The sequence below is a fragment of the Anguilla rostrata genome, chromosome 5, assembly GCF_018555375.3.
Source record: "Anguilla rostrata isolate EN2019 chromosome 5, ASM1855537v3, whole genome shotgun sequence".
NCBI lineage: Eukaryota > Metazoa > Chordata > Actinopteri > Anguilliformes > Anguillidae > Anguilla > Anguilla rostrata.
The window spans coordinates 53,088,163-53,231,138 of NC_057937.1; the positions used below are offsets into that span (position 1 = coordinate 53,088,163).

Here is a 142,976-nt window from a genome sequence, read left to right on the forward strand (position 1 = left end):
ACTCTTGCCGTATGCATTTGATCCCTCTTTGACTCTTTGAGTGGTAAAATAGCACTGAATAATTGAATGAGTAGTTCACACCCCCCTCCCCCCCCCACCTCCCCTCCAGTGGAATGATTGTGTTTCTACAATAAATGGAATTGGTGGAGAGGGGGGGTCTATAAATTATATATATCAAGGTGTGATATAATCCATTATTACAGCATTATTATTTTGGAAAAGCTGAAATTTGCCATTGACAAAAAATAAACAAACAATACGCATGTGCAACTCATATTCTTTTTATACTGGAGGCATCCAGAGGCGCCTAAATGGAACATTTTTCCTCATTCCTAATCCTTTCCCACATGAGGGAAAGCATGTGTTTGGATGTACCAAGCATTTTTACATCAGCCAAAGCACACCTGACAATTATAACCATGACCTTTTCCTGGATCTCTACATCTGGCTTATTAAATTTTCATTCAGCTTTTCAAAACATTTCTGACATGTGTTCCATCATTTAAACTTTCACATTTAACAGAGGTAAGATCAGATTGCTGTATATTATACAAGAAAACCTCATGAAATTCATGTGATCCCAGCATAACCCGTGCTATATTTCAATACTACAGTTGCACGTTTTGATACTATACCGTAGTCTTAGTGAAGTTTCCTGTGAAAGATGACCATACAGCAGTCAGAAACATATGAACAGGCATGATGATAAAGAAGTCTTCTCACTGCACATCTTCCCTGCTGGGTCATTTAGCAGAAACAATTCCCATCTAAATTACAAATGGAGCCATCGTGAAATTTAGACTGAAGAGGAGTCTACTTGGCCTTGGCCGTGGATGCGTAATGAGGGCAATATATCCATTTCTGGATTTTTATACCTTTATTTTATTTAGTCCAATCTTTAGTACGATCCAATAAATAAATAAATAAATAAATAACAGCCATAACCTGTTATTGCATCCCTATATTAAAAGTTTTAATGTAGTCTAAAATGTCAGTGAACCGATATTGGTGTGCAAAACAACAAGCGCGAATCCGCAATAGCTGCGACCGCACACGCGCATACATCCACGCACACACCCTCACACAAACACGTGACCTCTTCTTTGGCTCATGACCAACCTTTCCACAAAATCTTGTGCAAACCTGTGAATCCATTCGGGAGTTATGTGCCTTTTTGCGATAGGCCACGCCCATCGCCACACCCCCTCTTGGTCAATCGGCCTGAAAGTTACTCAGCTCTACCTTCGGTCATGACCAACGTCCATGCCAAATTTCAGCCTCCTGGTGCAAAAACTGTGGCCGCTACGGGGTGGGACACTTTTGTGAACCGACCGACCAACCAACCGACCGACTGACAGACAGAGCTATAGAGCTGCGGTCGCAGCTAAAAAACCTGCATATACTGACCATCCAGGAATATAGTTGCCTTACACTCTGTGAGCCTGCTCCACAGCTATCACAATCTCAATGCCAGCACTCATTCTGCCCTCCCTTATTGCCCGGGAGGGTTATTTCCCTCAAGGTGTGATACATTATTAATTAAAGGATGATATGTGATATATTCAGATATTCTCTGTATCTGTCCTGCACATGCCTTCTTCCAGGGGTCCGCTCTTCACTCCCTCTATCACTCCAGGGCCTGAGCCGCAGTCATTTATGTAACATCCTGCAGGACGCATGGCCTTCTCTGCCCTAAATAATACCCGTTTCTTGAACTTTTGCTTCCCGGTCTTGTAGGATGACTCATATTATTTCATGGAAATGAGTGGAAAACAAAAACAAAAGCCAGCGCATCTGCATCTTTAGTAGATTCTTCAGTTACACAAAATTAGAATTAACAATAAGCCTTAGATGAGGGAGAAGAGGAGAAAGAAAAAACATGTCTTTGATATTTGATATGATTAACAATGTTTATTTAAAAAAAACAGATGGGTAATTCAATTCAGACTGTGGAAGACAGGAAACAAGCAGGACTTAGTTAGTTCCTCTCCGCCCACTGCTTGACGGCACAGGGGAAATAATGTCACTTTTTAATCAGTTCTGACTCTTTTTTCTGAGCAGTAGAGCTTTAAAACCAATGCTGCCAGCTTGGAAAAATCAAACGAAAAGAAAGTTTCTTGTGAAACGAATCCGTATTATTACATTGCATCCTATTACAATCCCTTTCCAGATGCTTTTATTCAGAGTGACGTGAAGTGGAAAACATAATTGCAAGCATGTGTGTCGTGATATTTTTAGTGCAATTATAAGCAGAGGTGTCATCTGTATTTACAGAGGGTGCCCTTCCACTATCAAGAGAATGTTAGCCTAACACTGGATCCATCCCCAAGGCCAGGGGACTATCCCTGCAAAGCGATCACTAATCCCTCTGAATGTTAAGCAGAAATGCGCAGTTCCTCAGCCAGACCCACATATAAAAAATTTCATTAAAAAAAAAAAAAAAAACTGTCAGAAATTATTGCACTGCTAACAATACCATGAATGCCTTAAATAAAAAGTCAATAACTCCAATTGCAGTTTTTTTTAAAAGCCAAGCTTATGCAACTTCAACACCACTCTTGGAGCTGCCTATTTTAATGTTTGGGAATGCAAAGCATAGCCTGCCACCGGTAGCTCGCGGGTAAGTCGGTGTTAGGCACTTCCGCTTATTTCAGTATCTATCGAGCTTGGTGAAAGCCTCATCATTAGAACTCAAATGATAAATTGGCAGCGTGATACCTTATTTGACTGGAACAGAAAATGGAACAGAAAAACACCTGCGGGAACAACAATAAGGAAAATAAATAAATAAATAACTATTTCGAAAAATCTATGCGTTTTTCTGAATGGATGGAATGGTCATCAGCAGACCATTTGCAGGACTCCAGCTATGATGGTCATCAGCGGAATGTTTGCTGGCCTCCAGCTATGATGGTCATCAGCAGGTCATTTGCTGGCCTCCAGCTATGATGGTCATCAGCAGGTCATTTGCTGGCCTCCAGCTATGATGGTCATCAGCAGGTCATTTGCTGGACTCCAGCTATGATGGTCATCAGCAGAATGTTTGCTGGACCAGCTAGGATAACCAGGGACAATCTCCTGGTTGGGAGATAAGCTCCTCTCTGCCTGAGAGAGGGATGCTGGTATATAGAATAATGAAACACACGGCTGTAAGCACTTGATTTGGAAAGCCGCAGCACTCTCTCCTTCTGTCCTTCTTTGCCCTTGACTGAAATCAACGCGTGTCATTTTGACAGTGAGTCACAATCAAATTCAAGTGTTCTGTGTTTTGCCTTTACAAGGACACCTTGGAATTGCTTGGTTAATTCAGTGATCACCAAAATGAACTCATCAAATTGCATTTGTGGATAAAATACTGCACTTAATTTGTCATTAAAAGTTAAGAGAAATTAAATTGAGGGTGACAGAATTGAAGCCCCACATCTATGTGCCTTTGTGGATGAGGAGACACAAGGGAATGAGTTATATGTGCCACAGTTGTGTATAGAAGGTGGCTGTGCAATGATGTTTGCTCTGAGTCCGCACCTGTCCCACCCAGCATAGCCTATATGCATTACACACCTTATGAAGTGTGAAGACTTTAGCCAGATGGAAACTTTTAACTAAAACTTTCCTTGAGATAAAAAAGAAGCAAATAATTGGCCCAGATTGTTTCTAGCCAGTGTGGTAAGTGTTGTTTTTCTTCATTACATGCACAAGTTTTGATTTAGACAGTGAGAGAAATTTGTGATTTTGTTATTTTAATTTTTTAAATTTTTTTAAGCAACAGTAGAAGTAGCTCTTGGTTAATTTTGGGGCAGAGTACATTGTTATTAGATTGTATCAGGACCTTGAACTGCAAAGCAGAACATATTTATTGCTTGTGTAATTATACAGATGGAATGTGGAATTAATTGTAATGCAGAATTGCTTTAAAAAATTAATTAAAATAACAAGTTGTGGTGTGGCAGTTTGGGACAGTTGCCCTGATTGGATTCTTTAAAAATCTAAACATGTCCCAATAAAGAAGATTACTATCCCTCCAAATGGAATTTTGATTTGATTTCGGAAAATGATTTAAACTTTAGGATCACTTTTGGATTAAAAAACACATAAAGATACGCTTGAATGAATTAAAAATATTTATTTTTCAAACACAGAATATATTATTCATAATAATGTAAAAATCCATATTTAACCAAAAAAATATGTTGAGCTCTGCTTCAGACCTGGAAAAAGGGAAAGAAAAAAAATGTTACGTCCTACTGTTCCGTAAAAATAGTTCATATGGATTTTAAGCACCAGGCAGTTTTTCTGAAGTTTTCTTATTTTGGTTTTCATATTTGGCTCCTCCTACTTCTGAATAATCCCTCCCTCTGCCATCACAACATCCTGTCAGTCAATAATGTTAGTGATACTAATTTAAGAATGGAGTTGTAATATTGATGGTACATTGTTGACGATGCTGCTTCTTTTCACACCACAGGTGACTTCATGTGTGGCTCAACAGGCAAACCGCAAGCATCTGACTGACCAGCAGGGGTCACTGGTGGTGATGAAACCCTCCTTCCCTGGCTAATGCTAGCATCAATTTCATGTCATCCTGGCTGCAGTTGGCACTGGCCCCACAGCTTACATTTTTAACTGAAAGGTAATGAACAAGTATTGGGAATCGGCTCTAATTCATTTACACCCAGACCTAGGATGACAAACATCAATAGCACTTGCCTGACATAGCCATTCAGACGACCTTACGCAGTCAGTAAACTGTCAACATCATATTAGTGCAGGCAGGGAGATGTATATCACTGAAAAGGCATTTAATTTGTTGCTTACACATAATGCAGTTGACATGTGAGCACGCACATAATGTTCCTGTTTCGGAGATTCATAATGTAGCCTCCAGAGCACAAGCCAATTAAGATCTCTTTGCACTGTCAGATTGCTGTGGGGATACATTACTCCATGCTCTATGCAAGAATGAATTATTCATAGCAAAAAAAATAAATCTCTCGAATGGATTCATAGGGCAAAAGGCCATCAATAACACCGCTCAACCCAGCTGCAATGAAATATAACACCCAAATCCCCACCCCCAGCCACCCCTACAAGCAAAATAAGGTACTGTGGAACTAAGAAACTCCCAATTTATGGCACCAGAAAAGCAAAGCCTGGTCCCCTGGCTCAGTATATGACATCCTTTAGGCCACAATTCACATCTGACAAATAAGTCAATTCAATTGACTCAGTGAGTAATCCCAATGATTTGCAATTTTCTCATCTGGTAGTTTCCTAAAATGGATTTTCTATAACGTAACAAAAAGTTAGCATTTTCCCTTGAGAAAATCTGTCAAAAGAACATATTGTTACTCCGAGTCCTTCAATTTTGTTTCCATTTGTAAAGCCATAATCATAAAGTGTTTCCACAATTATTCATGCTGATACCAGTGGGGAGACTTTCCAAACTAGGTCAGAGTTTCATAGCGACACACAGAAAAAAAGAAAAAAAAATGGTTATTGATGTATTCATGCCCAATAAATACGATTTTTTTTCATTTTAACATCCCCTTAAATTGTATCCCACAAATAAAGCAGAGCATTTGGAAAGCAAGTTGAATAATTGGCATCGTAGTAGAGTTGAAAAATATGTGATATGAACTATAAGACGACATCACTCCATGAAAACTTTTGTTTCCTTGGCTGGTACATTGTTTTTTTTTAGCACAGCTGGGATATAAAACCCACTTTTTTCATTTGTAAGGCATTGAAAATTGTGCCTTTTGCCAGGGAAACTGCAGCTGAAGCAGGAGGTGCTCTCCTGCAGCGTGTTCAACAGGAGCCACTGGCATCTCTTTGTCCTGCTTGCCGTGCACACTATGCAAGAGAACCAACACTGACTGGAGAACAAGCCTGTTTCTCACCGGCAACAAATATTTTGAAAGGAAATAATGTAGAAATAAGGGCTAATGTAGAGGGACCATGACGAAAATAAATCCACAATATCTACATTACATTACAGGCATTTCGCCTACGCTCTTATCCAGTGCGACTTACATAATTTTTACATAGCATCCATTTATACAGCTGGATATATACCCAAGCAATGCAGGTTAAGTACTTTGCTCAAGGGTACAATGGCAGGGTCCTACCTGGGGCCTTCTTGATATATTAGACGGTCAGCCGACAGCCATTACCTGTGTGATTCATGCAGACTGCTGTTTGACTCTCACTTTTTACAACACGATTGATTGTCGCTTGCTTTCATTCTGAAATTTCACCCTGATAACACCTTACACGATTTCAAATTTCAAGAACGTGTCATTTATATATCATTTGAATCATCCTGTCATTACTTCCTGTTCTCTCTCCCTCCATTTTATATACAAAATAAAGCCTGTTATTCTGGTGGTCTTTTTTAAAACTAGAATTTCCCTTGAAATGTTAATTTCATGCAGGTCATTTGTAAAACACAACACAATCATGTTATATTCATAAGAGGTGCTAGACTGTGTAGGGATTCTATATTTATGTTTTTTTTCCCCAAATGATATGACTTCAATTACATTACACTACACAGCCACTCTTTTTATAAATTCAGTACAGCACCCTTTTATGTCTATTTTCTATTTTCCAGCACAATGGAGGATATTCAGGGGTAATCACAGGTCTGCGTAATCCCACAATGCCCAGTGCAAAAATGGACAAGCACTCATTTGTGCACATTTCGTCAGAGACGTGTGGATGCAGGTGCCATTTCCTTTCACTCTGTGATCCACGGACTTCATTTCTTTAATGTTTGAACACCAGCGAATATCTCAGAAAATGAAAGGCAGTGGAAACGTACAAAACCCTGACGAGAAAGCACGGCTGCCGAGCCGTTCATTGTGCCTTTGTGTGGGATAACATGGTGGGAGTGTTTACATCACTTCAGTGTAGACAAAACAAAGCACCAGTTAAGAATGACTGCTGCTGCTGCTACTGCATGCTAATAATGAGTGGCTTTCATTGCCGGCCTCCGTTATAATTCACTACAATGGAACCTGTTCAGTGTAATTTTTGACTTTCACCTAGCGTGACGGGGCACGACAGACTTCACGGAGGGCACGTGCTGACAATCAGGCACAGGGTGATTGGGGTGTAGATTGTAATGGCAGTCCAGGTGGGGCTGGGGAAGTTGCAATCAGAAAGAGCACTTGTCCATTTAATTAAAAAAAAAATCCTGCAGTCAAAAGGGCACTTTTGCTGTCTCACGGCAGAAGGCATATGCTTCAACATATGCTGATGCCTATTTGCGCACACGCCCGCTGCAGAAGTACTGTGAAGTGTTTTAATAGACCGGGCGCTCGTGCCCACACAGGCCCACTAGCGGTGCCGTAACCACATGACCCCAGTAAACAAACGGAGAAAACAGGTCAGCGTAATGTATGCGCTGAAGCGATCTCTCGCCATCTCTCCTACAAGGAGAGTACTTATCCGTAAACACACAGACCAGGCGCTATGGGAACACCTAGCAATGCGGTTGTGGTGCACTCCAACAAAGCCGTGTTATGAGATGTGGAGTGCCTTTCAAACTGAAAGTGCAGAGCAGCTCGTTCTCTAGTCTCTTGCACGATGAGACTTTGTATTAGTCACACGCCCTCCCCCTCTCTCTTCCGTTGCCTAAAGGGCCATCACTCTTCGATATCTGCTAAGAGTCACTGTCCACTTTTGCGCAGCACAAAGAGGGAGGAGACTAATGCGCTGCGATCAATGTTGAGGTTTTCTACACCGCCGGAAATGTGCATGCATATGCCACCCACGTGCAGATACATGCACCGCCCACAAACACACAGCGCTTGAATCTACAGGCTTTATACACTTTCTATCATTCTTTCTCTCTGACACACACTTTTACGCCACACTCATACATGCATGAACACAACACACGCGCACACAAACACAAACACAATACATACACTATCTCTCCCTCTGACACAAGTACCTTCCCACTCTTTGACTCATGTACTCATGTTCATACACACAAATATGCTCTCTCTCTCTCACACACACACACACACTCTCCCTCTCTCTCACAAATACAGACACACGCATGCACAGGTTCAAACAGAAGATAAATTGTTGGAAACCTATAAAAGAAAGTAGCAATTTAGGATGCTTGCAAGTGTTGTGTTTTCCCAATAAGTACAATAAAAACATTAGCCCTTTGACATATATTTGTTCCATATTAATGAAATCATGAGTGGCACACAGACACAGGGAAAGGTTCTACTTAAAAAAGAAAGGTGTTTGTGATCTACAACTTCTAGAACATTCAAGTACCTGCAGAATAGAATTGAAAGAATAACACAATGTGTTTTTAAAAAGCAGTCTTTGCTTCCACTTCCTCTCAGGGACGATGATTTGGAAGATGATTCAAGACATTTTATGTAAAGTTAACTTTAATTCAAACAGCAGTATAATCATTTTAGTTCTGGAGGTTTTAGAAGGATGCATGGAGCAACATAACAATTTGATTCCACAGCCTGCAGAGGCTGCTGTATGACAGATTGCACTGGCCAGAATTTACACCGTTTATAGTTAGGACATGAATTTCAGTTCACAATTTAACATACAATGCACAAAGACAGCTTGCCTGTAACTGAATGGTTACTTCTTACAAACTCCATACAGACAGCATGGATCCTATGTGTTGGAGGGATAATATTGATTGCAGCAAATGTACTGTATGGCATTGCAATAAATGGTGTGTGAGAAAATCAAATAGAGCAAGCATGTACTGAATGAGTCTGCTTTTATAATGGGCTGCTGGCTGGCTTGCCCTGTTGAGGCAGTTCCAGTGTGTGGACTGGCCCATCATCTGCTATCAGCCTTGGACTGCGCCAATGTAGACTGCGGCTAGCAGCCCACCGGTAATTGCATAATTGGCTCTAATGTTGCCCAGGGAGGAAGGGCTTTAGTCAAACAGGATGATTGTGACTTATGGCTCGTCAGCAACCCCTGCTGGTTAATGCAGTACCCACAATCTGCTTGCCCAAGCTGTGTTTTCATTTGAGTAATGTCTATGCGAGCTCAAATTGAGGACTGTGGTGTGACAAGAAGAAACTGCTTGAAACTATGAATTTGATAGGAGACTACATGCCTATCTGCAATCTCTCATCCAAAAAAGAGTGGGGGGGGGGGGGGGTTCAAGGTGCCAAACAGCTGTTCCTTGCATTTTTACATAGCGCTTTTTTCACATAGCGCTGGTGACTCAAAGCATTTTACAGTGATGAAGGGGAAACTTACCTCAACCACCACCTATGCGTAGCATCCACCTGGGTGATTCACGGCAGCCATTTTGCAGCAGGAACGCTCATCACACATCAGCTGTGGTGGAGAGGGAGAAAACAATTTTTAGCCAATAAAATGGTTTTTGCTGAATAGTCTATTGTCAGAAATAATACAGGAAGAAATTCCTTACAGCTTTTCTTGACCAATATGTCAGACGGAGATAGGAGATGAGCTTTTTATTTTTAACCGTGGCTTTTAATAGAAAATGGATGTGCATGGCGTGATAACAGCTCACCATTTATTCTGCTACTCCTCATTTATTTCAATGATGTATACCATTTTAACAGCAAGAATTTACATCACGACAGAGGAGGCATTTCTTTTTTTGCCTTCAGTGTATTTGTAATACTGTGTCTGCATATGCAAAATCAAACACTGATGCCGAGTAACAGCTGATGAAGGGTGCAAGTGGGTCGGGGGGGATGGCTTTACAGCTATTGACAACTATCTTTATATTATATACTAACAAAATATGTATTTATCGGTCACTTACAGTGCAGCTCAAATTACAAATTGGAAGATAAATATTACAGACAGTTGTCTGTAGGCCTAGGCTATTATTTTTTGCTTTACCGTTTTGAAATTTGGGACAGGACAATTAGCCTACATTTGAATAGAGCGAGGAAAGAAACACTCGGTTTTGTTCACAAAATTTGTGTTTTTAGTAAAGTATTGGTCACAGTTCTCTTCATATACCCTGACCTAACTCCCCACAAAAGCAATTTAACTGAAAATAGGCTATAGCCAGTTCCATCCGAAACGTGTCAGAGAGACTTAATAGGACAATAATTGCATTTGGCATTATATAATGTCGTGTATGTCGCCATTAACGAAAAACAGTTCAGTTAGGCTTCAGGACCAACTGCAAGATTTGCATGGTCTTAAATATCGAAAACACACTAAATTAGACCTGGAACAAAGAATGCACTTGGTTCCTAAAGGATTAGGCTACTTCAACCAAACATCGACATAAAATTAAGGAATTGTGGGATCGTGATTTAAAGGCCATTTTATGGACAGTGTTATAGGCTAATGTCGGACAGGATAATCTTTAATGTTCCCCGGAAAGATAATCACAGATTCAACAATAATTTGACAAAGTAAATAAGTAAGCAAATAAATAAATGAATAGGTTAGTACTGAATGGCAAAACAACCAGTAACACTCCTCAGAACACTTCTCTGCCCAAAGGCCTGTTGTGTTTATGGTTTGGTTCTGCCTTCTGTTTCACACAGAACTGGACGTTGATTGGCCCATAATGAGCATGTGGCATGGCTGCTAATTTACAACAGGTGAGCTATTTAATGCATCATATTGCATCCGTGGAAGGTTTGGCTGTCATGCTAATTTATCTCTGAAAGGTACTTATTTGTATGTCCCTGGGTCTTTGATTTTCTGGTATTTTTCCTTTTGCTTTTTTCGGATTTATAGCGCGGTTCTTTAAAATAGTGGCCCTTCTTGGTCGACAAATGCTGACCTTTTTAAAAGGCAACTATGCTAAACGCCACGGTGTCAGGGCAGGTTGCTACCGATGGGAATTTGAATTTAACAATTTTGGACAGTCAGAGGCTTTTGGAGATGTCTCACCGACCCATAAAAATAGGTATAATATCAGTATTGGGGATTATGATCACACTAGGAAACATGGCTGTCATCTCGGTAATAGCTTCCTCGGTTGCCGGCTGGTCAAAAAACTCACGGTACTTCCTGCTATCCCTCACCGGAGCCGACGCAGCATTCGGACTGGTTGTCATGCCTCTGAATCTCTGTGTGAGTCTCGTGAAGGACTACAGCGATGGGCCTGATCCATTCTGTCACGTCGTAGCATTTTTCAACTCCACGATTTATGCAACTTGCATGTACACTCTTGCCACCATAAGCCTGGAAAGATACGTGGCGGTGTTTAACCCACTGAAGTACTCAGCCATGATGACAAGAAGAAGGACGCTGCTCTTGATAGCGTTCGCCTGGGTGTTCCCACCTGTTCTGCTTTTACCAATCTCTTTACCCGATGGGATTATCAAAGTGCACTTCTCCACGGCCTCTTTGGTCTGCAATCCCTCTTATTCCAGTAACGTCATATATTCGTTGACTTTAACTGCCTTCATATTTTTCCCTTGTTCGACCGTCATGACCTACGCAAATCTTCGGTTGTGGTTTGCAGCGAAGAAACAGAGGTTAAAACTTCAAAAGCATAACATGGGTGGCCGCAACAGACCTGACGTTGCCTCTCGTGTTCTCATTCCCGTTATGACCGTATACTACACATGCTGGACGCCTTGCATGGTGACCATCTTGTACAATGGTGAGTAGCTTTTTGACTGGATATCTTAACATTTGCAAACTTAAGCTGTCAGTCACTTCAAGGCACTCTATTGAGTACAAACCACTACAAAAGTATACAGAAATACGTTTAAAGGTGCAAACGACTAATGTCAGCAGTGCCTTTTAAGTGGTTGCCAGTGGAAGTTTACAAATTGATCTTGAGCGACTTGAATACAGGTAAATGTAAATTAAGATTATGTAGTTTTCTGTGCTTATTGATCCAAAAGTTTTTTTTTGTCTGAATTTCAATATGATAGGGGAAAAACCTAAAATCATGTTTTCATTACTGCAGTATTTTGTTCCTGTCACATAATTAGTTTATGTACCTGAGGGACTATGCTTGCCATAAATAGCTAAGAGAGTTGCCTGTGATATTGGCATGTGTGCTTAAAATAGAAAATAGGACCACAATAGGCTTTGTTTGTTGCAAAACACACTGGCCCTTATGCCCCCCAGGGACAAGCCCTATCTTCTCCGGTTTCTCTAACTGCAATTGTCATTTTTGGGATTTTCCCCCCCACCCAGCCATCTCAGGTAACAGAGTGCCAGAGTGGATGGAGTTTGTGGCTGTGTGGCTGCCCACAGCCAACGGCTTCCTGAACTGCATCTTCTACTTCTGGATCAACCGAAGCTTCCGCCGGAAGTTCCGCCTTGTGGTCCAGAGGCTCTGCCTGGCGCTGTGCCCGGCGATCAGCCGGAGGCTGGGGTGCTCGGCGCCCATAACGGTGCACGTGGTGGCCGGGGTCTGGGACAACAATAACTCCATCCAGGAGCGAACCTCCAGCGTGTCGTCCACGTGTACCTTGCTAACCCTCGTAGCTGAAACTCACATGTGAGCACCTGCTGTAGGACTAGATCAGGGGTGGCCCACCCAGGTTGTAGAGAGCCCCAGGGTCTGCTGGCTTTTGTTTTTTACTCGGCACTTAATTGACCAATTAAAGCAGGTGGTTACACAGTTAACTCACCTAACCTGGTTTCTTTGGTCTGTGTGATTGTTGTATTTAAGGTGAAAACAAAGAACCAGCACACCCTGCAGCTCCCCAGGACCTGGGTTGGCCACCCCTGGACTAGACTGTGGCCCCTTCCCCACCAGCTCTCTTCTTAACAGTCTTGACACTGGGCGACGGATCCTTGGAGTGGTCGTGGAAGGGGGCGGACAACAGAGCTGTGGTGAGGTCACTGTCCTGTCCGCTGGCTGGATGGAAGCGATCTTCACAGGACGCCGCAGTGATCTGTGCATGGCTCGTGTTCCACCTTCAGACATTTTGTAGTAATCAGGAAAAATGGACTGTGTGTGCGTGTGTGCGTGTGTGCGTGTGTGCGTGTGTGCGTGCGTGTGTGCGTGCGTGCGTGTGTGCGTGTGTGCGTGTGTGTGCGTGTGTGTGTGTGTGCGTGCGTGCGTGCGTGCGTGCGTGTGTGTGTGTGCGGGGGAAGGGGGTGTGTGGGTGTAATTCATGAAGTGAGGCTGTGGTGTCTTAAAGGCTCCTCCCGCCCACCCCCCACCAAAAGGTCAACATGCAATATCATGGCTGCTTTTTCATCATCTTGTGCAATTTTTATTTTATTTTTTTTTTCTTATCTTTTTTTTTTAAGGGAATTGATCCTGTGTCCTGTTATCTCAGGGTAGGCCACATCCAGTTCTAACTTGTGATCAAATTACAGCATATGTGCAGTGCAGGTATGATTATTTTATCCAATTTCAACCTCTGATATAAATGGCCTTCATGCGCCAGCTGAGAGGGCCTATTTATGTTACTTTTTAGTTGTTTTTTAGTTATTACAATCCAATCTGTTCTGCCTCTTAAAGTCCACACCTCACTTGCCATCTTGTGTAGTATATTATGGAAGAGGTACTGTGTCAAAATATATTTTTAAGTTAAATTAGCTCTGGATTTATTTGCAGCTTGTCTTTAAAGTAATTGTAAGTGTATCTATGAAATTCATATAGAATGACCATGTATTTATATCACGGTCCACTGTTAATTAGCCAACATTAAATGTACTTGCACTTTAAGGGATGTGAGAAGGAGTCAGCTCTTAATGCAGTTATAAGGGGGCTTGAGCCTTATGGATTATCCCTATCCTAAGGCATTCTACCCCCAGGTCTAAACATCAAACCTGCTTTGCAAAATGTTTAGTCTGTGAGCCTGTATTTATACCAGTTATCATGTAGACCCTTCACAAGTGTTTGCTGTTCATTGTGTACCATCTCTGGTTTTTTCCTTTGTCAGCCAAAGAGAGCAGAGTGCATGATTGGCAGGGTGGGTGCTGAGTGGTGGTGCTTGGGAGAAGGCCTCAGGAATTGGGAGTGCAGTTGGGCTGCTGCAGAATGGCAACAGTGAAACAGGCTGAGCCCGCTGGGCGCTAGGTCTACCTTCATGTGCCGCCTGTAGCTGCTGCACTGTAGCGCATGCAGAGAGGAAAGGGTAACTGAGGCATGGTATCGCGTGAAGGTCAGTGCGCCCCTTGTTTTGACAAGTGCATCATTTTAAAATTTACTGGTCTGCCAAACAAGCGGGGCCAATAAAAACAAAACTGGGAACTGACGCCTCTCCTCCTTGTTGCTTACTGTTGTGGGGCTGGGGAGGCCTTTAATGTGTGCACCCCTGCAGCATATTGCTGGTGAAAACAAGTACTTTCGTTGTTGTGCAGACTGTTTGACTGCCTATTGTAAAGAAAAGGTTGAGTATACGATACAAATGCCAAAGTGGGTTAATGGAACTGAGAAATGTTTGTGCTTTAAATGGAAACAAAATTAACAATAATGTTTTTGAGCACACCTATAGAATATAGGAGTCATTTGTCTGTTGAGATCAATGCTATACGTGCTTGTCAGAATTTTAAAGCTTTTTAACCTTACAGTAGTCTGTTGCAGTTTATCAGCTATTATGGGATATAGGCGAATGAAGACTAGCATGATTCGAGCACCATCAGTACCTTGAAAATAAACTGTCAGTATTAAAATGTGCCTCTTTTAACCAATTAATGAAGATGTGCATTTAATAAGTGCAGTTTCAGAGATTATGAAATATACATTGTATATATTTGAACTTTTATATTGTTTATAAAAAAGTGAAAACTGAAAAAAAAAATGCCCAAAGTGCTTGTTATGTTTTGATAAGTTTAATATGGGAAAATAAAGCTTAATGCCATAGTTTATCATTTTATTGTCTTCCTTGGTATAACTTTTGTTGTTTTAACATTAAGATTCTTATTCCAAATTCTTCAACACAATTTTTGTGTGCGTGTGTGTGAGTGTGTGAGTGTGTGAGTGTGTGAGTGTGAGTGTGTGCGCGTGTGTGTGTGTGTGCGCGTGTGTGTGTGCGTGTGTGCGCGTGTGTGCGTGTGTGCGTTTGTGTGTGTATATATAAACAAGCTGCTCCCAGGGTATGGCTGGGAACGTTTGATTTTAGCTTTTTTGCAAAAGGGGTTGCTGCAAAAAGAAAATTCTGTGCATTTTTTGGAAATGTGGGTTTTGGCATGAACAAAAGTCTCTGATGCATAGGTGATGAAATTAATATTATAATTATAATATTATATATAATTTCATCATATACTGAATATGATGAAATACTATATGTCATCGGCTGTTAAAATTGCATTTTTCCATGTTCACTTTTGGAAAGCACTGTAATGCTAAATAATGGATTGACATATTTGCTTTTCTGTTGACTCCTGATAATTGTGTATTACCAGATCAGTTGTGGCAGTGTGCATTTAGCAAGCAGATGCGCATAGTGAAAAGTGGAATAAGCCAAGTCTGCCAGGTAAAAATGGGACCAGCTGCACACCGCACACCAAATCAGTCTGTGTAGCTGCCAGGTTTTTTTTTGACGTTTTCTCGATAAACCTGGTTTCGTTGAGTCTTCCAGTTTTCAGCCTCCGAATGTCAGCAGGTGTTTTAATTAATCGGCTTAAGGGAGGAACAGGTCCTCATAATCCACTGCTTTTCATCTCGAAAACTCCACAAGGTAATTTGGCTTGGCAAAGTTTATTAAAATTTATTTAATTGACTTATCTTGTGAAAATGCACGTGCGTGCTTCTCTGCGCATGCGGACTTCTGTTGAGGGGCACTGGGGATTAAACTTTCAGGGATAATGATTTAAGTGTTGATGAAATGAAATGTTGAGGTGCATGCGTTATGCATTTGGATGTGTACGCATGTCTGCCCATAGTGTTAAATTGTATGGCGTGTATATCAGTTCTGCTTGCTGCTAGCTGAACTAATTGCATTCGTTTCCTTTTATGTCATGAAGGGGCAGAGAGAGGAAGGACTTCATTTGTAGGTATTCTGTCCACAGTAGTGTATGATCCAGCTCCTCTGGTCAGAGGGTCATATAATGAAGGCTTGTAATGTCTCCTCCCCTGACCTAATTGAGTCCAGGCTTAGAAAAGGCATTCGGTGTAAGCCCCACACAAGGCACTGCATCATTAAAAAGACACCAAGCAAACTTTCTCCCCAGCGTTTCACCTTTTACCCTTTTCTCCCTCAAACGCTCTGTAACCCTGGGCTAAGCTCCCTCCATCTAGAGCAAGTGGTGAAGTTTTCAGAGCTATAAAACAGAAGTGTGTTTTTATTTTGGTTTTCTTTTGAATTCTTAGTAAGAATGTCTTGGAGGGCAAGTCAGATGAAACCTTGTTGTGTCACACCAAGGAAGAATTTGGTTTATATGAAAGATTGAGGTATTTTGTGGTGTATTGGCTACATGCCACATATTCCTTCCAATTAGCTGCCATGTTATGGCACTCCCAGGATTATGATCTGTTTCGCTGGTTTATGGCTTTGTGTCCTATGTTTATGGGCTCCTGTTCACCCATATTTAATGTATTCATAAACAGGCTCCTGTATGAGGGAGAAGACATTCCTCTCTGTTTTTGGTCTTGGCGGGTTTTGGCAGGGTGCTCTTTTAAAGGGGTTTGTAAAATGAAATTCAGGTATTCAGTGGTTCATAGTTCAGAGCAATGGGTTGTCATGTCTTGGATGGGCACAATTCAGAGACATGGTAATACTAAGCGGTGAAACCCCAAAGCTTCAGAAATTTCATGATGACATTCATTTTTGACTGTGCAGGCTAAGATCTGGACAGGGGAAAAAAGTATTAGTATTGCTGTCAAGTTCTTACTTTTCTGACCTATTATAAAATCCTGACAAGTTGTGAAGTGACATAAATAGCTTCAGCATGTGAATTGAAGAGATCTTTAAATGGATTTTTAAATACCCCTTGCACTTCATGGAAAAGATCCACTGTTGAAAAATGTAAATTGGCTGTATTCTACTTACAAATTCCACCATAAGCATTATGGAGCCCATGAATTTCAGCAAGGGGTTTGTGACCATTTACCCTGGGGCATGCCATTTGTTTGCTGTTCTCCTTTTGAATACTTGACTCAACTTCCTGGGTTTTTATGGAGACCATGCGTGGGTAACTGAGGCACATATAATGAAATATAGATAAAGTTAATGTGTTTTGCGCCCCATTCTTACCCATCTTGCAAGCTAGTCATTTCACCCGCTTTTTCTGAATGTTTACCTGAACAAATTCTGGGTTGATATGATCAAGTGGAGTGTTCTGAGATTTGAATCTATAACCAGACCAGTTCTGTCACTACTTTATGGCGTAGGCGCCCATTCAAGCACTTTTTTTTTTTTGTTTTTTTTTTGGTGAAGTCGAGGCTCCCGTAGGAACTGTGGATGCATAGCTCTTGAGATAAGGGCGATGGGTTACGGCAGAAAAGGAAGAGTGCACTTTAGATTTCCGTGCAGTCTGAGAACGTTAAGGAATCTGTTCAGAAGTGAATGGGACAACTGGCTTGTCAGGCAGTGTGGTGATTAATTGCAGTCGGTATCTCGATGGCAGGTTCCCCCCTGCCTATGAGAGGAAGTTGGTTTAGTGACTCCCGACATGCACAATTTCTGCAGCGTACAGTAGCAGCCCTGACCTCCCTCTCTTCTCAATTCCCCATTCCTTTTTGTTTCTTATTTTAGAATACCCTGCAGTCGAGAGAGTTGATATACATTAGTTTCCTTGGTTTTTTATTTTTTATTTTTAGTGTTTCTGAGCTGGAAGATTCCTTCTCTTTTCCATCTCTCTAAAGGAACTCTGAAGTGAAGACAAAATGACACCTTGCTATGGTTGGAGGCAGAATGGCACCACACCTGAACAACCATTCACAGTAGTAGAACTTTAGGTCTGTGCAATCTCATCATTGACACCTCCAAATTCTAAATGGCAAGTAAAGGATAGCCAGTACTGCTGTATTGATTTGTTAGAACAAGTCATGTCATCCAATCAAAGTGATATCCCTTTCTGTCTACACAAATTAATTTCCCCGACACAAGCCTGGAGTTGCTTCCACCATTAGCAGTGCTGGGATAGCCCATATCTGGTTGCAAACATCACTACTGCACTAGACCCAGCCTCAGTGTCTGGGTTTTGGGATGGGACGCTTCTGGTGTAGGCCAGACAGTCACGTTCACTTCCTCTTCCAAAGCCTGAGCTCCAGGGGATTATCCCCATATCTGTGGAACACAACCTCCCGAAGCCATTTTGTCACTAGGTCGCTATTACAAATTCTCTCCATTTCGAGGGCTGGGCTGGAAGGCAGCACAGAACATATCATTTGCAATGCCTTCGAAAGTAAATTGATTGGGGGACACCCCCCTGTGCCAGAACCCTGAGGGATAGGCAGTTGCTAAAAACCACTGCCTAAGACCTAAAGGAGCGTCAAATAATTTTCTGTGTGTCCCGAACCTGGGATGTAGAGTCAGGCTGACCACAGCTGACCTTCATTACTGGTGCTGCCTCGTCTCTGTCAGCTATTGACTGGAGGAAGAATAATGCAAAGCTAAACAATCAGACGCTGATGCAGGAACATCAACGTGAGCTAATTGCTCTGCTATTGCTTGTTGCCGAAAATAAAATGGGGCTTATTACGGATTTTTGGGTTGGGAGAGAATGTGTTTTGGATGTCTAATTTAAATTTCCCAATGAAATCCATACCTGATTGTTTTTTCCATAATGAATGTTTTTTTGTGTGTGTTTTTTTCTAATCTTCTCTTTTCTGAGGCCCTGAGTTTTAATCTGTTTACCTTGATGCAGAACACATTTAATTGCGAATGCTCATATCAAATCCGATTCTCTGCAGCTGGGGGCGCAAGGTAGATCATTTTGATTTATGAATTAAATGCGATCAGAGTTGTGAGATTTATTTTAGATAATGTCTCAAATAATGCTCCAAGTCTTCAATTTATGGTAATGTCTGAGACTTCCAAAAGGAAAATTTCCAATTTCAACAGCATAATGAAAGTGTTTCATGTCAGTCTAGAGGTCGAGATTGATTGTTCACATGTGTAGTGGCCTATAATTTGTCAGCATAGATTAATGTCATTCATGATTTAGGTAGTGCGTTTTGTGTTTTTCTTTTAAATATATATTTTTTAAGTGCAGGAAAACAAACCTGCTGCCTTATTTCTTTCTGTGAAGTGGCCTCATTTCAGTTTTGCATGGCCATCGTTCTAAAAAGCTCCTATTTTGATGGAGAGGAATGCTTAAAAAGAACATGCTGTTCCCAAACCTTATTATAATTACAATTTCAGCAAGACACAGAGTATCCTTTTTAAACAGATAAATGACTAATAATGCTCTTCCTCATATACAATTTTCTGAATTCATCTCACCGTTTGAACCAATTCCACCTTGTTCTTTCAGTTCTAAAACAAAGAAAAATATGAGTGGCTCTGTTTATAAGGGTTTTCCCCATGAGCCTGACAAGGCTAAGCCCTGTAAAGAGTAGAGCAAGTGTCTGATGCGAGTTCATATATTTCTACTTTTGCTGTACTACCACGCAATGTTCCCAGGTCTCAACTTATGCTTGAGGGAGATCAGTGTAGCTGATGAGCTCCACATGCAGAGCCAGCCTCACATTATGAGAGTGCTGTGTTTTCAATAGTGTGTGACTGGCCAGCACTCCTTAGTATTTCTTCTTCTTTCTGGGTCCACTGTACAACGAATGCCCCGCTTTCTGTTCTGCCTCCTCCTAGATGTTCCAAAATTGATAACACGCATATGTCCCCCCCCACGCGCACACACACTTGTTTTTCACAGTGTTATCAGAGATTACTGTATCCGCAGTGTGTGTGTGTCACAGTGAAACCCCCCACCCCACCCCAGACGCAGTCCCATCACCAAAGAGACCATACCCGAGAGCACCCCCCACCCCAAATGCTTTTTGGAAGAACCATTGGGAACAAACTGAACCCGAGGTACGCTAGCAGACCCGAGAAAACCTGCAGAAAGTTCTGCAGTAAAGACCACACTGGACACAGAACCACAGGCTACCCCTCATTGCCTGAAGGCAGGGGAAAGGCTAGTGAGGCTGTCATTAAGTTAAGGGGGAACTTAATGAACTGAATTCTGCTGTAATGTGTGGGGTTATGTATAGTATTGTAATCAGGCTTTGAAAGATCCAGCTGGTTGCTGGAATGTGACCTCTCTCACTCCTCTTTGTTGCCATCTCGTAGCTTAATTCAAAAGTACAAACCCTACCTGTTTTAAGGTAATGTATATAGCATGTGCACTAAGATTTCACCTGCCTCTCAGTTTCTATTGGTTTAGAAGAGTCAGGGTCATCTGTTTAACTGGTTGTCTTGGTATATTGTTGAGAATTTGTCTATTGTTTCAGCAATATTCTAGTTAGGCAGGAATGTGTTGTGTGTACTTGTTGCTTGTTAATGCTTTAGACCAGTAGATCAGTTAGATTAAAATATTTTCCCTTTTAAATTTTTACTTGTTTATATAAAATGAAGTCTTTTTTTAGTCTCCCAGATAAAACCTCTCTGATGTCATCTTCCATGGAAATATTATTTTCATTATAATTATTAAATATAGTTCACTAATGAAATAGCCACATCTTAAAGATCCATAACATGATGGCATAAGGACTTAGACAAGCTTCCCAGTGCTAGTGTATTAAAATAGCCACGGCATTCTCCCTTGTGTATGCAATGTTTCCAATTTCCTGTGGAACCCACCTGGATTTTGGTCCTTGATAACCTAATCTTCTTCATATGCTATATCACTTGCATCAATGGCAAGGTCTCTTTTCATAAAGAGAGGCTTCTGAGCCCAATGAATATGGAACATATTTATACATACCACTGGGTGTATATACTGTTTCTCTTTCATTGATGTTGAGGCTGATTGGCAGCATGAAAGTCCTATTCATTTAATTTATTGTTTCTTTTTTTTTTTTTTGTTTAGTCCTTGGCTACCTTTCATCACAAGGTTTACAATGATCAAGTACCAGCCTGGAGACGTACGATGATTATACTAAAATAGTCATTGTGAATCAGGGTAAATGATCCTCAAATCTGACTTAATGTAATGGAATTTTCTCTTAAACTTTTTATTTGTTTCTTTTTTGTTTTGTTTAGTTTTTTTTTCTAGGTCCACGAATAGCCACAATTTATTCATTTGCATGTTATATTTAGCTGAACTCGGGGTTATGCACACAACCACATCTTTACGTTAGTGCCATCTAGTGTTGAAAAGTATTACTGGAAAAAGAACAAAGTAAGCAATCTGTGTGAGTGATTTTAGGGGAGGATGCTTAATTCAACTTCACAATAAGTTATTGGAGAATCTATGACTCACTGATTTCAACCAATAATTGTGTTATTCTGTGGAGAAAAGCCTTTTGATTGGTTTCTACATGTTTGGACTGGGATGGGATTTTGCACTTTTCCTATGAAGGTTTATAGCTTTCTCTATCACTATGATAAAGAGCAAAATCAGTCGAAACTCTGGCCCAGATTCAGTCAATCTGCAGAGCCTTTCTCCCTACCATTAACTAGGCCGCAGATTTTAACCAAGTCTGCCTTATTTACTAATCTTTGGTGCTATTAAACGTAATTATATATATTGCACAATCAAATAAGACTGGTTAAATGGGAAATACTTTAGGATACAATTGAACACACACACACACACACTCATACACAAAGGACAGTAGATGATAATGAATGGGGCATTGGGGCATATAAGATGGGTGTTGTTTTTGATTAATCATGAGTAGCTATTTCACAATAAAACACGTAATAGCATGAAAAGGCAAAATTGCCCAGCAAGGACTGCCTGCCCTTGTTGAATAGGAAGGAGCTCCACGGCGTATAGAAAATAAATATAGAACTGAAAATATTGTTGCTGAATAACATCTTTGATCTTTTACACTGGCATCAGATCCTGTTTGAGACACTATTATGGAGGTTTTAGTGCCCCTTCATGCAGATAAATATTTCATTGTCTCAGAAAGAGGGATGTGAGGGCAGTCACATTGCTTCTTAAAATGGAGTTGTGAGAAACCACATAACAACCTGATCAAAGTGAAAGAAGTTGAAAAAAATGCAATGAAAAGAATGGGCCGTGCAACCAATCAAGGCTTGTCATTAGTAAAGTACACCTAGTTAAATAATGGCTTTAGCATACGTTTGGCAAAAAAAAAGGTCTGGTATTTGCATCAGGACTAAAAAGGTGTTTGATAACAGATAATTGAGATGAGCATTACCCAACAGTTCTGGTATTTCAAGGATTACGTTCAAAGGCTAAGCAAACATGTGATCCATGAGGATGATTGTATTGTAAAAGTTGTGATCAGAAACCACTGGCCTCTCACAACATGGCAGACTAACAAACATCCAGACAGACAGACAGGCATTCACATATACTTCACAGGCATATCCGGCGAGATCGTTTTTCTCATTTGCTTTTATTTCACAGCTATCCTTTTGAAAAGCATGAAGAAAAACCTCTACTGGGCCAACTCAGTGCTGAACAAAAGTAAAAGAGTCAAGCTGAGCACATTTGTGTTGAGCTTCATTTAACACTATGTGTGGTCTAGGTGTAGCTGTTGGCATCGCAACCATATTTATGGCTGAATTCTATATCACACAGAGCTGTATGTATAACTTAATCAGATGGCTACAATTCAAATAAGCAAAAGCCAAATGCTTCAACCGTATATCAGACGTAACCTGTTAAGAATTACTGTAGAAACAACAAAAACATACCAGCTTCCCCCTAACATTCCTGTGGTCAGCTTTTAGGAAATGGCATAATCGGCATGTGAACTCTCACCACTTGCTCGCTACTTAATCACTATGGGCCAGATTGGAAGCCTAACTGGACAGGTGATGTTACAGGTAGCATGGCCTTTGGTTGCACAGTGATGTCTGGCTTCCCCGATGGGAGCAATTAGCAGGAGACAAAAGGGCTATGAGGCATTTTAATGAATGCCTCTGTGCTCTGCCCAATGTCCCACACGCCATCTGTTGTGCACATGTGTCTGTGTGAGTAACTGTGGTTGTGGATGGTTGCAGGTTCAAATCCCCAATGGGATGCTGGCTTTGTACCTGTTGAATAAGGCACTTAGCTAGGATTGCTTCAGGGAAATATCCAGCTGCAAACATACGCTGTGAAAGTGGTCCAGGATAAGTGGGGGTCAGCTGAACAAGTTAATGTTAATGGTGACAATATACGGCCAAGTACAGCATGTGAATCAGTTCAATCCCTAAATGCATTAGTAGGTTTGAATTAATCAGAGGCACTTTTCTTAATCTGGGAGAAGCAGTAAAAGAAATCCTCAGAACTCTGAAATGCATTCGAAGCATGTGCAAGCCTCACCAGAGAAATATCCTGCAATGCTGTCAATGCTGTCACCACCAGACCTGAGCCTACAATTAGGCTTTAAGCCAGGGTGAGTTCAGTGAAAATACTGCAGAGAATCTCTTACTGAAGGTGGGTGGAGTTCATTGTTTTTTTTTTTTGTTTTTTTGAAGTAGCTTCCAGCTAGCGAGATATCATTTGCTTTCTGATCACCTCTCAGGTCTTTAAAATATTATTTTTGACTCTAAACCATCCCGTTCTATAGGCTGTGATGATATCTCCATATGTGCCTATTACATTTTTGTAAATTTAGTGGTGGATATTTTTGTGGTCTGCAATAAATGTTCTGTTCAGTTATTTTGAACATTGCATATGTTTTCTGGGATGTGGTATGGACAGAATGCAGTCCTGACCACTACTTGTCTGGCCAGTAGGAAGTATCTACAAAGAACAAGAGCAAACACACAAAGTAAAAACCATGCATCTGTGCAGTTTGTTATTATGTCCACCATTATGATTAAGTTAATCAAGTTAGCTTACAAGGTTAAATGCCAACACCACTGTGACACTTTGTTCATTTTGTCCCTCAGAGCACACTCAAACTACATTTGTTTCCATGACACTAGGCAAAAAAAAAAGCTGAATGAAGATAGATGCCCACATAGTTATCTAACTCCCAAAAGCTTTTTTTTTTTTTTTAAACTTTTTTTATAAAAATGCAATGTGAAGAAAACACTTCTGCTCTACAGAATTATGCCAAACTGTACCTACCTGGGTGAATGCTTCTTATTAAAGACCCACTGGAGCCTTGACACTCACACATGGCTTTACTTAGGGTTTCTTGTATGTGCTCATTTCTCAGGACCTCTGCCTGTTCAAATGGTATGGTGTTTGTTAAATGTGAAATTCCAGATACTGTACTAATCTTACTCATAATATAAAAAGAACATATGAAGAAGGTTAATTTTGAGAAAAAGGGATTTCAATGATGAGGGTGCAGAGCAAAATGCTGTCACTCTAATAACAGAGGTTTACAAATGAGAACATCTTAAAGTTGAAATTACACATGCGCGCATACACACTCATACAAACACACACATACACGCACACGCACACACACACTTGATAATTTGCATGCAGACATAACATACAATCATTGATTGGGCAGAGAAACTGTTTCAGAGCATAATAAACTAACAATAAGGGTCCTGCTAATACTTACATAAGAAATATTGCTAAAACTAAAGCTCAGAACACACATGATCACTGCACAATCCTCTTACTGCTTTAACAAGTTTATGCAATAAAAGGCCCACCATTGTCCTGGGTCACAGCTTCTGAAACAAAATGTAATTAAGAAACAATTTCTGTGCTTTGATTGGCTTTTACTATTTATTGCTGTGCGAGAGAATGTTTGGCTATTTATGTTGTCTATAAAATATTGTTATAATTATTGTTTATGCTGCCCTCTTGGCCAGGTCTCTCTTGAAAAAGAGATTTTAATATCAATGAAACTGGCCAGGTCTCTCTTGAAGAAAATATTGTAATCTCAATTATATTTACTTGGTTAAATTTATTTGGGTAATAAATAAATAAATAAATGCAATCACAAACACATCATTTTGTAAATAAAGCATGACTGTAACTCCATACATAATGCTGCCTCTGAAAAGTACTTTCAAACCTCATTGCAAAGTTCAGATTTTTTAAGTGCTTGAAATCTTCAGAACTATGTGCGCTTACTACCACCTAGTGCTTAGATATTAGCCTACAGTCTACCATGGAAATGCACCCTCACAGTATAGAAATGAATTCAAAACAACATTAAAAGTCAATGCTTATATACGGATATATTCTTTAGTTTTAAATTTTATTATAAATAATTTCAGCCTAATATTTTACTTTGCCTTAAATAACTAATGTAGGGGCATAAATGTGTCAGAACCATAAATTTACTTTGGTAATCAAATTGGTCATCAATCAGTCAAAAATATACTTGAGATTATTGACCTTGAAGTACCAAGGAAACACATCTATACAGATAAAAATGTATTAAACATCTCAATAGGCAAACACATCCTTGGAATGCACATTACGGTATTAGCCGTCGACTTTCATCAGAGCCAGAAAATAAATTGATTAAAACGGTCAAGCAAGCATTTCAACAGGCTAAGCATGCCTGATGTATGCAAAACATCAGATTTGACTTGACTTTTCACTTAATTCACAATGTGGTTTGACATATATGTGGCAGGCTACTCCTCCTTTTAAAGATTCAATTTCCAGGCACAACAAAACGAACAAACTAATTAATTGCACCGTCTTTACTAAATCTCACAAGAGCCACACCGCAAACTAAAATTACTGGAACAAATTGCCACACGACTGATAATTCACTATATTAAACAACAGTTGCTGAATGGAATTTAAGTGTTGAAAAAAGATGAATGAGCATTTTTTAGAAGTAAAAGGTGAGGTAGCGAACATTTAGCAGAACTCTGGCATGTGTTTAACTTAGTCACAGTTTAGCAAAAACCAATACAACTGCTTAATTTGAAAAAAGTGCCCCAATACAACTGTCTAATTAAAAAAAATACTCCATAAGTAACCCATTAAACAGAGTTCAGAGCAAATCCCTCCTGAACTTTCGACATATACGTGTTGAACTCTGGTGATCATCAGTGAACGCTTACGATTGGTTAAATCTTGGAACATTTGTTGCTTACTGGATTATATCAAACGCCCCTAGACGTTTATTGGTTGATCATACTACTCTATATTCATTGAGTTTTTTTTACACAGGTCAGCTGATGAAATGACATGGCATCGGGCCGGGTGGGAAAAGGTGTACAGCTGAAACTCTGAAAATCTTTTATTTCCACGAGACTGAGGCCTGGTGTGTAGTTAGCTAAGCCAGTCGTTTTAACGAATACCCAGCTCTAAAGCTTGTCGGTCAGTTATTTAAGGCACACATTGGTGAAGCCCAACTAAGACGTATATACGTGGAATATCGAAATGGGAGAGGAAAACCACATAGAGAAAGCAGAGGAAAACCACACAGGGAATGCTAACGGGGAGATTGTTTCGGAAAGCGGTGAGAAGTACTACTCACTTGAAGAAATAAAATTGCACAACACGAGTAAGGACGCGTGGCTTATAATCCACGATAAAGTTTACGACATCACAAGTTTCATGGAGGAGGTAAGCAGACTATAAATGCCTATCGTGTCTTGTTCGAATTAGTGTTACTAGTTAGCTTGTTATTTCACCACTGTAAGTGTAACCATAGTTACATGGCCAGTTAGCTAGCTAGCTACAATCAAGGGCAGTCTTGGCAGGAGGCGTTTAGCTACGTGCCTAATGCTAACTAGTGTCGACGAGTCGATGGTTTTGAATATAGGTAGTGCTTAACTAGCATGCTTGCACCCAATTCGGATAGACGAATTCTTATATATCGATAAGTGACTTGATAAAATATAAGGTGGTACGTGCTGGCAGTCAAGCTAACTTTAGTAGACTATCCGTATATAGCATCGCCCATGCCTCTCGTCTCTTAGCGAGGAAGTGGCTCGTTGGCTATCGTCATTGATACAGTATGTCATACAAGCCCATTAATTTACCTAGGTAACGTTATTAGTTAATTTAAACTAAATTAGGTGATCGGTAGAAAGACTGATGAATGCATTTACGTAAATTGCTCATAAAATATTCTAGAGGAAGTTTTATTCAAACTCATGGTAGCTTCTAGTCTAAAGGTTGTTTGCTAATGTGTACCTCTAGGTCTAAAACAAACATAATCGCATGACGCTCTTTGTCTTAAAAACTGAGTATAATGTCCGAATTTATAGATGTCCAGTTCGCTAGATGTCCAGTTACTTTTTTACGTTGATGTAATAACAATATTAGTTATCGATACTGTTACATACTGACAGGCCCCTTTTCACTTAGCACGATGCTGACTAATTTTTGACTGAATTGACTACAGCTAAATAAAGATTTGATCGAGTTCGAATGATGCTGTCTTATTATACTTTTTTTATTAAAGAGTATTTGAAATTGTGTTAGATTTAAAAGTAAACATTTTGTTTGTCAAGAAAGTCTACTTGGTTGATTCAATGAGATAGAACACCTTGTACGGGCAATATGGCGTCGTATAATTCTAGTTAATCTGCTTTATGTAGTTATTCATTAATTGAAATACTTTGTGTTGTGTATGGTTTTAAAAGACATTGCCGATCACTATGACTGAGCAACACCTAGCCTTTAATCATTTGAATAAAGAAGATTATGCAACTTTAGCTACATTTCCATACATTTTATTCCATTCATACAGGCCAGGGGTACGAGAAAGCAGCAACTTTACATGCTCAACGATGCAAAGTAACAAGCTCCATACTTCCAGTTCCAGTTGTCCAATTGCAGTTCACTGTCTTTCTGTAATGATATTGACATGTGCTGACTATATCCGAGATAACGCTGTATCTAAATGGAGTCATTCTTGATCTTGTGATAGGCTTGATCTTCAACTTGCAGGCCTATGTGAAGCCTTACTGGTGTCTTTTGGGCATCCCTGGATTTTGTTCATATCAGTGTTGATGTAGGCTGTATAGGGAGAAAGCTTTTGGCTGCGGTGGTCGGTGACATCACTCTCTGTAGGCCTGCAGTGTGGCAAGCAATGTTCATGTGACATGAATCTGCCACTATGGTGAGCGTTGGTGAGCCCAACGTCCAGAGACATGTTGTGAAGAACATTACAAGTACAGTGAGAGCCGTCCCTAGATTTTTTTTTTGGCCCAAGGTGTAAAACATTATTTGTGGGCCCCTCCAAAACCTTGGCACAAATGTCTAATCCACAGTTTGTATTTTGGCAGTTTTACTATAGGGTGCGAAGCTTAGCAGTGCAATTTGTGAATCATAGAATCGGTTGTTCTGAGTCAGTGTGTAATTGTTAGCTGGAAAACATTAAGCAGTCCTGTGTACACACAGTCAACACAAAATTGTGCAAATGCAATTTTGATGCATTTTAATGCAAATCAGTCATCTACTGTATCTCATGGGATCAAGCTTAATTTTAAAGTAATTCTGAATTTTTCTTTTGCATTTGCAAAGAGAGTGTTTGGCTGGCCAAACCAGAAGCTTTCCCTTGGTTTAATCCCATTGAGGTCAGCTTTTGGTTCTGTTTGTGCTGGGATGCTCATTTCTGGTGTCTTCAGCACCCAGGTGGAGAAGAAGTGTTGCTGGAGCAAGCGGGTGCGGACGCCACAGAGAGCTTTGAAGACGTCGGCCATTCCACAGATGCCCGGGAGATGCTTGAGCAGTACCTGATTGGCGAGCTGCACATGGTACCCGCCCATTTCTCTTGGCTGTCGGTTACTTTGTGATTTTTACCAATAATGGTGTTCTTCTGCAGAGCACAAAGTCTTTTGACTGGTCATTCAAAAGATTGCAAACCAAACTTTCTTGTCTGATTTATGAATACTGTCATATAAATGGTCTTCAAAGATCAATTTGTTGCTAGTAATGTTGCTAGTTGCTTTAGACAAGATCTGGGCTCTGGAAAAAGTTCAAAGAAGAGCAACCAAATTAATTCCTGGTATGAAAGATAAAAGCTATGAGGAAAGACTAAAGATTCTTAAACTTGTCAGGCTTAATAAAAGGAGACTTGGGTGATTTGATATTGAGGCTTTAAATTCATAAAGGGGATCAACAAAGTGAACTACATATGATTCTTCAGGTTGAGTTCTGTTAGTAGAAGGAGGGGACATTAGCAAAAGGTAAATTCCAATACAGACATTAGGAAGAATTTTTTAATGCAGAGAGTAGCCAATGTGTGGAATAACCTGCCAGGTCATGTAGTAGAGGCAGAAACTCTGGGGATTTTCAAGACTAGGCTTGATACAGTGTTCGATACTATCTAGTGGCAAAAATGGCCAGCATTGTTGGGATGAATAGCCTGTTCCTGTCATTATGTTATCTGATGCACATAAGATTGTAATCTAAGTATATTTATTTCTATCTGTTCTCTTGATCATGAGGAAGTTGACGGCCATTTATTATTCTCCTATATACACTTAACCTTTTAATACTTTTTTTTAGGATGACCGCAGAAAGGAAAGTAAAAAGGTAAGACCTAATACTATTTGTGTTTTTTTGCTGTGATGTAGTCAGCCTGATTATGTAAATTACAATGTTTTTTTTTTGTTTGTTTTTTTTCTTTCTCCATAAGGACGTATTCATTACAACTTCAGGAGGAGAGGGCAAGTAAGTTTAAAAAAAAAAAAAAAATTGGTATTCGAAAACAATGACATTGGCATGCCACCATATTACACAGACGAATGGAATTTTAAAATAACCCTAATCCCCATTTACAAACCTGCCTCTTTAACAGAGATAGAGCGAGAGAGATGCCTTCCATTCATGTCATAAATAAGGCATGCAGCACTGACTGACTTTGTAGTAACTTGCTGCATACAGCAATGTCTGCCTTGGCTTAAGTTGGTTCACTGACTGACAGTTTTTCTAATGTTAAAATTTGCTTCAAGCTCCAGCTAAGGATCAGTAGTCTTTTAACCAATGTAGGGTGCCTGCTTTTTGTTTTCCGTGGAATGTGTCCTTAATTTTTTATTGGCTTTAGAATTTATTTGCTTGTTTCACAACCTGTGCATTATTTGCTAGGGTTTTTATGTATATGCTGCTTTTCTATGGCTAATCGAATGTTCATCGCCTTCCCTCCCTCTCTGCTTGTAGTGCGTGGACCACGTGGTTGATACCCACCCTGGCTGCTGCCGTGGTCGGCCTGATGTACCGCTACTACACCCTGTAGCACCAGTCCTCCTGAACGTACCACACCCGTCGTGACGGGCCTTAAAATCTGACCGTAAACTCTTATGTCCGGACCCACAATGCAATGCTGATCTTCTGATCCCTCGCCCCGCTGGTGAGGGGCGGGGACAAGGACGACATCCTCTCGCATCCGCTCCAACCCCCCCCCCCACATCCGCTGTAACCCAACCCCCGCCCTCGACAGAACAGGTAGTGCTGGAAACCAGCTGCTCTGCCGCACGACCTGTGCTCTCTCCTGCCACGCTTTCTGCCCCGCGGCGACCCGTCTTACTGAGTCACATGGGAGCAGTCAGTCCAGCGGCTTAGTGTGCGTGTCCTGTTCCTAGCAACTGGTTCCTCAACTTTGGGGAAGAGTTGACAGGCTTGTTGGCTTTCATTGCTGGAAAGTCAGGAGGGATAATTAAAATGGACTAAAATCAGGAATCACAGGTTGTATGCATAAAGGAAAATACATTTTTGTCATTGCAGTCATCTTTTTATTGTGGGGTGCACAATATGTTTTTGCCACATCCTCTTAATATATCTAAATGTCTGTTGAGTGTACAGTTCAGTGCTGGGCCCTTCATAGTGAGTTTTCAGTCTGTTTTTAAGCCTTTTTTCATGTTAATTTTATGACCTTGTTCTGCAACTGGAAATAAGGTATGCAAAAAAGAAGGTCAGACTCGAGGTAAAAAGATTAATTTGAGGTCTGCCATTCAGTTATAATCATGCTCCTCCGTGGGAATTGCAGCCAGCCATGTTTAAATCTTGCTTCACATTCCACAGACATGTAAGATATCTTGCACACATGTTGGAGGAGTGTCCTTTAAGTTTACAAAAAAGATATTCACCTGCGTCTTGTATTGTTCCGGGTGTCATTTAAATGTTTAATTATGACAGTTTCCCACTTTAATTTAACGAGCCTTGTCGAAAACTTTTTAGATTTGTACAGAGTACCTGAAAGAACATACTATTGCCATTGAGTTTGTAAAATTGAGTGAGTATGAGGTTAAAAGTAAATTAAAAGTAATTCTTAGTGTGAAGTTCTGAAACGATGATATCTGGTAATGCAGGCCTAGACGTTGGCTGTTGGGGAGTACTAGTTTTTAGCAAAAACCACAATTTGAGGTTCAGCAGCTTTCTGAGGTACCGCCTTTATGGTGAAAAAGGATGCACTGTTTGTTTTTCCCTTCTGTTAAAATGAAATAAATGTTGTGCTGTAGCTGATTATCTTTTGCATTTTAGACTTTTAGATTAATGTAATTGATTTATAACTTCTTGTCAGTCTTTGGGGAACAGGAACCATATGCCCAAAAGTTGAAGCAGCACCAAACCACAGAAGTGACATGAAGTGGTTTTTACTCACACTAAATAAGTAATTGTATTAGTTACATTTTCATCAAATATCTTGGAAAATAATATTTTAAAAAAAATAAAACACCCAAGTGTATAGCTGTAATAAGCTACAGTTAATAGTTCGCCCAGAATGAGGCCATACCAAGATAAATATTGGGCCTGTACAGGAAGGAAGAAGTTATTTTGAACTATGCTTGGAGCAGCTGTAAGGATGATGGGTACTGTGCTTTGAATGAATTGCATGGTTGAATTAATGATCAGCTGCATCTTTATACATGCTTAATTGAGTAATTTATGCAAACCCTGTTTATAATATGAATACATGCATATTGCACAGTATGTTGAATTGTCTCTGCAACAAAGAGAAATGTCTTTCTTACACACTTTTTCAGTATACATTGAATTGTTTATGGGGGGCACCAGGTTGCTTTAATCAGGTTGGTTTCAGTTTTGTTGTCCACATGAATTCATACTTCCATTATTGGTTGTAAAAGAGCAAATAGCTTGCTATCCATTTAAACAAGGCCTCAAACTCAAACTTCATCTCTGTTTCAGATCACAGCGCATACAGAACGTACTGTATTGTCTGTGTGTGGTGTGTGGCAGATTTTAAACCAGGACAATGAGCTGATGTTTTTTAAAGATACAATTCTGTTTACGATTTGTTACAGCTGTTTGCTTATCACCAGGTAAAAATGGTCCGTGATGTATTCACGATAGAGAAGGTGCACTGTACGGTCTGGTTGGAATACATTTCCCTGCATTTGTCACTTATGTTCATTTTATAAAATGTTTGAGGTGACTGATGTTTTGTATCTTGGCCATTTCCCTGTTTGACATTGAATAAAACTGCTGTAACCAAGTAAATTATATGAAAATGGAACTCAGGTTGCTTTGATGTTTATTTTTTAAACTGAAGTTTGTCAAAAAAAAAAGTTTTCCATCCATTACTTTCACCAAAAATGTTTGAGGTCTGTTGTGTTGCTTTCACCATAAAGCTCATTAACATTTTTACATTTATTACTATACAAAGTAATTTTATAATGGGTTATGCAGCTTATCTATACACATTTTATTTACCGCACACACAAAGATTTGCTTGGAATAAAGTCAGTATACAACCTGAATGGCCAGTATCACTACAAGACCCAGAACAATCAACATACTCAAAATGCATGGATGTAATGAGTGCATTAATTCAATAAAAACAACTTGTCTAAGCAAAACACATTTATTCTTTTTTTTTTTTTTTTTGGTTGAGTATTAAACAAATGCATACTCCAATACAAAAATCTGAATCATTTAGTAATATGTACAAACAGTTTTTCTCTTGGCAAGGTACATATACATGTGTACCAGTGGCATGTACATAAAAAGCGAACAAATTCTGCTGTCATTACAGTAAAAACAAAGGTAGTACACTTGCTCATTGAAGGTACCTGTCATCAGTACTCCTTACGCACCATTTGTTTGTTTTTTTCCCTAAAGACAAAACAACCCTTACATATAAAGATAAAATCACAACATATTAAAGGCAGTAGTGTAATTGTACAGTGAAATGTATTAAAGAACAATAATTTGAATATTAGTCTGCATAGGTAAGATCAAATGTTTCTTAAGCATTATTATGGAACAGTACATACTTTCATATGATGATAATGTTTGTAAACACAAAACAGAAAAAAATATTTCTGCCATAAAAGGTACATTCCACTCACACAACTATATATTAAGTACAAGCTGTACCTTACATATGTCACTTCTAAAAAAAAAAAAAAGAAAAAAAAAGCATTACAACTAAATTAGCTGAAAATTATTTTGTTCTAAAGTTATACCTAGTAGCTTTTTGCAAATGCTGAAACATTAGATGCATTTTACAAACATGCTGTATGAATTTCATCGTAACAAAATAGTGGTTGACAATACTGAGTACGACATACCATTTTTATGTGTGTGTACTCAAAGTTTGAGACATACACATTTAATTTTGCCCTGTTCTGTTTCCTTGAAGTATGAATGGTGGCCCTGTGCCATCATTAGCGCACTGAGGCTAAAAAAAAGCGTGGTAAATCACAGGTTGACTATCAATATCCATATCCATATCCAGAGGCACTCAGAAGGCTAGCTCAAGTGGTTGGGAGGACAGAAGGGAATCAGTAGTTATAAAAACGCTGGCAGGGCTGCTTGTAGAAGCCGTATCGTTTCACGGAGGGGCAGAAGCGTGTCTTGGCGAGGTTCTGCCTGCAGAGGGCAGTGTGGGTCAGCGACCTGCGCTCCACATGCACCCTGGCTCTCTGGACTGCGCGGAAGTGGTCGGCGTGCTGTAGAATGCTGCCCCTGCAGGGGATGGAACGCCCAACCGGCACAGGCCTGCACAGGGTGAAAGAACGCCGTCAGGCTCCTCCCACACGTCCCCTCATGAACCCCCCGAGTTTGGCCATATGATGCAATCCCGGCACACTAAGAAGCTCGAGCCTCTGGCCGTTTTTACGCAAAGGCTGCGGTGGTTGTGTCACTGACATTATTGAATATTTTGGATTTGAGAGCCACATTACTTGCTCACCTGGCAGAATCCTCGTCTTCCTCTCTCTCTTCATCAGACCCAAGGTCATCATCCTCGCTTCTCTGGCTGCTCAGTTGGTACACGGACATACTGGGATGTTCGATGAGCAGATTTTCCAGGGGGTCCACCTCGGGCGGGGCCAAGGCATTCCCCTCTGTGTACACAACGCATCCTCAGCACAAAAGTGACTACCTTATCTTCGATAAACTCAAGTGTTTATTTCAGACACTGTTGATCATATATTTTCCAAAGCACAGACCAATACCTCCTCTTCCAAATTCACTGACCAATGAAGATAAATTTACAGTCTCGGCTTTGACCTTGAACCCACTACCCAGGCCCTTATTTCAAGACTAAATAAACCTAAGCAATTTTTCCAACATAGTTTGGGGATCCCCCCCCTCCCAGCAAAATTAGAATTTTGTGTTCTCACCATGAACGTTGATTATGACCCAGTCTCCCTCTTCAAATTCGATCAGGTCTTCACAGCTTTCGTTGTCCTCAATATCATTGACATTTACAGCATCCTCGTTGCCGGCTCCAAGCAGGGCAAGGACTTTTCTGATCATTGTCACAACGGCTTTTCTCCCAGACTACGGGTCACAGTAAAGCTCTGCAGAGCAGACAACAAAGGAAACAGGTCGCCCTCTTGTGGTACATTTTGAAAAGGTACATCACACAGCATTCATATAGGGAACATCAGGTACACCATTTATACCCCTTACATGTCTTTAATTAGACAAATGATATGTAAAATATAGCATGTTGTGTGTAATTAATACACATTAAAATGTTGGAAAGCGAAGACGGATCTTAAAAGGCTTCGTCTCCACCACTGAAACTAGATCCAGCAGCAGCTTGTATAATACCCCTTCCAGCAGAACGTAACATGCTGTACTTTATTTTTGACCTGCTAGCCAGCACTGGTCAAGAATAACATGGCTTTGGCAGCCCTCAATACTTGGTCTCATTTTTCTCCCTGGAGTTATTTTTAAACATAAGCAATTCCTATCCTAATTTAGTTTGTTAAAATGAATGAATGAATGAGTAAATAAGTGAGATCAAACTACATATCTCTCTCTCTCGCTCTCTCTCTCTCTCTCTCTCTCTCTCTCAACATCAAGCAATAAAAAATATGTTTCTTTCATTGTATTTCTTAGCTGTGTCTATATTTGGACATGGCTTATTTTGCTCCCCTTTTCAAATAAATATAAAATAAGATTAACTGAGCAGTTGTCATTATAGGACATCAGATCATTAGGGACTTTCCGAATTTGTAGATCGAGCTTTGCAATTCCGATTTTAATTGACCGTGATGGAATTAAAAAGGGGTTGAAGTCAAATAAATAAGTAAATCAATTAATCAATAAATTATTAAATAAGTCCCATCAGAGCATTGACGTTTCCGCAAAGGCAAACGCCACTGCTGTTACTTCTGTTACGTCTGTTTACCCAGACACTCCGGATGTCTTCGCGCACTTGAGACTGTCTGCATGTTTGGTCAACAGCTGATAACCAGCAGATGCAGCATAACAGCGAGCCAATTACAGGGTGCTAAATATTTCAAACAACTAAAAAAAAATTCGATATTCATATATAAGAAAAATACTGCTCTACAACAGCAATAACCTTTGGGATCTCATAATCGACAAACATAAATTAACCTACTGTTTTTAATGGGATTTTAACTCGCTCACGTTTAAATCCTAATTTAACAGTTGGTAAAAAGGTAATAACCCGTACTGAATGCAGTTTACTCAAATAAATGCATCTTACGTTGAATTGTATTAAATTACACAGACGTGTTTTTGTTTTCAAGATTATATAGCCAATAATGGGATGCGTTAGTGCTGGCCCGGGCATGCACAGGGCACTTGGCACCTGTCCCATAATGGAAATAAACAGAGTAGACCTAGGCTGTCACAGGCTCCGAACTTGGACAGGAAAGCGCGATCAGCTGTTGCACTGGTGACCTTTCATAAAGTAATCAGTGGGCGTCCTTATGAAAACTTGAAAGAAAGAAAGTAAAAATCGGCAATAAGTAGGCTATGTAAGGATTGGATTAAATGCATTGTGTCTACTATCATTTACAGCACCACTCGATGCGTAGAATCAAGATGCAATATCAACAAAAAAATAAATGATTGTCATAAACAACTGACATGTCGACATTCAAGAGCAAACTGAACTATTAAAGACCCGGAGTGTTTCCCCCCCCCCCGAGTCGTTTATACTAAGCTGAACTAGACAAAGAAAACAAGCACCAATACAGTTAACCGTGTAGCCTACATAAGGATGCAGACAATAATGTGCACACTTCTAAACGTAGGAAACGTAACGAATCAACTACCTGAAAAGATGAGAGTGGGTATTTTGTTGAAAAGTTGTATCCGAACACTTACATTTCAGTGTTCTGTTCCCATGCACAGTATTGAGCTTCAGGACTTGTTTGTGAACAGTGTTTTGTGTCGGTGCTGTCGTCACTGGGTTTTAAACATCGTCACTTAATCCCTCCTCTTAAGGCGGAGCATGCACAGGAATGAAATTATGGGGATGTCCTGTACTCTTGCGAGCTCAGCTGATCTAGAAATGGGACGTTAAATGGCCAAGCAAGATTTGTCGTGTGTAAACTAGAGAGCGTAAGATAATCTTAGATCCATTGTTAAATGCTTAAAATTGTCATATCCGCGCCAATTTTATTGCGCATGCCCTGCCCATTCGTTGCATATTATTTTTTTGAATTTTCGAACCGGCAGTGATCGTTATACCTTGAGGACTTTTGCCGTTGTTTACATTAACTCTTCTTATTTTTCTCACGGTTAATTAAGTTCTCTTGTCGCCAAAACGATAAATCAGATATTAGCCACACATGAAAATGTAATTTAAAAGCACATCACTCTGTTGGATTGATTGGGATTCTTGGAGCAGGTTATGGAACAGGCTCCAACGACGATTTAAGAATACATTTTCTATTCTTTTTTTTTTGTCTTTTGAAAGAATCAGATGTTAAACAATAAAAACTGTAGATCAATTTTCGACAGTTTTTGTCCAAAATGACTCATTGTCTGAATGTACACTAAACACTGGGAATAGTTGCAATTCGATCATATCAATATACCACACACTTTGGCAGAAGTAATAAAAACACTTTGTACTGTTACCAAGGAGAATATTTATATCCAACTTTTTTAATTTAAATTAAAAATTCTCATTTATACAAGTTTAGTTTTGCCAAAATACATATAATGCTTTGCTTTCAGGCCAAAGTGCTCAACGTTTGTCTCATCAGACCCCCACATCACCTTCTTCCAGAAGGTCTTAGGATCTGTCACATGGCTCCTGGCAAACTCCAGTCATGAATAAATGTTGACCTTTCTCAGAAGTGGGTTCCATCTGGCCACTCTCGGAAGATACCATATCTGTGATGTGCTGAAGAAATCGCTCTCTGGATAGTTTCATCAATATCAGCCAACAACCTCTGCATGTGAAAGACCATAGTTTCAATACAGGATGAATTCTGGCACTGTTGAAACTGAGTGAGATTACAGACACTACAGGGATCTTTCACACCATTGACACTATTAGGGTTTTTAAAAAAATGTGTTCTGCAAATATATTTTTAATCATTATGATTTTAAAATATCATTATAATAATTTGATATTTCAGTTATTTTTATTTCCAGTCATGTTTATATTCAGTAATGATTTTGCATGTTATATTTTCTTTTTTACTGACGTACTTTTCCTTATGATTCATAAATCGCATATCTTGAAAAGCAGGTGGAGGAAAATTGGTGAGGACATGATCATAACTCTCAGTAAGATGTTTTGTGAACTGATGTTTGGACAGAGTGATTTATCAGCTCTTTCTGTGGCCTCCAGATAAGCGCGTGCATTGCTGAGCACGCTATGGCAGCTGAGGGCAAACAGACTGCAAGCTTCAGGCAGAAGTGAGTTCATTTGCCAGTGTAGGCTGCAGTGGTTACTGATGAGTATTGACTCAATGAGACTATTTTGTCTCATTAAAGCCTTTGTTACCCTTGGTTGAGGTCGTAAAGGTGCATCCAGCAGGCTTGGGGTTTACACCATTCTACCAAATGCACAATATTTTCTTGCAGGGTAAAACTGGCTTTTGCCTGAGTGGTGTTCTTTTGTCTGTTCATGGGTTGATTGAGGTCAGCACACAACTGGGATGAATAAAGAATCCTGTTTGTGCCGCCTCTTGAATATGGTGAGCCCCAACCCATTGATGCTTTTACACCCTCTTATGAAAGTCCCAGGCCAAAAACACACAAGAATACACTGTGTTCCTGGATCACAGTCCGTCTGGTTGGTGGGATTTGTCAGTCTTTCACTGAATGTTTGGTTAAACAATTTAATCTGAAGACAAACATGGCTGCTCCCACAAGCAGAGATCCTCAGTGATCAATGGTCAATGGAACTTAAATGAGACAAATTAAATCAGTGTCCTGTGGTTTAGACAGTATTTTAAAAATAAACTGACCTTGCTCTTCCCAGCAAGGTATAAATAACTAGGAAAATGACTATAAGGTGCTGTTCTCCACTGTTGAGTTTGCACCACAAGCAGCTATACTATGAACTTTGTCCAAATGTCTGGGGAAATAGTTAAAGAAGGTAGAAAAAAGAATAATGAAAGTGATCATTCTAACTTCAGAAAACAGCATGGTGGAAACTGGGATTTAGAAAAGTTCTTTAACTGCCAGATATGACAGAACACGTGGTTAGTGTTGATTATAGACTGTTGTAATTCAAGTTGTCTTCTGATCCTTTGTGCGGTCTTTTCCTGATTGTACTTTCAAAAAGTTGCTAACACGTTGCAATATTGAAACTACAACGGTTGTCGCGTGCAGGCGGGCCACTTGAAGCGGGGAAACTTGAGTGGTGGTTGCCAGAATACAACCGTTGTTGCAGTTTCAATGTAGCCACTTGTTAGCAACTTACTTCTTTAAAAGCACATAAAGCTTCGAAATTCGCTGTTGAGATATTAATGGGTGTAATTTATCTCGTAGAACAAAAAGTGAAATTCTCTTAGACTTACGTTACCACAGACCTTATTTTATGCAGAAAACAAAATCCATATGGAAGGGGAAGAAAGCATTCGAAAACTGCCGAGGGAAAACCATGGCTCAAAAATGCGATCTCACTTCCATGTTAGGACTACAAACTGTAACACCCCGGAAGTATTGTTCCCGAAACTTCCGCTTCACTTCCCTATGGTTGAAGAAAATCAGATGGTGGTTTAATGTGTCGATGGTAGCACAGATACGGTTCTGTGGTTGGTAGACTAGACCATAGCTAGTGTGAACGGTACGCGTGGATTTCACAGAAGTTGTGCGCTGCTAAGGTAGACTACGTCGTGTAATTTAAAAAGTCACACTTTATCCTTTCATTTATTGAAGTACGTTTCACTGAGTTTCTTTATGTTACAAATAGGAACGACTGGCTTGCTATTTAGCGTTAGAGTCAGTTAATGTCAAAGATCAAATGCTGCTGTCTTGGCAGCCGAAAACGAAAAGTACAGCCGCTGGATAAACCTAGAAAGTATTACTTCTGCATAAAGCTAGAAAGACAGCTAACGCCAGTTACCAGTAGAAGTAGAAGATTGTGTTCTACACTGGAAATAACTGAGTGAAAAAACGAAGGCTGAGAATACTGCCTTCTGTTCTGACAGGTTTAAAGAGAAGAAGGTTGGCTGTTCAGATAACTGAAGGCCTTGCCCATGGTTTTGATTTTAAATATAGCGTTAGCCACACGTTTGGTAGGGATATTATAGAAATGCCAACTTACTGTCATATTTACTAACAAGGTGATACCTTATTAGCTAAACGTTATAATGACTTTTACACTTGTTGTTAAACAGGTTCATGTAAGCTTTAAGTTGGGTATCATTGTACTCCTTTCGGTTTTGATTTTGCATAGCATAGTGGTATCGTTAACTTTAGGTAGTATTACATTTAAGAGAGTATATTTTGATATTTTACACCTTTAAAGCCTTGGTTTGGGGAATTTTTTGTCCGCTGTATCAACACAAATCATCAGCCGGCCAATGAAATGCTAGTGTGATAGTGTAGCCTCCTCATCGGCCATTAATGATTAATATTCGTATTATTATAATGATTATTATTGTGTATTATTAATGTTTGTGTTTTTTATTATTAGTACACATTTTAAATCCTTAATAATATAATCATTATTTTTGTGCCGTGCTACTTAATGAGAAGTTAACGTGTTTTATCACTAGCCTTGTCTTATGTAACTAGCAGAGAAGTTACTGGGAACGTGTTTGAATTATCGCCCGAAGAAGTTAAAACTGCAAGGATGCCTGCTAGAATGGATGACGTCATGCGACTATGTTGCGAGCTGTCTGCTAACCAGCAAATGAAGGCAGCTGTGAAGAATTCTGGGAAGGGTGCAATGCTGGCTGGGGCAGTAGCATTCGCGGGGGGGCTGATGGGAGGTCCTCCAGGAATTGCAGTAGGTAAGTTGAAGGGCTCTAGGTATAGTTCTGTTTTAGTGTACATTTTCCATTTGTGCTTTACATACCCCCAGACCCCTATACCAGCCACTGAAAAGCCAGCTGATTGTCAGAAACTTCTGTAAGTGTCTATACAATCTATGATCTAAAATAAGTATCTAAACTATTTAATTGCACACTAACTAGCTGAGTTGATAAACATGCACTTATGCAGAAGTAACATATAAAAAAGCCAGCAAACTGTTCCTTTAAAATTTGTAATAATATAATAAATACCTTTCTTTGTAACCTGTATTGACAACAAGAAGGAACCATTTGCAAATTAAGCAGTAATACAAATAAGGGTTGTTAAGACTTCTTAACATTTTTTAGCACGAGAGTGTGTTCAGCTGTGACTCAGGTAACTGGCCTTCAGCTATTTTTGTGCTCCTGTTGAACACAAGTAATGCTTCTTAAAGGAACCGTTCACCCTAAAAAGGAGTGAATTCAGTCATTTTCTTGCCTCAAGTATTGTCTTTGTGAACAATGATAGCTTTCCGCGATGTCTTTTTGCAGATTTGATAAGTCCATATCTGTAAACGTTTTAAGAAGGCTGCCAAGTAATCAGTTACTGTATGTAGTACCTTTGGAAGTGCATTAACTAACATGGAAGCAAACAATCCACAGTTGTACTTTTGTTCTCATTGTCAACTTCTAATGATGTAGCACGTGTGTGACTGCATACCCACTTTAGCTGGTTAGAAAGGTTACTTTAAGAGGTTATGTACATATGTATGTGGTTGTAACTGCACCTACAGCCTTTTTTGTAATTTCTTTTTGAAGAGATTTTAAAGCAGAAACTTAATTGGATCTTCCCATCAGTAGGTTTCCATATATATAAAAAAAAATGGGCCCTGTGGAACTCTTCTGAAAATCAAATAACATCTATCATAGTTATGAAGTTAGCGAATATTGACAGATGTCATATACACAGAAGTGTGTGTATATAGCAGCTCCTTACTGTCCTCTCCAGTACTGTGACCAGAGACTGTTGAAAGCCGAGTGTCAGGTCTGGTATCCTTTGTTTAGGAGCCATTCATTGGTAATGGCAGGTTCTGGCTCTGTCTAGTTGGCTAGCTATGGAAAGGGAAATTTTGTTTTTGGGAATGACCCCTTCAGTGAACATGTTTCTCTTCAACATCACCAACATCTAGCTACTAAGTTCAATATCTGTGACTCGACTCGGCACTTTCTTCTCGTTTCTGTGGTGCAGGCGGTGCGGTTGGGGGGCTGCTGGGATGCTGGATGACCAGTGGGCAGTTCCGACCCGTCCCTGAGATCCTCATGGAGCTGCCGCCCCAGCAGAAGCAGAAGCTGTACAACGACGTCTCGGCGGCGCTGGGCTCGCTCGACTGGACCGACTGGGCCCAGCTGATTGCCCTGGTGATGGGGAATGCCACCCTCCAGCAGCAAGTGACTGCGGCTCTCCTCAGCTACGTCACCCGGGAGCTGAGAGCAGAGGTGCAGTACGGAGACTGATACCACTCCCTCCAACCTCAACTCCATAGTTTTACAAACATTTCTGAAAGAGAGAACACATCCACGTGCAACACAGGCAAGCACGGCTTTTCCTCTGATTGGAAGAGCACTCCTCCCAGTATGAAGAAGAGCAGAAAAAACAATCCAAACCCAAATACATATCGGACTGAGGAAAGCCTTATTCGTTTTCATTGAGCCTTGATTTTAAGAGGATGCATTATGTTTGGCCTCTAGTCAAAGTGCCTCTGGTTTACTGTGGTAAAATGTTTGCTTGTCACAAGCGAGTTGCAAGTACATTGGAAGCATTACTTTTATTAATGTGTTTTAGTACTGTGAAATTGGAGAGGGGTTAAATCAACAAATTAGCAGATAGGTTTATGTGGATTCATAACAGAAATATTTATTTTATGTGATTCAAATGAAGATCTCTTGAGTGAGTGTTCTCCACAAGAAAAATATATTTGTAGAATTGTTTTATTTTTGAATTGGAAAAGGTGACTGGTGACGGGTAATGTTAATATTACAACTAGACATATGCACCATAAATGCCTACTTTTGTACGTTAACCATACAATGGTTGAATAAATGTACACAGAGTATAATCATCCGTGCATTGATCAATAATTAGAGACCTATGGGCACAGTGGAAGCACCACTTGGACACCTAGATATTGATAAGTCAATGCTTGGCTTGAAAGTTTTAGATTTGCCCAACAATTCCAATGGATCATTGAATGGATTGAACATTCAGTGCATTAGTTTTCCTATTCACAACCTAGCCAAATATTGTCAAGACACTAGCCTTTTACATTCACTTTAATCTGTTGTTGGCCTTCAGTCTACATTTTATTATTGTTATTATTATTATTATTATTATGTAACATAATAATATCAACAATAAGCAAATTAATTAATGGCTGCCAGATGATTCTCAGTTTGTTTATTTGGTTTCTGCATCAATATATCTAATTATGGACTTGAGCGGAACCAAAATAGAGCCATGATGTTCTATCCTGGTCCTGGAAATTGTCCATCCTGCACTTTGTTGTCTGTCCTTCACGTAAGGCACATCAGCATTTTATGCATACCTAGTTACAGAACACATTCAAGGTAATATTCTGTAAGTGTGTGATTGCAGTGCGTTTCCATTAGTAAAATAATTAATTTCTATTGTTACTTTAGGGTTGCATGATATAGTGATTCTGGGGCCAACATTAATTCATTTAATATTTGATTTTTTGATATTGATTGATGTTTGCTGATGGTAATACTCTGTTTTACATTGTAGCACATAGGCAAACAGAAGCCAAGTTTCCGTGTTCTTGGGAGAAGTAGATGAGCTCAGGTGTCAATTTTTGAAGACAACATAATGCATTGTAGTTGTATAGCAAATAATTTCAACTTGTTTACTTTGAGAGGCGAGAGCATAGGTCTAAACAGCCACTGAGTTTGTATGTGACTTTCTGAGTTCGGCTTGTCAATGGCTATTTTCTGGGCATGATATTTTCACTCAGTTTGGCACATCGAGTGTGTCACCTTTGGTGCATGTATATTATATCATGGGTGTAATTTCAGCTTCTCAGTATCAACAGGTAGAAGGTTAAACTTACTGGGGTCGGCCAATACCAGTATGCCCCAGATATAATTGTATGACCCTGAATGATGCATTACTTTTAGTTTTTGATCATTTTTGCGAATCAATGCACTTGATGAAGAATAATCTGAGGCACTGCCTCAGTTACACTTTAGTAGACCACTGAATCTTGCTTATGTACGAAATTCTGAGACAAAAAAATGAGGAAAATAAATCTTTAAAAAATCTTGAACAGGCACTCTTTGTCAGATCCAATTGCAATTAATAGCTCAGTCTGATAGTCAATTGAGGTTTATTTAGCTGGATTGCCTTAAGGGAAGTGTTTCTTGGGGGAACCAGAAGCCAAGTAAGTGGAAAATGAAGCAGTCATTATAAATCAGAAAAAAACCCCAGAGTACTTGGAACTCCTGCAGACATTGAAACTTTCTTACATTTGCTTTGGAATTATCTTCCCATATTTCTTCCATGAGTTAACCTTCAACATATTGAGGAAATGCACAAGCACATATCTTTAATTGGGAAACGCTGCTTGTGTGATGTGATTATTTATACTCACTATGAATGACAACAAAACATAATATAATCTATGGTTTGGGGATGAATTGTGTTTTTTAAGTACCTTTTCACTTCCACTTGATGTCATGCAAAGTGAATTCTTTAAAACCAGGCTACTTAAAATATGTACATTGTAAAACACCTTGAATAAAAGAAGACAACAACTTGAATCGGATGATTAAACAAAATAAAATTTGGTTAACTTATTGCTGGTCAGTTAGCCACTCATCTAGCCAGTCCCTTAGGAAGTGGCATTCTCCATCGTTTGAAATGGACTCCATTGACTGGCGACACATAATCAGCCATTGAACTCTCACCCTAAGGGGTAACATTTTGCTGATAGCAAAGCGTTGCTTTTCAGTGGCTGAATAGTTCACCTTTCTGGATTGCTCCTTCCTGCTGATGTATGCCACAGACTATCATGCCTCTTTGTCATCGTGCAACAAAGCTTCCCCTCACCCCATATTTGTGGTGGCTGTTCATAGGATATAGTGGTTTCTGAAATGTTTTCAAGAGCTTAAGCCCCCGTTGTCCAGTAAAACTTTTGTCTTTGCACATAGGTGTTGGTTAGGCTATAGCATGCACCACCCCACTGAAACCCTGTTGCATACTGATGGATGACAATGGAAAAGCCAACATTAAATGTCTTGGGAAGGTTTTGGGCCATCATGAGCCACCACAATATCTTCAATGTGCCTTGGCATATATTCTACAAGTCACTGGAAATCTACTGGAGGGATGGAACACCATTCTTCCAAAAGCTATTCCCTCATTTAGTGTTTTGATGATGGTGGTGGAGAGCGCTAACACATCGATCCAAAATCTCCCTTAGGTGTTCATTTGGGTTGAGATCTGGTGACTGTGAAGGCCATAGCATATAATTTGCATAATTTTCATACTCATCAAACCATGCAGTGACCCCTCATGCCTGGTAGATGGGGGCATTGTTATATACACAGTAATATAAACGTGATGGAAAAATTCTCTAAAAATAAATCTTCCTTCTTGGTACCATTAGGGGGCAGCATCAGGCAATACAATGTTCATTATGCCTAAATGCCTCAATAGGCTGTTCTTATTGGTACATTTTATTTTCTGAATGTATTCCTGTATTTGTAAATGTGAAAATGAAGTGTGGGGAAAATAGACATTTTCTTGGCTTTTCATAAGTGAAACTATTTTTATAATGGTAATAATATCAGTTGTTTCATTTCGTACTGGGTTGGGAATATGAGGCTTTCCACCAACCAGAGAAAGATGGATTGGAAACCCTGGAAGCTAGAATGTGTTGGTGGTGTTTGATGTTTGGTGAAGGACAGTAGGAGTTTAATTCTGCTGTCACAAGGTGTGATAAGATTGACATGTGGATGCCATAGGTCCTGTTGCTAAAAACATGTGTCTTTGACATCAAAATTCCTGTGTGAAAATTGCAAAAAAAAAAAAAAAAAAATTGCAAAATGTCTATTTTTTCCATATTTTTTTTTTTTTTTTTACAATAGGAACCATACAAGTAAATGAGAATATGATAAGAATATAAGTAATGTCACTTCCCTCAACCAGGCGAATTTAGGAAATTTGACAATCGAGAGTTAACTACAAACTTATATGAACCATGCTTTAAACCGATTTTTTTCACAGTACTGCTATTCTGAATGCCCAACTGTGTCTGTAAATTTGGGATAGCTCAAACAACTCGTGGTAACAGATTGTGTTTTTGGAAAATGCCAGCTCCCTTGTCAGTACGCGAGCGTGATTCTGCTGGTGTCTGTGCCCCAAGAGGCCAGACTGTGTGCTTCCATGTGGCTCTGTCAGAGATGTTTTTGTACTCACCAGAGACAGAGCAAAGGATGCCAAACCCCCCATCTGTTTTTCCCACCCAGAGATAAAAGCCCTTTTCTCTGCGGCATCTGCCTTGGCACCAAGCAGACTAACCCCTGAAAAGTTTTAAGGATCTTTTTTTTTTCAAACTCCCACTTAATTGGCAAAGTATGTATACATCGATTGGAGTGCCATTTGTGAATTTATTGAAAATTAGGGTGGTATAAAAATTATCCTTGGCTATGTAGTCAGCCCCTGTTATTCAGGACACTTGCTAGCCTGTTGGCATCTCCCAGTCTGTCATATAGATGGGAAGAGCTAATGCATTATATTATTATCCTGAGGAATCCTGACTAACTTAATCAGTGGCTACTGATGTAAACAATAAATTCAAGCTGTATCTTGACATCATTCCAAGATTTTCTTGGCCAAATGCAAATATTTGTTTAATCAGTGAACCTGACTCTCCTTGAAGGATGGCACTCAATGATAAATCTGCTAGTTGAAAAAGGGGAGGGAGGGAGCGGGGCAGGGTGAGGGAGAAAGAAAGTTTGTGTCCTCTTGTGTGCAGAAAGCAAAGGGGAGGGGGTGTTTGTTCCATATTCAGTTATTCAGTGATGCACTTATAGTGAAGTAGCTGTGAAATTATGGTAGGACACCAACTGGTAGGACACCAACTGTTTCTAATCCCTTTTCTGCACAGTTTCAGTTCGTCTTGTCACGTTGTGAAAGGACGACAGGGGAGCTGAGGCTGAATGCTTTCATAACAGATTCTTGATTAAAGAAAAGCTCAAATAGGTAGTTGCTGGTCACACTCTGATGGCAACCTCTGTATCCACATCCCAATCAAGACTGAGTCACTGCCATAATGTAGCCTTTTTCCAAAGTAGGCTGAATGTTTTTGTCTTTTTACCACATGAGACATTTCTTTGATGCTGAAATTATGGAAAACATCCTTCAGTTTTAATGGGTAGTCTAACTTCCCAGTAAATATGCTGAAAACGCATTTAAAAATGGAATTGAAAGTATGAAAGTATTTCTCATTATTATTCACTGATTAGTTTAGAAGTTCTTCTTTTTCACTTCAAGGATTATTGTGCTTAATAGTGCAGAAATCCATTTTCTTGACAATGTCATGTTCTATCACCAACATACGGCACTTCCTTTATCTAATACACAAATGAGTAATGAATTCATAAATCCCTGCGACAACTGTCAACTTTCTTCATATGGATGTATAATTTTAGTCTCTATATGAGCCTTGTAATAGAAAGTACTATGCAAGTACTTGTACTGAAACTTCAAACAGCATTCATGGTACAGATAGAAAATAACTTAGTACAAACAATGTAATCCTCATCATTATCACCACCAATATAGCTATTGTCATAATCATCATCACCATCATCAGAAACATCTGACATTCAGTGTGTCACCACTGCATACAAGGCTCATTCATAATATAAAAGGTCCCAAGGGAGCTTGTGTGAACTCATAGGCATGCTCCCTCTTGTACATCTTCCCAATCACCAGACCCTGTTGACAGTGCACCAAAAATACCCTGCAGCTCAACAATGTGTCCTGACAGGGCTAAAAAAAAAAGAAAAGAAAAACGGACAGAGATTCCTGACGGGGAACTTGCCCTTTGTGCTCCCTGTTTAAACTGGGACACAATCCTGGAAGCTGCTAACATCTGTGAACTCCCTGAGTTGAGCTCTGGACTTTCTGTCTTGTAGGACAGATCTGGGTTTGGCCAGAACATAGATGTATCCCCAAGGTCTAATGTAATGATTCTGATTGAGGATCAGTTGCGGAAGTATCTGCTAAACAGACATCCACCTTCATTCCCCTTCAAAGATCACATTTGACAGCATGACCTGATGTCATCGCTAATTAATTGTCATGATTGACCATCATACATTTAAGTTGTTTGCTTGTTGAGCTTATTGCAGCCCTAGTTTCTCCATGTTGATTACAAAGGTTACAAAGGTTACAGCAGGGGAGTACATCTCTGGTCCTGAAAGGCCGGTCTGCATGCTACTTTTTGTTCAGACCAACTGCCAAGTTAGTTTACTTAAGCACAGTAAAACCTTTATGTTAACCTTGCAATCTGCGATTGTCACAGGTGCATATACAAATGTCAGATCAAGATATGATTGAGCTAATGAAACAATTTAAGAGCAGATGTTGCCACAAATTCCTGAAGTGGATTGGTCCTTGTTGTATACCCCTGGGTGACAGGCTCAATCCCTACTTTGATAATACTTGTGAAACCAGTGCAGGGTAAAAATGGCACTGGGTAGGCCCCTGGAATCCCCACCACAACCCATAACAGAACCATGGTAACGGCTGCTGTTCCCTTCAAGACTGTCAGCTGCACTGGGGGACACAACAGAAACAAGTGATGCGTCAGCAGTGGCAAGAGTCAAAGTTGTGGCCATTCACAAACCCCCCCCAGACTCAACCAAGCCATGACCCTTATCACCCTCAATCAGCTCAACGAGTCTTCCTTGTAGAGGCCATCCTGGGGGTTGGGGGGGGGCACATGCTTCACTCAAATGACTATTGGGCACCTGCCTGTCTGGGGGGGTGTGTGTCTTGTGCACGGACTTAAAACAACATCAAATCTCTGTCCTATTAATAATCACGACTCATATTTCCTGGCATACTTGGTCTAATCTGAAACAGCTGTTATCGCTCCACAGGAAGTGGCCTGGCCACCCAGCTGGGTGGGCAGGCCGGTGTGGCGGCGGTGATATTGTGACGAGGATGGCGCAAACATCCAGTTGAGAGGCCGATAAGCAAGCCCCCCCGTGCACGTCAGAGGTCCTGAAGTCCCTTCCGGAATGTTTCCGCTCTCCCAAGGCCTAGCGGCTCCTCCCACTCCACCCGTACCCACGCGCATTCCAGGATGAAGGGCCTGAAGGTCCTGGCACTGTGGGATAAGTGATGGGGACGTCTCTCTACAGATCCCTTCTACTCAGCACCGGGGGCTTCACCGTGTCTGACTACGTCCAGAAGTTTACGGTAAGAAAACCCTGCCACTTCTGCCAGCGCTGTTGAACCAGGAGCAGTGTGTGTTCATTTTCATATGCAACTTATAAATGAGATATACTGAAAATATTGAACAGTTACATAAAATGTATTATAAATCTCTAGCGGCACTTCACAGCATGAGGGCAAATATGAATTACAGAGTCAAATCTTCATAGTTGGACTAAAAGCATACTCTCCTGAAATTTAAGCAGTGCCTTATTGTTGACCAGTTCCATCAAAAGCTGTGCACAAACATAGGCTAGCTGAGCCTCTGTCCCTTAATCCAATCATACTATATAAATTTTGCCAGACAAGTTAAGTTTTCTTTTTTCTAGAATTCTATCAGGCACATATGTTTTTCGTTTTAAAGAGCACACCATCAACAACAGATTAATCTCCAGAAATAGAAAGACAAAAAATCCAAAGCGTTGAGCTTGTGTGTGCACAGGGACTGCAGATGGAAATGTGCTGTTAGCTAAATCTGGTACAAAGCATCTCTTCCCTCTGTGATTAATGTATTTGTACATGGTCTCTGACAAAATAGATAAATAAGTAATGCCAAGGCTCAGGAGGTCTTGGTTTTCATATTCAATAAACCCTTTCCATGTATAGATCTCTCCTCTCGAAGCCGGTAAGAGTTCAAATGCATTCTCTCTTGTAGATTTTAGCTGTATGCTTTTTAAAAGACCAATTGTTTAAATATGCCTTTGCAACATTTTTACTTTTAGCGTTCACTGCTCTTATCACTAATATTTGAAGTGTACTGGCTGGTCTGGTGCCTGAACTGCAAAATGGCACTGTTCAGCTGAAGTTGAAAAGGCATTATTTGAAATTGTGCAACTGAAATCATCTGGAGCTGTAGAAAAGAGCTGTCTATCTGTAACACAAACCATTTTCAGTTTCATAAGACTGCCCTATTTTCTCGCTCCTCCCCCTCTCCCTTTTCAGAATGTCAGGTATGCATTCATTGTCAAATTTGTCAACCATAGGTTTCAAGTTAAAACATTCATTCTTGCAGTAATATGAAGTACCATATAATATTATAATGTGTCCATTCTTGTGGGGACAGGAATTATGTTGAGGAGAGAAAAATGAAAACCTGTTGTTCCTGGCTCATTGTCAGGGTGAAAAAAGAAAAACTTCTTAGTTTTTTTAGAGTTTTATAATTATTTATAATGCCAGATGGATGTGGTGGTCTCAGCGACCTCTATAGAAGCAATAGGGTTTACTTAAACAAAAGAAATAAACCCAAGCAAAACAAACAAGTAAACATACTCTGGCACATCTCAGCGACAAGGATGAGAGTCCACTGGGCCTGTAGAACGTCACTGGCAGGCGGAAGGAATTTTTAAAAGTTGCATTACTGGCATGCCTTCCAGTCAACAGCATCTTCTGAGCTGTGTTTAAATGACGTCAAAGGATCACTGCACCACCGGATCTGAGGGCAGATAACATGTTCAAGCCGAGCCGTTCATTTATGTGGTGTGTCCTCTGGCACATACAGACCACAGGGGAGAACACTGTCTCCCCTGGGGCCTGTCTGAGAGGAGAGTTTTGGAAATACAGAAATGGGAAAGGAATTTATGGGGTGTGGGGTATGTGGGGGGTTGGGGGGGTTGGGGGGGGGTGGGGGGTTGGTAGAGGCCTACTTTGCATCCTGTGCAGACTTCGGTTGTCCTCTGTCTGCCCTGAAATTACCTGGAGACCATGAGCAAGCAAGCCTCTACTCTGGCCACCCGCATTGCCAAGATGTAATGAGGCGGTCAAGCTGGACAGTGCAGGGCCATCTGCGATGGGCTCTTTGGCAAGGAAGCCCAGCAACACTGTACTCAATAGCCTGAGCACCGAGGCCAGACTAAACCTGCTGGACACCAAAGGCGGAGAAGATCTCCAGCAGCCGGGCGGTGATGCCGAAAAGGCTGGACGTCCTGCGTCAGGGCCCGGGTGCTTTGGAGAGGGATGTGGCCAATCCGAGGCAGGTGTGAAACCCACCGGGAGGGGAAGGGGTGGATCCGGGACACTCTCAGAGGTGCGTGCTCTCTGCGTGCAGCAAGTTTCTGGAGCTGCTGGGGAGCCTGACGCTGGAGAGGGTGTTCCAGCAGGAGCAGGTGGATGGCATCAGGTGGTTAGTCTCTGCCATGGATTCTGTCCTTCGTTACCTGGGTAACATCTTCCAAAACTCCTGGTGGTGAAGTTTATTCTGAGGGGTGTGGTCTCCTGGAGAAGCCAGAGACTTCTGGAGGGAGGAGAGGAGTGGAGGTCAGTGTTTGCAACACACCTTAATTTTAAGTTCCTGGATCTGGATCAATTTCACATTTCTGGCTGATTCATATGCCTTTTTCTTAATAATCTGCTGATACTTCTGTTATTATAAAATTGATTTATGAATGATTTTACTGGCCCAAGAAAGCAAAATGTGACACCCTGTGACATTTAATACCATCAAGTATCATGGTAGATGAAGTTCTGAGACTAAATCATGAGCTCTGGAATCCACTCCCAAAAGCAAGCACTCCTAAGCACATTTGGAACTTTGGCTATTAAATGTTACTCTGATGTTAGCTGCTCTGATTTTGTAGTGTAGTGCATATTTTCAGCCGGTATGCCACAAGCCTCATGGAGCAAATGTAAATATGTATATGTAAATTAAGCATGTGTAGGCTTGGTTGGTACTTCAATGTGAGACTTGGGAAGTGGTGTGGCCCAGAACAGAGCACTATTCCCACTGAACCAAATAGTCAATAGTCAAAAGAGTGATGGGGACGTAGTGTTGTAGAACTTGCTGTCCTTCAGATGTGACATTATACTGAGGTCCTGACTCACTGTGGACATTATCCATTCAACTTTTCAAAAGGTCTGTTCTCTTTCACTATTCGGTTGTTCTGGATGAGTGCATTTGCTAAATTAACTTTATGTGTTGTACACCACACACAACATGACCAATATTGGAATCCCTGCTGTGTCTTCTTCGGCACTGATGAACAACACTTGGGCAGAAAATATTGGCCATGTTGTGATCTTAACTTGTCCACCATGATATCATGATACTAATCCAGATTGTTATGCAAATGTTTACAGAACTGCCTCTATGTTTTCTGTAGGAACGTGCATTCAAACAAATATTTCAGTGTGATGCATCAAAACCATCTCAATGTGTTCCAAGGAAATGACTTGAAATTTGAATGCATCCAGCTGCCTATGCATAATATGTCAGTCCAGCTGTATAACATTCTGTGTTTTCACATTTATTTGTGTATAATAGTGGTACAATTCTGCCTGCTTTGGACCGTAGAGGGGCAGGTGGCTATTTTAGTTTTGCACTTCAATTTTATGAACAGTGCTCATGAAAGAATACATTAAACACAAAAAAAGCAAAAGAAAAAGACCTTCGCTGTGACTTTTATGAATCAGTCAATTGCTGTTTTGATAGCAGTGACAGAACCGAGAATGTAAGTGCGATGTTTGAGTGGGATGCCAAATCATAGGTCAGCCATTTGCTGCAGCCAGTCCACCACAGAGGCACTTGTGCATTTTGTTTGGGGAACTTTACAGGCGAACGCTTCCATCTCAGGGTGACACGAAGGCCAATGTGTTGCTCTCTGTGGGACTCCTGGCCTCAGAAGATGCTGGCCTGATCTGGATTAGATTCTGGGCCACAGAACACAACGCTGTACTTAGCTGAAAGAGGCAGCCGCGTACCCCAGGCAGAGCTAACTTTCAGAGTGAGAGAGCTGTGGCAGTGGATCCAAAGTGCAAAGACTGCTTTTTAATTTTATAGGTAGAGCTGAGATTGATGTACCAAACTGCGGGTTTCCTAAAATAGGCGTGCGCATGCAGGGGAGTCAATAGGGAGGGCTGAATTATGTGAGAACAATGTCAGTCATCAGATTGTGACCTTAATTATGTTATTTGACATGTGGTAGTAATTATGATTCTATTTCAGTACATTTCAAGCAACATAAAATATAAATTATGATTTTTTAAAAACCAACACAAAGAAGAAAAAAAACAAATAAAGGGGCTGAGGCTATTTTTGAAAAAAAAAGTATAGTTCCTAATTTATGAATATAATAAATAAAAGACCAAAGAAAATAAATAATTTGATATAATTTATTTTCGATTGATTTGGTTTGATGGCTGAGATTCAAACCTAGCCCTTCTTGCTGTGCGACAACATGGCTGCCCACTGCACCACCACCCAGCCCGACTTTGTTATCAGATTAAATTGAATTAGCTAGCAAGCTATCTAACTTGGATAAATAGTGAGCTATCCAGACATGCTGCTTCACCTAACTGACAGTTTCAGAACCTGCTCCAAAGGCACTGACGGTGCTGTTCTTCTGACTGGGAATGACCAAAGTTAAGCTTATGCATGTACCGCTGAATTCGTCCATTCCTACTGCTGTTTTGGTCCTGTTTCGGCAGATAAATGACAGCTCAGAGGATAAAACTGTGAAGCCTAAATTGACCGTCCGGCATCGAGGCAACCAAGTCCAAGCTGAAGGCAGTCAGTCAGGAGCTGCTAAAGGTAAGCTCTGGGAGTTATTTGGGCGGCGGGGGGGGGGGTAAAGTATAAAGTATTTTGGATGTGGGTTGACAGCAGACTGAAATCCACATTTCCCTGTCTGCATCCTCCTAGATATCGGCCAATAGTTTCTATAGTTGCCATATACATTTTCTGTTCCTCTACCAGTGTGACTCAATTAGCCCAGCGCTGTGCCAGAGTTAGCCTAGTCTGATAGTGGCCATCGCCCCCCACCCATTCACATGGGTGTATGTCACTAAATAAATTTAATAATGATATTTTTAAAACATGTTTTCTGTTTACTCATGGTCCCTTTGTCTAAGATATAAAATCATTCAGTGAGACAAATATGCATTAATAGAGGAAATCAGGAAGAGGAAAAAATACTTTTTTTCACAGTACTGTATGCATAAAATATGTCATAAAGCACAAAGGATGAAACTGATCATATACACGTGATAACACGTGTATCTGTACATATGCATGCTTGATAAGTCAGGCTGCATGTTTGTTCAGAGTGCTCTTTGCAGAAGGAACTGACATAAGCAGTAATGGAAAAGGGTACAGAATACATGCCCACGTGTGTTTTCCCTGTGGTATTACATAAGATTATTCACTAAACCCTGCTACCCATCCGCAGATGGAAGTGGCGCTGTGGCTGTCTCCAGGGAGACAGTGAAGAGTGCGGTATGTGGCAAAAAATCCTCATGTCCCAGTAGGCCCGGTGCTGGCCCGCCGCCCCCTACGCCGGGCCCCGGCTCCACTCAGGTGGGCCGGAAGCTCCCCTGCCATGGAGACCGGGGAAATAGCGCCCCCCGGAGGCCCAGAGGGGTCACTCTCTGGAGCAGGGAGTCCACTCGAACCCAAACTTTCGAGAGAGACGGCGGGCTGGGTGCCGTGGCTCCAGGTGAGGTGTCATCGGTGCCATTTCAGGAGGGAGGCGATGACAGGGGCTTGGCAGCCGCGAGGGCGGAGGGCACTGACCTGGTGATGACTGATGTGCAGCCACAGGAAGCTGTGGCTGGGGCAGAAAGGTACGGACATGGCTGTGATGGTGGAGGGCAAATTGCACAGGTTTGACATGGTACTGCATTATGTTTTTTTGCACAAGCAATATATCATCTCTAACAATTTTAAAAGCTAACATCAACATGACATGACTTGTCTTGAGCAATTTTACAAATCTGTAATGGTGTAGTTTTGAATCACCAGCCATGATTATCTTTTAGCAATGCAGATTTACATATTATAATTGCATATACATTACATAACAATTACAAATCCAGCCACTGATAAGTGTTTCATTATTAGTATTAGGAAAAAGGAGTAGAAGCAACAAAGGCAATTTTCCATCATATGTGATCAAATCCAGCTATAGGTAGCCATCTTGGTAGCCAGATCTTTATGACCTCAGCTACAGTGTAATATTTTAAATAAATGAGGTGCCTTGATAGGATGGGCCACCCAGCAGTGCCCTACATAGGGCATTTCATTTCTGTTTACTGGAAATGAAACTGAAATGAAAATGGTTGATTGGTTCTCATAAACAATACTGGAGGCTAATGAATTCCATTATCAATTTGGAGTTCTCTGGAACACGCATAAGTGCCTCACATTCTTTAGTTGTGGCTGTGCTTTGTGGTTCATGCAGTTTGTGTTGAATTACAGTACATGCCTGACTTGAATACATTTTATTACCGCATAATCTGAATACATTTTATTACCGCATAATACAATTATTTGATAGTAATCCATATTGTAATAAGAATTCCACCTCTTTAGTGTTTCTGACAGGATTAAGATTGCACCATTCGTCCAAAAGTCTGTCACCAAGGAAACTCAGCCAGGCACATGTACAGAGTGGCAGAAGGAGGGAGAACAACAAACATCCCCTGCAAAGGCTTCACTCTGCTCCAAGAATGAAGTGACCTCCTCTAATGAGGATGTTGTCACAGCAACAGAGCAGAATGAGAACAGGGCCGTGAAACCTGACTCAAAACACAAGGCCCAACATGTTTGGGGTCTCTCTCCGAGCAAGCCGGTTCTGTCCAGGCCCCCGGAGATGATCCACTCCAAATTGGGAAGGCTTGGGGGAACCTGTGAGGCAAACAGAGGTTTTGAGAGACAAACAGACACTGCAAGGGGCACCTCAGCCAGCGGAAATGCTTCAGCCCCTGGGGTCCTGGGGACAAATTCAGAGGGAATGCTACAGGTCATTGGTAAGTTTTTAGTACACTCCATGATTCTCTTGCTGTTTGCAGTGATTAATAATGAATTAGTTAATTTAAAAAAGAAACAGCCATGAAAATCCATCCAAGATTATTGTTGTTTTTATCAGCTAGGGTAGTTACCGTGGCAATCAAACCATTCAAGACTATGCTCACACTGGGGGGTGCTCTGGTAAAAGCTGATGGGTTCTAGGGACCTACAGCACTGCCCTTTCTTATTCTTTCAGTCAGGAGTTGACAAGCTACAAATCCAATTTTAGTTTTCTTGGTTATCTTCTTTCCCCAGACGACTGTCCCCCTTTGCCTGCTCCCTTTGAGCACCGAATCGTTAGCGCGAAGCAGGTACCCATGAGCACTTATTACACCATCAAGCCCCACGAAGTGCTGGGAGGGTGAGTAAGGCCAAGCGCTCTAATGACATCCGCAACAGAAACACTTAGTGCCGCCAGCTACGTTAACCGCCAGTAAGGTGAACACCATTAATGCAGAGAGCGCTTGAGTGGGTCAAGCGTTCCATGTTTATGGAGGCTATTTTGACTTCTCACGCTGGTGGAATGGAGACGAGGTCAGAGTGTGCGATACTCGATGAGATTTTGCATGCATAATATCAGCCACTATTTGAATATGGTGGGTTGAGAACACGGCCTTCCAAACCAAATGCAATAGACTAAAAAAGAAAAACAAAAAACATAATCAACCAGAGATAATACATACTGCGATATTAAACACTTTTAATTTTGTTGAGTGTTTAAAATTTGAAGATCATTTGAAAAAAAAAAAAGATCTTGTACCCCCCCCCCCCCCCCCCCCCCCCCCCCCTTGGGAAATTAGGCATTGGGCTTTGAAGATCATGTTTATGATTTCATCAACAAGACTATTTACATAATACGCTTTGTCTTCCTTCACCAATCAGTGCTGACAAAAAAAATAAACAAATTATATCAATGTGTTAATGTGCCTGCTTGTTGTCACTTAACCGGCACTGGCTGCACCATATGGGCTGTAAAATTGTTATGGTTTGTTGGGTAGAAGTTGTGTGGGCATGTGAAAATTTTAGTGAAGTGTATAAGTGAAATACAGCTGTGTGGGCAGGAACACATTGCTTCTGAGATGGAATAATTAGCTAAGACACCTGGGTAATCCTACACTGAGTCAGGAGAAGATGAGAAGTGAACATTACCCAGGTTCAGAAAATGGCATGGTATAACTTCCTTGTTAGAAGTTTTAATTAGCTGTCTAGCAAGCTAGAAAACTTGATTGAACAAGGAAAAAAAGCAGAAGTGATTGAACAAGGCCTCTCCCTTTCATTTATTCAAATTGTATTCCCTCTGACATAATATTGCACTTCACCTCCAGTGAATCAAAAGTGAATGGATATTTGATTGACCAATCAAGCCATTTGCAGTTTACAACAATGTCATTAGAAAACAGAAACACATGTCAACAGAAAAGTACATAAATTAGAACACAGAAACAAAGGCCCAAAACAAAACATATCCCATCACATGACCCACAGGGATTTAAAGTCGCATTGCAATCAAACCCTGGTGGTGTCCCCATAGGCACTCAATTAGCACAGCCAACTGAATAATACAGCAACTGATTAATTGTGACCCTCTTAAAAGCAATTTGTCTTTCTAATGCATGGAAATGAAGGAAAGTAAACATAGACGGAAAGTCAAACAAGAAAAGTCTTTGAGTGACTGAGTGCACCTGGTACACTGCTGACAGACAGATTCAATATATTCTGCATGGTTCCATACGCACACAAAACAACTATAAATTCATATTTACAATTTAAAAAATAACTACTACGGTCTTATTGCATGTAGACCAACAACAACAGGGACTTTTGTGTCAGTAGGGCACATGAAAGCATTGAACAGCAAATAAATGTCATTCAGAATTTGATCAAAACATTAAGTGCAATAATTTCACTAGTAAAGCTGTACAAAAGCTGTGCAAATTACGTGCATTTGTCCATAAGCATGTAATCAATGGCGGGGTAATTCCTTCTGCAAAACAGCAGAGACAGAAGTACGTACTGCTGGATGCTGATGCACATAAAGACTTGTTAAAAATGTTTTTTTAAGCATTGTTGGGTTTATATTCCCACCATGTGTGGACTGTGGGGACTGTACCTGCTGAACCCCTCAGTTATTAATTCAGGATAACCCCTCAGTTATCCTGAATCTATTAGAATAGGAGGTGTGAGATGTTGTGTTTTGTGCTTTCTTCTCTCACCATTTTATCTGTGTGTGTGTCTGTGTGTGCGTGTGCATGTGTTTATGTGCGTGTGTGTGTGTGTGTGTGTGTAATGTGTGCGTGCGAGTGTGTGTGCATGTGTGTGTGTGTGTATGTGTGTGTGCGCGTGTGTTTATGTGCGTGTGTGTGTGTTTCCTCAGTGGGCGCTTTGGCCAGGTCCACAAGTGTACAGAGCGAACGTCAGGGCTGACTCTGGCAGCAAAGATCATTAAAGTGAAAGGGATGAAGGACAGGGTAAGTGCAGCTGTGAGAACCTGTGCTGGAGGCCCTCTTTGCCTTTCTGTGACGGTTATTTATGAGTACCATATCCGCATTTCCCTCAAATCCTCCCTACCCTATTGGTCCCACTCACACAGCCCTGAGGGCGGAGGGGCATGTTTCCCATTAAATAAGGCTTCTAGCAACATGCATTCATTATACATGGTGGTATAATTTAGAGGATGGCCCATGCTCAAGGTAACAGGTACACCGGCTGCTATAAAGAATTCACTGTCTACCTGAACTCAAAATACCCTGTTGTCCTGAAGATTGAGGTTGTAAGCTCCCCATCCCAAGCGTATAATGCTGGAGCCTACATTATTAATTAAGGAGAGCACAGACAAGCATGAGCTTTCTTCTGAAGCATGTGATGTCAGCCACCATTTCTTACCACACCAGAGTTCACAAGTGGGGTTCACACACACTTGAGTCGGAAATCTCTTCATATGTAGCTCACCAGGCAGATCTGCTATCTGATCTGATCAACCTGCAAGGAATGCTGGTGTGTAATGAGATGCTATAACCTGGCCAAATTCATACCTCCCATCCCTGGGTGATGGTGCTGGAGTCAGTGCTGGAATGGTCCGGATTTGAAACCAGACAATGGGGCCCATTTATGCACTGGAACAGTGCCTTATTAGGATGAGCCAACCAGCTGCCCAGAGAATGGGTCTTTTTTAACCTGGGTATGTGGCATAGCCAGTTTAAAGGAATGCTTATACGTCTCTCTCCTTTCATTTTAGTATCACAGCCTTTCTCCACAGGTCACTCTGGATCTGGAAAGACTCTGGCCTTGTCTAACACAGTATTTCTTTTTCAAACTGTCTTTGAATTCTGAGAACTAAAGTGAAACTACAGTGTAATAAATGGAAGGGCTAAACTCAATTCATAATCTCAAGTAAATACCCAGCTTGAAAAATTGACTGAATTACTTGCCACAAGCAACTTTTAACCACTTTCACCTTTTAGCCACTTTCTCTCAAACGATAACTATAGATCTGTGCTCTTACAGAGATCAGTGTTCATTTCACTTCAGCCTTGTTGAGGAATGAATTTCATCTCATCCCTGACACTGTCATTCTCTGTTTCAATTAAAGTCCTTAACCCTTTCTCCTGAAGCATTTATAAAGGCAATTTTCACCTGGGCGTACTACTCTTAAATAAAACCTTGCAACTTTGTGGCAACACACAGCAGAGAGCTTACGGCATTATTTTAAGGGCACAAGTGTGTCATCAAGACTAAGTATAAAATTCACCCCCAACCTTTTTCCCACCACTGAAAAAAAAACGAATAATTTTTTAATTTTTCTTTTATTTTACTGTCACTTATTGACCTGAGCACTGACAAAGACAGGAGTGGCACTGTTGGGTAGAAAGGAGTCTGGTGAAAGAGCTGACCTCAAATTCGTGGTGTGTTTGTGGCCCATTTTTAAATAAATTGTGGCTATTTGCTTTATTACCATTCTGTGGGCGCCAACACCCTTACCACTAGGGGGCAGGAGGGATAGGACCACAAAGAGTAATGCCATGTTTTGGGTAACCGGCTTTTGATTTTAGTATTATTTTTTGTTCTTTTCACATTGTTCTCTGCCTCTTCTTTTTAATGCAGGATGAAGTCAAGAACGAGATCTGCGTCATGAACCAATTAGACCACGTCAACCTGATTCAGCTCTATGACGCCTTTGAGTCGCGCACCAACCTGACACTTGTTATGGAGTAGTAAGTCCAAAGTTTTGTTATTTACACTCGGAAAACACCCTCACTGGAAAATAATATGCCTAATCTATAATTAGGTTGACTAATCTTGAATCAGAGTGTCAACCTGGTTAGGCACACAGTACTGTAAGTTTAAGAACAGGTGAGGTTAGCAATCTACTGATAGGTACATTGTGGACATATTGGTGGTTGACTACTTGGTTAAATGCATTTTCAACCCTATCATCGATCTGTATGATTTGTTATACTATCGTAAAATGTTCATATCAGGTTCAAGGTGGGTTAAATTAATATCAGTGAACAAACTAAATTAGTGAGTTAGCAAGATAATTATTTATTCACAAACCAGCAAGGTAGCTAGCTCACTAAGATTTACATTTAGATTTTGGTTGATATCTTAGCTAAATAAGAAATAAAAAATAAGAAAAAATGAGCAATCTTTTTTATAGCTTGAATGTACAACACGGTCATCAATTAATCTAAGTTAAGGTAAGTTTTACAAATATGTCACCAAACAAGCAAGACCATTTTTTATTCATCAAATACCTTGTTGGGGAGCTAACTCACTAAGGTGGAAAAATTGGATTGAATTTTTTCTTTGCTAAGAAATGGTTTAAAAAGCAGAGCAAGAGATTGATCTTTATTAAATAAAATAGCCTGCATGTACAACACAGTCACTGGTTACTCTGATAAATATGTCACAAGATGAATATCCCTTCTTGCTGGTTACCACCATGGCAAATATATGGCAAATTTGAAGAAAGTTTAGTTTTGGTGTTGGAATTAATAAAATGTCAAAAGCAACATCTTTGATGTACTTTTCCTAGGCTATATTTGCTGTGGTACAGCTGTGGAAAACCTATAGACTATCCGAATGTTGTTTGAGACTGTGTCCTTCCCAGTATTGCCAGATGCCTGTGATTTTCATCCTCAAATCTGCAACTGAATTCTCATGAAAATTTTCAAGACTTTTCTTAAGACGTCTTATATTTACCATTTACTCCTATACACATTTACACTGAAACTAACCCCATGAATATTTCACAAACCTCTACATTTGGGAGAAAATTCCCCAAATCTCAAAACTGGTCTCTTTCCTACAATGCGTGTGTCTAGCTGTGCTTGTCCCAGCATCCGTTGTTCTCATGCTCATTTTGGAAACTGGTGGGATTTGCTTGAGTGGGATAATTATGGTGAAGTAGAGCTTGAAAAGAAAAATCCTTCAAGAAAATGGTCTACTTCAGCATCAGGTATTGATAACATGCACTGTACAAACCCCTGCTTGTCAAGCCCAATTTCCTCAGTGATGCATTACAAAGGGATGCCTCTTAGACGAAGCTAATTAACACCTGGAAACTGTTGTAAATCTAGCAAAGTGCTGTCAAATTATCTTTTCCTGCAGCTCACTTAGCATTCTTAGCATCGCTGTTTCTTTGGATCTTTTACTTTGTGACATTTCACTTTTCTGCTTGTGACTCATTGTAGTGTGGTAGGTGTTGAACAGTGTGAATTTGAGTGAATCTGAATGCTGATCCCCGTGTCCTACTTTGCAGTGTGGAGGGGGGCGAGCTGTTTGACCGAATTGTTGATGATAATTACCAGCTGACAGAACTGGACACCATTGTGTTCATGCGACAGATCTGTGAGGGTGTGCAGTACCTCCACCAGCAGTACATTCTCCACCTAGACCTCAAGGTACAGAAAGAATTATGTCTGCATTGGCAATAAATTCTCTGGCTGCACCTGAAAGTGGAGGAGAAACTTTGATTCCCAGTTAAATGCAAATGTTTCTTTCCAAATACAGTTTGCCACGTTCTGCAATCTCCAAAATTAACTTGCAAGCATGTGTTTTTGAAGAAAAAACAAATAAAAAACAAAACAGTTGCATTTATTTGTTAGTCAAAGTTAAAGAAAAAATAAATAAAACAATTGAATCATTTAATCCATGTCCATACTCCATCCAGTCCATTTCATATTTACAAGAGGAAAAGGCACTGACCTCCAAAATTGCATACACCAACTTGATAACAATGAGCAACAAATGCTGTTTCAAATAAACAGCACAATTAGTAAGCTATATTGTGCGCTCAAATAAATGTGGGAATTACATTCTTTTGTATTTACAACCACAACTCCAATACTTTGTGCCCTTAGCATCACTTTGCAAGGATAACACTTTTATACTGCTTTTTATACTGCTACTGTCATCTTTTATACTGATTTATGAGATGGGAGAAAATATCAAGTGGCATCTTTAATAATTTCTTCTTATGGAATCTTTCCAGATACTATAGAGTCTATAGTATAGACTAACATGTGGACTGCCCTCTTTAATTCAAACCACACATCTTAAGTAAGGTTCTACCCCAGGACTGGTAGATGCAAAACAGCCCCATAACATCAAAGACCCACCACCATATTTTGCATTAGGAGTGATGTACTCACAAAACCTACCGTTGTTGTACATGGCCAAAAAGCTCAATTTTGGTCTAATCTGACCAAAACACCTGTTCGGAGTTCGAGTGGATTTCGTATCAAAAGGTCACTTGTGTTGAAAAGGACATGAAAGGAGGGTGCACAAAGTATTGATAGCAAGGGTATGAATAAATATAACATACCTTTTTGGGGAAACAATACCACTTGTTGAAAAAATATTTATAGCAATTGTATTTGTGTAAAATCATATATCAATCGATTTTTGAGGAGACAACATTGCTTATATTTATCCATTTATTGTTTTCCCAGCCAGAAAATATTTTGTGTGTGAGCACTACTGGCAACCAGATCAAGATAATTGACTTTGGATTGGCCCGAAAGTAAGTCTTCTTCGATCTCTGCCTCTCTCTAGGTGATTTCTTATCTGCTGCAACTGTGGCAAAAGTTGTTGCTGTAAAGGACCTGTTTCATTGTTTACTCCGTGAAGCTCTCTTGTGACAGATTGTTAAAATTAAATTGAAGAGCACAATATGTAATAGCATGCTTGATAGGTTGAGCTGGACAAAGATCAGTGTGCTGCCTTTTTTGTGAGGTACCGGCCACGAGAGAAGCTGAAAGTGAACTTCGGGACCCCTGAATTTCTGGCCCCTGAAGTGGTCAACTATGAGTTTGTTTCATTCCCGACAGACATGTGGAGTGTAGGAGTTATTACATACATGCTGTGAGTATCATCTGCCTGGAATGCACATAATATAATGTATATATACAAACGTGTGTAAGCACTATCTGTATAATTGTTTAAAGTGATTGTAAAGGTAACTCTTTTCAATTTACCCTGTGTACGTGCCCTCCCTGGATTCACAAACATAGAGGATGAGTCTTTTTTTCAGTTTCCTAGGAATGATGCATTTCAGAAGAAATGGGTGCAGTTTTTGAAAAGCTATGGCTACACATTTGAACTATTTTCAGCCTCCTCCAGTCACTTTAAATAATATAACAGAATGTAAGGAAAGTACTGAACTCAATTTTATTGAATAATAACTTGGTGCTGAATCCCACAAATTATAAATGGTAAAGAAAAACGGACAGCACTCTCTAGAATACAATTGCTTTTTTGATTTGGTTCTGTACTCCACAATTTTAGATTTGTAATCAAAAAGTTGGTTAAAGTGCACATTCTCAGTTTTTATTTATATATTTTGGTTTCTCCATGTAGAAATCACAGCATTAAAAAAGTTTTTTTAATAAATAATCCCCCCATTTCAGGGAGTCATAATGTTTTGGACAATTGACGTCACAGGTGTTTCTGATTAATCTGGTGTGTTCTGTTGCTTCCTTAGTGCAGGTACAGGAGAGCTTTCAGTGTCTAGTTTTGAGTCAAGCCTTTTGATTGCCTTTGGAGTCTGTAATTGGTGTTTGTCAACATGAGCACGAGTTGTGCCAACCTTAGGGAGGGAAGTGGAAATAAAATGGGAACGGGGAAGATAATAACATGCGGGCAGCTGTCATGGCGTCAGCCACGGCCTTTCTCCGAGCCGCTGTGATTCAATTAAACTTAACCTGACAGCTGTTGCAGGAGATTTAAAACTCACCCACAACAAGACACGTCTCATTCCATACCAAGAGTCAGTTGACCTGAGTAGTTGGCGCTAGCCCACAACAATGCTGATTAAAGCAATTATTTATTTTTCTATGTTCTGTTTGCAACAGATTTTCATTTGCTTTAACTACGGTGTTTCTTTCCATTTTGTTTTTTTTAGTTTAAAAATAATGCTAGCTCAAAGCTTTATGTGAATTCTGAGGGTGAAGATGGGTTTCGGGTGATATTCTGCCAGTTTTATTTAAATTTGACTTCTCTCTCAGTCTTAGCGGTTTGTCCCCTTTCCTTGGGGACAATGACACTGAAACGATGAATAATATCCTGCACTCCAACTGGGACTTTGATGCAGACGCCTTTGAGAATGTCTCTGAGGAGGCCAAAGACTTTGTCTCCAGGCTGCTGATCCCTGAGAAATGGTATTCCTCCTCTCCTCTCTTCTTTTTCTTTGCACCCACCAACACCAGTTTTCTCCCGCTAGGTTGTGGAATGTTACACCTCTTTACATCAACAGAGCGTCGCAGCAATACCCCGTATTCTTTCTGAAGCACTTCTCCAAATCACTGACGCCACAGGTCGTTAGCACTTAGCTTTCACTTGATGTTGACAAGGCACTAGGCCTAGGTAGTCAACTGTGATAGGGAAAGCAGTATGGGTGATACAGATCCAGCTCTTAATGTTGCACTGATATTGGTTTCAAGACTTATATTAGCTTTTTCTGTCGTTGAGAAAAGAAGAATATTTAAAAGCCAGTTCATGGCTTTCCCTTGCCTCTTGGGACTAGTGTTCTCAGAACAAGTTCATACTGTACTGGATTTATCTGGAGTCTCATGATTCAGGCAATAAATTCATGCATTGAGGTCCAATCTCACGATCACACGCCTCTGATTAAAATCTCACAGCTTCTGCTTCACAATTTCAAATTTTTTTATACTGACATCTAATGGCATAGCATGAGCTTTCCCTGATGTTGGGGTGCATTCATGGTTTTGTTGGCTTCCGGCTATCATTTAAGGGGGACAAAGACACCAAGTGTGTTTGCCCCATATGTACAGCAGATACTCAGAACACATGGGGCAAATATTGGAGGAGAGGCTCTTTCTATTTACTGTGCAGTCATCTAGCTGAGCTGCATGCCAGTGGCTTTACAATAAGCACAGGCAGATCCCAGATGACAGATTGACTGGAGAAATTTGAAAATTGACATTTAAAACTTGAGAAATCACAGATTTTATTAAACTAAAGGTTAAGGTTAATCCTGCACACCTTTAATTTGAACATGGGTGTTTGTTGTACCAGGTGTCATCTGCATCTTGCTCTATTTGCTAAAGGGATTCTAAAAGTTGTGTTTTTGGTCACATGTTGCATTTGTGATATAAAAACCACCGTTTGTGTTGTATTACATTTTAGCCTGATCTGACATTAAGGAGACAGAAAAGGGTCGAAGTCTGAGAATTGTGGTGAAGATATATTTATGAGCACCACGTGTTCCACATGGTTTTTTTTTGGTGTAGGACACATTTCTCAGGCTCAAATCTTGCACCCCCCCCCTCCTCCCAAAAACAGCAGCCGTCTGAGTGCATCAGGCTGCCTGAAGCATAGCTGGCTGAATCACCTGGAAGAGAAGGCCAAAATGCAGCGGGTCCAGCTCAAGTCTCAACTCCGCCTCCAGCGCTACCTGGCCGCTCACAGGCAGTGGAAGGTGAGAAGTCATTCCAGTAAGCACATCTTGTTACCACCTGCTGATCCTGGGTCAACAGACAGCTTGTGCACACAGTGGTCTGGAGTTGCAATTAGCAGTGTGCAAACTGATCCCAAAACAGCTGGACAAGAAATGCCTGCAGTTCCGTTAATGAGGCGTTGTGATATATTCGAGACGCATATTTGCATAATGACACTTACGATTGGTTTTGACACTAATAACCTCAAGTAACCTCAAGTACTCTAGATAAGAGTGTTTGCAAAGTGATTCAGTGTAAATGTAACATTGCATCACGGCATGCGTATCTGCACGTGCTCAAAGAATCTTGCTTGTAGTAGGCTACAGTGTGTGCAATAGACTGAGAATTACTGTGAGAGTTCAGTTTCCCGAAATGAATCAAAAACGAATTAGGATCCAAATGTCTTTCCACAGAAGCATTTTCATGTGGTCGCTGCGGCAAACAGGCTGAGGAGGTTCTGGGAGAGGCATTCAACTTCAACCAACCAAGCATAGGACCAAGGAGGGCCGCTCATACAGAACACGACTGAACCGTTACGCCAATGGCACCCCTGCCGTGTCACTATGGCAACGCTTCTTGACTGAGAGCGTTACTTTTTCTAGCTGGGTACGGAAGCCATTCTTAAAATTCTAAAATCAACTTTCTGAAAGAAAAGGAAAATTATACACAAAACATTTTTGTGTTCTGTTCATGTAACAGGTTATGTTCAGAGTACTTTCCTTTTACTGAGCTACATAGTATCATGCTCTTTCTTATGCTGATTTGTTGGATATTGTTGTGTAGAATGCTGTCATATAAGCTTTAGTGCTTAATTTATTTTTTCAAGAAATTCTCCATACTAAATCTTAATGTGGTGCATACATACGGTTAAGTTTCAGTGGGGACACATGCACACCCACGTTTTTTGCAGTTAAGTTCCTGTATTAAGTATGCATGCTTTTCTCCACGAGATGGAATACATCAGTTCAGTAGATACATCAGGTTTGTTACAACTGAGCACTGATCACAGGAATTTGATAATTATGGCAGACACTGTACCACAATGTCAGATAGCCTATCTAAACAGTAGACTTTTTTTTATTTCTCCTTCTGTGAAGGCTGATTTACCTTAGCTGCAGCATATTTTAAAACTGCATATTTATAATTATCAAATGTTTGACAGTTATAAAACTCTATACTCTTATAAAATAAATCATACGCAAATACTGTGGTCAAAAGCATTCTGGAGAAATGTTTTTCTGGTGAATTTGCTTGTGTAAGCACATGCACTTTTTAAAGTATCGGGTTGTTCTGCTGAAAGAAGAACTACATAGAATATTTTGCTAGGGAACTGGTATCCAGTGCTGTGATGCAACGCACCATCCAAAAACGTCACTGCCAGGACTTACTGAGTTCAGGAAGCCGAACGTAACCATGACAGCGCTGTTAAGACTCTAGCTAAGCAAAGCATGTTCCAGTTATCACTATATTCTTCACCTCACTGCACAATGGAATCTCCTCTACAACACAGCTGTTGTATTTCTGCATTTATGTACATTAAGCCCCCTACTGCAAGGTGCAAAATAGTCAATATGATATAGCGGCAACTGTGCTAATTTAGCTACAATATACAATTATAGGATATATAATTTAGCTGTACCATATAGCAAAGTGTGTGAATTTCATAGGCCGTATGCATTAAAACCAGAAATTAAGCCATGTTAAGCATCTCCAGCTAAAACACATTGCCATGCTCTTGTTTAGAATGATAATGCTTCACATGTGTTTTGGGTGCAGTGTTTTTATGAAGTGCCCTTTCCCATGGATTCCATGTTGATGCACATTTGCTTTGGCATTAAAACGCTAAGGTTTCTACTGTAAACTGCACTGAAACCATGACAAAATATGCAAATTAATGAATGTTTTAAATTCTTGCATTGTTAAGTATAATATCCTTCCCCCGCTTTTCGACATTTCATTTTCACGCTCAGGAGCAGAACATGTTCCACAAACTTTACGTGTTACTCATGCCGCGTTCATGACACAAAAACATGATGACTGATGACTCCTGAGGGAGGGAGAGGAAAAAATCCATATCCATATCCATATAAGGACTTCGAACAGCCCCTCTTGCACACTTCGACAAGAAAATCTGCAACTTTAAAAAAAACCAAATTGTTTATTTCAAGCATTTCAAAACTAAGGACATCAAATGTTTCCCTGAAATAAATCAATGAACAAATATTTTTCCCAAGATCTACTAAGATGCCATTACCTCAAATGCTGAATGGAAAGCTAACATCTGATTGAGACCTAGCACATCATTCAAAAGCTGGATGTGAGCTTTTATTTAAAAAAAAAAAAAAAAAAAAAAAAAAAAACATTTAAAAATAATTTAAAAAACTGCACTCTTAGAGACAGATTTATATACTTGCATATGTACAGGTTAAAAAAAAAAAAAGGGAATCGTTAACTAAACACTCACCATCTCGAGTTGCAATTGGAGATTTCAAATCTTTAAAGGATTTAACATGCACCATCATTGTACAAATTCATATACGGTACATTCCTGTCATCACTTAAGGAGGCAATACTACAATGTAACTATAATTGTCCACATTACAATTACCATCAAAGATTGGAAACGTTGCTACCCTCTAGAAGGTCAAACTTGGCACCTCACCCATCAAACTCAAACAATGAACAAACTTTACAATTAACATAAAATGTACAAATTAAAAATAAATTTATGCATCCACTTTCTTGGCTTTGAGGGCATTTTCCAGAATTCTCCTCTTCCATTCTTCATAGTCCTCTTTCACACATTCTTCTGGGTCACATTTCTGTTTTTTTGGAGAAGCTGACAGCTCGTCCTCTGGTAGTTAAAAAAATAAAAAATAAATTAAATAAATTAATAAGCTATCTAATACTGCTACAAATTGTGTGAAATTCACAGACCACATCTGTTACAGTCAACATATTAAGCCATAAAACATACGGGAAAGGGGGGGAAAAAAACATTTTCCTCCACACAGAAGCAACACAGCTAGCACTTAATCTGTACTTTTAAAAGGATTAATCCTACCTTGTTCTTCCTGCTCAATACGCTCTTGCAGTGATTTTGGCCTTTTCTGAAGAGTCCTTGATGGCACCTTAAGCGGAGGACGCTCAACTACATTGGGGGGGGGGGGGTGAATAAATAAAAAAAATCAACGAGGAATTTCATGGTGTCAGCATTTGGAACGCATTTGAAAAGCGCCTCGGGCCTTTAAGAGTAGTGCATTCTCCATGCACACAGGCGCGTGCACACACTCTTGCAAATTTAAATACCAATTTATTCAGTTTACAACAAGATAAGAATGACAACACAGGGCTGCAATAATTTTAATTTTGTCAATACATTACCATTTTTAATTCCATTTTAGCACAGAATAATTTCTGTTACAAGTAGCTGTGGTACAAGCAGAATAAACTCCAAGCTGTGCAGGTGCATGAAAATAAACCACTTAAAGATAAGGGTTAGAGCCCTTACTTTGCAGCAGGATTGTATAACCACTGACTTTATGATTTCATTTTATGTGCAGGACCCATTTGAAACAGGGGGCTGGTAACTGGGGTGGCAGTATAGTATAATGGCTAAGGAGCTGGTCTTGTAACCTAAAGGTTGCAGGTTTGATTCCCCAGTAGGAGACTGCCGTTGTACCCTTGAACAAGGTACTTAACCTGCATTGCTCCAGTATATATCCAGCTGTATAATCAGATACAATGCAAGTCACTCTGGATAAGAGCGTCTGCTAAATGCCTGTAATGTAACCCATGGAGACAGACCTAATGCACCGACACAGTTCCACGAACTGTCCACGTACACCCAGTAACAATAAGCAGACTTACTGCAGACTTCCTGCCCCAGCTTCTGCAGCTGGGTGCACAGCCGGTCGAAGATCCCCCTTTTGGCTCCCGATGAGGCTGCCATTTTCTTGTTCACTTTGATTTTCATGCATCTGCAGACAAATAAATAAAAAGCTTCAAGGATCACTGCGTGCCCTCAAGTCTGAATTCCCCAATACAAAAGCCACTGTGCGCCTGGACACATTATTAGTAGGCCAACCATCCTTCCACACCATTTATCGGTACATTCATGTGCTAGTGTAGCATTTTTTCTCCTGGATTAAACCAGATGATTAACCTTGACAGTAACATGACTGTAGCTCCCTGTTGGATGGTGCGACACTCACTTGCAGGCTGTGAATAGGGCTGCTGTTGTGAACAGGGGCTTTGATAGGTCTATGTCCAGCCTCTGGGCTTCAGGGAGACTCTCTTCATATCTGAAAGACAAAAATTCATTCAGTCATTCAATTCATTTAAATACACACACTGTTCCTGAATTTTGAAGCTCAGGAATGTAGGTCAGCCCCAGTGCCTGCTGGAAACTGCCTGTTGTTCAAAACGGATATGACTTAAGTAACCAGATGAGGTATCAGACAACTACTAGCACCAATAATCATTATTAAGCTACAGGAAATAGCTGACCTTTTCAGCATAATGGCGGCAGCCTTCACAGACTCGGGGCACCCATACTGCACGGCCAGGTCTCGGAGTCCCAGGTTTGATTCCAGGCCCAGCATACACTCCATAGATTTTAAATTGCTCTGATAAGTTCTCGTATTTAACCCTGACAGTTTAACGGCATATTCCTATTTGACAAGAAAAGGTGGACACAAGACAAAGTCATAAATATCATCAGGTTTCTTTGTTTCATTAGACAGCTAGCTAGCTAGGATGATGCACGTTACAGCAAGTATATAAACGTTGAAGCAATCTTACTTTGTCTAGGGGGAATCTCATGACCTTCGCGGCCAGATCGAGGCATATGACAGCTTTACTCGTCACTGTTAAGTTCCTGAGGCCGGTGCATTTGACTTGACACAACCTCATATATTCCTCTGCTTGGCTGCAAACACATTACAAAAGCGACACTTCAATAAGACATGTTAAGAGAGTTGTGTTCTTGATAAATGAAGAGTCGACGCTTTAACCTTCTCACGCAATGCTGCATTAGATTAATAGTAAAACATGTTTTACTGACTTCATGACTTTCCGACTCAGTTTAACAACTGATTAGCATAACAGAAAGTTAGCTAGGTGATTTAGTTGTCTCAAACGTCGATCCAAACCAGTATAATTAAATAATTCGCCACTCACCTTATTATTTTTGTAGACGTTATACCCATCTTCCCCGCAAGTTTAATAAACATTCCCTTTTCCATTTCCAATCTTTACTGCCTGCTACTGCAGCCCGCTGACTAAGACCTTAGATTATAGACTAACACTCTTACCAGAGAATGAAATCTCGCGCCAAATTTAAGAAATACCACACCTACCCAATACGTTCATTGGTCGCCGAAGTTGTCTTATGCATAATCATCTATTTTTCGTTTGGTTAAAAAAGATGGTTCCCGCCGAGTACTGCTTCGCTATTGGACAAGAATGTCAGAAGGGGAGAGGATAAAGGGTTGCAAAACTGGTTGTGAGCAGAACTAAAGATCACGTCATCAGTCTATTTCTGATAGATGTCAATGTTATGATAAATGTTACTGGAGAAGGGGCTGGGATTTCAACGTCCGGAGTCTGCTGCCAGTTTGTCCAACTTTCATTGTTACAGACATTATATACCACAGTTTAACAAAAAGTAGCTGATGCTATATAGGCGTACACCTATCGCCAACCAAATGCTCTTGATCAGACAAATGACAGGTAATGTTGATTACTGCAATACAAGAATAACATTTTAATGTTAAACCCGAATTTAGGTAAGTATTATTTTTAACGAAAGAAAGCATATCATAGCATATAATTTGATACAAATAAACGCACAACTGTGAGTCGACATCGCTGAGTGAAAGCCAGTGACGTCTGTTATTTCCCTCTGCCAATCTACATATTCTAACCAATGGGCGAATGAGTTCCACGCGTTTATTTTTTGCTCGACCAATGATCTGTGGAAAATGCGTAGCAAAGTAAACCGGCAATGGTCACATGATTAGGAACGCTTGACATGTTCTGGAGTATTTCCTGAAATAGACTTGGAAAAACATGGTAAGTACTAAGTATAAGAATAATCAGACTTAAATTATGCAAAATAACTAAGAGTAGGCAAAAGACGATCTTCTGTCTTCGGTGTCGTGCAATGCATGTTTAACGTTAATATCTACCACTTGGGTGGGTAGTACAAGGCCTAGCAAGCTAACGTAACTTTTAAAGTTATCTAGCTGGGTAGCCACATACTTGTTAGCATGTCTTTCCCCTCTTATTGTTTTTATTTTGCCTATTTCTGACTCATGATTGAGTAGTTATTTTTTTGCACGTGACTAATCTTGAGACAATTACTATTTAGTGGACGTTTTGACTGCAAGATGCTACATGCGAAATGCAGACAACCGTTTATAAACTAAAACATGACTTTGATTTATCTTGAATGTATTGTCCGTACATGGCCTTTATCTCACGTTTGTCTTGTTACAACATCCCGCAAGGTGTATTAGTAGCCTAATATTAATTGCCTAATATTATTATTAGGCTATGTCAGACTTCCTGGTTTAAATAGTTAAATTCATTATCGTTTCAATACAATGAGCTGTCAGTCATCATCACGTGTTTTGGCGAGGCGTTGCTTGTCTGGCACATAAATATATGAGATTAAATATATGGAGTCAAGTCGAGTATAGCCTAAATTAATATACGTAGTTATTTTCATAACCTCTTTTCCTTATGTGAAGTGGACTAGCAGTTGCCAAATGGCACTTGGGTTTTTGGTACTTGGACTTTCTGTATGAATTTTGGTGCCAACATTTCCTTGAAGTATCCGATTTTCCACGAAGAAAAATTCTGTGAGGGAAGCATATTTGCTGCATCTTTCGGATCACAGATCCTTTTTGCTGGCAGAATGTCCTTTTATAAGCAGTTGGGCATATGGGTGCTTCCTTTAAGACTGGATTTGTTGAACCATACATTTTATGGACCGCATCCTGCTGTTTTATAATTTTTTATAGGATTTTGTTAATGCTGTAATGGCTATGCAATTTGTGTAGGCTTCAGTTATTTCTTTGTATGATAAGTACCCACTAAACTACACTGGCCCCCAGTGTAGCTTAGTGGGTAAGGAACTGGGCTTGTAACCGAAAGATCATAGGTTCAATTCCTAGGTAGGAACTGCCGTTGTACCCTTGAGCAAGGTACTTAACCCGAATTGTTTCAGTATATATCCAGCTGTATAAATGGATGCAATGTAAATCATGTAAAAAATCTTGTGTAAGTCGCCCTGGATAAGAGCGTCTGCTAAGTGCCTGTAAAATATAAACATTTCAGTAATCTTTATTTATTTATTTATTTATTTATTTATTTATTTATTTATTTATTTATTTATTGCTGAATATGCTGTTTTAAAGCAAATATCAACAGGGGGGGTCATATAAAACTTCAATCTTCCGTTGTGTGTTCTCTCAGCCAAGCACGCAACAGTCACCCCAGGATGAGCAGGAGAAGCTCCTTGATGAGGCTGTCCAGGGTGTTAAGGTTCAGTCTTTTCAGATGAAGCGCTGCCTGGTAAGGTCGCCCTCGGGGACCATCTTTCTGTGATCCATGCTCTTTGCCACCGGTCTTTTATTCTGTAATTTATCCACTTGGTTCTTCGTCACATTCGGTTTGTTTGGGTTTGTTTGTCCCCTGTCTTCATGACACGGTTCCTCTTTGCAGGACCAGAGCCAGCTGATGGATGCATTAAAGCATGCGTCGAACATGCTGGGGGAGCTGCGGACCTCCATGCTGTCTCCGAAGAGTTACTACCAGCTCTGTATCCTCATGCAATTGGAGCATACTGTGGTCAGCAGCTTGAAAATGAAAGAAAAAAAAAAAAGTATTTTGTCATCATTTGACTCCCAACAATGAAAGGTTTTTTTCTGTCACATGGAAACCTGGTACTTTCCCTCAACAACTATAACAGTTCCAGACAGTGTTCCACAGATCTACAGTATTAATCTTCTCTATAGATTTCCATATCAGTTTAGGAAGTTTTACATATTAAATATTATTCATTTATATATTTATACGTAGCAGATGCTTTGTAGAGCTTACAATCTTTACATAGTCTGTTTATACAGCTGGATATAAAATAATTCAGGTTTACCTTGCTAAATGGTACAGTGGAACAGTGCCCCACTGCAGAATTGTACCTTCAACCTTGGAGTTACAGGCCCAGTTCCCTAACCATTATGCTACATTGCTGCGATATTTGTTGCTGCAATGCAAGTTAAGTGAATAGCTTAGGTCAAGTCGAGCTCCATCACCACCATGCGTGCTATTGCAATGCTTGTTCCTTGCTGTATAAAATTAAATAACATTAAAATAAAAATAAAAAGTTTTAATTCCTTGACTTCTGGCACAGACATGGCCATCTCGGACGAGCTGCACTACCTTGAGATCTTCCTGACAGATGAATTTGCGAAGGGGAGGAAAGTGGCTGATCTGTACGAGCTGGTCCAGTATGCTGGGAACATCATCCCCAGACTGTGAGCAGACTCTGGGTTCTGGCAGAAAAAGATCAGAGCCATCCCCTCCTCCTGCCACAAGTCCATAGTGGCCTTTGGTTTTCTAATCAATCAGATCTGAACGCACAGTAACATCTCAAGACCCATTTACACTCGTATGTGGAGGAGACCGAAATTACTGCTTCGCTGCTCAAATGTTCTCTTGCAATTTGTAATTTGGAAATAACTAGGACACTAATGAAGTACTGTGCAGGTGTCTGATGTAATTGGTGGCTCTATTCATCTAAATGAATAAAAAAAACCCTGAAAGGAAAAATATTAAACATAGAATGAATGCACACAAAAATCCTATTTTTCTACCCTGTAATTAGATATAGTTTTTTACGGTCTGTCTAACACTGGACCTACATTCTGTGTGCATTGCAGTGAGCTTAAGATTCTCAATTACACATAAGGAATACGTGAATAAAAGAATATGGAATATTTCAATGGGAATATGTTCAAATTTCACACAATGGGCACATTTGCTTCATATGGCTTTGGCCTTTGAGATGTGCCAGTGCCTTTTGGGTGTGTCGTTTTTGACCCTTTGACCTCCCTGTGGTCTTTCAGCTACCTGCTGATCACGGTGGGCGTGGTGTACGTGCGGTCATTCCCCCAGTCCAGGAAGGACATCCTGAAGGACTTGGTGGAGATGTGTCGTGGGGTCCAGCATCCGCTGAGGGGTCTGTTTCTCCGGAACTACCTGCTGCAGTGCACCCGGAACATTCTTCCCGACGACGGCGAGCAGCTCAAGTAAGACTTGCCCGCCGATGAGTCTCTCATAGCACTGACTCCCTGCCACCCAAATAGAGTGAAATATGAATACCCAGCACTGAGTGTCTGTACGGGACTCAAAATGACCCTCTATATGGCACTACTCCAGCACTGAGTCACTGTGTAGCACTACTCCAACCACAGACTTGTGTACTCAAATCACTTTTACAGTAATACTGTTACAGAGACATGGTGGAGTGCTGTTTGCTAATATCATGAAAGAGACTACATGACATACTGTGTGCTTATACTGTGATAGAGAGGAGGTGCTGTGCTGTGTGCTTATACTGTGACAGAGAGGAGGTGCTGTGCTGTGTGCTTATACTGTGACAGAGAGGAGGTGCTGTGCTGTGTGCTTATACTGTGACAGAGAGGAGGTGATGTGCTGTGTGCTTATACTGTGACAGAGAGGAGGTGATGTGCTGTGTGCTTATACTGTGATAGAGAGGAGGTGATGTGCTGTGTGCTTATACTGTGACAGAGAGGAGGTGCTGTGCTGTGTGCTTATACTGTGACAGAGAGGAGGTGATGTGCTGTGTGCTTATACTGTGACAGAGAGGAGGTGATGTGCTGTGTGCTTATACTGTGACAGAGAGGAGGTGATGTGCTGTGTGCTTATACTGTGATAGAGAGGAGGTGATGTGCTGTGTGCTTATACTGTGACAGAGAGGAGGTGCTGTGCTGTGTGCTTATACTGTGACAGAGAAGAGGTGATGTGCTGTGTGCTTATACTGTGACAGAGAGGAGGTGCTGTGCTGTGTGCTTATACTGTGACAGAGAGGAGGTGATGTGCTGTGTGCTTATACTGTGACAGAGAGGAGGTGATGTGCTGTGTGCTTATATTGTGACAGAGAGGAGATGACGGGGGACATCAGTGACTCAGTGGACTTTGTGCTGCTGAACTTCACGGAGATGAACAAGCTGTGGGTTCGCATGCAGCACCAGGGCCACAGCCGAGACCGGGAGAAGAGGGAGCGTGAGAGGCAGGAGCTCCGCATCCTTGTGGGAACGAACCTGGTGCGGCTCAGCCAGCTGGATGGAGTCGACATGGACAAGTACAAACAGGTGTGTGTGTGTGTGTGCGTGTACATGTGTTCAGTCAGTGTGGACAAAGGCAAATGGGTCAGCTTTCTATGTGTATTCTGTACATGTTCTCTCAAACCCCATACGCCCAATGGCCACTTTATTAGGTACACCTGATCGTTGATGCAAATAGCCTGCTCATCCAAACAATGAATCCTGTGGCTGCAACTCAATATATAAAGCCATGGTGAAGAGGTTTAATTTTTTGTTTGACCAAACATTAGAATGGGCAAATGCATGATCTATAACTTTTTAAAGAAAAAACACAGTGAGTGGGAAGTTCTGTGGCAGACTTGTTCAGGCCAACAGAAAATGCTCAGATAACAGCTGTTCACAACTGTTGTGTGCAGAAGGGTGTCAGAGTGCACAACACATCAAACCTTGAAGCGGACAGGCTATAGCAGGAGAAGACCACATCGAGTTCCGCTCCTGTCAGCTAAGAACAGAAAGATAAGGCTACAGTGGGCACATTTATCACCAAAACTGGATGATTGGAAAAATGAATCCTGGTCTGATGAATCTGGATTTCTACTGCAACATGGAGATGGTAGGGACCGAATCAGGTGCAGGGTGGTGGTGAGAGGGAGAAAGAGAGAGAGGGGGAGCTTCAGACAAAACCACGTCTGTTTTCATGTTGCTTTCATCAAAGTAGGGACTTAAATTTCTTAAATGGATCTGGAGATCATGGACAATTATTCATCTGAGCTTTGGCTGAATTAGCATTTTTCTAAGCCAACTGTTTTCGGCCAAATTATCGGTTAAATTGTAGGTTAAATGAATGTTAATGAAGTTTAGTTTACAAGGCCAATCAAAGCAAACTCGTGGTTTCTTCTACCAGTTTTATGGTGAATGTGCTTTTCATGCATTATTCTAAATTAACCACTCTGGGAAAAGCTTTTCTGATGTTTAGATGTGTAGGCTGGCAAGGCCCTCATGGCTAACTATAGGTCCTATTAAAAAATAAAAAAATGGAACATCAGATAAACTTTTGTGGAGCCTCTTGGAGTCTGGGAGCCTTTCTTTTATTGGATGTAAAGAAACAGACCCTCCTGCCACTTATGATGTGGCTGTATATCGTTTACCAACATGCTTTTATAAAAAAAAATGGTCTCTTTGATATGCTAAATTTGCTCCATACTGTATTGTTTGTATTGCACTCCTGTATGTTGAGCTTGGCCTTTTCTTAGAATAAAGATAATAAACAGTCAATTTATTGATGCCTTAGAACACAGAGTTAACCCTTGTGATGTTGGAATTCAGTCTAGAATAATTAAGTAATGAAGGGAAAGTAAAGATTTTTTTGTTCTGTCTCTGTTGATGTTTTGGGGTTTTCTGCTTCTGTTGGTTATTTATATCCTTGTGATGCTTTTAAATCTTCACTGCCATCTTGGCCAGAGTGACACTTGGAGGAATTATTGGATTAATTATCACCCAACAGAACTCCTGGGGTTTGATGGCTCTTGCGAATCTCAGTTTTTGATTCGGGCTGAAAAATACTTCACTGTTCTGCATACAAGCTTTACCTGGATGTGTGCTGAAGCCATTTCAAACCACTACATTATTCTGGATTATATATGTTGCCTTTTTTCAATTTTTCTGGCTGGAGTATAGATTTTCAGAGTGTATGGTCGAATCCTAACGTGTAAATATATGTAGGTTTATGTCAGTGTCTTTTATTTTCCTTTCCAGGTGGTGCTGTCGGGAATCCTAGAACAAGTGGTCAACTGCGGGGATTCCCTGGCCCAGGAGTACCTTATGGAATGCATAATACAGGTATCATTTCACTCTGAAGCCTTTCAGGCTCTAGGCACTGTGCTATAGCACTAAAAAAGGCCCACAGGATGCTGGGATATATGGCCAAAAGCATTGAGTATAAATCCAAGGAAGTTATACTTATCTTATACAATACATTTGTTTGACCACACTTGAAGCATTGTGTGCAGTTCTTGGGACTGTACTATAAGAAAGATATAGAGGCTCTGGAAAAGGTTCAAAGGAGGGTAACCAAATTGATTCCTGGTATGAAAGATAATAGTTATGAGGAAAGACTTAAAATGCATAATCTCTTCAAGATAAGTCAAAGGAGACTTATATTAGGGGTGATTTGATTGAGGCTTTTAAATTCAGAACAAAAAGGTCATGTTGAGTTTGTATGATCGTAGGCATCCTGGTCTTAATCCCTCTTCTGTATTTTTGAAAAAATTTGGTCAGGTGTTCCCAGATGAGTTCCACCTCCAGACCCTCAATCTGTTCCTGCGTTCCTGTGCAGATCTACACCAGAATGTCAACGTGAAAAACATCATCATCGCTCTCATTGATAGGTTCTGCATCACTGCAATCATGCTCTTTTATGAGGACAGTCTTAGAACTGTACATTTCTGTAATGCTATTTTGTTTAAGCGGACAACAGAAAATTTTGTATGTAATTTATGTGTAGCTTTACGTATGTAATACATCTGGATAATACACTTACAGAACAGTGCATCACTGTCGACATTCATTCATTCATTTATTTAGCTGGCACTTATCCCGAGGAACCTAAATCCACAGAAAAGTATTATTTGATTATATATTTGACAGGGACCTACTTCCTACTCTGGATGTTGCTTTGATGTTGTTAGAAAATGCTACAATCAGCTGTGCTGATATCACAATATAGCATACTGACAAACATTTTCAGATAATGGCAAATTCTTCCTCAGACTGGCGTTGTTTGCTCACAGAGAAGATGGCCCAGGCATCCCTTCAGATATCAAATTGTTTGACATTTTCTCACAGCAAGTAGCTACAGTCTTACAGGTAAGTGCCGTTGAAGTCGAGTACTTCATAGAATTGATTAAATGTTTCCAGAGGAGCTCCATTCTGAAATGTCACTTGCTGTAACTGGACCAAACCTTGAACTGACTTGTTAGCTCAATTTGTAGTAGCGTGACCTTTTCACCCATTTTCCAGTCTCGACAGGACATGCCGGCAGAGGATGTGGTGTCTCTGCATGTTTCCCTCATTAACTTGTCCATGAAGTGTTACCCGGACCGCGTGGACTACGTTGACAAGGTCCTGGAGAGCACTGTGGAGATTTTCAACAAGCTCAACCTTGAACAGTAAGCACAGGTTGTGGCCTTGTGGTATCGACTGCAGTTTTCTGGAACAGGAAGAGAGAGGATCAGCCTTGTGTGTCACAACACTGAGCTGTGTACATCCTGTATCTTACAGGAAGTGCAGGGCTCCGCTTGGTGTGTCACAGGAAGTACGTGGTCCTGTGGGTGTTATGGGAAGTGTGGTTCCCTGCATTAGGAAATGAGTGGATCTGTCATGTGAGTTACAGGAAGTACAGGGCTCTGCTGAGTGTTACAGGAGGTGAGATGTTTGACCTTGTGATTTACATAAGCAAGGGGCTCAGCATCGTGTTTTACAGATAGTCAACATTTTGTCCCTCTGTGGTGGGTGTATTAAGCTCTGGGATGAGTTCATATTGAAGACTTTCATGCATCCTATTGAAGGGCTATTGAGACAGGTCAACATTTGTAATGCATCTTCACAAGTGTCATTAATTTACATGCATGCATTTTGTTGCCGGAAAGCTATGTTGAAGAAAGTTACTGTTCTCAATTTCAGGTTTTTTTCCAATAATTTTGTTGTTGAAGGAGGTTACTCTGGTTTATAGATACAAGCGGTCACAAGAATATTTTTGTATGGAACCTGACCTTAAATAGCCTAATAGCTATTTCCTTTCATGTACCCGAAGAATTGGACACTGACATTCATTAGCGCTTTCCATTCATCGTGTTCTGTGGAAGATGAATAGAGAACAGCCTTTTTACAATTTTCGGCTCATGTTCTTTCCGCGTTTTTCACTTTTGTAGGCAGCGCAATTGTTTGTGCTGTTTGGACGTAATTACCTTAATGTCCACTCAGGTTGAGCTGAACATAGCCATTTCCTTCCTTGTGTATATCCCCACGACGCTGTGGCTCTCGCCGCGTACCAAGGTTTCTGATAGTTGATGTATTTAGTTCAATTAATAATGTATAGGCACCTTCTTCTTTCAGACGAATTGGTGCCTGCGAGGCAGGCATCGATGTGGCTTGTCTGTGAAGAATTAATGTCACGTCGTGTGTCATGATCAAAGCTGATGGAACGACCGCTGTGGTCGTGCAGCGTAGAGCCACGGCTGTCTTTAATACCGGGCAGTCAGATCGGCTCCTGCTTTGATGGATCAGATGATCAGAAGAGATTAAATGCTGGAAATGTCTGGTTACTGCAGCGGTGGTTTGGATTCATTTTGTATTTCTCGCTCGGGTGTTACCACATGTGGCTGCGTATGAGTATATTGGCTCTGTGAAGAGAATGTCACATAAATGGCATCGGGTGCATTTCTCAACAGAAATCAAATGAGCTCGCATGGGTTTGCGTTTGGGACTTTATATTTAAGTTTGGATAATCCCAGCTCTTTCTGTCTTCCCTTGATGAAAATGACCTTTTCGGGCAAGTTGTTTGTGCTGTGTTCTGAAGACAGAAATAGTCCTATGTGCATTTATGCTGAAAACACAGAATATAAAACCTGAACAAATAACCCGAGCTACATAAAGCATTATGCACTGGACAGGTGTACTTGCTACTCATTCTTTCTCCCTCTGAAGCCATTAACTTCATTTGCCCTTAAGTGTCGCGACCAGCAGTGCCGTATCCAAAGAGCTGATGCGTCTGCTGAAGATCCCGGTGGACACCTACAACAACGTCCTCGCCATTCTGCAGCTCAGGCACTTCCACACGCTCTTCCAGTGCTTCGACTACGAGTCCCGCAAGAGTATGAGCTGCTACATGCTGAGCAACATCCTGGACTGCAGCACGGAGATTGTGGGCCAGGATCAGGTGAGTGGGTACAGAAAGGCCTTTTCGATGTGTGAAAAGCCACGCCTGGGTCTAATTTTGGCTTTTGATGTCCCGCCAGACATTTGAAGATGGTGACTTTCACTAGCTCTGATCAATTAGAAGTAGTGATTGATGAAAGATATTTAACATGTTATTTATGCAGAAGTTTTGCTTGAAGTCTTCTTTACTACTTTTTTGCTTTTAATTGGGAGACTTGGGAATTTCTCTTTCAGTCAAATTCATAAAATACTAATAATACATTTAGCTCCTTCACACATCCCAAGGATACAGTTTAATATGTGGTCAGCCCAAATGGCCAGTGCACTTGGCAGATTCCTCAGCAGCCCTTTAAAAAGAAGGAATCATTATCCATCTTTTTTCAATGGTATGATGAGGATGGGAAGTTGAAAAGTGGTGTTTGATGCTGAGGTGGATACACAAGCAACTCAACAGTTTTCCCAAACCAAAGCGGTACATAATGTCCAGTGGCAGGAACGGTCTATAAATGAGCAATAAATAAATAATATAACACAATTTCACAAATATGCCTTTTTCCTTTTCTCTCATTTTACTTGTTTAGTCTCCTAATTCTCTCTCTTGTGATTTTCAATCCAATTCAATTCAATTTGTATAGCCCTTTTTACAGAGACCCTGTCACAAAGACTCTTTAACAAAATAGGAAATGGAAAAAATTAGCCAAGGCTGAATCACCAAAAATGCAGCAAATGAATTAAAAAAAACAGTGGTGAGAAAAAACTCCCTGGTGGGATGAAATCTCTGGGAGGAAAGAGGGTATGGAGGGGGGGGAGCTGATTTTCTGCTGGTCAATATGTTGTCAATAGTTTTCTTCTGTGCTTCATTTTTTAAATTCTTTATTTGCCTATTTTGATGGATTTTAAAGCTTTTAAAGGCTGAAGCGCATGTCTATCTCTCTGGACAAGGCTTATATACAGTTGTGCCCGGCTCGGTTAGGCCATAACAAAGAAGGGGAGGTCCACACGGTAGCAACAGTTTTCTTATCAAAAGTTTATTAAACTAAATGAAAAATCAAGAAATGGAGTGTGGAATCAGTAATCAGGAAGCTTATGCATGTGTGGATCCAATGAAAACAGTATGGTGTGTGTAGGTGTTGAAGGGTGCAACAAACAAAGAAAAACCAAACAAAATGGAGGTGCCCAGGCACCAGCTGGCCGGAGAGTCGAGAGAGAGCCCAGTCAGCTACAAGCAGGCCTTTCATGCCTTCTCCCCCATAGGTACAGCTAATCAAGGGCGGAGCCAGTCGCTCAAACTGGCTCCTACGGCACAGGACCTTAAAGAGACAGAACAGGGAGTTACAAACAGGAAGTTCTAGACAAACAGGGAGGGCAGACGGCCAGGGCCATCACAGTGACTCTGTTGCTACCATTGAGGAGGAACTACATTTACAATTTTTACTAATGCAGATGTACTGGAAAATGTATTTTTGACAATTCTAAATTGAACTCAAGGTCTATTATCTTCCGATCTCCTCTGCACATAGAAGCAAAACTTGTGTACATTGTTGTGAAAAAGTATTTGCCCGCTTCCTTATTTCCATTACTGTTGCATATTTGTCACTCCAGAATGGTTCCAGATCTTTAGACAAAACATTCCCTGTGTAAACACACAACACATTATTAAGTTTAAAGGGACGATTGCTTTTTCCATGTGGGTGATATGGATGTTTGATTGCGTTTTTCATTGAGGTATGTGTTTTGTATTTACTCAGTTTTCATTTGTCTATTACGGGAGCAAATATTTTCTCACAGCACTGTAAATGATTTCTCAGAATTTCAAGTACATGCATTACACATTTGCCTCAGGTCATTACCTGCCAGTCCATTTTATCTTTGGTAGTAGTAGTGTCTTGACATGGTACCAAATGAAGACTTACCCCATGTACTGCCAGAGTCTACCACCATTTTTAGGTTGTTTCATTAATTAACAGCAAAATCACTACCTGGTTTTTGTCGTAGTATGGATCGAATGAGATCGATTTCTCTCTCTGTCTCAAGGTTGAGACCATCTTGAGCCTGGTATCAACACTGATCCAGGATCAGCCAGACCAGCCAGCAGAGGACCCAGACCCAGAAGATTTTGCTGAAGAGCAGAGCCTGGTTGGCCGCTTCATTCACCTCTTGCGCTCTGATGACCTGGACGAGCAGTATCTGGTAAGGAAAGCTTACGAATGCTCAGATTGACAGCTGGCAAACATTAACATAAATTCATGGGAGGATTGTGACCAGGGCCATTACCAGCACCTAAATAAAACGCTGAGGATGAAGAGATTCGGTGGGGGCGGTGGGGTGAGGTAGGGGGCGATGGCGGTTAGACTAAGGCATGTTCTTTTTACCCCTAATAAATTTCATTTGATTGCAGATGTATTTTACTTGAATACTGTAGCCTATATATGCCTCTATTTTTGGCTTCAATTTGAGAAAATATTAAATGAATGGAATTAAATCTATGCTTTAAAAAAATACCAAGTGGTATTTATGGCCTTGATTGTGATTGTGATATACGCTTGTGAGGAACTTGCTCTTGGAAACTTGCTGCCGGTTGCTGTTGATTATAAAGTGAGATGTGCATTGAGACGGCACCACCCCATAGGCTACTTGGTGACTCACGCTCATTCACAAACTATTACATTCTGTCGACCCCAAATTGAGTTGATTTCAGCCAGAGCCTTTTCTATTATGGCAATGGGAGACCCTCATAGAACAAATTGCCCCGCTGCGTCACGACCTAAAATAATTTTGTTTTGTTATCACACCCTCAGACCAGCTTTTAATGGCCCTCCTCCCTCTTCAGATTTTGAATACGGCCAGAAAGCACTTTGGTGCCGGCGGGAACCAGAGAATTCGGCACACGCTTCCGCCGCTGGTGTTTGCAGCGTACCAGCTGGCCTTCCGCTACAAGGAGAGCTCCGAAACGGTACACTCCTTTTCACCTCTGTCCTCTGTGTGTTCCTTTTGATGTCTCCCCTTCAAGCTCTTAAGCCACTTAAAACAGCCCTCGCCTTTCGAATGAGAGGGGCGCAACTGTTGCCACACAATTCAGCATTACTCCACTGCCTTTCTGTAGTCTAAGACTGGATTAGTCATTTACAAAGAAGGAAGTGCTTCTTTCCGTTTAAAAATAGGAAACGCACAATTTTGATTCATGGAAACAGGACACATGTTCCACAGTGGACAAACAAGTGAAAGCCCACCCTGGTTTGATGCCTCGACAAATACTGTAAAATTGGCAACACTGATTGTGAGTAGTATCGTTGGAAGATTTAAGGAGCGTGAAAAAAAAATGGCTGCGGTTGAAAGGTACTTTATATTGATTTGGAATGTTGTTTGTGCCTGTTAGTGTAGTGAGCTTTGTCTTATCTGTACATATTGTGAGTTGAAACATGAATCGAGAAAAAAAGTGTTCTGTTCCCACAGTTTTGGTCCTTTTTAGTCCACCCTCCTTTTAAAAAAAACTTTTTTTCAGAGGGGTAGAAAGCAGAAAGCGTAACAGATAGAAAAGCACAGCTGAGATAGCGCTCTGGCAGGCAGGAAACAAACCCCTACCTGTGTAGGGGGAATCTCATAGGGCCTGGAGTCGCCCGCCCTATTGACTATATCACATGCACTGTTGCCAAGTCCAAGTTTCGGTTTGTGTTTTTTTGGGGCTTCTTTTAAAAAAATCTGACTGTAAATATAAGAAGCGATCTCCACATTCATGGTTCCTATGGCTTAATGGCACAGTCGAACATGTAAATGTAGTTGTTACCCAGTAAGCACACAGGGTAACGATTGTCACAGTGTCTGCACGATGAAATCAAATTCATGGGTGACATAGTATTTAGAGCGTATATAGCTATTCTCCCCAGGACTGCAATCGCTCCCACACCCCCACCCTCCATTTGCTAGTGCTCTAATCCCCCCCCCCCCTCCCCCACCCCTCACCTGGTTCACAACTGCCACCCTAACCAACCCCCCACCCCCTGGTGCTCAATTGCCCTTCCAGTTCTTTAGAGCTTGTTTCTGACGACGAAGCCGCGTAATTGTCTTTGAGAAATCAGAATGTCAGTCTTAATGAGCATGCAATTATGTGAAGCCAGAGAATTAGGATTAACAAAGTACATGGTGTGAAGCCATGCAGGAAAAGTACTGTATGCTGAAATACCATGCTTTCAACAACTGAAGCCATTTTTCTCCAGGCAGGTGTGCTTCGCATAACAGTAAATTTTGTACATGTAAGTTGCAGAGGGGAATTTCTTTGAAAAGTGCACACATTTAAATTGTTTGAATTACCTATGTGAACCTAGCTGGCTTGGAGTACACATCCTACAATCCATCATAGGTCACTCATTCGCATGTGTTTACACTGAGGGGAAGGACATTGGCTGCCTTCTGTGGTATGACCCAGTTGGTTTATGGACCCCAACCTTTAAGGTGCCAGGGTGGACTTGCTAACCAAAAGGGCACATATATTGTATGCATGTTCTTTTTTTGTTGTTGTACTTTCCAGGATGACAAGTGGGAGAAGAAATGCCAGAAGCTTTTCTCCTTCGCCCACCATACCATCGGCGCGTTGATCAAAGCTGAGCTGGCCGAGCTGCCCCTGCGGCTCTATCTCCAGGGTGCGCTGGCGGCTGGCGCCGTCGGCTTCGAGAACCACGAAGTGGTGGCCTACGAGTTCATGTCACAGGTAATGGGGACAGCGCCACCCCCCCCCCCCCTCCCCTGATGGCATCCATGTGTGTTGTGTTGTGTGAGTGAACCGACAGTGTCTTGGCGTATTCTGTATGTGGGTGTACGCCATCCACCTGGCACTGAATCCAAACTGTGTCCACAGGGCCCTGCGTAGTGACTGTGTCTCGTTGTGCACCAGTGTTCCCCTGTGGACATGTTGCAAATGAAGCACTCTCCAAGGACTCCGACTGCGAGTGGAGAAAAAAAGAGATGGTTGACAGCAGGGTATATTTTGGAGGAGAGCGTAAGCTTGGCTGCTCTTTCTCGAATCGAGGGAGGCTGCGGTGATTAACTCGGCTTAAAGCACAGGCGTGCTATGCAAGATTTTTAGAATTGCTGTGGTCCTTTGTTTACAATCGAAGCAGTCTCCTCCTCCATCCTTAACCTGCCCACTCGTTTCAGTTGAGGACAAGAAACACCATTGAGCACAGAAAGCGTAGTTGGCTGGATAACTAGAGGTAGAATTACTTACCAACTCCTTGTCGCTTTTCATCTCCTTGGTGAATTTTGATTGCTGCCATCGAGGAAAAGCAATTCCAAAGCTGACTCCAAATTCTGATGTTTTTTGAACAAGCCCTGTTGGGTTGTTGTTTCTCTTTGCTGTAGCCTACTTGTGCTTCTTCCACTCTGCCATTGCAGTAGCTTGCTAGCTAGCTACAAATGCTCTGCTGAAACCTCATCCCACCCGACAGCTCTGTAGCCACATCCACCCATAGATAACACTGAGCATGTTTTTTGAAAAAATAATTTTATGTAAGATTTTCAACGTAATCCTGCATATCATGCCTTTAAAACACAATGAAACATTCAAAATGTCCAAATTACACAAATACCATTGGTATGTGATTTCATATGCTGGCCAGTAGGTTTGCCCTGCTTGCTTTTTGTGAAACCAAAGGCCACATAAATAAAACAAGATAAAAAAAGTGCCTCATCTCAAGACAGAATTCATGTGACTCGGAATTCAATGGGACATATCTAGACTTCACCCAGAATGCACATCTATCGTATCCCACTTAAGTCACCCAAGCCAGGGTGCACGGGGGGAAAATAGTGCTTCATTTACGTGGATATTCCAGTGAAGTGAATATGTCTATTGCCAAGACTGGACCCAAAGTGCATTTAACTGAATCTGGCATTTCCTGTTTGGCCCTTTTCCAGGCCTTCTCCCTGTACGAGGATGAGATCAGCGACTCCAAGGCCCAGCTGGCGGCCATCACGCTGATCATCGGTACCTTTGAGAGGACCCGCTGCTTCAGCGAGGAGAACCACGAGCCGCTGCGGACCCAGTGCGCGCTGGCTGCCTCAAAGCTGCTGAAGAAACCTGATCAGTGCCGGGCCGTCAGCACCTGTGCGCATCTCTTCTGGTCCGGGTGCAACACTGACAACAACGGAGAGGAAGTACGGTTCCACCTTGCAGCCGGCTATGAGAATACTCCTGGTTATATCACAATAATATACTTAGCTACTTTTCTAAGATTTCCAAGCAAGAGTACTGCTGAGAAAATTCTGTTTTTTTTTGCAAACTATTTCTACAATAAAAGTGGGGAGAAAACTAAAATACAGAGTAGCACAAAGCAAAATATTGCTGAGAATTTAAAGCAGAGATAGAAAAGATCTCTAAAGGTGTTTATGTCTGCAGAAGGTCACAGGCCATACTCTGCTTGCAGGGTGACTTGAGGCATATAAACTTCTAAGTCATTCACAGCCTACAATTTGGTGTAGTACATACCCCTGATCATGAGAAGTCTGGACAGCTGTTTCCAGTTTTTATTTTTTTTAGGCATGTCGTACAAATATTGGCAGAGCACTGGTAAAATAGCAGAAATGATAGGGGTGGGTAATTACCATTCAACTGAGATTGCGGGTGGTGGAGTACGAATCCTGATTATGAAGCTCCCTGAGATTTCTCCCCTGATGTTCTTTGTTCCTCTGATTGACAAGAGCTGTGTGTGTGTGTGTGTGTGTGTGTGTGTGTGTGTGTGTGTATTCATATGTGGGTACACTTGCATCTGTGTTTATGTGTGTATGCATGAGTGTGCATGTGAGGGGCTGTGCATGTATGCGTTTGTGTGCTTGTGAGCATATGTGTGAAAGAGAGAAAAGGATTTCGCTCCGTAAGTGATGTCAAAGTCAAATTAATTGGAGTAATGTAGAAGGCTGCAGTCTGTCTCCTGCACTGGTTCTGAATGTGTCCGTATCACTGTCTCGGATCTCTGTTTTCATCATTTTAAGGACAACGTCACTTTGGCCTTGGCAAAGTGAAGTCTTCATAAGAAGAGAAGGCGGTAAAGCCCAAATCAGACATGAGCCATTAGCACATCTGTTCATATTCATACAATAAAAAAGTAAAAATTGTGTTTATTTATACTATTTATAAAATGACATTATACTATATTATGTGCTATTTACACTATATTCTATTAATATTTATACTGTTTCTGTATTGTCATTGTGTATTTAAACTGAAACTATTAAAGCTATATTTAAACTGCTGGGTTTTTAACGGATCACCCCCCGCCCCCCCCCACTCCCTTGTCTTTGCAGATCCGCGATGGGAAGCGTGTCACGGAGTGTCTGAAGAAAGCTCTGAAAATCGCTAACCAGTGCATGGACCCCTTGTTACAGGCCCAGCTCTTTACTGAGGTCCTGAACAGATATGTTTACTTCTACCAGAAAGGGAACGAAGTGGTAAGGCTATTTATGCAGTCTTTTATTTTTTTATTGTATTTTATTTTATTGTTTAATTTGGATGTTTTTAACTGGGCAAGGGGAGAACGTTCCATTCTGAGCAGACGTTATCCACCCACCATGGGTTGGGGGGGGGGGGTTGTTGGCTTCTGCCACTGATTGAACTGGGGTTTTTTTTTTTTTCGGCCCATGAACCTCCTTTTCTGTGTTCTGAACTTCCTGTTCCTGCCGTCATTATCGGCGAGGTATTTTTAGCTGCGGCACTGGAAGGGGTCTGAAATAATGAGGAGCCCTCCAGGTATAATGACAGCAGATGCTCTTGACCCATACGTGGAAGGCCGTAACAGGGCTCTTTCAACACCGGGGGAACGCACTGCTTACACATGTTTACGTGTGTTTCCATGACGGTGGCTGCAGTACAGGCCCTGCAAAGCATCAGCAGAGAGGATACTCAGCACCTGGTGATGTCTATGGGTCACAGATTTCAAGCAGTCATTGCTTGTAAAGGATATGCGTCAAATTACTGAACATGACCACTGCCATTTACGTAACAGTAATATGTCTCAAACATTATGGTGCCCTGAAATGGGGAGGCTATGTATTAAAAGTGCTATAATTTCTACATGGCGAAACCAAAGTTTATAAAAATTCTCTGAAATCAAAGCTGAAAAATGACACTTGAACCACATGTGAATTGTTTGATTTAAATCTAAAATTTAGTACAGAACCAAATCAAGAAAAAAAAAATGCATTATGGAGTTCATTGTATTTTTAAGCAGTGTGCAACTGTGCAGCTGTGTACATCCATCGAGAGCATAAAACATTTTCAGGTGTACACACTGGCAAAATGTTTATAGCTAGTTATAGTTTCCTGTGACAAAACTTCCCTTGTTCTCTCCAGGTGACAGTCCAGGTGCTTAACCAGCTCATTCAGAAGATTCGGGAGGTCCTCCCGAATCTGGAGGCCAGTGAGGAGATGGAGCAGATTAACTGGCACTTCCGCAACACGCTGGAACACCTGCGGCTGCAGCAGGAGACGGCCGTGGCCGATGGCCCGGTGTATGAGGGCCTGGCCCTCTAGAAATTGCCAATTATGGCAGAATATCCTGTCCAGTGCAAAAAATACTTTTTTTTTCTTCTGATATTTCTCCTTTTTCTGTGTGACAAAAAAAATGCCTTGCCACCCCAGGGTAGTGATTTCTGTTTAAGAACAGAAGGTTCACCAGATTTTTAAAAAATCCAGCTTTACCTTGGAAAATATGGCAGATGTTGCCATAGAAATACAAGCACTCGCACCCCCTTCCTTGCTTTCCAAGCCTGCCCTGTTATTATTGCCAAAAGAACTTTGCACTCCTGCGGTCAAATTGGATGTCGCTGGACGGCTGTGTTGGCGGCCCCCATTTTCTGCTCCAGAGTCTGCACTTTCTGTGCACGGTCGCTGTGTTGTGTGGTGAGTGGGCAAGGTGAAACGCACTCTTCAGAAAGGAACATTCGCTTGCGTTTCTGGGACAGCAGGAACATTACCCATCTAGCACATCCAGTGTTTGCCGTTAATATTGTGTGGCAGAGGCCATTTGCTGCACACCAAGGCTGCATTGAGAAACGGCTGGGCGGAAGAATGAATGAGGTACACTGTGAATGAGCAGTGTACTTCTGGGGTTGCGAGTGTTCTCACCACCATGAATGGTGGAATACAGACGGCCTGGGAAGGCCTTTTATTTCTGAATATATTTAGCCTAAAAAAAGATTATTCCCCCACTTAAAAAAAAAAAAATTTCTTTTTGTATTATTGTAAATTGAAAAATCAAAAAAATGAATAAAATAATCATAATAATTTCACAAATCATTTGGAGAAATAGCCACGGGTTTTTATTAATGCTGATTTCTCCCTGGGATAGGTGTTTTATTAAGTGAGCGGCCTTAATAAAGTATGAATATGTATTAACATCATATTTCCATTTCACAGCAGCTTTAATGGTATTTTAAAAAATGAATTTGATGCCCGGCGTGGGGCTGAGCGGGTCCAATTTCCACCTTGGAATGGCCAGCAATCTACAACCGCTGCCGATTTGGGAGAGTGTAGACATCCGTGGCTCTCCTGAAAAACACACTGTGTCGCCAGCTGCTTCTTTTCACACCACAGACTACAGCTAAGCTTGTATACAGTGGAGTCGGAGGAAAACCTTTTATAATCAACTAACATGTAGTCTGTGTGCAACTCGATCAACCTGCGGGAGTCGCTAGATATTAATGAGACGTGGCCCCCTAACCCTAACCCCCCATACCCTGGGTGACGCAGTCACCAATTGCGCATCACCCTGTGGAGCTACCGGCCACTGGCCGAGATTGGGGCTCATGCATGCACCACAGTGTGGTGCCTTAACAGAATATGGCACCCAGCTGTGGCACTTCAATGGCATTTTGAATGCATTTATCACCTTCTTCCTGAAAGGTATCGACACCTGTGCAGTTCTGAGTCACTTCATTCAGTGAAATCGAATTTTGAGATTTTGCATTTGCAATGGTGGCAGACTTAAGACGGCTTTAAATGCTTATCAGAATGAGTCTTATGTGCTATGAATGATGCAGTTTTGCCCTCCATAACTTTGTGAAGTGCCCTTTGTGAAGAAAGTGACTCAGATATAGCAAATAATGCCTTTGTCATCTGTTGCTCAGTAACAGGGTTTGCAGTTTCCATGTAGGCTGGTTTTCATCAATGGCCTTTAAAATTAATTTGGTCAAATATAAATTTAAAAAATCTGACACCCTTAGACTTTCCTCCCTTCAACAATCTTTTCCCCCACAATTGCATTTTAAATATCCAAATGCAGTTAATTAGTTTCAGAATAAAAACAGAACATCAGTATGTAATCTGTATGTACAGCTTTATTTAGCTAGCATGCATTGTGTCAAAGCTCCAGATGAGTATCAGCATCAACGACCTTCAGTCAGGATTGCAGAGGGGAAAAAGAAAAAAAAAAAGTTTTCAAACACACATATCACCCATTTGGAAAAAGTGCCCCCTTAGTTACTCAGCCAATTAACCTAATTTAATTGATAATTAGATTCAGCTGATTAAGCACAGCCAAGCTTGATTGCAGCCAGCTCTGTTGAATCTAAACCTCACTCGCATTGATTGTTACCATCAGAGTGAAGTAGTCACCAGTAAGTTTCAACAAGTACATTATGTCACGATCAAAGGAAATTTCACAAGAGATGAGGAAAAACATGTTGAAATATATCAGTCTGGAAAGGGTCACAGGCTTTAGGCTCTGGGACTCCACCGAACCACAGTGAGAGCCATTACCTCCAAATGAAGAACACTTCCCAGGGTTGATCAACCTGCCAGAATTTCTGCAAGGCTCATCCAGCACAAAAGATCCCGGAAGAACATCCAAAGAACTGCAGTCCTCGGCTAAGGTTAGTGTTCATGACTCCACAGTAAGAAAAACACTGGGCAAAAATATGATTAATGAGAGAGTAGCGAGGAGGAAGCCACTGCTAACCCAGAGAAACATCAGTGCTTGCCTTACATTTTCAAAAAAAAAAAAAAAAAGTACCCGAATAATCCCCACGCCTTTTGGGATAATGTTCTATGGAAAGATTAGTCAAAAGTGGAACTTTTTGGGTGACATTGGTCCCATTATGTCTGGTATAAAGCAAATACAGGATTTCACAGCAAGAACATCATACCAACAGTCAAACATGGTGGTAGCAGTGTGATGGTGTGGGGATGCAATACTGCCTTGGGATCTGTGTGACTTGCCACCATTGATTTCTGCTCTGTATCTGAAAATTCTTAAGGAGAGTGTCTGGTCATCTGTCTGTGAGCTGAAGCCTAATTGGGTTGTGCTACAAGACAATGATCCAAAACAGAAAAGCAAGTCCACATATGAATGACTGAAAAGAAACAAAATGAAAGTTTTGGAGTGGTCTGATCTCTGGTCCAAAACCTACCAATTTATCTGAATTACATAAAGCAGTTCTGCAAAGAAAATTGGGCTAAGATTCCTCCACATTGTTAGCTTGCAGTTATCGCTGCTGACGATTGTGCAACCAGTTAAGTGTAAGGGGGCAATTACTTTTTAACATGGGTGATATCAGTGATCTTTTTTTTCTCATAAAATGTAATAATTTTCAAAAGTGTATCTTGAGTTCACTCAGGTTCCCTCTGTCTAAAATTACATTTTGTCTAAAGATCTGAAACCATCCAGTGTGACGGCAAATACTTTTTCATGGCACTGGTTTTCTAATATGTACATACCATATTACGGAACACAGTCTATTTTGTGATGTCGCAATATTTACTATTGAGGAATGTTCTTTGCTGTTGTGCTTCTGAATCAGTATTATTATTCCTAAAGAAGTTAAAGTGGTAGGACAACAAGCACAGATGTTACCAAGGTCAACTCTGTGATTCTATAATCACTTTGAGCAGACTTTTCTGTGATGGCACGTGCACCACTCACTGGCTATATAATTCAAAACGCAATGCCATAATGCTGTGCCTTTAACTTGCATTCATGCTGTTGATCATTGTATGTTTTCTATTGTGTTGCGCAAATAAAATATTTTAAACTGTATAAATCTAAAGAATGCAACAGCGTTTTTAAAAAATCCCATTCTTTACACCCATGCAATGGTAAACATTTTGTTTATCCTTTTTTCATACTTTCATGGCAGTGAAAAAATGCCTAATTTAGTCTATATAAGGTTTATAAGCTTTTATGGGTATGGATAAATTGTTTTTTTACCCACAGCCATAAAATTATGAATGAAAGAATGAACCCCATGTGGCTAGCTCCCTCCCTAGCACTTCTGTTCAACATACTGGGGCTGAATTTTGATCTTGGAGGGGCAGAGCAGTTTTGCGAAGGCCCTCCTGAAGCTGGTGTGACACAATGGATACAGGATGGGGTTAATGGAAGAGTTGAGCCAAAGCAACCAGAAGGAGATCTCGTACAGATAGTGCTGCACACACTGGCCATGACAGGCAGCTCTGATGATCATCAGCATGGTGTAGGGAGCCCAGCACAGTCCGAACACGCACACGATCACCGCCAGCGACTTGGCCACCTTCTTGTCGCGCAGGAGGCGGAAGCGCACTGGGTCGACGGCAGCCTCAGAGCGGCCCTGCTGGGCCCCGCAGGGCCCGTCCCCCGGCCCCTGGGCCAGGTCCTCCAGCTGCAGGGGCGGCAGGTCCAGCAAGTCGCTGTCCCGCCGCTTCCCGTCGCTGTCCCTCGTGGACGCCTTGGTGCCGCCCCTCCCGTCGCCGCCGCACCTGCTGGCCGCCGCCGCCCTGACGAAAAACACCTTCGGCTCCCCCCCGACCCTACCGCACGGCTGCATCTCCCAGTCCCCCAGCGCCCCCAGCCCCGCCCCGCCCCCCGCCGACTGCCCCTCCCTCATCTGGTTCCGCCTCCTGATGTTGATGTAGATGCTGAGGTTGAAGTAAGTGACGCTGATGAAGGGGGTGAAAAACTCCACGGTGGAGGCTGTCATCAGGAAGTACCAGTTGAAGTAGAACTCTGCGTGACACTCGCCGTGCGGGACCACGCTCCCGCCCGCAATGTGCTCCCAGCTGATGATGGCCGGACCGTACAGCAGGAAAGCGGCCAGCCACACGCTCGCCATCTTCAGCACGGCCTCCCTGGTCACACCCTTCTGGCACCTGTAACTCACCTGACACAGAGGACCCGGCAGGCTAAAAATCACTGTTCTGCCTTTGTGATGATTCAGGACCATTGCAACTAAGGTTCACAAAGGAGGCATCCAAGACCTGTTACACAGACCTTCATTTATTAAACCATTAATTTATTTAACATTGTAACAAAATATGTTCTGCACTTCTGCTAAACTGTCTGGTGTTGGTTTGTGTTCCCTCAAACAATGCAATGCAAAATGCTGATTTTGTGTGTCAAAATGCTGCTGCTTAAAGAGATGGGGACTGCGTTCTCTTACCGCTCTTGTGACACAAAGAAACCGGTCGAAGCTGATCAGAACGATGTTGAACACAGAGGCAGTGCAGAGCATGTAGTCCACCACGAGCCACAGTTTGCACAGACCTCGTCCGAGTCTCCACTCTCCAGTTAGTACATAGGGGATGTAGACTGGAATGCAAAACCCCCCTAAAAGAGATTTTTAAAAATGTGAAACATCGTTATTCACTGCAATGTCAAACTAACATGCATTTGTTTTGGGACGTGGCAATATAGTCCTATAAAATCCTAATACAATAAACTACTGCATGGGAATCGTTTAACATGACAATCTCGAATTCCTAAGGGGGTAAAGAGAATTAACATCAGCCGTATTTGGTGATATGATGCTGCGGGCACCAGTTTAAAACTGTCAACATCGCGCTCTTAAAAATCTTATAAATCTTAAATCATAAAGTGTTTAACATATTATTGTTCGTATTGTCAGTATTTTTCTTTTGGTCACAGAGTTAGTTCTTAATGCTACATACGCGCATTTTCTCTGTGCTTTATCTTACAGTGGATCATTAAATGCCATGTTAAACGCTTCAAAAGTTCATAGCTTTTTAGAATGTCCTCCAATCCTCACTGCTCTTGCAGTCGAATTGCTACCTTAAGTAAAAAAATAAAGAAATAAAAATAATTTAAAAAATGTAATCGCTGGATTACCAGATGCAATCGTCGTAACGATTGTTACTGCATAATGGCATTGGCAAAAATATACAATATTTGTCAAGTTTATTTCTAAAGCGCATTTAAAATGACTACCGTCAACCAAAGTGCTGTATAATTAATACATCAGTGTACAAAACAGGATAAAAGGCATAAGCAGGTTATAAATAAGCATACCATACTGATTCAACTTACCAACAAGAAAGTCCGCTATTGCTAAATTCAAAAAGAAAAAGTTGCCTTGGGTCCGCAAACTTTTTTCCACGACAAATGCCAAAATTACAAGTGCATTTCCCATGACTGTGGCAAAGACCAGCAGCGTCATGAGCATTGCTAAAAATACTGATGTGGACGATGAGAACTGTTTATAATGAGGGACGCGTGTGTTCTCCGTATCCAGGTGAGAGGTGTTTCCCCGCATTAAGGACCAGTTCACCGTGAGAACGCTGTCCGGCTCTCCGACTTCTGGAGCGAGGGTGGAGTATCCGAATCGCTGTGGGGCGGCATTGAATGCGGATTGCATGGCTGCAGCCGTTTTCTTAATGTCATCCTAAAGTGTTGATCGTGAATTGCCTAAGCCCCGCAGGACGCAAGGGTGGTGGTCCAGATCTTAGAGCTACCAGAGGCAGAGCCCGAGTGAATCTCTTATAGCACAGGGACGCCTGTGTGCCGTTGGTCGTAGGTTCCTTTTGAGACGGTGAGGAAGGCTATTGATGCGATCAAACCGGCGAAATGACAGTATCATCGCAGGAAAGAGTTTATAGCGAGACGTTTTGTAAGCCTATTATGAACAGACATACATATTGTAAATAAGGTGAGTTTAATTGGTAGATCATCATTACAGTTCTCTTACTCCAGTTTTATACATTTTGCACACCTGTATGCCCACATTCTTTTTTGTAACTCAATCATTGCTATATTTTTAGCTTTATAAGGTCATTAATGCGTAATTTATGTATTACTCTGAGATTACATGTGAATCTATCACGCAGCCTACAAGTGTCAGGTGTTTGCCCAATAATTGGCCTTTGACGCTAGGGATTTGACTATTTAGATCAAATCAAGTTGGTCCAGGCAATAGGTTAGGTTTCCTTGCTGTCTCACTAGTCGCAATGAACTTTTACGTCACTCAGAGCAGCTGTAACCTACGTTGAGTTTAAGGCAAGTGGTGTCCAATTTTATCCGAAAACGGTCGATGTGCGTGCAGATATTTTGTTTTAGCCCAGCACCACGACTCCAGATTCAACTAGGCTAATTGATTAATCATGGTCTTCAATCAAGGTCGTGTCAAGTCCAATCATGCATCTTAGTGCTGGGCTAAAAGAAAAACCAGCATCCACATCGGCCCTTTTTTAATAAAACTGGACTGCTTTCGACCTATCAACTAACAGTAAATTCCAACAGGTGAACATCGCGTTTTAATTAAATTAAATTAAAGCACAAAGAGTCCCTGGTGGTCCTGCTTTGGCTTTACAACAATACAAGTAGGCTAAAGGTCGCACCGGGAGAGAAATAGCCTTGGCTATGAAAATAAATATGAGAAATAATGTCATTGCAATCGGATTTTCTTGCTACGCCGTTTGAACGGCATTAAAAATAGACCTCTTAAATATTAAGAACCGAGCGTGACTCAGTTTGCGTTTCTGATGTTTCAAGTCCTGCAGAGATCCATTCAGAGTAAACAAGAAAAACAAACGGGAGGAGAGGAGGCCATAGCCAAAATTATGCTCAAGAGAACAGCGCCAATTGCCTTTTGTTGTAGGCTAAATCATGTCTTGCTAATTTCTAAAATCTGTTAAAATGATCTCAAATGGCGAGGAACCTTCTCAAGAGTTTTGAATCCACTCTTTCTGCTTGGTGGATTATTTCGGGCTATTGCTTCTTGCTTAGCCTGTATCAGAAAAGAAGACATCACTGGCGCTTTTGGGTGCTCTCCCGTGTGAATTTGTACAAATGACATCAGCCTATGTCCCCAGTTTCCCCTGTTTTCATGTGCTTTTGACAATTGTGTCGTTTTGTAATTTTACGCTTGATCCTGTTGTGTTGCTGGTTTGTATTAACATGGCTTGAATTTAATCTAACTTAAAGTTTGTCAGAGTTGTTCTTTGCCCGTAAAAATAATGACCTATAGGGACAAACAAATGTGTCTCTCTTGATCTCGACATTTGAAACAGTGATCCAGTCAACGTTGACATCAACTAAATATATAAAATATGATACACTTTTTTTCAGCAGACCGATACACTAGGTGCCTGTCCTAACGTGTCCTAACGTGGGGATTATCTGGTTTGATAACACAGGTTTCACGCACAGTATCACGTAGAGTAAATTAGCTGGAGACACGTTACTCAGAACACCCATTTTCGCGTTGTTTTTTTTCCCTAGTCATTTCCCCTCGTTATTTTTTTTTATCGCAACACTGATGGGGCCGTATCTCCCGTGTTTCCAAGCAGTTGCATTTGATGTGTGATCACCATTGGGAATTTTGATCATATGATTACTGATTTATCACCTGGTTAACAGTTATTACACAGAAGATGATATATAAGAGTGACTTTAAACCAAGACAATCTAAAAGTGTGAATTAAACATTATGTAGGCTCACAAGGCAATTCCCGTATTGCGGATAACTTTTTTATTTTTTAATTCACAGTCTAAAGACCCAGTCAATTTTGAATATGGTCAGAGTATAAAATAACGCCGTCACGATTAACATTTTTATACACCACAACAGAAACGTTGTTAAACGTTATTTATAGACGTGCGTATTCACATGGTCACCATTCAGTATGCAGCCTCATTATCCGAGAGAATCAGTCACTAGGGAAACCGACGGATAGAATATATGTACATCTGATTTCTGTCCGCTTAAAACGTGGAGATGTTCGGAGTAACATAGTTTAAGTTGACCTGTTGTGTAAAAGAAGCGTGATTTCGTCTAAATAAAGGATATGGGGATGGATCCATCAGAGTAGGCCTATTATTTATTCTTATTATAATTCAATTTTAAAAAATAATAATAAACGAGTATCAGGTGCAGGCCAACCAAATCCAAAATTGTGCAGGAAATAGGATGGAAAGTGATCCCAACGAGAATGTTTGGAGAATACCATTATTAGTGAAAAATGAAAAGGGGCTTTCTGAAATGGCATATGATACAGGTTCCAAGGGTCAGACAGTCACAAAAATAGGTAGCTCAGTTATGTTACATAAATAACTACGGGGGTGGTTAGTCCTTTTTTTTCTTTCAATTATTATTATCTTTATGTCACAGTCTGATTTTCTATTTCATATAACAGTAGATGAGTAATGGACTGTGACCCACTTTAAGAGAGCAGAAGAGAGAACTGGAAAAAGAGGAGACGTTTAAAAATTATGTATGAACAATGTTCAGTATAAGTAGATGAATGCACTTTTAAATGGAGGCTCCACAAAGTATAAAAATTGCAATTTAGACACTAGCTTACTATAAAGCGCTTCCTAAAGGTGCTTGTGCAAGCAAATCAGATACAAATGCTGCAATCAAAAAAAAAAAAATACTTCTATGTAGGAAACACATTCTGGCTATTATGTTTGACAAATTATATTTTATTCTTGTGGAATAAGTAAAAAAAAAAAAAAAACTTCTTGACTCATTCAACTGATCAGAAAACACATTTGGAAGTTAAAAAAAAATCTAATAATAATACCACCCCAGTGACTATTAAATGTCCATTATAATTCAAATCTGAATGAAAGGGGTTATCACTTGATGGGTTCAAAATTGTCTTGGGCTCCTAACACAAAGATTAGTAATACAAATCAGCCAGTGCATGGCCACAGCTGTTGGAGTCATAATAAACAATGGAAATGATACAGGAAGATGTGAACAAGAAGACATGATGAGACAGACTTTGGCTTTGAATCATCTTGAAGAAAAAGTATGAATAATTCAGATAAAAGAAAACCACCATGATTCATTCATGATAATACCAGATTAATTTCACTCCGAGCAAGATACTATTCACACCAAAACGTTTGCATCAGTATCACATGTTCATACCGTGGAGTCCCCCAATTTGTTTCGTATTGATACTACATTGTTAACGATTAGGCTGCACAAACACAGCTTCAAACCAGGCTCATGACAGCCAGAGCAAATACTGGTCACAAACTGTTTTCACGACAGCCTACAGCAAGCCTATATATATACACACAAAGCCCAAAATAGCATTTCCACATATAGTTCACATCACACATGCATTCAACCAGGGGTGTAGCACAAAATTCTGGGCCCTATACATAAGCAGTCTCTGTGGGCCCCCTTCCTCTCTTGATCCATGATGCATGGATCCATTCACGCATCATTTCAGGCTTTTCGAGGGCCCTCCTCCCATTCGGGCCCTGGGTAGTCAGTCCCACTTTTCCCCCCACTACGACGCCCCTGCATTCAACAGCCATCTTTGTAAAAATTCAACAGTTAGGACTTATATACACATATATGCAGGTGAGTACTACGGGGTGCATACATCTGTAAGCTTGTTCAGGGCTGATATTGCCATAGGGACAAAACTCTTAACAAAATATGACATTTTCCATTTTAGAGTTCTGTACCTCTGGCCTGAGTTAAGAAGGGAAACATAAGAGTTGAGGGGGTGATCCAGGTCATGAGTTACACTGAGTGCTTTATGTGTGATGGCTTTATCGTGGAGATCTAAAAGGTTGTGAGTGGGAAGACCAATAATATTAAAAGCAGTGTATGTGATATGGAGGAGTTTGTTCTTTTGACTGTGCCTGTCAGCATAGTGTAGAAACAGGGTGAGCAATGAAGTAAAATGGGCTCTTGAACTTTTGCATAAATATGTTTTAGTAACTGAATTTCCCTTTCAGTGTATTAAGGATGAATGGCTGTAATGTTGGTTTTGGTTAATGTTGAGTGTTTTCAGTTGGTTCAGATATGTGTGGTGTGGAATATTTTGGATGCTTGCAGAGATTTCTGGCAGCCAACCAACATTACAATGGCTGGTATTGGGGCTGTGCTTGGGGGGTTTGTGGTCTGGGGCAGGGGGTATAGTTTGGGTGACTCCTGGCCAGCTTGTGTACGATGTGTGTTTTGTTGTTTTGGACCACAGGCCACTGGATGCCCCAGTACTGGTCATTGTGGACCTGGTGGGTTGCCAGAGTTTTCGGTGGGTGTTTGGAACAGTGTCCTTCCTACACTGGGACTGTCTGGAAAGGTCATTTTGGGGGCATAATTGATTTAATAGGAAAGCAACACGAATCATTCTCATATTAGGATGAAATAGAGCAACAGCTCCGCAAATGAACCTGTAATTAGGCTGCACTTAACTGGAATCACCGCTGCGTTGTCAAAAATAAGTGTAACTACGTAAATACATACAAATGTATTAATAGCCTAATGCTATTGTTCTGTTCTTTATCTTATAGGAGATGCAATTTCAACATAAATGGGGGAGGCTCAGGGGGGTGCCTGTCTTGCTATGTACAAATTTCAAAAACTGAACAGAAGGGAGAGTGAGAGAGGAGTGCAAGTCACAGCAGGTTGTCGGTGACGAGACACCCCAGCCGTTGCTGCCTACGAGGCGTGTGTTCCTCCCGGCTAGAGCGTCCCACACAAAATGCAGATTGGACCGGCAAAAACGGAAGAAGGGCTGGTTTTTTTTTTTGTCATCAAGTCTCTCATACACGTCTGGACCATATTGCTCTTTGACATCTGGATTCTTTCAGGCTGAGTTGCCAATGTTAAATTTAGATTTTTACTGACACATTGGTCTGTGTTTAGCCACATTTACTGGCATTACGTGAGCAGTATATAATGATATGAAAATAAAAGTAAAAGGCATGTACTCATCCTACTCCGAAACAACCTGTTGTCCCTTGTAGTCAAACTCTAAGTTTTTTTTTTAATTTTTTATCGCCTTTATCATATCCGGTCTTTCAGAGAAGTCTTCAATATTAAAATGCCATCGAGTATCTCTGCTGGCAACTGATTTCACAGATCTGTTTTGATATGGTTCATCTATGAAAAAAATCTCAAAAGTGCTGCGAGGTAGAGCTAGACTAACCCGGAGAGAGTGGAGAAGCATGGCTTTTTACTGGGTGAGGTTTAAATTAGGTACCATAATTGCTCAATTGGCAGGTCTTGGCTTAACTGAAAGTCAGTCATTTCATTTCCATTTACAGTGCCTCTTACTGATTGTCACTCTCACCCTTACTTCACTCTAGTGTTTCTTTTGCGCTTCTACATCATGAAACCTATGCACTTGTTGTACGTCGCTCTGGATAAGAGCGTCTGCTAAATGCCTATAATGTAATGTAATGTAATCACTGTGAGCTGGATAATGCTATCGTGGTGATAAAGCTATGGGCACCTATTTTATGAGCTTTCTGTACATCCTTTGTTTAAGTACCCAAAACAGTATGAGCACCTTGATTGTGTTGATTGACATGCACTTCCTGACACTGTTTACTACGTTGAAGTAAAATAAATGTATAAATAAATAAACAAATAATTAAATAAATATTAATTGGAAAAATCCAGGGTAAGTACTTTCAAAGCTTTCATTAGAATAATTGTGAATTACTGTTGCTGTTGTTATTGCTCGATTACAGTCTGGTAGACACACTAGTATTCTGATTTAAAAGCACTGTTGTTAGGCAGTGTTGATGTAGAGATGAAAGAGAGAAGGCAAGTGCACCAATTCTGCTTGTCCATATTTTTCATTTATTTTTTCCTTCCCCAGCTCTATTCTTTCTTGATCTTTAATGCAATATGTTATTTTTTTAAATAAGATGGTTGGGAGATAGGAATAAAAATGAGGCTCTGTGTACCCTCCTGGAATATGAGGCAGCTTTGAACATGGTGGTTGCTATGACTACAGCAATTATATGATTTTTATTTTTATTTTTTGTCTACATTATATGTGACATAAGCTGGTCTGTCCTCATCTCCCAGCAGACTGGGAAATAATAGATACATTATGTAGATGTCAACATACCTCAGACATGCCTTAAAAGTAGTTACTCAAAAAAAAAAAAAAAAAATAGATGAATATAATGCAAATAAATCAGTCCATTAAAACTCTAATATTAGTGCTGTTCCAGTAAAATGGTTTGTCTCCTTAGCCAGTGTGGTGCTGAAATTAACACAAGATGACTGCAGTTAAGACAAGTAGCCTCACAATCCTGTTTTCCAGTTCATCACACTTTCCAACTACAAAACTAGTGTTGTCCAGATGGTCTATACAGATAATAAAAGAGCACCCAAGTGGATAATATTGTGCCATAACTCATAAGCTAACACTTGATTTGTATGTACTCCCAGTAACCCTTTTGCATGAGTCACCTTCCATGTACTGAATTGGTGCTGTCACCATGGCGATGTCCTGTAACTCCCAGAATCTTGAAGCTTGCAAAGGTTCTCTCTTGCCCAAAATGCAGGTTCAGGGAAGATAGAAAAGGACCCTCTCCTGAACCTGTGAATAGTGCTGAAGTAGTCAGCTGTAAAAAAAGAGACACAACAGCATTTTAGAATGCATGACCTGACTATTGTGGCACCCCCCCATATTCAGTCAAGTTCATTTGAATTGGGAAAATTGTGCGGAACATTCTTACTCACGGGTGTATTTATTTATTGATATCATAAACCAGTTTTGCTTTTATTATTCAAGGTGGTACATTTCACTCATCTTGAATACATGAGAGAGAGAAAGAGAGAGAGAGAGAGAGATGAGCAAATGAGAAAATGAGAAAAGACAAGATAGCAGGGAACAGAAAATGCATTTGTTACTACAAGACCAGAAGTTTATTCCACTCAATTTCCCCACATAATAGCAAATGAGAGCAAATTGCACTTCAAAATACAACTGTCTTGACAATTCATAATTTTCTCTAGCACTCTTCACTTTCTAAAAACTGTCCATAGTGATTTATGGAGCGAACAAATTGCATTTCATGCCACCCAAGCAGTGTATTCAGCATGTCCCCTCAGGAAATCCCAGGCCCATTTCAAAAACTAACTATTCAAAATTGTTCCATAGAGATTACCGTTTAGCCATTTGCCCTAAACATTATGGTGCCCTGAAATGGTGTGACTATGCATAAGAAGTGCTGTAATTTCTACATGGTGAAACCAAAATGTTGACCACAGTTTAACCACATGCAAATTGTGTTATTACAAATCTAAAATTGTGTAATACAGTGCCAAATTAAGAAAAAATATTTTTGTCCCAAACATTATGGAGCTCACTGTGTGTGTGTGCGTGGGTGGGTGTGTGTGTGTGTGTGTGTGTGTGTGTGTGTGTGTGTCTATATATATATATATGTGTTTATGGTTTATTATTATTTTAAAACAACTGTAATAGATACCTCTTTCCTGCCATCTGCTGGGAATAGAAAGAGCCACTTGATTTAATCTTTTGGATGAGGTGCATGAGTGAATTATGGAATAAATTAGACAAGGGGCCACAGGCATACTCTGGGACCTTCATCATTACTTCAGTCCATTTTTCAGATTTTGGCAGGTTCCAGGTTTTCCTCAGTGCAGTTGTCCATCTAACTCAGTATTCCTGCTACGTGTAGTAGGGCCTAGGTGTGTCAGGGCCCCAACTGTTGTCAAGGTATCAGCATGTCATAGACTACTACACTTACATAACATTTAGGTATTCCGTAGACGCTCTAACAGAATCCTTCTCCTGAAAAAAAAAAAAAAAACAGTCCTTTGATACAGCAAGAAATCAAACGCTGGCCTGCTTTTGGGTATATATCAGACAAATTTACACCCTCATTAAATGTTCCTGGTGAATCGATGGGCAGCTGAATTACTTACTTCAGATTAGGTAAGAGCTAAATCATCAGAGTCAAGAGTAGCAGTCAGTACATAATTTTACAAAATAAAGTGGGTTGTGGGAGTATACTTTTGTAGTCTTATCTAGCATAGGTAGGGCCAGCAAAGCCATATGAAATGGTCAGCATTAGTTTAAATGGGTGCGTTTTCAGTAGGTGTCTCTGTTGTGCTGATTGTAATGGGGAGGTCATCCTACCATTGGGGGGGGGGGCCTTTACAGAACAGACAGTTAGATGACCAGTGAATGTGGAAGAGAGTGGTCTGGATTGTTATTATCAAACCTTACAGGGCGCACGGTCTGATAGTAGATTGCAGGTAAGAGGGTGCTCCTCCTCTTGCTACAGCACAGGCCAGAACTAGAGATGCGTGTGTTATTCAGGCTGTAATTGGCAGCTAGTGGCGGGAGATAAGGAGAGGCATGACTTGCACACACTCTGGCTGATTGTTGACCAGATGAGCGGCATTATTTCGAACGAGCCGGAGGGGCCTGGTGGTGCCTCTGCGACGACCAGCTCAGTTGTGGTCACATTAGTCCAGCAAGGCTCTGAATAATGAGCTGGGTAGCATGTGTTGCAAGGAAAGGAGGTTTTTTGCGGAAATTGCAGAGAAGAGATTGGTAGCTCCGAGAGCCATCTCTGTTGAGTGGTTATATGTGAAGCCAGACTGCTGGGGGTCAAAAAGGTTGTTCTAGAAAAGTGATGACATGTTTGTTCTATTCCAATTTTATTATCTCTGAGTGCAGGGATAGTATGGATAGCTTACTCAGTGGACCCCACACCCCTCAAAAGCAGGATGGTGCTGCAGGATCCGGTGTCTTGATTTTCTAGGATGTCCCAGACTAATAGAGACAAAGTGCAGAATCAGAGAAGAAGACATGTGCAATTATCACTTTTTCATCAGGGTGGCTGTCTGATTCATCTGCAGGTTAGGTGTGCCAATACTCTAAGGTGGGTAGTGTGAATGTGCTAATTAGAATATTAATGGCTATAAGTGACTGATTAATCCGTTATTTTGTATAATACCATTTGGAAACAGGTTATCAGGCAACACTTAGCAACGATTATTTTCCAGAGGGCATTTAAAAAATATATATTTCAGATGATGATTCCCTGGCTGTTTATCAGCCAATCCAGCTGAGTTCTCACCATAATGAAGAAAAATCCTCAAACACCAGTCTGACAGATCAGAAACACTCTTTAGGAAGCAGTCCTGGATGTGTCAGTGACTACTGTCTGCAGACGACAACAGAGTAGACACTCAGCAGCTGGTGATGTCTGTGGGTCTCAGACTTCAAGCAGTCATTGCATGCAAAGGATATGTGGCAAAGTGCTAAACATGACTACTTTCATTTACATAACATTAACATGTCGCAAACAGTATGGTAGCCTAAAATATAGGTGCTGAAATGTGGGAAATGTACTTCCTGTATTTCCAGTGAAATTTAATTCTTTACCACAGTCTATTCATTTGCAGTTACTGCCATCTACTGGACCAATTAAAAAAAAAAGAAAACATGATTGTGAGGAAGAGCCAAAACAAAAGATGTGTCACGGTAGAAATTGCAGAAAATTTCACAGCCAATGAGCTTTGCCATGAATTAGGATATTGATCCAGGTTGGGATATCTTAAATGACTAAAATGAGTCTTGACCTTGGTTTATCACCCCATCTGAAAGCTGCTGTCTCCAAAACAGAGCATTGTATTGGAACAACACAACGAGGCAATGGCTTTTTAGCTTAAGTGAGAACTCTGTCCCCTACTGGCCAACCAACATCGCTTCCAGCCACAACTCTTCTAGTTCCACAGAAGTTCATAACCGTTTCTGAGAATTATCCAGGACATTTAACCCCTCAGGACAAAAGGGTTTCTGCATGTGCATTAAGGCTGTGCGTAATATTATTTTAATTATCTGGAGGTGCTATAACTGCAAAGTGGTCATTAAGTTAACATGGAGATGTGAAGCTAGATGAATAACCATTGCAGATGCAAATTAGTCTTGAAGGTGCAATAAGCATTCAATAATTAATGGATATATTAACATGTACTGTAGCAAAAAGAGATGCTCAAAGGATTTAATTTGGGGTGGGGGTAGGGGGGGGGTAGCAGTGGGGTGTGAGTCTTATTATGCAAACACAGGATCTACAAAGTCAGATAGTCAGCACAGAAAAGATCGGAAAGGCTTTCATGTGCTTTGGCACATGGCCTCCTATAGTGCAGAGTACTCCTGAAAGCTCAAATAAGAAACAGGCACATCCACTGCTGGTGCATAATGTTCTCAATGAGCAGCCCAATTAAAATGAGCTGACATGCCCTAACAGAATCCTTCTCCTAAAAAAAAAAAAACAGTCCTTTGATACAGCAAGAAATCAAACACTGGCCTGCTTTTGGGTACATATCAGACAAATTTACACCCTCATTAAATGTTCCTGGTGAATCGATAGGCAGCTGAATTACTTACCTCAGATTAGGTTAATTTACTCTAGATGCAGAGGGGCAGTGAATCCTTTTTTTCACGCATTAATTTTATGTTTGTAATTGCTATTGATAATTGTGGGAAGTTTTATGACTCAATAGTAAGACAACCTTATGATCCACAGGTCAAGATTCTACCCTTAGATTTAAGCAGTATGGTTGGGTGGGTCTGGGCATTTCTTAAATTCACTGTCGCAAAATCTTTAGAATCCCTGTCTTCAACTATGTGTGTAAGCGTGTTGCTGTGTGATGGAACGATGTATTTTAAATGGCTTGCTGTGACATTGCTGCACTATGGTAGGCTTAAAAAAGCATTAACATGCACTTGCACATTTACAATTACACGAGTGGTACAAATAAAGTTATTTCATTTAAAGTCTGAACAACCCCCAATTCATAAGGCCATCCTGCGGCACTTGCCTCTCCAGAGAATTTTGGTGAAAATCACCTGATAATCAAACTATTAAGGCTGAATAAACGAAGGCATGATGGTTATATTTCTCATATAACTAAGGAGAATACAGTTATATTTTTGGATAAGAGAGCCCCTATTCCCACATTGTTTATTTATTTGACTGCGGGTTACTTTATTTTACATGTTACATTTTTTTTTTTCAGACAATGCCCTGGTATAAATCCAGTGAAATCCAAAATGCTATTGTTACGAAGAGCGGCCTTGAGCGATAGACAAAGACGAAAGCGGACATCTGGTATCAAAAGAGTTGTTTACCTTCCACTTAACAGCTGATCAAAGATTAATCAGCAATACAAACATCCAGGCATCTCATCATTATATTTATATATATTTTTTGACAGCTCCTATGTTACAGTACTAAGCAGTAAAATTTTGATGCCAGTCTCTTGTGCTGCAGTGTGGTTTACAGAAGTGCGCCCATTATCAGACCCCCATAGGAAAACAGATAGTGTATACAGTGTTGACAGGGAGTCATCAGTGCTTGAGAAAGAGACAGTGCTTTTCAGTTGTGAAACATTCTTCTTGATCAGTATTGTGTAAACCTTAGGGTTACCATAATACAGTGTAATCATGTTTCTGAGTAGCCAGTGTCATGGAGAACAAGTTGGTGTAAAGATAAGATGAAAAAGAAGTCAGATGTGTACATGCAAATGTTTATCAAATATGTTATGACTGTAAAGTTGATCAGGATCCGCTATGGCTTTATTCAGACGGTCATGCAAAATGGACAATGTGTTGCAGATCCTTAGAATGACCCTGCAGATTTTCCAGAGCATGACTGTGAAGAAGAATGCATGTGAATTTAGTTGTTACAAAACACGCAGTGAATGACCAGGCAGTAATAACCTCTTCTCAGCCCCTTTCTCTTCCTCTTCAGCAGAATTAACATAAATTTTTCTCTATATGTCTCATCTAGTTTCACAGAAGGAAGGGCTTAAAAGTAAATAAATAAATAAATTTAAAAAGGCTCGACCTTCAGTAGAGGACACTGGCTAATGAAAATGCATAATTTCCATGGGCTTGGCTTATGATAGCAAAAGAGGACCCCTTTCCCTCACCTCATTCCACACTGCTGGAATACTGGATCGTTGTGAGTAAATAGTAGAATACGCTTCAGGTGTGATCTGGACTTTGAAAGGAGGGGGTTAATGCACCCCTGAGTCTAGCCCCATCCTGTCTTACATTGTGAAACAATATGACTGCGTGAGGAGTCTGGACTGGTGAAATGTCAGTGGCAGTTACTTTCAAAAAACAACTTACCACACTTCGCTGTCACAGAATTATTTATTATTTTTTGTGATAACTTCTGTATCCCCAGGATCCCCATGGAGAGTGATAGAGTGATCGGTTTGACTGGCTTAAGACTCTCCTTTTTTTAGTCCCCATTTTAGTCGCATGCAATTTTTATTGAATTCCAATTGATTAAATTGCAGAGGATTTAATGTCAGGCAAAACCTAATTACAAAGCCTGCAGTTCGATTAATTCCGTAATTGACAATGTCTCACTGGAAGGCGTCATGTTTTGTAACTTCATTTGAGGTGGTTAAATCTGACCAGCATTAAGAAGAGTTACTGAGCAAAACACTGAGGTGGAATTAAATGGCCTGAGCAGTAATTATCTGAATGGAACTGGCACTGACTATTAGTTCTACGGTATTATATGGGAATTGTACGGACAGAATTGAATTTATCAGTTAGACTTGCTTACATTGTGTTGCTTGCCTTGCAATTTTCCCGAATTCAAGATAACTAATGCTTTGTTTTCAAACTCCGTGACTACGAAGGCAAATGGTTCTTTACTGGCCAACACGAGGACTGCAGATAGGGGTAAAAAAGTGAGACTTTTTTCCTGGGTCTGAGCTCCCAATATATTTTGACCCTGGCCTAAGTACTAATTGCTGCCCAGCACTATATTTTTTAGTTACGATATTTTGGTCCCTGCCAGTCTTACTGGTGACTCGCACTTTCTGGTGATTAACTAGCTGCAGATCTGCTGTCCCCTGCCCCTTAAGAAACAGACACTGTATGTGATTTACCGTGAAGATACGTTTAAAAAAAAAAAAATTTTTTTTTACTGATTTTCTCAATATGATGAAAGAGTAAAAAAAAGGATTTCCTTCAGTCTTTTTCTTTTCGGTGTTTCAACTTTAACATTTGCATTGCATTTATACTGGTTATGCATGTAAAGTCCTACCCAAGAATCGAACCAGTGACCTTTAGTTTACAAGTGTGCTTTTTACAAATGGCATCACATGCATTCTTATATTATATTATATATATTATATATATTCACATATAATATTATTAGTTACAAATAATGCTAAAGTCATACTCCATTAATTAACACTGAAGAGAGGTTGGTGGTTTATACACTGCATAAAATTTCCCTATTATCTCTGTTGTTAACAATTTTCGTAGGATTGACCATTTGACCTGCATTATGTTGATATGGTTTTAATAAAAGCCTGTTAAGTCAGATAACTATGGCTTTGTTAATCAAACAAAGCCAGTTCTATGCACATTACGGGCACTAAGCGCATTATTTCTGCTGAATGACAGGAGAAAAATACACTTCAGTAATACTCTTATTCCTGGAATTTGGCAATTATGCACCTCTGCGAAATGGCCTTTGAGGCAGTTATAGTAAAGACAAAGATGTGTAAGATGTATTCATTTGCTACTCTCAGAAGCAATCGGATGACTAATATAATTTCCAGAACTCCTTGGTGCCAGTAATGATTTGAGTAGCTTTTAACAGTGTACATTAACTAATCTGATCGCCTCATATTTGAAAGGCTAATCAACTTAAACAGTTCTCATGTGCTTCCCAGTCAGCCCTTCCTCGTAATCCTTCACCAGTGAAAATAATCTTCTTTCATGATGTAATGTTTTGTCTGGCCTACTCAGTTCCAGCTCCTTCCTCAATTTCAGAGTGCTCTCCACTGCCAGTTTTAAACTTGTCATTTTTTCTTAATTACCAATGTCAGTTTCAGGACAAAATAGAAAGCTGCTGGTGGTGGAGAGGGGCAATAACTTAGGGTATTTTAGGCTTTCCAGTTTGAAGAGAAGTTCAGGAAGCCCAGAGGATTGTCACAACAAAGCACTTCTCATTAAAAGTTAGACCTCATTGGTAGTACAAGAGGAGCTACTGCAGAGTTTTATTTATTTATACCCACACTCCAGCTACATCCAGCTCAGCCCCTCCCTGCCATGTGAGCTTGGTGGAAATGCAAGCATGACTTGTGCAGGGTTTGCATGGGTCATTATAAACCTCAAAATGGTGTTAATTGTAAACACTGGTGGTTGCAAACATGAAATTCCTTTAGCCAATTTGGGATTAGTTGAGCATTCTTAAATGTCATTTTTAAATTTGTCTAACACATTTATTTGTGCAGGGAAAATGCACATTTGGGCGACACGGTGATGAAGTTGAGTAGCACTGTTTCAAGAAGGCGGCGAGTTTGAATCCTGGCCGAGGGCCTGTCCGTGTGGTGTTTGCATGTTTGTGGGTTTCCTCCGTGTACTCTGGCTTGCTTTTGTAGTCCAAAGACATGCCGGTTTGTGTGAGTGAATGGTGTGCAGCCCTGTGAGGCCTTATTGATTGCAATAAGACATAAATAATTTTACTTGTAAATCAGATGCATGGCTACGCTGTTGGATATCTTACATAATCATCTTTGAGAAACAGACCTCATTTTTGGGCACTCAGCCAGTTACTGTATCATCTCTTCCAGTGGAGATTCGGGGGTAGTGTCTGCTGTTGCCATCTGAGGAATCTGAACCTTGCGTGTGGGCCTTATTGGTGTTTGGTGTGTTCAGGGTCTGCCATTTTTGTCTTTAATAACAATAACCAAATTAAAATTAAATCAAACAAATGGATTTTAGATCTTGGATAAGTGAGAAGATTTAAGTTTTTGAGACACGTGTTCAGTATTCAGAGTGCTGGATGCTAAAATGAGGGTGTAAACTGGTTAAAACTTCTGGATTCAGAACATAAACGTTTTAGTGAATTCTCACTTTTCAGACAACACACACTGACCTTTTCCCACTTATTTGTAGCTGTTATTATTAAAAAAGCATGAAAAATTGAGGGCACATTGGCAAATTGGCAAAACACCAAGCAAATAAATATTCTATAAACTAACTGAAACATGCATTTTGAATTACCTATTTCTGATAGACCCATCAAACATGAACGTATCAAATGTTACACCACATGAAGATGCATTACGTATTGTGACCATGTGAGAGGCATAATCAGAAATCTTCTCTTTCAGACGGTTTGTGTTTTTAGAAAGAAAGAGTGAATGCGAAGCGTGGCTTTTGACCTACCTCAAAGCACTCAGGAAGGTTAACCAGCACAGAAAGAAAAGGACTGAAGATGCTTTTTCTAGAGTCAGACTGAGTTCTCTGCTAACAATATACACCCAAACAGACTTTGATCTTCAGAACTTTTTTTTTTCTTTAATAGAGAGGTCACAATTCCCATGGTCTCCCCACTCACTCAAAGTTGGTTTGGATTTTTTATTCATTTCTTGTCTCTCTGCAGTGTTTATATACACTGTTCTCCTTCTTGTCTAATGCCCAGGTTCTTTCTGTGACTTGTGAGGATGTTTTTTTTTAATGGGAATGAACACAGTTTATCTACTGTTTTGGTGGCTTTTTTTATTCCCAGAAAAAAATATTACTCTTTGATGTCCGCCATGCACAAAATTATAATGTGAAATTTGTGTGCGATATTAGGGGAACACGTATAGCCGCAAGAGAGTGTGCAGAAACCATATACAATTGATGGGGCCAATTTTCTTTGAGCAAACATGAATGGCCTCAGCCATTAAAATAATTTTAAAGGGATGAAAGGTAAAATTCTTGCACTTAGTCAAAACAACAGAGCGGAGCAAACCGAAAACTTGTGTAATCCAAAAACTGTCATGTGCACAGCCTTCTTCTATTGAAAAATAGTTTGACATGGAAATATAGCTGGGGTTTTTTTTCTACCATGATATAACCAAATAATAAACACTTTTGAATGTTTTTTTTTTTTCAACTGTAGATTGAGTGCCTTTTGATTTTTCTGTTTCTTCCTCTATAAGGAAATGCTGCTTTTAATAAAATCATAAAAGCATCATCATCTTGTATGAATCAGAAGTTACCCTCCCTTTTGATTCAAAGCCCAGTATGTTACACATACAGTGTCACCTGACTCCCAGACTCCCCTTCTGTGACTGACAGGCGGTGACGGGTAAAACGGGGCTCTGCCGTCAGACAACTCGCCGTTATTGGTCGCCGGGGCGCGACAATTTGGCAAGGCCGCGCTCCGGAGCGCGTCCAACCTGTTCCCACGGCGGAACGAGTCGGCGAAAGCGTCTGGCAAGGCCTTCCGCAGCGGGGTTTTTTTTTTCCGGTTTAATAGCCGCGGTATCCGGCGCCATCTGTCACACTCCGCGGGCGGGGAGACGGGGCCCGCCACGCGCTACGCTGGCTAAGAAAGCAGTCCGTGCCCATGCTCCTCTCTGCTGTCAGTCAGGCAGCCGCCACCCAGTGATCTGATAGACGCGCTCTCACTCAGACTGCAACTTCAAGACTTCCGCTCTCTTTTAATTACGGTGAAAACTTATATTGTAGGAAAGCTGCGAGCCGGTTTTTGAATAATTGGAAATAGCTTTGAATGCTGTTAGTAATGCATCCCTATATTTAATTTTGCATTTATCACATGATTAATCTTGGTAAGGTGGTGCATTTGTCCACATGCACACACACACACTCACACTCACATACTAATGAAAGTCAAGGAAGCTATTATGAGGCTGAGAAATAAGAAGAATAATAATAAGAAAAAACAGCGACATAGGCCAAACCTTACATAACATCATTACTGGTGAACTCAGAAATCACAAAAAACTTTATCTTAATTGGAATGCTTTGGGAGCTCCTGCTTCTTTTGATCAAGACCATAAAAGTTAAATCACTTATCTCTAATGCATAGCATCTATTGCCGACTATTGCTATTGTTAGACAAAACAATGCATTTTCATTTACTTTCATTCTGTGTTTAGTGTGTGCATTTGTCACCGTTTGATTTATTTTTTGTTTCTGACAGTATGACAAGATTTTAAATAATGCATTTGTATACATTTCACAAGCTCAGAGAGCAGGAAAAGAAAATGGTGGACAGTGAGGAGAAACATAGCAGGACAGAAATAGTGATTTCCTTAGGGAGGATGTTTGTACATGAGGAACTGCTGAGGTTCAGGCTGGCAGAATAGCACAGGTGCACTATATGCAGTGTATCTTGACTTCCATGTCCATGTTAATAATTCACTGACATTTTCTGTCCGATTCGTGATTATTTTTTAATTTATGAGAGTCTGAATTGTGAAGGGGAGTGTGGAATATTTCCAATATTTTTAGTTCAACAATGTTACTTTGAAATGTTATTTTAAGTTTAGAATGTAAAATTATGCATCCATTTCCAGTTAAAGTGTATCAGAACGAAGCGGCATACTCTTCACTAGCCTGATAAATGTAAACAGCTGTTCCTATTTAATCTCTAGGATCTTGTGTTTGTGTTCCTGGCAGAAAACCAGGAAATATCTGCATACAAGAATGCAGGCTAATTGCTCCTACTCTTGATTAGCTTGCATTACTGAGACACTTTTGCTGTAGGATTCTGTCCTTTAACCCAATGCTCAATTCACCAGAACCTTAAAAACCACACATAATGCAAATCCATTGAATTCTTTTTGCTGAAAATGTGTTCCATTCAGTTCCAAGTATTTATGAGCTTGACATCAGGAGCATGCAGACCATTTGACATCAATGGATTGCTCTAAAATGTCCAATTTAATTTCCCTTCAGTTAGAATGACTTACTTTCCATTTAATGTACCACATATGACCACCTGAGGCATGTTTCAGAATTAGACCCTGTGTTTTCCATCACCGGAGATGTTTATCAATGAATCTAACAGGTTTGACCTCTTCAGTCCAACCACTGCAGAAAATGGCCCCTGATCAGTTATCTGCTCGTGTTCATTTGCCTTCTGAATGCTTCCAGTCACATCCCATTCAACTGTAATAATGGCAGTTTGCCAGTAATGCTGAGAACACAGTGAACATTTCTATCAGCAATTAATGTTTAAAATGGCCTCTGTAAAATAAATTATTCTGCACAACTCGCATGCACAAACTGAAATAAACGGTGATAAAAGGAAGCGCTGCTGGAATCACGCAATGGCTTCTTTTTCATGAGCTGTTACCCATTAATGAAAATCAGGGTGAGTCGTGAGGTGCACTAAAGCTTCAAGCTCATTCTTTTGCTTGTTGAACACGGACCTGTAGAGCAAAGCCATCTGTGCGTCAGGAACAAATGTGACAAGTCTGCAATTATTAACAATAAAAAAAACAGGCATTCCTTCGCCAACAGGTGTTTCTGGCCTTGTCTCTTCTATTTTCGGGCTCACAGACTGTCGACCGGCTGGGGTTTGGTTTCCCACAGCGAAGGCCCCCCGCTGTCCTCTGTCCCCCCGCCGTGTCTGCGTCTCGACGCCAAGCCTCCCATAGCGAGCATCCATTGGTCCATTGATCTCTGCTTTCAACCTGGGAACAGGATCCTGCACTCCCAGCATCCTGCAGTGCTGCCCTGATCCTGGAGACAATGTGACAATGCACCCCCAGACTGTGCTTCCGTATGCTGCCACCTTCTCAGCCTGGCTGTCTAAGTCCTGCTGGATGAGCATCTGCTAATGGTTAAACGGCAAAGCTAAATGATGTCAGGAAAAGATACGCACACCATGAACAATAAGTATTCCAACATCCCTGGACTTCTCGTAATATTAACCCATCAATGGTCAATTAATGGTCTCATGTTCTGCAATGTGTTTTCAAGAGAATTACATCATTTCTTTCATTGATTAAATTATAGACTAAAGTGCGAAATCAGTGGGGTCTTGTATTTTTGCAAAGTTTAAGCACCCCAATTTAGGAAAAGTAAAGCATACGCCAACACACTTGTTCATGAACACTTCTATTTTTCATGGATTAAGCTGATAAACTTTGATTTCAGCAAACCATCCAATTTGATGTCAATAAATGCTGCTCAATTTTAAAAAAAATTCAGCAGTTCTTTTTTCTCCTCCAACTCAAACACAAAATGTTTATAAAATTCCTTGTTCTAAAAATGATCTTTCCCTGAACTTATCATTATTCATTTCAAAGCCCTACGTCGGGGATTTCATGATCTCTTTATTACACGTTTTACCCGGTCTGTAAATGCAGGAGGTAATTAAGGGCTTGAGCTGAGCGTGTGACACGAGCCCAGGCTCCCAATCATTGCGAGTGCACGCACGTTCCTGCTGAGAGGTTCTTTGAAGCGCTTGCCGCGCGACAGAGACCTTTGTGTCACGCTACCATTGACGGGGGATGGATTCAAACCTCCGGTGTGCTGTTGTCGTCATTCTTGGGGGAAAAAAAAAAAAGGGAACGTAACTTCAGCAGTGTTTAAATGTGTAAAGATGTATGAGGTCAACTCCATCGCAGTAAAATATGCTACTTACATGAATGGATATTCACCTGAATAGCATACCCTTTTAGTGCACACTGGGCACTGTACTGGGGGAACAGATACATTATCATAGCAGTCATTCAGGAAGTGGGATTTTTTGACCGCATCTCACATCTTGTCAGTCTAAGTGAAATAAATACAGGCCTCAGGCAAGAGCCACCACAACAGGCCGCCTTCACAAGGCATCATTGGGAAGCATGTGGTTAGTCTGCATAGCTTCTCCCATTCGGCTCATCCCTCGTGTCTGCGCAACTGCATTTCTGTTCTCCAGGCTCCCCTGAACACACAGACTCAAGGTTCCCTCCTGAGTGCAGTTTTAACAATCACTCACCCCTCTGTCACCTTGCTGACCCTCTGTCTGTGTCCACGAGTGGATTTCTGTGAATTTATTTAGACTTAATTTTCCCCCATCAGGCTGATAGGAAAAATGAGCACTCATGCCTTGAACCTGTCCGGACCGCATCTCTTTGCATGCTGATACCCTTTGACCCTACATCTGTTTGCATTAGATTAATTCAGATGGTGAACACTGCAGCCTGGATGGGTGCCTGCCTCTTCAGAGCACATTTCCAGCCCTGCAGGTGGTCAGAGTGTAGCTTTGGCAGCCCATCACATCAGGAAACCAACAGGAAACCGAGGAGAAACAGTAGAGTATGCCAATAACCTCCATCACCAATTCTTTTACAACTTCACATAATTGCTGATTGTTACAGTTTCTGACCGCCAGAGGCCGCCACTTCCCCAGCACTAGTTTTTCTCTTTTCTGCATGTCGTCTCTGTTCCTAGTAATTTGTCTTTTATTGGATTATTAATTTCATTAGTGTTAGCACTTGTGTCTAGTTTAGTTATTTAGTGTCGCTTATTCTTCTGTGTGAGTTGTGTTATTCTCACTTTTTCTTCTCAGTAGGTTACGTCATTATTGTATTATTGGTTTTGGTTGCGCTTGCCTTTTATTAATTTAGCATTTTCACCAGTGTTTCTGTGCATTTAAGTCTGTGATAGTTTTTACTTGGTTTTAGGGTTGTGTTTGCATTTTTTTTTTGAGCCCACCTGCTTCTCCTTGTGCCTTGATATTCCCATGGCTCCCTATGTTTGCCCTCTTTGATATTTTTGTTGCAGAAGTACCATGTCTTTAGTTTGGTCTCACCCTAACCCTAACCCTAACCCTGTGTCAGTCGCTGCAACTGGATCTTAACCGTGAGCCTTGTGTCAGTTGAGCTCGTGTCATTTATAGGTGTTGTGCATTAAACATGAATGGATTGTGCAATCTTGGAATACGTACTCCCCTATCATTGCTTATTAAAGAATATAAATTTGAGAAAAAGTAAAAAAAAAAAAAAAAACTATTCTAAAATACACTGCAGGGGTGTAAATATATGAAGTGGGGGAAAAAATAAACAAAAAAGCTGACCACACTCTCCAAAAATATCAGTTTTCACTGAATCAATATCAAAGAATTTGAGCTCACTTATGGTCATTAAGTACAAAACCAGAGGTGTCTAGAGGCATGCAAATGTTTCAGTGTCTCAGACCTTCATCATTGCTGGTAGGTGCAGTACAAGCACTTGTACCTTGGTATTATTATTCTTTTTGATTTTATTTTGAGAAATGCACTTATTTTGCAGAATGAGATCTGAGCACCAGCCAAACTGTTTCTTTTGTTATTTATAAGATGGGAAAAGATGTGGAAAGATTCACAATGCATAAAATTTAGATTTTTTTCAGGATTTAAAAATTGGTCAAGCTGGGTTGATGTTGTTATGAAGCATATGACTGCAGGCTTTTCACATTTGGCAGTGAGAACGCACTGTGAGCCTTCAGCTCTTTATGAAAGAGAGAGAGAGAGGAGTGAGAGGAAAAATGATAAAAACAAGAAAAAGAGAGCTGAACAAATGAGAAAAGACAAGATGGCGAGGAAAATAAAATGCATTAGTTGGCAAAAGAAGGAGGGAATAAGGAGAGACATCATGTGAAAGATAGAGAGGAAAAGAGAAATGGTTTGGACATCTGTGCTGCACACATTTATGGTTTTACTGCTTGTAATCACTGTGTACCTATTATACAGCACACAGTGGCATTATTTACGTAATTAGGTTTAAGCCTGTCGCCTTTGTATTCATATAAACTACAAACCTAGAAGTACGTAGCTGTAACACATTAATTAGAATGTAATTACGTGCTAAAAGTAATCGTCTTAATGCAAAATGATACCTCTTTCTCCCTTCTGAAGTAAAACTAATGTTTCATTGCTCTCGTGAGTCCATAGTACTCTAAATGCCATAAGTGCTGCTTTGTCTGCTTAATGTATTAATTACACACTGTGATGACAGGTTTATCCTGCTCAGGAGGCTTGGATTTTCAGCTGTCTGTGTCCCAGGTCTTTCGCTTTATCACCGGCGAGAGGGACGGTCACAGGCTTATGAGTTGGGCTACCTTGGGAGCAGTTTACCGCTCTATTATTCCCGAAAATAACATCTCTTACTGAAGCTCAGATAATCTGTGATTGATCCACACTCGCCCCGTCACAGAGCCTAACACTTGATGTTTATCCGAGAGCCGGACACGGATTCAAACCCTGCAAGGTGGAACCGTGGGCTGACAGTTCCAGTGACAGAGCCGCACCATGAATACAGCGCAATCTTGTGATGTAATGAAAGATAAGGCTCATACTTTAACAACTGACAACTAATCAAAAAAGAGCACAGGGGAAGTAGGAAGTAATAACAGGTTTAAAAGTAACACATTCAGGTTTCTGCACACACATGCACACATTACATATATATATATATATATATATATATAATACATGTATGCAAGTTATTAGTTTTACCTGTCTGCCTAATGCCTATGTCTACAGTACAGATACATTGCTAGCATCACACTTCAGGTTTACACTGTGACTGCTGTTAATTTCATAATGAAAAACATGTACCCTCCAATGATAAATCAAACAGTTTTAATGCTGTTTAATGAACTGTGGAAATGTTGTCTCATCTCAGTTTTGATAAATTCATAATTGTTTTCTATGCCTACACATGTACGTTAGTGTGTGTATTGTACACTGTTATATGGGTTAGTTTGTGGCGAATGCAATTTTTTAAACACAAAAAAAAAGAAAGAAATGGAAATCAATAAGAGTGCAGCCAAGTGTTGGGTTTCAGTTTATTCTTGCGATGGTTTCTGGGGAGATAGGGTCTATGCACCCATATGCACAGTCTATCTGGCATGTGTAACGTCTCCTAGTAAAAGATGGCATCTTGTCTCACGCCCATCTGGCATCTGCGTTTCCCTCTGTGGAACTGCTGTGGTGACATAGTGTTCTTATGCTGAAAATGCTGCGTATTCGGGACAAGCACCCATGGGGGAGGTGCTGCACCTGTTGGCTGGGTCTCGGTTTGCAAGAGGCCCCCACCTGGCCAGAGGCCTGGCTCGTGTTGATAAATATGCACCGTTGTCACCGTTGAGTGATAATAAAGAGTTGTCACTTGCTTATGTTAATTCTGGTTTCATACAATGTTTGATTGGCTGGTTAGTCCATGGATTTAAACAAGTGTATGCTCACTGAAGTGATGTAAGTGAAAAAGCTTATTCAAGAGTACAAGGGCAGTGCCACCTGGCAAACAAACTTGGAATGTTCTGGTAGCAAGCCCATATTTTAATTCTCATGCCTTTATTCTGCATGTTTTGGTTAGCATTGGTATTTTTTTCTTCTATTTTATCATCAAGATGATTCAATTTAAAACTTAGGAAACAATGGGCCTGTTAATCAGATCTTTACGCAGCAATACCATGCACATGATCAATTAGCCTCTGTATTCAAGAAGTACACAGAAAAATGATCAGTATTCCGTTCACAAGAGTCCAATATGGATCACATAACAGTAAAATGTAGCCTTTGATTTAACAGTGAATATTTTATTATGTATAAGCTGTCCCATAAGTCTAGTAGTGTCCCATATTTAATTCAATCTGCTTTTTGTATTTTGTATTTTCTGTCAGGCAGCAGCACATGTAACAAAATCACAGCTCAGCCTTGTCATGCTGTGCAATTACTTTCATATTTCCAGAGGTAGAATCAATGTGCTGAACTCCATCTGCTGTTCCCCATATTCACAAATGAAAAAAATACTTACTGGAGAACACTGCCTTCCTATTCAAACTAAAAACATATTACTAGCTGTGAAAGTGCCACTGTGCCATTTTCTTTCTTAGCCCCTGTGCTCTTAATTTTTTTCAATTTTGCCTGTCGTTTAACTAAAAATGGCATCGGGTATGATTTGGGCCCCATACAGAAAAAGTGCTTCTACCTCTCCTTCGAAACTCTAAATGGTGGTAGCAGAATGTGTCATTCTGCTTGCCTGCTTAAAAGCTTGTATTTCGACTGGTTCCCGCGAGGGTCGATTTGGATGGTGTGACATCAGGCTTATTCATACATGTGCATCCTGCGAAAAAGCCATCTGCCCAAGCAGACAATAAGCCACAGTTCTCACCCTGCTTGCTAGAGCCATATTTTGACCATATCAAAGGGAACGCACCCAATGTTGTGCACCTCTGCTTTCCAAATAATGACCAAAGCAGGCTGTTCATAGTGCCTGGCGGACAGGGTCACTAATGGCTCCAGCTGAAATGCTTTGGGCTTTGGCAACATATATTCTGTCTCTCTTCTCTCTTCTCTCTCTCTCTCTCTCTCTCTCTCAGGAGGCAAAAACAGGACTTGCTGTATAAAACTTGGATGACAACAAAATGTTACCAACAGGCAAACATCTCCTCAGACGACCCATCAGGACAAAACCCGGGAAAGTTTATTCTACAGGTACGTCTGTGAATCCTTTATGAACAATTTACAAAATTATGCAAAGCAGGGAAACATACAGTTCATACTCACTGCATTGCTGTCAGATGATAATTCCCATTCATTTTAATCCCCCCCCCCCGTGATCCCACTTTATAAACAAATATGATCACAAAAAAATGCGATGCTTTTTGTGAATCACTCCCAGAGGGTTGAGTTAAGATCATCAGCGCTGATAACGGCATGCAGAGTGTGAAGAGGGGATTAGTCCGTGATTGGACCGACAAAATACAGATCTGCCATGGCCTTGATCAGGTGCACTTGCGCACGTATAATAATACAGACTAATTATTAATGCAATTTACCAAAAACGTGAAATTAAGTACTTTTCTGTCATCACAGTTTTTTTTCTTTCTGGCATAACGTTATTTTACCCCGGCTAAAACATTTGAAATCCTGTTAGCTGTAACAATAACATTAGTTTATTAGGAATCCACGATTACACAAAATACACTTTTATAACATTAGCAGAGTTGCACCGGAGAGTCAAGAAAAACAAGTCTGAATTTAATTTATTTAGGAAAATGGCACTTTTGCCATTTTTTTCAGAGAGATATTTTGAATGGATGACTCTGGAACTCCATCCAGCCGTCCTTGGGAATGGGAAATACTAAAACTGAGGAGACTGGACAGCTGAACATACTTGAGGAGAATATTTTCCAGGTCCTGTAAAAGCTCCTATAGCTGTAAACACAAAATTCAACAAAAGTCTTTGTGAAAATGTCAATCCACATTTTTTACTTATTCATTATTTATTTTTCGCCTGTTCCAGTGTGCTTGTGAGGACCACCCTGTGCTCCCAGGGTTACTAGGCTCTAGCCCCCGCTCTCCTAGCAGACTCACTTGTATTCTTGTGTCGAACACCTAAATAAAACAGCACAAGAATACAAACGGGCGGGAGAATAACTCACACAGGGCCCCAAGGTTTGGGGGTGGCTGTCAGGAGCATTATGAGCTTCAGATTACATGTGCAACCAAGTCTGACACCATGATTTTTGGAAACCATAACATGATGGGATGGACTTTGACTTTGAGAGGATCCCTAAGGTAATGAAAGGGGGGGGTTGTTATATGAGTGGATGCTGTACTACTCTTGCAGTATTTTTTTTCTCAGTCATTCTCAGGGTTCAAGGTGAATGCCTTTCCTTTGTAGAATAAAAGTACAGCACACTTTAAACGAACGTCCCCCCCGACCGGCTTGGTTCTGTGGCTTTTATTATTTTAAATTTCTCTCGAAGTTTTATGTTTTTTTTCCTTTGGGACGCCCCCAGAGGTTTGCTTCATTCTGCATTTCACATCACGCCTGGTCTTTATTTCGCACAAAATGCACGGCTCTCTCTCCTTTCCCACCTGCCAGCATCAAAAGGTCTTACCACCGCGACGTCAGTCATCGCATTACATCAACCAAGCTGTGCCTTAGCTCTCAGTAAATTGCATTGTGTGTAAAAGGCTTTAAAAATCACGTTTTTTTTTTTTCTTAAAATAAGCTATGTCTGCCTTTGTTCGGAATTTTACATTCAGAGTGAAAATAGAAAATAAAATAGCCAGTTACGAAAGTAAAATAATATTTTTCCCATTATTTTAATTAGGACTTGATCACATTATAGGAACAAAAAAAAAAAAAAAAACTTCATTAGAAGGACGGGGTGCAGTGTTTTGATAAAGTTCCCTCATTTCTGCTTTTCAGTTTTAATGAGAAAAACCAATCAGACGAAGTGAGACGAAAATCTTGGCAAGGGACTGCACACAGCCTCGCTGACTCACGCACGCGTAGTATCTCGGCAAATGTTTATTAACGCATTTTGGAGACAAGTAGACGGCGTTTTCTGCTCGAAGAAACAGGAACGGGCTATAATAAGATGAATAAATTAACTTTAAACCCCCCCGGGGAATCAAAGTGTTGCACAAAGCGAGTTGTTAAAGAAGCGAGATTAAACAAATTTCAACAGCAGCTCCCATCCTCGGGGCTCCTTCGGTGCAGCGGGAAGCCCCGTAAAACCTGTTAATTTTACAAGCGTTAATCTGCCTCTGAAGACGTGTAAAACCACCGCTGAGTGTAAGCTCCTCCTCGCCGTGGTCATATAAGCCATCTTATCTGAGCGCCGCTAGTGAGAAATCAACTCTCAGCGCGCTTCAGCGTGTGTGGTATCGCGAGGAGGAGGAAAAGTGCTGGAGAATCTGGGAGTGAATATAATATTTTTTTTTATTTTGGCATCAGGTAGCCAACAAAAAGCATTTGCCACAAATGATACGTACAGTACAGTGCAGTCCGTAAGTATTTGGACAATGACACAATTTTTGCTCCTTAGGCTCTGGGCTCCAGTGCATTGGAGATTAAATGAAACAATGAATATGATGTCAAAGTGCAGACTGTCAGCTAGTAGTACAACCGTTTTTATACATAGACCCTCCCCCATTTTAGGGGACCAAAAGTAATTGGACAAATTAACATAATCAATTAAGTCATTATATTTAGTACTTGTTGCAGATCTTTTGAGCTTGATGACAGCCTGAAGTCCCATAGACCCATAGACATCACCAGGCACTGGGTGTCTTCCCTTGTGATGCTCTGTGAGGCCTGTAATGCAGCCATCATCAGTTCCTGTTTGTATTGAGTTGGATCCGAGCAGTGAGATGTTTCTGTACACTTCAGAATTCATCCCGCTGCTGTCCGGAGTCACATCATCAATAAGGACAAGTGAGCCAGTTCCTTTTGCAGCCATACATGCCCAAACCATAACCTTACCTTAAAATGGGGAGGGGCTGCATTGGATCATGAAAAGTTACCTTCTTTTTCTATACTTTTCTCTTTCTATCACTTTGGTGCAGGTTAATACAAATCAAATCCATAAGAGTTTGTTTCAGAACTCTATTATTTTTAATGTATTTACATTTTTATTTTATTTGTTCTTGAGCCTTACCAGTGGTTTGCATCTTGCATCTCTAAGGTTATGCTGGTGCAGTCTTCTATTTTAAGATGTGCCAAACACTTGATCTTGATAAACTAAATGCTATGGCTATGTCTCTGACTGATTTATTCTGTTTTGCCATGTTTTACTGGCATTGACTATTCTTTTTGTTGAGAGACAACAAACAACGAATGCAAATTCCACAACTAATGATGCAAAGAGACTCTGGCTGAGAGCTGGCCAAGAAACAGCTGAGCAGTCAATTGTCCAATTACTTTTGCTCCCACAAAATGGGGGGACTTTGTATAAACAGGGCTGCAATTCCTACCTAGATCACAGATGTAAAAAACCTTTTCTTACACTTTTCATATTCATTGTTTCATTTCAAGTAGAGCCAAAACCACAAAAATGTGTCACGGCCAAATACTGTAATGATTCATAAGAAACAAAGTGCAGGAAGTGCCCTCATTCTCCAGGCAGGCAGTATCCCATCAGTCCCACAGACAGATGCAAGCTGGGAAAAGGAGTTTTTATAGACTTCAGACTTCATTGTCTACACTAGGTGAAAATTTGCTTTTTGGCTTCACATTACAATATACATATATTAAAAACATAAACAATCACCACTCACTTTTGAATCTTATTAAATATTCAGACCTTCAAATAGCAAAATAAAATTTACATAAGACCGCCTCATAGGTCCAGGGTTCAGTACTATAAATAGCACAATTCCTTACTGCACATCCCCTATACTAAATAATTCATATAAAATACAGTATTAAAAATTCAGTTGTAAGTTGTGTCATTCTGTCATCCTTTATTTACCCAAATTCAATATGCAATTGGATTTGGTATGAACATTTTTTAAATTGCATTCTTGGTTGCCTTTGGTTGTCGGTACCTTCTTCCTTGATAAAAGCAATTCAAAATAAGAATATAAAGGATGAGAAATATCACTTCATTTCCGTCCAAGATGCTTAGGGCATTCTTGCGGGTACACACAATGTATATATCATTAAGTTGAGGCATTGCAGAGATTGTGGCCAGCTTCTAGCAGAGCTATAACCCAAGCAGGGAGCAGCTGGGAGCCAGACAGTTAGCTGTTAAAGTTGAGAGGCTGACCTGATGGAAATCGAAGCCTGGGTGTCTTCCATCAACAGTCAGTGTCTGTTTACCCAAACGCCCTCTCAGAAGGGCTTCAATATGACACAGGTCAAAGGAAGCAATGCACTGGATTGGAGTGTGATAGGCTTAGCCAATCCTCTGCCCTTCTCTGTCTTTATATCCCACTCGATATCTATCTCCTTCTGTTTCTGTCTATATATCCCATTCTTCCCTTCTCTCTGTCCTCCTCTCTTTGCATCTCTGTCTCTATCCCTTCATTTTTACTCTCTCCATTCAATTTTCTTTTTAATGGATCCTTATCCTATCCATAAATGAAACGATGTTGCCATGTCTAGGATGGAGAGACATAAGATATAGACTATACCTACATAGGGAAAGTATGTATCCCCACATTTAGCCTTTTCAGTACCCCACCCTCCCTGACATAGGTAATCTGCTGAACCTTGGCCTGTAGTAAACAAGCTCCTACCCAGCAGGCCCTCTTCTTCCAATCTGCTAGAGACTGTAAGGCAGTACCTGGGGAATTTTGTTTAGTACTCTTTTTCCTACGTGAGAATTTTGTCTATTTTCTCCCTCTCCCCCTCTCCCTCTCTCTCTCTCTCCCCCTCTCTCTCTTGCTCGCTGTGCAATGCAGTTTGGCAAGCGGGCAGCATCATGCTGGCAGACGCCCCTCTTTCGTGGACGCTGCCGTCTACGCTAAATGAAAAACACAGCGGCGTGTCGGCCGGGGCTTTCCGGCTGCTCAGGGCAGCAGCTGAGCGTGGCCGCCTCCCGCCTGTTGCTGCTCTTTGGCGGTCTGGCCCAGTGTGCTTGTTTCTCCTCATCCTGATGGCCAGCGCTTGACGTGCGATGGCTGAGCGCTCATCAAATGATTTCCTGCGCTTATAGCCTGAGACACGTATTTGGGACGTGATGACATCAGCAACTTTTCGTGCACTTTTTTTTTTTTTTTTACTGATAGAGATCCTACGGTGTTTTAAGTGTAGAGGTGATTCTAGTGAATAAACGGAACGATTTTGCATAAAGATTGAATAAATAAAACCAAGAAATTCTCTCACATGGAAGTGTGAATACGACCGCTTTATGGCCGATGTTGTATTTCAGTCAAATGGGGGTGAGGAGCATTAGATGAGGCTGATGCGGGCACTGGAGTAGAGATGCAAGGTGATAAAGCAGTCGGGGCATCGAAGGGTCAAAGGTTAAACTGAAAGGAAATTGAGCTGCTGGTGAATGCTTACCGCCTTTGCCTATTCGTGCTGATGTCTTTCTCCTACATTCACGCATGATTATTGTGTGTGTGTGCGTGTGTGCGCGCACACGCTTGTGTGAGGGAACATCCTTTGTGCATGTAAATTGCAGAAGCCTGGGTACATTAGTGAATGCACTGCAGCTGGGAGATTGTGTCCCAGCAATAATGCTTTGCCTGGGACTATGACCTGCATACTAACGCACAATTTCTAAAAGCTTCCAGAATCAATAAGATAAGGAACACAGAATACATATGAGTTCAGTGAATGAAATGAAATCTAAAAAAAAATATGCGTTTTAGCTTCACTGATGTTCTTTTTCAGGTACAATGTTTCTTGGAAATCCAAAGTAGATTTGGTCTGGCCTACTGAGTGGACTGTGACCTGAAGAACACCTGATTATGGTACTTTAGTAGTGCAGCTTGTACTAAATAGAGATCATAATTTAGATTTATTCTGGAGCCATTACCCTGAGGGGTTGTGAGTTTTACTTATGTTTCTTATATAAATGTTGGAAAATTAATCTCTCTCTCTCTTTCTCTCCTTTGTTTTGTTATGAACATTTGTTATCTTATAAACATATTTGTTCCGAAAATGCACAATTACACAGCTTGCTATTTGCAGAATAAATTCAAGTTGTTTACCTCACTGAAAGGTATAAAGGCAAAGATGCATCTGCAACACAAACACATCGCCACTGGGTGAAAAGACAGATTGTGTTACTTCTACCCCAAACCCTAAGACTATGATTTCCTAAGAGAGAAAACACTGGAAACCAAACAAAACTGTGTACCTTATATAATTGACTACACGCTTGATCCAGAGGTATTTACAAAAATTACTTATGGAAATTGATATTTAATTAGGTCTCATTGGGTTTTAATTTACATTAATCCACTGAAAAATTGTCAGTTTTCCCACAATTACATATGCTGTCTGATGTCTAATACAGACAATTATTATTGAATGTGGTTAGACATTTCATGTGGTAATGTGCTCTTTTCAAAGTGGATTAGTATGTACAAACCATCCCAAAACCTCAACAAATGCCTTGTAAGTCAAATTTCAGTCTCTGCTACTAACACACAAAATAAGCAAAGGAATTGGAAAATTAAGGAAAGGACATTTTTAAGGATACTGACTTAAGTTTTCATTTAAATTTCTCCCCCTCAGCAGACTCAGTTTATCTCTTAAGCTTATTCCAGTCTGTGGAGACTACTTCCTACCTCTGTAGACTCTTTACTGTGTATAGACACCCTCTCCTCTCTGTGGAAACATACCAATTTGAGGAAACTCATTCCTGTCAATAACCCCTTTCGCAAATTAAGTCCAACCGATGTCCCTGACTTTACCGTTAATGTGTCAATATACAGTAAAATGTTCAGTGTTAAATCAACAGAGTACATATAGTGCCAGTAGGGCTCATACAGTACGTACTCTGTTAGAGTTCAAATGACAGCAGACATTTTACTGTGTCCGAAAAGTAGCTCCAACAATTAGCCAGCTCAGGGCCAAGTAATATTTACAAAAATATTACGTCTCAAAAAGACGTTAGCCGTCAAGCACACAAAAAACGACATCCATCCACACAGCTACACTGAGACATCCCTCCAGCTACATTGTATCTATAAATGATAGCCTACCTCACTAACTGGCTACATGCTATACAATGTCACCATCACACATCCTCAAAAGTTTCAAATGTCTGGAGAATAATTTCCCTACCATCTGTTGGACACCTCCCTCCCCACCCCCCACTGCTTCACTGAGCTCTTCTTTCAAATTAAATCTACATAGCCACAGCCCTGACTGTTTTCCTCCATCCTCCCCACAGGCAGCAGGTCTTAAATTAAATCATCTTTATTTGGAGGCCAACCTGATGCCGCTGCGTTCACTAAAGTGGGAAGAGCTCAAGGACAAATCTCCAGCGGAGCATTAGCAAGTGACGGTCCATCTCACACATGCTGTGCTCGGCACTCTGGGGGTAAGGGAAAAGAGGAGGGGGGGGCGGGGGATTTGAAGGAGTATGCATCTGTGAATCCTTCAGCTAAATAATGGATGTTTCAGAGAAGAGTATCTGAAGTTACGCCTTTATGCACAGCCAGGTCCTGCGTGTTTGATTCCGCTTTTGGGAGTTTTTTGACCTGTCAGCACAACAGTCGTTTGGTGTTGAACAAGGAAGCTTCAGCTTTCCCCAAATGTAAAAAAATACAGACAGCTCTGCTGAGCTTCAACAGTCCTGCTACTGTCATCAACAGTCCTACAGAGGAATAGTCATTCTTTAAAGCAATTAAACAATATATGGTGGGTACTGTTTTAATAGTATTATGCAAGCTCCCCTAGTATCCAGCACTGTGTCAAGTCTGTTCACCACACAAATCTATGGTTTTACTACAAGTCCTGCTAAGCAGCTTCATGCATTAGCAACTCTTTATCAGCACCTGATAGAAAACAAAAATTGCATATTTAATTGACATCTTTATCTACTATCAGCACGGAACTTACTTTTGACCGTTTGCACCTGTATCCCCTTTATCTGCTGCTATTTTCCAAATATTTTGAGCTCTGTATTCTCCATAATAGTATGTATGGTTAGTGTGACTCCCCTGTTGAGTCATCATCTCTGCAATTGTCATCTTCACAAATGCATTAAGTGCTTTAGCTATCTAATGTCCCTTCAAAGGACATGAAAATAAATTGGATGGAGATGGAACTGTGACTGTTAGCTCTGTGGTTCCGTTAGGTTATCTGGTGATACAGGGGAAACACACTGTCAAATCTCGAAGTGAATTACATGGAACATCTTGACATCCAGCTTAGACAGTTGTCTGAAGGCCCTGGGTTCCGTGCCGAGTTGAAACTGCATAATGACTTGCAAAGTGACAAGGGTGTTTAATGCTGTTGTCACGGGACCTCCCAATTGGCACTCCGCTCTAGATTTCCCGATCCCACCTCTGCTGAGGTTTATCCCATCAAATTTAACACTCCGCCCAAACGATCACCAATGCAAAGGGAAATAACCAGTGTGTGATGTGGCTACTTCAGCGTACAGTTTGTCACAGTATTACTGAAGGTGCCCTGATAGCTGAGGAGAGTGGTCCACTGCCTTCCTGTATTACACTATCACCCACCGCCTGTGCTGCAGCTCAACACTGTGAAAAAGGATTACAAAATACCTGCCATTCTGTTCAGAGGTAATTGTACATCAGCCTTGGCGACAGCTCCAGTCGCATTATAATCTGGATTTCCTGGCGCTCGCAGATACGAGATTAAGTCAGATCTGATAAGGCAGTAGACCTCGGTCTCCGTGACCGGAACAATTATCCAGGAGGCAGCGCCAGAATCCCATCTCGTTTCAACAGTGACGAGCAGAGACTTTGATGAGAGAGATGTGACAGCCCGCGCAATTCGGTGACGTTGCTCAAAGGGCAATAGTTTCACCCTTAATAGGCCTATAATATAATCCTGCAAAGGATATGTCATTTAGATGTAGTGTAGTGTCCAGTGATTATTCCACTCTTCACAGATAATATTTAGTCCAACACTCCAATGTGGGACCAAATGTTATCTGTTAAGAGTTGAATTAACCCTGTTAGAGTTGAATTAACATTGAACCATTTAATGTGTATGCTACACACGCTTTTACTGGGTAAATCAGTGAAAATACATTTTCTTGCGAATTGTACGCGATATGCTATATATTATTTAAGCATAGAAGCTTCCTAAAGAATCTGCGCAGATTTACCATTGCTGTGTGGATTGCGCCCTATACATGCCTGTGTTTTGCAAACAAAACAGAACATGAGCAGGTATTGTATTTCCAGTTGTTCCAGTCGCGAATTTATACATTTAAATCACGAACACGGTGTTAGAACCTTTGCGTTTGTAAAGTCACGTTTGTCTACCGAATAGGCTACTAATATAGCACCAGAAACAGATGACCAATTATAATTATAACGTAGTTATACATAGTTATTGTGTCGATGTAATGTTAAGCAGTGCTGGGAGTGAAGAAACAGATCATTTAAAAATGAAAGTTAAATAAAAATTCGATGGTACCAGAGTAGCCTACATTTTGATGGTTCATTTCTCTTCTTACAAGTTCTAACCTTCAGATAGAATTTGCAGTAAATCGCCACTAGGCGGCAATGTTGCAGTTCTAAACACAATACATGATTTGCAATTTGCAGAACAGTTTTTTCACACTGCTCTCGCTCTCTCTTGATCTCTGTCTGTTTTGATATATACATACATATATATATATATATATAGAGAGAGAGAGAGAGAGAAGTAATGAGTATAAAGCAGAAGTCACACCAAACTGTATCTACAGACACTTTCTTTTATCAAATCTCCAACAAGAAGTATCACTCCGACTTAAATCCATCTGGTCTGAGCTTGATAATATTCCACCAGTGAGCAATCGTGTAACAATGCTACAGTCTGTTTGCATTTGGTGTGCATGCCACGGATTTCATTTATACCCAGGGGACGGAGGTCTGACAACAGCACAGTGTGCATTAGAATCAGTAACGGCATGCTTGATCACCCTTCAGTAACGACATACTTAATCATGCAGGTGCTGGACAGGTAAATTGAAACAAATTGAAATTTAAGGTTACCTTGTTAATTGAGAGCCTTCTCCTTTCCATAGCCCTGCAGGGTGTGATTGCTTTTTATCATATCTGACTGATGCCTAGCATTTAGATGGCTTAATTAAACACTTTAAATTCAGTGAATTCTCTGTGCTTTGTGAGAGGAAATTGGAGAGGAACTGTGTACCCTTCAAGGTTAAAGGCAAATAAACAAACAGAGGCGAAGAAAAAAAAAGGACTTCCTATTTAGCCTCCTCTCATGGGATTTTTGAGCATTTCCACCTGGAGTTCACCACCACCACACCACCATAACACACACACACTCTCTCTCTCTCTCTCTCTCTCTCTCTCTCTCTCTCTCTCTCTCTCTCTCTCTCTCTCTCTCTATCTCTCTCACACACACACGCACGCGTACACACACACACAATGTGGGATTTAAACGTTGTCCATTGGTGTTACTATCATTTGCCGTTACTGTCCATTGGTGACTGAGGTACCAGGCTCTTAGGACAAAGGGCTTACTATAAGAAAGAACACATAGTCCCTCCAAGATAAATTATGTTTTCAAATGTAAAAAAAAACGAAGCTTTTCATATGCACCCCCCCCCCCCCCCCACCCAATCCCCACACTCACAACACATGTACACACACAAAATAAATTATGTTGAGAGTGGAAGCATAGCCTACTGGTTTATGTGTCTACTAATCAATACAGATGTATGTTGACATTTGACAAACTATAATTGAATATCCCTCGTGTTTGTGAAAAAACCTTCCACCGTGCATGTTTCTGCAACAAGTAGAGCTGTCGAATTCACTTTAATCAGACTTGGCCTTTATAGGACTATTCAGTGCATTTCAGAGCCAGGACTTGAAACATAATGAAATAAACAAAACATATAGATGATGAGGTGTGCGCTACATAAGAAAAAATCCATGATGAGATGGTCTGCTATTGAAATATAAGAGGATAAAGAATCAGTCGTTGTTTACTTTTAAAAGCTTTATGACCAGTGATGTTTCCGGGAATTATAGGATTGGTTCACTGTAAACAGATGTCACGCTGGGGAAAAAGTTGTTGGCATCATGTTGAGTTTCTTGTGGGATGCATGGAATTGTATTTCCTTTGTCTCTACAGTACATCACCCAGAACTTGGTAAAAGTGATGGGGTCACTCACTGCCATGCAGTGTCTGTGCGAATACAGACAATGAAGTAGTGCTGCTCTAACTCTCAGCTAATGTTTCCATAAGACCTCCTTTCAGAGCCTCCTCCTTCTTCATCATTCTCTCTCTTCTTTTTCCTGTAGATCTTTATCTTGGCCTGCATTTGATAGGCCTTTGTCCAGCTTGATTAAGGGCTCCATAGTGCACCTCCTTTGGTCTGGAATCTCTCGCTCTGCTTTTGAGGGTCAGTGCTCTTCCATGGCTGTCCTTATGGACTGAACTCAAAATCTAGTTAATATCAAAATCATTTCACACATTTAGCTGCCACATACACAGTAGCCTATTCTAAATGTGCCTCTTTATCTGAGTCATTTGAGAATGCATTTTTTGTGTGTGGTGAAATTGTCTTCTTCCTTCAAAGAGCAAGAAAAAATGATTTGGCATATCATGCCGTTTAGGTAATTTTCATTCTATCAGCATCATCAACATGCTCTGCGAAAAGACCAAAATTGATAATATTTTTGTCCAACTTTCAATGAATTTATTCTATTAACAATTATTGTCCATCTTGCCCATATAGTGGAAGCCATAGATCTCCATTGTTGTCAGTGAGTCAACAAGACACACTGTTACTTTGGTCAGCATAATTCACAATAATCTGGCCTCTTAGTACAGAGATGTTGAGAGATAGAGAAGGAATCGCAGCTCAGAGAGTGCTATGGCATGGAACGAACCCCCCAGCTGCACAGGGGCACTTGTATATGGCGTGAGAGTCGGCCATATTGACTGCATCACACATCTGGCCGGTCACAGTTTATTTCTTTCTTTTTCGGTTCTTACAAATCAGTCCTGCGCGTCCTCACGCACGTGCTCAGTTCTCTCGCCCCGCGCCCTTAGTTTTTGGCGGGGGCTCCTCACCTGCGGCCCTTTCTCTGCCGCTTTGACAGGCGGCGGTGTTTGGCCGCGGACAGAATCCGTCTGTCCCGCCTTCTGTCTGCGTCTCCCGCCGGTGGGAATGCATCTCGTCGGGAGCATAATGAACCATTTAATGACCTATGGGTTGATTTATCAGACAGGCTGGAGAGGCCAATTTAAAAATATAAGGCCATAAGTTACCCAGTTGCCACGCAGCGCTTGGCGAGGTCTCCTCGGCTCGACGGCCCCCGATTGGCGTGTTAATCAAAGTGTCATTAGGGACGGCAAGCAGGGAAAGTGCTTATATGCAACACTTTTCATCCTGAGATAGTCAGTGATGCTGATTGTTAATAATACATCATCAGCCTCATTCAACCCCCCCCCCCCACCACCTCCACCACCTCCACCACCTCCACCACTGCCACCAACCAAAATAACATACAGGCATTTTTGGTATGCAAGCCTATTTTGGGCCTGCACTTTCCAAGTTGCTTTTCGATTGACTCCAGGTCAATAATGTGCAGATCCACAGCTTGCCATATTTGGCACATTAGCATTTCACTTGCATTATTTTCCATTTGGCTTTGAGAATTGCTGTAGTTTCTTTTGTTCGTCGAACTCTTCCAGATCACTCCGGTATAACGCCTTCTCCCAGCAGGCAATAAAAAGGCCTGTGCTCCTGACTGTATCATGCTAATCATACCGATGTGTACATATCACCAAGTATGCAAGTACACTCTAAGAATCTAATAGTTTACATTTGGAACACACTTTCACATCTTCACCTTTGATCTCTATTTTTTGATCTCTGAGTAAATAAATTTAGCAAACATTTATTGGAAGCATATATTTATTGTAAGTTCTTCAAAAGAGGTCATCATGAAATGTAGTTCCCTGCCAGTATGCTGAGAAAACAAAAATTGCATGATGACTGTTTGCTTATTTGTATGATTGTGTATGAGTAGTAGCCAAGACTTTTGGGAACACATCTATGGATAAAGTAGTTTATATGAATTCATACTGTACAGCCAAGTATTTAAGTATACACCTGAGTAATTTCTTGAAGGAATGTGAGAGAAAAACCAGATTGACCAAATTAACCAGTATAATGCTTGGCATTCCCTTCATAGTAAAATGTCCAGTGTTAATTCAACACTAACAGAGTACACGTGAGTACAATAGGGACCATTATGTCCTCTGTAACAGTTGATTCATCACTGAACATTTTACTGTGCTCCTATAAGCCAGTCACTTCAATAGGGTGGAGGAATGCTTTATGATATATTTGCTCACTTAGAAGGTGCCCTTTTGATATCTTATATATTTATACAGGTGACATTTACTGAAGTGGCTCTTGTGAAGTATTACAGGCCAAAACAGTGTTCCACCAGGATTCAAATTTACGAACGTATGGTCACAAGTACCCTCCCCATTGAGGTACATTGCTGACGGTGTCATATTTATTTATTTGGGAGGGGTTATTAAACACTCAAATGAACTCAAAATACAATCATTACCCACTTGCATGAACCGGGATCTGTGCTTTATGTAGTTATTGCGAAAACTGCACTTCCTGGTTGGTGGCTCCTGTCATAACGAGCTTAGTAAGTAGGAATCGTGTGTAATTGTGTAAGGACATGCCTTTAAGATGTAGCAGTGGGATTATAACCAGACGAAGACATCAGTGTGCTTTTCCTGTCTACATGTACTAAAGAGGAAATAGAACATTGTACTCTCATTAATCCTCAACACAAATTAATGTGGCTGCGCTTAGTGGATCTTCTATACTCTGCATGTTTTGCTTTTTTTATTTTTATTTAGTTAATTATTTCATAGACCAGCTCCTCACATATAAATGTAATATTTTTCTTGTTAAAAATGTTGAAATGTTATTCTTGTTATAAAAAAAATACATACAGTACGCAACTATAAAAACAGCATATGCTGTTTTAATGGGAGCAGAATAGGAGAAGCGAGCAAAATAGGAATTGATTTGCAAGACTCCTTACCCCCCATCGCCCACATCTCAGCACCCTACTGGCTGTGAGCAAACCTCTGAAGAAATGGCTGTCACAACAAAACCATAGAATTCCAAGTCAATACCCGACCACACCGACCAGAATTATCATAGTCAAGAATGTAGTGCAAAATTACCAGCAGGGAACAAAAGGCCGAGCTTCAGTTTGTTACATTACTTAAGTACTGAAATTATCTATGTTTAGCTTGCCGAGGCAATAGCTGAGCAATTATGAGGTGCAAGGCGTGTGAGCCTTGCGGCGTTTGGAACCGGTCCATGCAGAGAAATGGGAGTTAGACTAGCTCTTTGATATCCATGCTGCTGAATCTTACCATATTCATACAGTGAAAAAGGCAAGGAACACAGAAAAAAATACTTACAGGGAGCTTTTGAAATGAAAGGAGCCTTAGCCACCTTATAAGAGGGAACGCGTCACGGCAGCACCATGATTTTCAGTACAGTGTGATCTGGTGCAGTGTAGTGAAATTTGGTGCAGTGTAGTGTGATTTACAGTATACTGTGACAGGGTGCAGTGTAGTGTGATTTACAGTATACTGTGACAGGGTGCAGTGTAGTGTGATTTACAGTATACTGTGACAGGGTGCAGTGTAGTGTGATTTACAGTGTACTGTGACAGGGTGCAGTGTAGTGTGATTTACAGTATACTGTGACAGGGTGCAGTGTTGTGTGATTTACAGTATACTGTGACAGGGTGCAATGTAGTGTGATTTACAGTATATTGTGACAGGGTGCAGTGTAGTGTGATTTACAGTGTACTGTGATAGGGTGCAGTGTAGTGTGATTTACAGTATACTGTGACAGGGTGCAGTGTCGTGTGATTTACAGTATACTGTGACAGGGTACAGTGTAGTGTGATTTACAGTGTACTGTGACAGGGTGCAGTGTAGTGTGATTTACAGTATACTGTGACAGGGTGCAGTGTAGTGTGATTTACAGTACAGTGTGACAGGGTGCAGTGTAGTGTGATTTATAGTATACTGTGACAGGGTGCAGTGTCGTGTGATTTACAGTATACTGTGACAGGGTGCAGTGTAGTGTGATTTACAGTATACTGTGACAGGGTGCAGTGTAGTGTGATTTACAGTATACTGTGACAGGGTGCAGTGTAGTGTGATTTATAGTGTACTGTGACAGGGTGCAGTGTAGTGTGATTTTCAGTACTGTGTGATGGGGTGCAGTGTTGTGTGATTTTCAGTACAGTGTGATAGGGTGCAGTGTCGTGTGATTTTCAGTACAGTGTGATAGGGTGCAGTGTCGTGTGATTTTCAGCACAGTGTGATATGGTGCAGTGTAGTGTGATTTTCAGTACGGTGTGATGTGATGCAGTGCAGTGTAATTGTTAGCATAGTATAGTACACTGCAATGGTTTATACTGCAACTCTCAACCCTGGCCTTCAGACACATAGTAAACTTTACAAGTGGATCAATGCACTGAAAACCAATGGTAGTGTGGACCGAGCAAGACAAAATAACATCTGCTTTCTGCAGCACTCTGGCGAACAGGATCCCGGATGAGCACAAAACAATGCTGTTACACGAAGACCCTGGTTTTGCACCTTGCTTGTCATTGAGGAGCTGTTTGTGTGTTGTTGGGGATGGGGGTGGGAGCAGAGCGACACCAGAGCTGACCCGCAGTCTGGAGCACAGGTACTGCAGAATTAAAGGAGTCAGCTTGGCGCTCACAGCAGTATCGGGGCTGTGTTCAGAATGGGAATACACACACTGAAACGGTGCCGTATTGAACAGCCTGTCACGCAGAATTGTTGTTGTGACTGCTGATAGGGTGATTATGTACGCTGTGACACAAATTCTTAAATTTGTTGCTCAGCGGTTCCGACTAGTCCCTCTGGCACACCCAACAAATGGGAGCAAACATGTCTCAAAAAACGTTGAAAAACTTTTAAATCCGTTTAGAGTAAATATTACGTTCCGGGCAGACACGTTCCAAAACGTTGAAAAGCGATTTTCATCCAGAAACTTCCTCAGGTCTGTGGAAAAAGCCTGGGGTTATAGATAACAACCTTCATCTCCAGGTCAAAATATTAAAATTACTACTTAATTTTACTCTCCAAAAGGATAAGTCATGATCATGCTGTTTATGGGAGGGAAGGCAGGTGAGAAAGTGTGCGAGGCAAGAGAGAGAGAGAGAAAGAGAGAGAGAGAGAGAAATACAAAGTTAAATCTGTATTGTAAACATCTCCATGGAAGCAGAGTCCTTGCAAATAAGAAGCCACCCCAGTAGAATAGCTGATTAAAGCCAAGTGAGGGGTTGGGTGAAGGCAGGATGGGTTCAACACAAACCAGTCTTTAAGCTCTCACTGTCCCTTCCATTAATATGTCATTTCCTTTTGCTTTTAAACATTTTTTTTGTTCTTTTTGCAAAATCTAGGGTCTGACTTGAAATTCCTGAACACGGTCCACACTGAGCCAGTTTATGGCTTTTGGTTTCTATTTATAACCGAGTGTGTAGCCTTCTTTGTTTGTTTGTTAGTTTTAAAAAAAAATTTATTTAGTTTTTTTTAAAGAAGTGGATCTATGGAAATCAAAATCAGATAGGGGTTAAAAATAAAAGCATAAATAAGTAAAAGATAAAAATGTGGTCTGAGGACATCACTCCCCAAACAGTCCCCACAATGGCTGCCTGGCAAACTGCCAACAATCTCATACTGACTGTCACCTGGCTGTCTGTCTTTATAGCACTGGTCCATTTCATTTCCCTAGGTGTGTATCCTTCAACAGTCTTGAATTGTTTTTTTTTTTTTGGGGGGGGGGGGGGGGGGCACGCACTAGAGGCTAGCCAACTTAAAATAACTACTGTCTCCCATTGGTATATCCATGCAGGGCCCCATTTAAACACCACAAGCCTCTGGTTGTCTCATAGCTGAAACTGGTACATTTAACAAGGCCAGTTGGCCTTGTGCATAATGGATTTTAAAAAATTTGGGAGCGTAATGACACATAATTAATAATTACTGGTGCATGACCATGGTCCAGATTTGCTGGAGATTTGTTCCAGCAGCCCATCTAATGAGCAAACCATACCAGGAGACTGTATAATTGCACAAACCAATAGACCCTTCCATGCAGTAAGTTATCTGACTAAAGGTCACAGACAGAAACTGACAGGACAATAGTCATGTAGAGGACAATCGCTTGAGTCACATTGCAAAACTACATCTGGATCACAGACCAGCTTGTTAGCGCGTTAAAAAGTATGTTAAAAAAAACCTTAAATCAACATTTGTCCTTAATTTAGATGTTTTTTATTTATTTATTTTTTTATTTAATCTTGTAAATAAATGCAAATGGTTGGTTTCATCTTCACAAATTTAGTTGAGGAAATTTTGGTGATTACTGAAGAATACATTAAGAAAAAAAACACAAGTAATTATAAGGCAAAGAAAGTGAATCATTGACATCCAGTACAGTCCATAATTTCTGTGCTATTCAGAAATAAATATCAGTCTGAGAGCAATACGCTTATGACAAAATTTGCTCCAAATCATCCTGACCTCCATATTGTATAATTGAACTGGAGAAAATGGGCCAGTGCTGGCGTCTGCCTTGAAGTTTGCTGACATTGAGGGAAGAGTCCCTGGAGTCTCTGTGGATCTCCATCTGTACTTTAGCAAGGACCGCTCCTATATTTACCCCTCTAGCTGCTATCCCAATGTATTATTGATGCTGGGACGTCGCTGGAGAGAGGACAAGAAGAAGGGGATCATTTATCACCCATGTGCGCACCTAAAATCCATCCCTAACTGTGCATGGGATCAGTCTTTCAGCATTTCATGTGATTTGTATATATATATATATTTTTTTATTTTATTTTTTTTATTTTTATTTTTTTATTTTATTTATTTATTTATTTATTTATTAACCTCATGCACATTTTCTGCAGTGCATAGAAACATGGTCTCCTGGCTGACTGAAGGTATTGCCAGTAAAGAGAGAAGAAAGCAGACGTTGCTTGGCAATTCATTGTTGTTATTTTGAATGAATAATGTAGATAAACTACTTTTATTCGCTGTCAGGTTCTCAAACATTCCCTTAGATAATATGGGCTCACAGCTTTCAGAGACATTTTCCATATGCTACAGTCCAATGCTTTGTTTGATGCCAAACTTCAGAGCTCGTTCATGCTTTTTGTTCATAATCCTTGCAATTGTGTTTGCCTTGTAAATCACCCTGGATAACAGCATCAGATATATGAATGTAATGCAATGTAAATGTTCCACCGCAATATCAGTACATGTAGTGACCAAAAGGACAACAGTGTTCCAATGGTGAAGGGCTTTGGTCTGTCCAAAGAAACTCCCATTGGTTGAGCATGGTCCGTACTACTTTGTTTGAGCTGATTTCTTTAAGGGAAGTATTTTTCCCTTAGAAAATGAAGCGGACTTAGATTAGAGAATGTCTACATTATATTAAATAATGTGATAACAGACCTCCAGGTCTGAATGCAATGTTTTAGAACAACACCCGAGTCAGCATTTTCCACTTCCATTAACTTAGCGTAAGGTCATTTGAATTTTTGTGCAAGATATTTCTCCATCAGAATTCCAGTTGCTAGAAGATCACCTGTATACATACCGCACTGGCTCCAAGCAGTGGGCCCAGCACCCTACTTAGTGACTTTATGTCAGTCTCTTTCTTGACTATCTCTGCAATTGTTTATAAAGGATGGCACTTGTCTCTGACTCATGACTTGTACCTGTCCCTCAGTCTACTAAGGTCTCATTGCACTACCTTTACAGCATTGCTCACTTGAGACCTTCCCTGTCAGTTACTGATGCTGATCCACATTTTTTATCACCTCTAGGCTGGATTATTGTAACTGTCTGTCCTAGGGGTAGCTGGCAGATTTTTGAGTAGCTAGATGTCCAAAATTCAGTTTCCCAGATCTAAGAATCATATTACCTTTGTTCTTTTCAAACTGAAATGGCTCCCTGTCCAATTTAGGATAAATTAAGGCTGGCACCTCTCTATTTATCTTCAGACTTGGTTCAAAATACACCCATACTCATAATTTATTTTGTTTTCTTTCTCTTATCAATACATCTTATTTTTCTATGATTTGCTTTGTATTCTGTCTTAATTTATCTGTTTTTCTCTCTGCATGTTCACTCCCCCACCCCCCACAGGTTTGAATGATTTCAGCCAAGAAACATTAGAAGGCATCACAGAATTCTACATAATGCCCTGGTACTGAACAATCCCAAACCAAACAACATAATACCATTTCTGCAGCACTGTATTAACTTTGGGATGACACTCTGTTCTGTTATAGCCAGTAGACTCAGGACTCATCCAAATGGCTGATCTTATCTAAACCTAATCATCCACCAGGTATCAAGAGGTAGGATCTGTTTTTAATCAACCTGTTCAAACACATCTCCTGAATTTAACTAGACAGGCTTTGTACAAAAGGACAGGAAAAATGAATATCTGTCTGTTTCAATCATTCATGAGGAAATGCACACCGTACTGGGACTGGTAGGCTTACAGGGGTCCATATTTATTTCTGAAAGGATCGAAAGAAAGATGCAGGGAGTGAAGAAAGATGTGCATGTGCCTCTCCTGTGCACAGATGGCATTTGAATTATCTTTAAATTCAATTTGATTGAAACTTGGAGGGAATGGTTGAATGGTTTTGACTATCTATGGAAATCTTTCATTGTGGTTTTCTAAGAATTTAAGAATTTAATTGATTGATTTCCCTCCCAAGTGATTTTGGTGTGTCCCCCCCCCCCCCCCAAATAAGATTGGAAGGAGCAATTATAATGATTCAATAAAGTGAGCAACCTCCCTCCCCCTCCACAATAGCTCATCATTACATTACATTACATTATAGGCATTTAGCAGACGCTCTTATCCAGAGCGACTTACACAACTTTTACTTAGCACTTTACATTGTATCCATTTATACAGCTGGATATATACTGAAGCAATGCAGGTTAAGTACCTTGCTCAAGGGTACAACGGCAGTGTCCTTACCCGGGATTCGAACCTACGACCTTTCGGTTACAAGCGCAGTTCCTTACCCACTGCGCCACACTCCGTCCTGCCCCATGCATAAAGCACGGGTACAGCAAACTTGGCTGACATCTGTTTAACAACTACAGTTACTCTGTGTGGGCAAGAACAAATGTAGACATGTGATAAGAAGAATTATAATTATATATATAAAAAAAAAATTATAATTATATATAATTAATTATAATTAATTACTTCCCTGGGTTCAGTTCTTGAGGCGAACACATCTAATTTACTTACTTGGAGTAATAAATACCTACTAGATCCTGTTGTATCCAATTTTTCTGAACCCTGCTGTGATTAAACACTTGTGAAAATTGTATTACACATGTATAAGATGGACGAGGTGCTTTCAATGAAAAGGAGGCAAGAACGTTCTCTGAACGTTCCACTGTCCAATCACAGAGAGGGAAACTGCCAGAGGCATCAAATCAGAGCCAGTTTCAGTCTTCTCTCCTCCAATGACCTTTGCAGGAGACAATTTATTTAACTGACACACAGTGAGGAATCTGCCAAAAAAAGTTCAAAGGAGGCAAAGGCTTCTTGTGGAGATCCTCTGGTTGAAAGAGTCCTTTCAACTCCTTTCAGGTCCAGCCCACTCACCTGGCTGTCTTTAAGAGCTTGGCATTTCACACTGTGTGACAGCATCTGAAAGGAAAATGGCGACACTTCTGAAATATGACTTTATTTTCAGGTGCAGCTCGATTCTGAGCTTTTTGTCAAAAAAACTTATTTAAAGTTTAAACGTTTAAAAACTAATTATTTGCCCCCTTCCTGATTTCCTTTATTATTGCTAATTTGTCAGACTGAATGTTTTCAGATCTTTAGACAAAATGTAATATTAGATTGGAATCTTTTGTGACTTCCTGGATGAGTTGTTGCTGATCCCTTGGGGGAATTTTGGCAGGCCAACCGCTCCTGGGAAGATTCACTACTGTTCCAAGTGTTTTCCATTTGGAGATAATGGGTCTCACTGTAGTTTGGCGGAGTCTCTGAGCCTTTGAAATGGTTATGTAGCCCTTTCTAGATTCATATATTGCAACAACTTTTTTCTAATCTTTTCTAGAATGTCCTTTGATCGTGGTATAGTGTGCTTGTAGAAACTTTATGTTGACTACTTCACTCTGATAGTAAGGTTCAGTATGAGTGAGGTTTAGATTCAACAGGGCTGGCTGCAGACAAGCTTGGCTGTGTGAAATTAGCTTAATCTAATTATCAATTAAATTTGGTTAATTGGTTGATTGAGTACATAATGGAGCAATTACTTTTTCACATGGGTGATATCAGTGAATTTGATATCCTTGCCCTGAATGCATGTCTCCAAAGCAGCTAGGCTCAAGATCGCTCCTTCTATGTCAACTAACTACAATTTCTGGGCATTCAACTCCATTCAAAGCTAAAAAATGATGGACAGAATTTTAATTCACTGGCTAGTATTGCCAGCCATTATTATTATTTTCTTTAAAAACTTACCCTTCTTGTATTAATCATGAACCATATTTACCTAACTTTCATCTTAGCCTTCAGACATTTCCAAAAGAAAAATCTGAGCTTTGAAAGTCAAGCTGATATACCAAAGCTGTGCTTCAAGTCCTTACAGTTTTCATTATTTTATCAGCAATTTGTGCAATTTTAATAATTAATAATCACATTTCAGCTCCTGTAATTGATCCCAATCCTTGAAGGAATAAACTGTTAAGTTGGCTCTAGTGTCCATGTTTTCCAGAAAAAAAAACAGTTTCAAGCATTTTTGAAAAAGGACATCGACCAGATGAGTGGGAGCAGAGCAGGAGAGTTGAAGGCCCCCAAGGGAGCATTACCACCAAAAAAGTGTTTTTCATTTCTGCTCTTTACCACCCATCTTGCACTCCTGGTTTCTCCCCCCTAACAGGCTGGAGGTAAAAAAAAGAAGAAAAAAAAAAGAAAAAAGGCTTACAGCCAGAGAAGCCTCATGTAATTTCACTGGGGAAATATTATTATATCCACTTGAAACTGCAGATATTACTGCCATCAGGGTGTGACCTGATTAATTACATTCCAATTGCTTTTCTCTTCAGGATATGTTTTTAAATCCTAAACCGAAGGAAGGGGATCAGCTGAACCCTTGCATTCTTGGTTGTCAGGGTGTACGTTCTGAACATAGGATCATTTTCCATTTTTTGTTATGAAGTGGGGACTTGCGACTCTAACGTATGATGAATTGACTGACAGACCCAACTATATTTGACTGCTACTTCCATAGACATAAACACAGTGTGAGCGTACCTCTATAGTGGAAATAATCACATTTTATTTGACCATGGCCAACACCAGGAATGTGGTTCATGCTATCAATCAAGTATTTGCACACAACTTCATTGGCTCGGCTGTCAGAAGTCAGAGGGAGAGGCTTGATTATAGATTATTTTACTGAAGATCAAAGCCACCAAGCATGTTCTGAGTCTGACAGTGAGGAAGACACAGAATCAGAATGGGAGGATACAGTTCTTGACAATGGTATGATGGGACAATTTTGAAAATGAATTTGCTTCTATGCATAATGACAATAACAAGGCAGATCC

At 40.7% G+C, this 142,976-nt stretch overlaps 8 protein-coding genes and 1 long non-coding RNA gene across 17 annotated transcripts; 5 read left to right on the top strand and 4 right to left on the bottom strand.

Annotated features, from left to right (window-relative positions):
• Positions 1 to 10,601: 10,601 nt before the first annotated feature.
• Positions 10,602 to 14,793, top strand: zgc:162592 (uncharacterized protein LOC561993 homolog). Of its 3 annotated transcripts, none has more exons than XM_064337181.1 (4): positions 10,602 to 10,670; positions 11,474 to 11,614; positions 12,160 to 12,466; positions 12,641 to 14,793. In XM_064337181.1, exons 2-4 carry the CDS (start codon positions 11,509 to 11,511, stop codon positions 12,642 to 12,644), a joined length of 417 nt encoding a protein of 138 aa, XP_064193251.1. In that variant the 5' UTR covers positions 10,602 to 10,670; positions 11,474 to 11,508; the 3' UTR covers positions 12,645 to 14,793. The 3 variants fall into 3 exon arrangements, 2 of the variants coding, with proteins under 2 accessions (XP_064193251.1, XP_064193250.1); XR_010330231.1 differs by having other exon boundaries at positions 10,613 to 11,614; positions 12,641 to 13,004; positions 13,069 to 14,793; XM_064337180.1 differs by having other exon boundaries at positions 10,613 to 11,614.
• An 11,289-nt stretch (positions 14,794 to 26,082) lies between these two features.
• Positions 26,083 to 31,339, top strand: LOC135255679 (cytochrome b5-like). Its single transcript, XM_064337184.1, has 5 exons — positions 26,083 to 26,496; positions 28,509 to 28,637; positions 29,392 to 29,418; positions 29,522 to 29,556; positions 30,043 to 31,339. Exons 1-5 carry the CDS (start codon positions 26,311 to 26,313, stop codon positions 30,116 to 30,118), a joined length of 453 nt encoding a protein of 150 aa, XP_064193254.1. The 5' UTR covers positions 26,083 to 26,310; the 3' UTR covers positions 30,119 to 31,339.
• Positions 31,340 to 33,412: 2,073 nt separating this feature from the next.
• si:ch211-260e23.9 (uncharacterized protein LOC555795 homolog) lies at positions 33,413 to 36,550 on the bottom strand. Of its 2 annotated transcripts, none has more exons than XM_064337183.1 (4): positions 36,439 to 36,550; positions 34,470 to 34,649; positions 34,037 to 34,190; positions 33,413 to 33,843 (listed from the first exon to the last, which is right to left on the bottom strand). In XM_064337183.1, exons 2-4 carry the CDS (start codon positions 34,603 to 34,605, stop codon positions 33,627 to 33,629), a joined length of 507 nt encoding a protein of 168 aa, XP_064193253.1. In that variant the 5' UTR covers positions 34,606 to 34,649; positions 36,439 to 36,550; the 3' UTR covers positions 33,413 to 33,626. The 2 variants fall into 2 exon arrangements, with proteins under 2 accessions (XP_064193253.1, XP_064193252.1); XM_064337182.1 differs by having other exon boundaries at positions 36,387 to 36,539.
• Positions 36,551 to 39,242: 2,692 nt separating this feature from the next.
• Positions 39,243 to 46,423, top strand: LOC135255680 (protein C19orf12 homolog). 4 transcript variants are annotated; one of them, XM_064337186.1, is made up of 3 exons: positions 39,243 to 39,401; positions 40,321 to 40,535; positions 41,785 to 46,423. In XM_064337186.1, the coding sequence occupies exons 2-3, from the start codon at positions 40,376 to 40,378 to the stop codon at positions 42,048 to 42,050; spliced, it is 426 nt and encodes a 141-aa protein (XP_064193256.1). In that variant the 5' UTR covers positions 39,243 to 39,401; positions 40,321 to 40,375; the 3' UTR covers positions 42,051 to 46,423. The 4 variants fall into 4 exon arrangements, with proteins under 4 accessions (XP_064193256.1, XP_064193258.1, XP_064193257.1 ...); XM_064337188.1 differs by having other exon boundaries at positions 39,248 to 39,401; positions 40,299 to 40,535; XM_064337187.1 differs by having other exon boundaries at positions 39,251 to 39,401; positions 40,318 to 40,535.
• A 2,398-nt stretch (positions 46,424 to 48,821) lies between these two features.
• On the top strand, positions 48,822 to 67,016 carry LOC135255682 (myosin light chain kinase 3-like). 2 transcript variants are annotated; one of them, XM_064337192.1, is made up of 13 exons: positions 48,824 to 49,044; positions 53,479 to 53,581; positions 54,219 to 54,612; positions 55,361 to 55,797; positions 56,093 to 56,198; positions 58,212 to 58,305; positions 59,939 to 60,048; positions 61,599 to 61,740; positions 62,791 to 62,861; positions 63,074 to 63,202; positions 64,345 to 64,497; positions 65,645 to 65,780; positions 66,213 to 67,016. In XM_064337192.1, exons 1-13 carry the CDS (start codon positions 48,967 to 48,969, stop codon positions 66,291 to 66,293), a joined length of 2,034 nt encoding a protein of 677 aa, XP_064193262.1. In that variant the 5' UTR covers positions 48,824 to 48,966; the 3' UTR covers positions 66,294 to 67,016. The 2 variants fall into 2 exon arrangements, with proteins under 2 accessions (XP_064193263.1, XP_064193262.1); XM_064337193.1 differs by lacking the exon at positions 63,074 to 63,202 and having other exon boundaries at positions 48,822 to 49,044.
• A 918-nt stretch (positions 67,017 to 67,934) lies between these two features.
• On the bottom strand, positions 67,935 to 71,141 carry orc6 (origin recognition complex, subunit 6). The gene is made up of 7 exons (XM_064337197.1): positions 70,981 to 71,141; positions 70,603 to 70,729; positions 70,309 to 70,472; positions 70,014 to 70,103; positions 69,670 to 69,779; positions 68,864 to 68,950; positions 67,935 to 68,653 (listed from the first exon to the last, which is right to left on the bottom strand). The coding sequence occupies exons 1-7, from the start codon at positions 71,043 to 71,045 to the stop codon at positions 68,526 to 68,528; spliced, it is 771 nt and encodes a 256-aa protein (XP_064193267.1). The 5' UTR covers positions 71,046 to 71,141; the 3' UTR covers positions 67,935 to 68,525.
• A 236-nt stretch (positions 71,142 to 71,377) lies between these two features.
• Positions 71,378 to 90,375, top strand: vps35 (VPS35 retromer complex component). Of its 2 annotated transcripts, none has more exons than XM_064337191.1 (17): positions 71,378 to 71,532; positions 73,282 to 73,380; positions 73,531 to 73,627; positions 74,219 to 74,342; positions 74,934 to 75,116; positions 75,989 to 76,202; positions 77,910 to 77,993; positions 78,432 to 78,541; positions 78,923 to 79,019; positions 79,173 to 79,321; positions 80,883 to 81,090; positions 83,124 to 83,279; positions 83,920 to 84,042; positions 85,615 to 85,794; positions 87,000 to 87,239; positions 88,386 to 88,529; positions 89,431 to 90,375. In XM_064337191.1, exons 2-17 carry the CDS (start codon positions 73,366 to 73,368, stop codon positions 89,608 to 89,610), a joined length of 2,304 nt encoding a protein of 767 aa, XP_064193261.1. In that variant the 5' UTR covers positions 71,378 to 71,532; positions 73,282 to 73,365; the 3' UTR covers positions 89,611 to 90,375. The 2 variants fall into 2 exon arrangements, with proteins under 2 accessions (XP_064193261.1, XP_064193260.1); XM_064337190.1 differs by lacking the exon at positions 71,378 to 71,532 and adding an exon at positions 71,723 to 71,874.
• A 1,022-nt stretch (positions 90,376 to 91,397) lies between these two features.
• Positions 91,398 to 92,750, bottom strand: LOC135255685 (uncharacterized). The gene is made up of 2 exons (XR_010330232.1): positions 91,837 to 92,750; positions 91,398 to 91,471 (listed from the first exon to the last, which is right to left on the bottom strand). It is a non-coding gene; the product is annotated as an uncharacterized LOC135255685 (long non-coding RNA).
• A 23-nt stretch (positions 92,751 to 92,773) lies between these two features.
• On the bottom strand, positions 92,774 to 96,583 carry hrh3 (histamine receptor H3). Its single transcript, XM_064337196.1, has 3 exons — positions 95,375 to 96,583; positions 94,491 to 94,657; positions 92,774 to 94,211 (listed from the first exon to the last, which is right to left on the bottom strand). The coding sequence occupies exons 1-3, from the start codon at positions 95,700 to 95,702 to the stop codon at positions 93,339 to 93,341; spliced, it is 1,368 nt and encodes a 455-aa protein (XP_064193266.1). The 5' UTR covers positions 95,703 to 96,583; the 3' UTR covers positions 92,774 to 93,338.
• Between the last annotated feature and the right edge of the window lie 46,393 nt (positions 96,584 to 142,976).

Excerpts from the sequence above, each read along its gene's own strand:
- zgc:162592 (XM_064337180.1), top strand. The coding sequence starts at position 10,804 with ATGCTAAACGCCACGGTGTCAGGGCAGGTTGCTACCGATGGGAATTTG. Across the intron at positions 11,615-12,159 it reads GGTGACCATCTTGTACAATG|CCATCTCAGGTAACAGAGTG; the intron begins GTGAGTAGCTTT and ends CCCCCCACCCAG.
- LOC135255679 (XM_064337184.1), top strand. The coding sequence starts at position 26,311 with ATGGGAGAGGAAAACCACATAGAGAAAGCAGAGGAAAACCACACAGGG. Across the intron at positions 29,419-29,521 it reads GCAGAAAGGAAAGTAAAAAG|GACGTATTCATTACAACTTC; the intron begins GTAAGACCTAAT and ends TTTCTCCATAAG. Across the intron at positions 29,557-30,042 it reads ACTTCAGGAGGAGAGGGCAA|TGCGTGGACCACGTGGTTGA; the intron begins GTAAGTTTAAAA and ends CTCTGCTTGTAG.
- si:ch211-260e23.9 (XM_064337183.1), bottom strand. The coding sequence starts at position 34,605 with ATGATCAGAAAAGTCCTTGCCCTGCTTGGAGCCGGCAACGAGGATGCT. Across the intron at positions 34,191-34,469 it reads GGTCATAATCAACGTTCATG|AGGGGAATGCCTTGGCCCCG; the intron begins GTGAGAACACAA and ends TTGTGTACACAG. Across the intron at positions 33,844-34,036 it reads GAAGACGAGGATTCTGCCAG|GCCTGTGCCGGTTGGGCGTT; the intron begins GTGAGCAAGTAA and ends CACCCTGTGCAG.
- LOC135255680 (XM_064337186.1), top strand. The coding sequence starts at position 40,376 with ATGCCTGCTAGAATGGATGACGTCATGCGACTATGTTGCGAGCTGTCT. Across the intron at positions 40,536-41,784 it reads TCCTCCAGGAATTGCAGTAG|GCGGTGCGGTTGGGGGGCTG; the intron begins GTAAGTTGAAGG and ends TCTGTGGTGCAG.
- LOC135255682 (XM_064337192.1), top strand. The coding sequence starts at position 48,967 with ATGGGGACGTCTCTCTACAGATCCCTTCTACTCAGCACCGGGGGCTTC. Across the intron at positions 55,798-56,092 it reads GGGAATGCTACAGGTCATTG|ACGACTGTCCCCCTTTGCCT; the intron begins GTAAGTTTTTAG and ends TTCTTTCCCCAG. Across the intron at positions 62,862-63,073 it reads GACTTTGGATTGGCCCGAAA|GTACCGGCCACGAGAGAAGC; the intron begins GTAAGTCTTCTT and ends CTTTTTTGTGAG.
- orc6 (XM_064337197.1), bottom strand. The coding sequence starts at position 71,045 with ATGGAAAAGGGAATGTTTATTAAACTTGCGGGGAAGATGGGTATAACG. Across the intron at positions 69,780-70,013 it reads GCCCTATTCACAGCCTGCAA|ATGCATGAAAATCAAAGTGA; the intron begins GTGAGTGTCGCA and ends ATTTGTCTGCAG. Across the intron at positions 68,654-68,863 it reads TATTGAGCAGGAAGAACAAG|AGGACGAGCTGTCAGCTTCT; the intron begins GTAGGATTAATC and ends TTTAACTACCAG.
- vps35 (XM_064337190.1), top strand. Across the intron at positions 83,280-83,919 it reads ACCTGGACGAGCAGTATCTG|ATTTTGAATACGGCCAGAAA; the intron begins GTAAGGAAAGCT and ends CTCCCTCTTCAG. Across the intron at positions 87,240-88,385 it reads CTGACAACAACGGAGAGGAA|ATCCGCGATGGGAAGCGTGT; the intron begins GTACGGTTCCAC and ends TTGTCTTTGCAG.
- hrh3 (XM_064337196.1), bottom strand. The coding sequence starts at position 95,702 with ATGCAATCCGCATTCAATGCCGCCCCACAGCGATTCGGATACTCCACC. Across the intron at positions 94,658-95,374 it reads AATAGCGGACTTTCTTGTTG|GGGGGTTTTGCATTCCAGTC; the intron begins GTAAGTTGAATC and ends AATCTCTTTTAG. Across the intron at positions 94,212-94,490 it reads TTCTTTGTGTCACAAGAGCG|GTGAGTTACAGGTGCCAGAA; the intron begins GTAAGAGAACGC and ends CCTCTGTGTCAG.